The following is a 144179-nucleotide window of genomic DNA, read 5'->3' on the forward strand; positions in this document are numbered from 1 at the left end:
AATTCTTCCTCGTACGTAATCAACTCCCAAACCCGTTTTTTTAAATTTCGTAGACCAAAATCGTTGTTTTAATAAAATCAAACCATTTATTAAAAAACAACCACTTTTCGAGGTGACCCGATCACACCTCATAAAAAATGATTGGTGGGGACTCTCATATTCGTTTTTTTTCATTTTCAAAATCTCAGTCAACCTCGTTTTACGAAAGAATGGTTTCGACAATACAGATATAAAACTCATGTTAGTTTGGGATATAGTTTATTGTATTATAGATGCACGTTAATCTTAATGATTGGATACATGTAAATTGTACACACAACTAATTCAAAAATTAAAAATATTGAGCATATCAAATTATAACATGTGATCTAAAAATTAACTATCAAATTATAACAGTGAAGCAATCAGTTTTTTCCCGATAAAAGAAAGTTCAAAATACCAATTTCATTTTGAAGCGATTTTGAGTGGGAAGAAAAGAGATATGGATTAGGTATTTATAGAATAGAAGTCGAGTCGACTTCCATTTACGATAGGCAAATAAATTTATGATATTAAAATTTTATGGTATATACATAAATTTTGATAGAGTGAAATATATTTATTTATACTATTATTTAAATCTTGAATGAGTTGATGGTACAGTCAGTCAAGCATTAATTAGATTAAAAAAAATAAAAAAATCTCATTTCGTATTTAAAATAAGATATATTATTTATGAGTACTTTAAATTTTCATTTAAAAAAACAAAAAAAATTGAATCTTTTGATATTTGAACCACGCCAATATAATTGGTAAACATTAAATTTACCATTCAAGTAAAATTTTATTTTGATTTTTACAAAAAAATTAATTTTATTATGCTCATTTTATTAACTCCATAAATATTATATATATATATTTTAATAATGTTGTTAATTGAGTTATTGTCACATATTAATTCGACACAAACTTAAGATTGATGTATTCATTTAGTATTCTTAGCTTGATGTATTTATGAGTTTAAAATTGGTTTCACATACATTTAAATCTATTTTTTATTTTAATATGTTATTATTAATTAATTTCAAATTATATATTGTATATTATTTTTAAACCTTAGAAGTTTTAGATTATAATTATGTTTTTGTTAAAATCTTTTAAGAATTGACAGTTATATTAAACTCAGATTATTTTGGAAACAAGCCTAAGTCATAATAAAAAAGTGTCTTCCAACATTTATTTTTTTTCTTTCACAAAACTCAAAAATTAAAACAAATCCCTTCTCTGAGAAAAAAACAACTATATTTTAATAAAAAACCATAAAAAATAAACAAATAAATTTGAAGAGCAGGAAAAGAAAGGTAGGCTGAAGATTCCCATTCAGAGGCTTTCTCCAGGCCAAAACAGAGCTCAGTATCAGCAGCCATGGGAATCATTACGATAGCCATTGGAGACGCCTTGTTAACCTCGATGTGGGTATTTTCCATGCCGCTCTTAAAGATTTTCACCTTCAAAATCGTCGGTTTCCTCGGCGCCCAAACGTTGCCTTTGGCGACTCTCATGGTCTCGACGCTCCTAGTCAGTATTTTAGTCATGATTTTCAGCTTTATCGGCAACGTTTTCGGCGGCGCAAGCTTCAATCCCGCCGCTTCCATGACTTTCCACGTTGCGGGTCTCAAGAAAAACGACTCCATCCTCTCCATGGCCGTCAGATTCCCAGCTCAAGCCGCCGGTGGAGTCGCAGGCGTCAAGGCAGCTCTGGGTTTGATTCCTGCGGAATACAGCAACACCCTGACTGGACCTTCCCTGAAAGTGGACTTACACACGGGAGCCGTCGCGGAAGGACTGTTCACATTCGGACGAAGCCTTGCACTGCTGCTGATAATGTTTAAGGGTCCAAAGAACGGGTGGGTTAAGCAATGGTTGGTGTCTTTAGCGACGGCGATTTTGGTTCTAACGGGCTCCAGATTCACGGGAGCTCCCATGAATCCTGCAAGTGCATTTGGATGGGCATATGTTAATAATCGACATAATTCATGGGAACTTTATTATGTTTATTGGATCGGTGCTTTGTTTGGGGCAACTTTGGGTGCTTGGGTTTTCAGATTCATGGTTTCTTTGCCACTTCCACCACCAACCAAGCAGAAAAAAGCTTGATTTTTAGGTAAATGATTCACTAGTTTTATTAATAATAAAAAACCTTCCTGGCATTTATGATTCACTAGTTTCTTTTTCGGCAAATTATTTGTGGATTACTTGATCAAACATTAAAATAAATAAAGATAGATCATAGGAAAGTAATTTTTGTTGTTTAATTTGAATGTGTAGTAAGGATGGGTAGGAATGGTAGGTAGTAGGCTCTGGTTCAATTATAATGCTCAGCTACCTGAGTTTGCCTTTCTTCCACAAATAAATAAATGACTTACCCCTAAATTTCTAATTTATATTTATATTTTACAAATATTATCTATTGTTTGTATTTCAATTATTCTATTTATTTTTTACAAATATATTTATGGCTTCAATTGTAAAATTATAAAAATAAAGAATATTTTTATTTATATATAAAATTATATATTGTATAACAAATCCATGGTGGACCCCTTGTCGGCGTACCTAATAAAAATGATGCTGAATCAAATTATTGCTGACGTGTGACAGCGGTTGAGTGTTAAATCCTTTGAATTTACTTCTTGGAAGTTTGTTTCCTTTTCCTCTCTTGCAAATTAGGAACTTCATATTTTATTATTATTATTATTATTAAACTCTTTTGTTTTATTGTTCAAATAGGTTTGCCTTTGTTTCTTTATATAATCTCATTTTTCATTTTTTTTGAGAGTAGAATATATTTTATCACTAAATTTAATATTTTTTGACTTTAAAATTTGGAAGTAAATAAATTGAGAAGTAGATAATGGACATATTTGAGAGAGTTTGCATAAAAATTTAAATATAGTAAAAAATAATTTCAGTATAATATAAACATAATAATGTTTGTCATTAAATTAATGTAACAAAATTTATAAAAAATGTTTTTTAAATAAAACAAAATCTTAAATACTATTTCTGTTAACATAAATAATGATCTACAATATAAAGTAGTGAAATGATGATTGAATGCAAATCATTATTAACTGTCCAATTTGACCGGTAACATCTTGTTTTCCTTTTGGGATATGGGTGTTACACTTTTTCTAAATCCACTTTTATAGCCATCCACGATTTCTTCCCTTTCTTAGTCCGCATGAAATGTATAATTTACTAACCAGTGGTAATATTGTCCATAATGTGTCTTCTTGCCATGACACTAACTTGATTATGAGCAATGAAGGATGGAAGAATGTGTCTGAACTGATCGAAAATGATTTTTGTGACAACCTTATACAAGACGTTGCAAAGACTTATTGGTCGAAAATGGGAGAAAGAAACAAGATTTTTAATTTTCAGTATGAGAACCAAGAGCGTACTATTAACAGAAGAGATGGGAATCTTACCAAAAAAAAAAACATAATGAACCCAAGAATAAACATCGGACTCGACTGTATCCCACTGACTTTGGTAGAAAAGAGCGTGAAAACCATCAGGGCTAGGAGCTTTTAATGGACCCATGCTAAACAAAGCACTTCTAACTTCCTCTACACTAACGGTCAAGGTTAAAGATTCCATAGTGCTAGAGTCGACATACGGAAAGTGACAACATAAAGGGAAAGCAACACATGACAAATCATCCAAGTAAAAGAAAGAAGAGAAGAAACGAATAGCTTTATCATGCAAACTCTCATTATCATAACACTAGTTATCCCTAATTTTCAAGGCAGAAATTTTATCAAAATTCCGCCTTATAAGAGCTTTATTGTGGAAAAGCTTTGTATTACAATCCCCAAAATGGACCCAATCCATCCTCGATTTTTGTTTCCAGGGTAATTCTTCTTCATCAAGAATATTTTCATATTCTAAACGTAACTTTGATTCAATATTTATAAGGTACCCGGAACATCTACAATCTAAAACAACTTGAACTTTACCAATACGATGGGCAATCGACCGTTTTCTTCTGATAATGTGCCTGAAAACATCAAAATTCCACTTTTTAAGGTTTGTGGTAAGAGAAGTGAGATTAACTATAATATCAGTATCATGTCTCCAAATATCACAGACGAAATTGTTAAAATTCGAATGAGAAATCCAAGATGCAAGAAATCGGAAAGGTCTCGATTGAACAACTTGACTGAGACTAGAAAAAGATAAGGAAATTGGTCTGTAATCAGATTTGAAATGAGGAAGATGGAAGAAAAAATCATTTGAATAAAGTTGACTCCATTCACTATTACTAATTGCTCGGTCTAATCTTTCAAAGATAACCCCTCTTTTCCACATGAACTCTAGACCTTTAAAGGCAAGATCCATCAAACTATTACTAAGGATAAATACCTGAGATAACTTGCACCCAGAAAAAATAGGACGACCACCCTCTTTTCATCTGGAGACAACACTGAATTGAAGTCCCCCAACAAAACCCATGGCTTGGAAATGGATTGAGCAATATGATCCAATTGGTACCTAAAACACTTTTGGATCCCCCTTGTTTTCTCGTACAACAAAGAATAAACCGTGGATCATTAAGAATAGTTTGGATCTGAACAGTATTTCTCCAACAAATCCATAAACCCCCAACATAGCCTCTAGTTTCAATTTTGTGAGAACAATCCAAACCAATTTTAGAAATGATTCTATCAACCTTCGAACCGCTGACTCAAGTTTCAAGAAATGTCGCAACATCAACATTAAATTCAGCAAAGTAATCTCTAACCACGTTAACAAACTTAGGCGATGTATACCCTTGACAATTTCATACAAAAATACTTGGTAACATCTGACAAACCATAAAGTGAAAGACAAACATCAACAAATCCACCTTAAACATCTAAGGTAGTCATCTCATTAGAACCAGGAGGTACCCCTTGAAAGTTATTTTCCTTTGCAATCAAGCCTTTTGAACTGGTCCTATCAACGAATTTCGTCATAACTTCAGCAACAGAATCACGACCGACTACCTTCACCTTGAATTTGCTGTCTTTATCCTATATATTGTGAGACCCGTTCTTAAAAATTTTAAGGTTTCCAATTTTTGAAAAAGAAAAGGAAGCAGACGAATTCATACCAGTAGAATGAGAATTGGGATCATGATTTTCTACAAATTTAATCACTAAATGAAATTCTGGATTTAAGGTAGGCACATTAGATTTTTCTACTGAATTGCGTGAAGTGCCTTGGGTTAACAAATTTAATTCCCTATTGGAATTATCATGTGAAATGCGAACAGGGGTTTCTTTATAATTAACGTCGCCTTCGATACACAAATAAGAAGTTGGGTTCAATTCGATAGAAATGAGAGAGATAGCCTATAGGGAATATTTAGAACCACCAGGCCTGGAACCCATCCTAAAATGCCCATAACTCTCATGTTTTTGAGATCCAGTAGAAACTTTGGCATTTTGCTTGGAAGCCCCATTAACCGTTTTGGAGGAACCAACAACGTTTGGGTCTACCAGGCCTAACGCCTTATCCATTTTTCTTGATCCAGCCCTTGACCCATAGCAATTTCTTCTACAAGCGATCGTGGAACCCCAAAATCCTGAATCTGTTCATCACTATCCCTGGGAGTTGGCCCTTCTTCACCTAAGGGGTTCTTATAAATGGCAACCCCTTTACCTTTCAACTTTGCTGAATCAGTGGGATTAGATTCCCCATTAATTGCTTGGTTCCCATCCATCAAATCATGGAGAATGTTAAAAGTGAGATCTCACTGATCCTGTTACTTTCCTTTCTTCCAGTCCAAGTGTTGATTTTCGGTCAAGTCTATTATTCTCTTGATTAACCATCATCCATGGCCTAAACATATCCGAGTCGTTCTTGTTCTCATACAAAATCGGATTTTCTTGGTTCATTTCCCCCAACACTGGAACACGGTTGGAAACGGAGGAGCAAGAATCTTTGAAGTGACCAAAATGTCCACAAGAAAAACAAATATTGGAATGATTCAACATGTTGAATGAAAACCAATGGCTTGTTAAGGTCAAGCAAAATTGTCATACGAACAAAACGACCCTTTTGCGTACTACCAGTGTTAACATTCAATTTTATCGCATGCCCAATCGTCTCCTCGATGCTCTTTAAAACACTCTGTCGATACATAAAACCAAGAATTCCCGGAAGTCAAATCCAAACAATCACTTTGGAGGGAATGGTTGGGAAGTGGAGAAGGATTCTGTCCATGGCTGAGCCGTTAAATACTGTCCAAAAACAATCCAAGGTCCTGCAATGAGGGTCCAAGTATAATCCAATTCCTCTTGGAACTTCACCATGAAATAATCATTTTCCAAGTCCATAATTTTAAGGGGATAGTTGGTTTCCGAAGGTGATAGATTTTGTTCGAGAGTGTTTGGAAACCTATTTTCCTTTCCAAAAGTTTAACCACAACCGTATGAAACGTACCTTGATATAAGATTTGATGAACCTTATCAAAGAAACGAATTGAGGGTAAACCATCCTCTGTTCCCGTGGTAACATCTCCATCAAGAAGTTGTAAGTCATCATTATCTTGTTCGATCATATTCTTTTCTGTATCACTCGAAGCACCAAGCAACATGTCTTTGAAAGAAACTCCTAAGTTAGCAGGCTTTTTAATACCAATAGAAATCCCAATTTCGTCCACCGCCATAAGGAGATCTTCCTCCCCCACATCATTGCTACGCATACGAATTTTTTTGGTGGCCCTATCCTCTAAAGAGTTCAACGAAGAAGAAGAAGCCATTGTAAATGTTAGGGATCGTCCCGATTAAGCAACGAACAAGTAAAAATAGTAGAAGAAATTGAGAAGATAAACACACAAATTTAACGTGGAAAAACTCCTCCAAAGAGGATAAAAAACCACGGGCAAAGATAATTTTATTATAATGGCAAAAGAATGAAGAGTACAAAAGATGGAGATAAAACTAAACCCCGAAAACTCGAAAAACAAAGAACCCGAAAAAACGTAAATACAAAATTCTCTGAATGTGTTATGAGTTCTAATCTAATGGGTGCATTTCTTAAGGTTGTAAAAGAGCCTATTTATAGGCTAAATTCATATGTCAAATAATAATAAAATAATCTAAACTAATCAGTGTTTGACTGAAATAAATAAACAGAGTTTAACTAAAAGATTATTTTTCTAATTTGACTAAAATAGGAGTCATACTTAACAAATCTCCACCTTGACTCATATTTCTACAACGCCATCTTTGCCAAAGCCCGCCACGAGCCTATCTTGAACTATGCAGGGAATTAACTGAGTCGAATATGTGCTTAGAAACTGGAAGACTTCTAGCCTTCGACTTGTACACTGCCAAATCAAAACTAACCCGGGTCTGATTTTCACGAACACAGTGCCCTAACTTTTCAAAACCTGCATCCAAAAGAGAACCTCTTTTCAACGAAACGGTCATACATTTTTCCCTCCTATGACCAAGTTGCCTCCGCTCCAAACGAGTTGACTTAGACTCTGTAACGGACGAGGGACGTCCGATTTCACCGGTCACTGTAGAACCTTCCAGAATATAAAGACTGCCAGTTCTTTTACCTTTGAACAAAACGAGAGCTCCACGAGATACTTTAATGCCGCTCGACTCGATGTTGATTCTGCATCCTTTCGAGTCTAAAATACTCAATGAGATGAGATTCTTTCATAAATCAGGTACATACCTGACATCTGAGAGTGTCCTAATCGTCCCATCGTGTATCCTAATTTTAATAGTACCAATACCAATTACCTTACTAGATGAATCGTTTCCCATGCGCACAACTCCACCTTCAACCGAACTGTATGTAGAGAACCATTCTCTATTGGGACACATGTGGAAAGAACATCCCGAATCTAGGATCCACTCGGACGTGAGCTTGGAGTTATCACTCGTTGACACTAACAAGAAATCATCACCGCTTTCATCGGCCAAATTAGCATCAGCTGCATCTTCCTCGTTACTCTCAGCAGCTCTTTTATTTCGCAGTTTATAACAATCTGCTTTGACGTAACCTAACTTTTTACAATAGCGACACCTTTTGTCTCGTTTCTTTGATGCTATCAAAACGGAAGCTTGCCTATCTGTCTTGCTATCCAAATGAAGCTCATTGTCGAGTTTGTCTCTACTCAACAAATGACCCTTCACATCTTCGAACGAGAGTTTGTCTCTGCCATAAATCAGGGTTTCCCTGAAAGACTTGTATGAAGGGGGTAAAGAGCACAATAATAGCATAGCTTGATCTTCATCATCAATATGAACCTCAACATTCTTTAAATCATTTAAAAGAGTAATGAATTGACTCATGTGATCTCTAAGAAGCTCACATTCGTTCATGCGAAACGTAAATAGACGTTGTTTCAACACTAAACGGTTAGCCAAAGACTTAGTCGCATAAAGAGTTTCTAACCTTTTCCACAAGGCGGATGAGGTCTTCTCCATCAATAGCTCCTGCAATACCGTATTCGCGAGGCACAACTGGATTGCAGATAAGGCCTTTTCATCAAGCTCTTCCCATTCTGTTTTATTTAGATTCTCAGGCTTTTTCCCGGTAACAACCTTTTTCAAACCGGATTGAACTAGAATTGCCATCATCCGAACTTGCCACAGATTGAAATTTGTCTCACCATCGAACTTTTCAATTTCAAACATTGTTGTTGCCATATCTGAATGGGCTGATCTTTGAACTAGCTCTGATACCACTTGTTAGGGATCGTCCCGATTAAGCAACGAACAAGTAAAAATAGTAGAAGAAATTGAGAAGATGAACACACAAATTTAACGTGGAAAAATTCCTCCAAAGAGGATAAAAAACCACGAGCAAAGATAATTTTATTATAATGGCAAAAGAATGAAGAGTACAAAAGATGGAGATAAAACTAAACCCCGAAAACTCGAAAAACAAAGAACCCAAAAAAACGTAAACACAAAATTCTCTGAATGTGTTATGAGTTCTAATCTAATGGGTGTATTTCTTAAGGTTGTAAAAGAGCCTATTTATAGGCTAAATTCATATGTCAAATAATAATAAAATAATCTAAACTAATCAGTGTTTGACTGAAATAAATAAACAGAGTTTAACTAAAAGATTATTTTTCTAATTTGACTACAAATAGGAGTCATACTTAACAGTAAATTAACAAAAACCTAAAAGTTCAATATTAGCTTGTAATAAGTTGATTTTGTCTATAAACTAGTGCGTGTTTCTGGGTATTCAAAGCTTAACTTTCTTATTAATACTACATTTTTCAAAGTAATTTTTCGTGATAAAACTTGTTACTCTCAAATGAAAATGTAATCTATAGTATCTTGAACAATTACATTATTTAAAAGTTAAACTACCAAATTTGGAATTAATTAAATTAAGTTTCTTTTTTTATTGTATGGAACGACAAAAACTAAGGGAAGATTTAGATGATGGCTGTCGAAACCATTTTTTTTATTTTGAAAAATGGTTATCGACTTTTGAAAATAAAATGGGAGTTGGAGTCACCACCGATCCTTTATTGAGGCGTGATCGGTACACCTTAAAACAATTTTAGGTCTACGAATTTTGAGAAAATAGGTTCGGGAGTCGGTTACACACGAGGAAGGGTTAGCACCCTCGTAATGCCCAAAATTGGTGCCGAATTGATTGTTTAATTCTTAGTGTCGAGAATTTGAAAAGATTTTAAAATACGATCCTTTGAAAAGAAAATTTGAATAAAATGAATTGTATGATAAGCCTCATTTATTTCAAAGAGATAAATTGTCACACTCAGTAAGTTAGAGTACAACATTTTAAATCACCAAAATTAAGTTTATCTCCTAACTTTTAAAACCTATGCATTTTTTAGAAGGATATCTGATCATTTGGGTCAAATGAGAAAATCAAAATCCAGTAAGTTAGGGCTCGATTTCACAAAATTCCTAAATATCGAATATTGCCTTTATTATTATTTTAAAAATTCTCATCTCGAGGAATCAACATGTCATGTCCAATACATTAGGACACGGCGTATCGAATTCCCGAGAATGAGCTTTTATTTATGTGTTTTGATTAAAGAAAATCTTCGATTATTTAGATTCAATGAGGAAAATTGGAACTCAATACGTTAGGGCTCAATTCTTTCGAAGATTCTAAATATCGAACTTTGCATTATCTTGAAAGTTTTTGAATAAATCGGTTTTGATATTAAACCATATTAGACATGACTTTTTGAACGAATAAAGCACAATGGAATAACAATGCACGACACAAGGTGATAATTTATAAACCACAATATAAGTTAATAAACACTAATAATAAATGAATACCAAAAAACAAATACCATATGCATAAATACAATAATTTCACATCACATGTAAATATCAACATTAACATTCAAGAATTATTAATCTAAAAAGGGAAATAAAATGTATTCACAAAATAAAATAAAAATGAATTCAGGATTCAAAATATATATATATACACAAAATTTAAAAAATAATTAATATAAAAATTTCAAACAATTTAATAGTGGAACTAAAAATAAAATGTTTAAGTAAATTCTAAAGCAAAAATTTGTAAGAAAATAAAGGTGAATAATTTTTAAAATTGATATATGTTTTGATTTATAAGTAAAAAAAATCTTAATGTAAATAATAATATATATAAGTTAAAGTAATTAAGATAGAATAGCAAATTTAAAAGGAATAAAATATTTGTGCATAAAAATAAGTAAAATTTACAATTTGAAATTAATAACGTATCATTATATATACATATGTATACTAAATTCAATTCAATATTATATATATATGGAAAAACATGAGATATTATTATGAAAAATTTTGAAGCTAAACGTATATTTTTACACATATGAAGTTAATATATATATAAGTTATACTAAGATAATATAAAATGTATATAATAAAACATTTATGAAAATAAGTAATAATACATAAAAACATAAAATAATATCATATAATAAAATAAAAGGATATTTATAATAAGATTAAGTAAAATAATAATAATAATAATAATAATAATGATAATAATGGTGGAAACATTAAACTAATTAAATAGAAAAAAATAACACAAAAAAGATTAAATTGCAACTAAAACGAAATTAATCGGGAAATAATCGTAAATAAAACAAAATAAGGGCCAATGTGCAATACTCGAATAACATGGAGGACTAAGCAGAAATATTCCCGCCCTATCAAAACGTAGCGTTGCATTGGACTAAAATGAAACAAAAGAAAATTGAGAGGTTAAATTTAAAAAGAAAAAAAGGACTGGATTTAAGTGCGCTAGAAACGCGGAAGGACCACGTGCGCAAATAACCCATCCTCACGAAACACGCGGATCCTCCCCGGGTTAGGTCACTGCGCAGGCCGCAACCTCTAAACGGCGTCGTATCAATAATTAACATAAAAATAATAAAAACCTAATCTAAATCTAATCTGCTATTTGAAAACAAAAGAAAACTAAAAAAAACCTAAGCACTTTGCGCCACTTCATGCCCTCAGCCGTTCAGAGGCTCCTTGAATGCTCATTCGACTCCGATTACGACGGAGTAAACAGCATTCAAGCAACAGGTGACTCTCAGGCCTTTATCTTCTCGCCTTGATTTTATCTAGTGCACCAAAATGAAGCGAAAGAGGAAAGAAAATAAAATAAAATAAAAATAAGATAAAATAAAATTTGAAATCACCTCCTTAAAAACTGTTGTTCGTCTCTTTTTTATAATGCTTTTTTTTGTATTCAATGTGTGTAACCCCTTTTACAATATTTCTAATGGCTCTTTTATAGCCAGGTTTACAGAAGAAAATAAAAATAATAAAAACAGAAAAACAAAAACCCAATCCGTTCTTCTTTTTTGTTATTTCGCTGCTATTATTTGTTGCTTGTTTGTGTGAATCGGTTGCAAGTACAGCTGGAGAAGGCGCGCGTGGACCTGGCGCGAAGGCGTAGCACGCGCGGGGATCTGACTCTGCTACGGCGCGAGAGCAGAAAGCTGCTGCTGCTGAGGCGCGAAAGCATTTTAGAAACCCTAAGGGTTTCTGGGATTCGGGTAGTTTAGTTTGGGCTTTAATTGGGTTTGGGCTTGTTGGGCTAAGTGGTTTGCTGGGTTTAGAATTAGGTTTAGGTTTGGGCTAGAGTCTAGGCAAATTGGGTTTGGTGAAATTGTTTGTAATTTGGACTGTTTAATGAATTGTGGTATTTGGTTTTTTATTATCTATTGGGCCTGGCAATATTGGGCCATTACAGTGGCTTTCATCTCTCTCCCACTAACTTGCTATTTATAGTTAGGTTAAGGAATTAATTAAATTTAATTAACTTAATTAGATGGTTATAATATATAATTAACTCTTTTAATTAGAAAATAAGTTGATGAGTAATCGAACTCGACTATCCATGTTGTACATTTGACCCTTGGTTCAATTGCTAATTCAATCCTCTGACATTTCTAATTTAAAACTTGCTAGTGATTGTACATTTAAAGTTTAGTTATTTATTATAATTAACTGTTTCTCGGTTCAATTACTTGATCGTCCAATACTATACTTTCAATTTAAAATTCACTGATTCTTCTTTTCATGATTTCAATGGTTCGATTTATGGATTTTGACTTCAAAATCGTATTTTTTGACACCAACTAAAATTAAGTCGTGCCATTACACATGTAATTACACTCAAATAAAATTACCTTATAATTGTCAAAACACTTATACATGATATATCTTTTTTAAAAATTAAATACAATTTTAAGTTATGAAAATTAAATTATAAGCATGAACATGTATGAGTGTTTGGGGTGATTATGACAAAAAAATTTTAAAGTTATATTATAAATCCTAAAAATATATATTATAAAAAAGAATCTATATGTATTTTATATTTAAGTCCTAAAAATAATTCTAAAGCTATGGACAAAATGTATATTATAAAAATAATTTAAATGTTATAAAAGTATGATAATATACTCATTTATAAAAAAAAGGTATTTCCAAAAGATATTAACATAACTTATTTTCATGCACATGCTATATATTATAAAAAATAATATTCTTATTTGTAAAAAAAATATTATATTTTTTCCATAATTTATTTATAAAAAATAAATTTCTAAAATTAAGGAAAAAATTATATTATTTATAAATAGTGTAATGAAAGTTATTGGATACTTTATAAAACATTTTTTTAATAAAAGTTATATATCATAAAATTTTATATTTTTAAACCTAATTTAGGTATCATAAAAGGGTTATAATTTAGAATAATATTTTTTTTCCAAATTGAGTTTATAGAAATTTTTATAATCAAAGCTAATGCCTTTTGCAATATGAATCCAAATATTATGCAGTAGAAGTTAGTTATTCAAATACAAAATATTTTCTTGTACCATGATGTGTGGTATGATACTATTTAAAAGAATTGAGCCAAAAAGAAGCACTAGAGACGGTTTACGAACTATTTAATTTGAGATATTCGAAGCTTTGAAATGTGGTTGAAAGAACTTTTGTTATTCTAAAAAAAAAATCTAATATTAACATCACTTAAGTATAACATAAAAAAAGTTCAAATCGTACTAGTGGGTTAGCTGCATACTTCATAACTTCATTTTTAAGTTAAATTGAGATGATTCATACTTTGAATAATACATCGAAGGAGATATTTATAATCTTAATGAACTCGATGGCTATATCTTCAATGTTAAAGAGGGAATAGGTTAACAAATATAAAATGCTAGAGCAATTAAATAAAATTTAATATTACGTAATCGTATTATCGATTACTTTTTTAGATTAACATATTGTATATGATTATTAGATTTTAATTTTTGTTACTGGTTTAGAAACTTTTTATATCATATTGATAAATTTTTTTATAATAATTAATACTTTTTAAAAATATAAATTATGTAACTGTGTATGTACATTTTGTAATACCAAATATGATATAAAAATTATAATATAATTACAATCTATCAGCCAAATACATTTAAAAAATTATAATTCTATTGTAGTTACTATCATAATTGTTAGGGATCGACCCGATTAAGCAACGAACAAGTAAAAAAAAGCGAAAAATTTGAGAACTTAAAAACACAAATTTAACGTAGAAAACCTCCTCCAAAAATGATAAAAAATCACGGGCAAAAATAATTTTACTATAATGAAAAAAGAACGAAAAGTGTAAAAAATGGGAATAAAAAAAACTAAACCCTGAAAACCTGAAAACAAAGAACTCTCAAAACATAAACATAAAAATTCTCAAAAGGTGTTATGAGTTCTAATCTCTAATGAATGTTTTTTCTAAGGTTATAAAATAATCTATTTATATGCTAAATTTATAGGTCAAATAAAAAAATTATAATTTAGACTAATCAGAAATTGATTAAAACAAATAAATAGAGTTTAACTGAAATATTATTTTTTAAATTTAATTGAAATAAGAGTCATACTCAACAATAATAATTATATTTTCATTAAATAAATATGAGATATCCAAAAATATCCTAATTTAATTTCAAATCCGAAGAAATTTATTTCCAAAAAGCAAGCTGTACTTATTATCCCTTATTAATTCCAAGTTTTCATTTCCAATGACAAGCTTTGAAACTAATTAATGTTCTTTGTTTTTTGCTGTTAATTGGATGCTACATAAAGTTTTTTTGGTGATAAGAAAAGGCGACAAGATCAAACAGTTAGTGAAAAAATGGAGACGAGCAGGCGCATAACAGCAACTCAATCTACGTTAATCTCTTTGTCTGAGTCTGAGGTGAAAGACAATGAAGAACGGATTCTTTTGAAGCTGCAGAGTGGTCTTAAACATGCTGATCAATATTACTATTGGATGGGTCGAAACACACCTTTCAAAGAACTAATTATTGGTTACACTCGACGAATTGATGTTCCGTTAAGCTCTGAGAGATTTCTTTTTGATGGTTCACCTATAAACCCATTGTTTTCAGCCAATCGTTTGGAGCTGGAAGATGGTGATTCCATTGATGTTATTCGACGTGATGTATCCGCCAGCACTGAGACGACACTGATATCCCTGCCTCGGGCCAAGGGAGAGATGCAGATCACTTTGAAAGTGGGTCTATTTGGAACTGATTATCACTTGCTGTATTTGATTGGGCGAAGGACGCCGCTACAATATCCGAAGAAAATCGGATTTTTATATTCAAAATCGATAGCTTATAGATCCTAAGAAAACTGCCGATGATTATAAGATGGAAGATGGAGGTATCATTTGTTGGATGCCGCTTTCTAAAAACAAATTTTCCTAGTTTTATTTTGTTTTTATCATGGTTTTGTTATAGTGTTGTTTCGTGATTGTTCACATTTTCATAGTTTTTGTTTTGTGCCGTTTATTTTCTTTGAATGTAGAAGAGTTTTATTTTACTTTTAATTTTTAGTTTTATTTGGGGATATGCAAGATTTGTTAATATTAAGGTAATCAAATTTATTAAGAATTGCTTTCTGATGGTTTTATCATGATAAATCATAATAATGGTGGTTGATTTAAGATAATGATGAGGAAGATGAGCCATTTAAGACTTGAATTGTTGTGTATCATTGATATTGCTGGTCTTTTGGGGGTTTTTGATAATTTTTTCTTAATTCATTGATGTTTATGGTTGGTTTAATTTGATGACGGTGAGGTCAGATGTAAATTTTAGCGATTTGATCAAGTGAATGTATTTCTAATTTATTATAAATTTTTTAAAACCCCAATTTTGATTTAAAATTTTGATAGATTAGCTTTAAGCCTAATAAGGAAATGTATTGATGTGTTTTGGAAGGATGATTGTATCATTTAAAATGAAGGGTTTATATTTGACTTTGAGTCAGAATGAAAGTTTTTATTTTTTTTAATTTCTAATTAATTTGGTGATTCTCATTTAAGTTTTATAGATATACTAAAAACATTTGTTAACCCAATTAAAAACCATTGAGAAAACATTAATTTGTTTAGTGTTAATTGGGTAAATTTTTTAGACTTTAACATTGTTAAACTTAGGTACTAATTTGTTTAACAGAAACCAAAATAAATACCTAATTGGAACAAATATATATAAATACTACATTGAACATTAATGCCAAAATCAGGTACCATTTGGTACTTTAACCCTTCTTTAGCCTTCATCAAAAACAGTAGAAGTTAAAGATTTCCCACCACCATTGTGACCAGTTTCATTTTTCCTACGGCAAACATCTTATCAAGCTTCTTGAGAATGTGATTTGCAGGCAGCATTTACCTCTTCCTTCTTAACAATCATTTCATCTTTCTCATTCACAATCTTGTCTCTTGAGATCATTTCACATCATATTTTTCCTTGATAGCTTCAACTTGTTTTTCCTTTCACTTCAATGTTTTCATCTTTCAGGCTTAATTCAGTTGACATAACATCCACTATAGCCTTGTAGGATTAATTCATATAAGGAGTATCATCATCATCATTGTTGAATATGTTAGCTTTGTTGTGGCAACACTAGGGTAACAACTTTGGATTTTTAAAAATTAAAAAAAATATATGTTTTTTTAATTAAAAAAACATTATAGTTAGAAAATTTATGAAAGTGAAATTATTATTATTTAATTTTAAAAAGCACCAACCAATATTAATTTTTAATTTAAAAAAGCACTTTAATCTGTAAATAATAAAATTTAAATTAAAAAGACTTTTCATCTTTTTAAAAATTAAAACTTAATTAAATAAATAAATTTTAGATTTTCCATTATTTTGTCACAATAATTGTGATTATGTAGTTATAAAAAATTAAATAAAAATATTTTATATTTATATTTATATTTTCATTTTCATTTTTAATAAATAATTTTTATTTCTATTTTTTGAAAATTAAATAATATATTTAGTAAAAAAATAATAATGTGATTTTGAAAATTAAAAATTAGTTTGGCACATATTTTTATGTAATAGAAACATGAAAAGTAAAATAAAAATAGGTTAGTTATTTGATATGCATGGAGGGTAATTTTTCAACTTCATAAATAGAGTTAAAATTTTTCCATGTCTATGTTTTTTTATACATTATTTTTTAAATATATGACTTGGGCATATGAACAAGAGAGACTTATTGGTCTTGAACAAACGAGGTTTGTTGTATGGCCAGTGTAGGGAAAGTTTGAATTTTGTGAATATTGCGTTTTTGAAAAGTAGACTCGAGTCAAGTTCAGCAATGAGATTCACAAAACTAAAGATAGGATGGATTATCTCCATTCCAATGTTTGGGGGCCTTCTCCAACAACTTCAAAAGGTGGTTATAGATATGTATTAACCTTTATTGATGATTACTCAAGAAAGGTTTAAATGTATTTCCTTAATCACAAGGATCAAGTGCTTGTCAACTTCAAGCAATTTAAGTCCTTGATAAAAACTCAAATAAGGAAGAAGATCAAGCGACTTCGTTAAAAGCTTGTATGTGTTTTAGGGAATTTAGTTAATGGGTCAATTTGACCTTAGTTATACAGTTCAGATTCCTTCTATGTCAATTTAACCTTGCTCAGAGAGCCAGTTCACTATACTTTAGTTATGATTTAAGTTTTAAGCACTCACCATTTAACAACTTTACACATGTTCTCTAATTTGTATCACACCCCACTATATCTTTCTCCCTTGAAAACTTAAATATAAACCAAGTGAATCAATTAAGTTTATTGATAGTTATGCACTTGAAATAATAGTTCCTATATAAACAAGGATAAAGTGTTACCTCAGTACATTTTACCTAATAAAAGCCCATAATATATACAAGTTTATTTAGGTTTGAGAAGTCACAATCAATTACGATCACGTTTCTTCTTTTAAGTAATCATATAAAAGGCCTTTATTTATCTTCATAAATGCTAAGCCCATAATATATACAAGTTTATTTCTTGTGTTTTTTTAATTTTATAATTTTTTACAATCTCTTTTTGTAAAATTTAAATAATTTAAATATTTTTTTATAATTTTCAATATTTTTGAATTTTTATAATTTTTATAATTTTCAATTTTAATTAATTATTAATGTGGCATACATGTGATGCTACATCAACATCTACCAACTATGTCATGAAGTTAATAAAAAAGTTTTTTAAATGAGTTTAATAATTTTTATAGTTTTAAAGAAAATTAATTTTTACTAAATATATATTTTCTAAATTTTTATATATTTTTAATTTTTAATTAATTGCTGATGTGGCATACATGTAGATGCTGATATGACGTACATGTAGATTATGATGTAAATGTCACATTAATATTCACAAGTCATATCATGAAGTTAACGTTTTCCCATCCAAATTAAGGTATTTTAACAAATGATAAAAGTTAAAAGGGATTCGAAAACTTAACAAATCCCTTGCCATTGTTGAAAGGATGAGATATTGAATTCGATTTTACTTAAACCAATCCAAAACTTCGAGTTGGCATCTAAAATTTTCTCTTTTTGCAGCCAAATATATATCAAATTCAGTTCTATCTCGAATAAATCCAACGCCATAATTTGTAAAATTCTATAACAATAAAATATAATCCACATATCAACTTACAGTATCAAATACATAAATTAAATTTAAAATTAAAAAGTAATATCTTTCAATAAAAATATTAAACTTACCCTCGAATCTTCAGGTACTTGTTTTCAACGACTTTGATCATTATTACCAACTGAGATAGATGATGGAGAAAAGATGACTTCGATTCTCATACTCCTTGAAAAGTTGCTTGAATTCTTCGCTAATGACAGACCAATTACCTTAGTAATCAGTACCCAATTTCCCAAAAAGATGCTGTAGAAAAACTCAACTTATACATCAAGGATCAACTACAGCAGCAAATGATAGAATCATACAATAATCATCCCAATACTGGAAAAATAATAAGCAATTCACCAATAAGAGAATACTCTTTATATCGATCACATAAAACCAATCTGGCGGGTGTCCAACACATTTGGCCCGTACATTGCGATTCGCACATAGAAATATACTACAAGTACGCGGACTCATTCTTAGTCGACTTACTAAGAGCGGATCCAATTACTCAAACATTTTTGCTAAAATTCACAGGATTGAATCCCATGATTAATTTACATTTGACATGATTAATTTACATTTGAAGCTTTAAGAACAGATTTGGAGGACCGTCATAATTTGCGTTCGTCTTATATTATTCATTCCCACATGCATACACTATACCAAAACTGGTTTTTAGCTGCGTTTTTTTAGGCCTTTAGTGGCACTTCCACAAGCGCTGCAAAAAAGGCCGCTAACGAAAACGTCGCTAATGTTTGCAGCGTTTATAAACAAAAACGCCGCTAAAGATCATGTTCTTTAGTGGCGTTTTTTTCTAAGCGCCGCTAAAGAATATGATCTTTAGCGGCTTTTGTTTCTAAACGCCGCTAAAGAACATGATCTTTAGCAGCGTTTTTTTCTAAGCGCCGCTAAAGAACGTCGTTAAAGAACATGATCTTTAGCGGCGATTTCTACAAAGCGCCGCTAAAGGACATGATCTTTAGTGGCGTTTGTGAATATGCGCCGCTAAAGAACATGTTCTTTAATGGCGCTTTGTAGAAAACGCCGCTAAAGACCATGTTCTTTAGCCGCGCTTTTTTTACAAATGCCGCTAAAGAACATATTCTTTAGCGGCGTTTTTGTACAAAAACGCCACTATTTTTGGGATTTTTTTATATTAAATTTTTCATTTTTTCAGCCCTCTTGTAGCAACAAATCAAAAGCAACCAGATCTAAACCAGCCAAAAGCAATAAATTTATATAATATTTCAAATTAAACGAATAAAATAATATTAATATCAATAAATAAAAGTGAATTCATATTATTTTTGCAAAAATGTTAAATGTTAAAATGATAAAAATATTTATACAATACACTATGACGGCGGAAGTTGCGACTGAAACATCTTCATCATACTTTGAAGCTGCTGTTGGAGTTCGTCGTACTTTCTGCTCTGCTCTACTTCTCTCGATGCCGCATCAGCTTTAACTTGTAGCTGGAGTTCTTCATATTTCTTTTGAACCTCTGCTTCTCTCGCTGCAGCCTCCGCTTCCCTCGCTGCCGCCTTTGCTTTAAGTTGTAGCTGGAGTTCTTCATATTTCCTTTGAACCTCAACTGTGGTCGCTTGCATTTGAGCCATCTGGTCTTTTAACCTTTGAACTTCAGCTTGAGCCTGACTCCCCGAAGCCATGTATTGCTGCGAGCTGGATCCAAAATATTGGGTTGGGCTAACAAAAGATCCTTGAAATCGAACCCGACCATACCTTTCAGGACCCAAAACTTCAGTAATAATTCGATTATCAATGTCTTCAAGATGAACAGAACTATCACTAGAAGCAATCGCTTCGTACTCCGCCTTTTTATCCTTTAGTTTTTCCTAATAAATAAATCGCATAGTTAGGAACGCAATATATATTAAAAAACATATGCAACATAACAATAGTCGCATTACAAGCAATGAATTAAACCATTAGAAAATAAACACTATAAATAACTAAAACAAGTCAAATCATATTAAGTAAACGTACCATTATTTCACCGGCTTCAGGAGTCATGGGAGATCCATCTTTCTTCCTATGTGTAATTTCAAAAAGTTGAAGGCGTCCAACTTTTTGACCGGACGGCAGTTCCTACAATATAGTAGTAAAAATATTATTTAATGGAAAGTTATACATATTTGACAATATTAAAAATTAAAAATACCTCCGCCTCAGCTACACATGTAAAACTTCTCGACCCGGCTGTGTGAGTGAATTTTTGTTTCTGCCTGCTGCTTTTTCCAACTTGTTCACGATCCTACGTTATGAAATTTTTAGTACGTAAATAGTAAATACTATAAACCAAAATAATTACAATAGTTTGGAAGTACGTCATACCTCGCCTTTCTTCGAATGCCAAAATCTAACCACATCTTCCCATTGGTACCTCAACATACCCGGCGGGACATTTTGCAATTTCTCATCGAGGGTTGTTTTTGTCTTATAATAATTTTTCTTCAAAGTACTTTTATTGTCTCTCCATCTTTTTCCCAACGCCTTCTTTACATAAGCATCCGAGACCTCTAAAGCAAACCTCGCCTACAAAAAACACAAGTTAATAAAGTAAATATAAATGAAACTATTTTCCAAGCATTACAGATGACATTAACATTTTGTTACCTTAATATTATCGAGGGCTTGGTTTTTGTTGCTATCGGGCATTTGATGCCATGACTCATAGTTGATAGGCAACATATTCATATTTCGTGATAAAATGCCTATGTATCCTGCTAAAAGTTGAGCTTCTGATCCAACAGGCTGACCAAAACTGTTTCGTCCAACTTTGACACGCTCGACTAGATCTAACTCGTATAACTCTCTAAGTAGCGTACGTCCTCGACCTTTGCGCGTCCCACTATTTTCAGCTACAAATGGAATATTATAATATAAGAATTTGAAAAATGAATCAATTATAAGTCAACACGCATGTAAATTAAATGTAAATTTACTTTGAACTTCTGTAGGATCCTCAGGTCTAATCGGAACATTCGAAGATCCAATTGCAGTCTGTTGTTCAGTACTATTTGTTTCTGTCGAGTTTGGATCATTTTGAACAATGCTTCCCCTTAGAATTTTTCTTCTAAGCATTCTATCTGCAATACACATAAAATAGTTGAAAACTTAATAACTAATTACAACAATAACAACACATATAAAATAGTTGAAGTATATAATAAGACCAAGATTTAAATTATGAAATTACATATAATTAATCAATCGTAAAATCTTACTACATCATTATTCGTGAATATCTTCATCCGTATCCTGACGAACCCATTGAAATTGTGCACTAGTACTAGGGATATTATTGTTTAAGTTTTGTTCTGGAAAGGGCAAAGTTTCTGATCTGTCGTCGATGTTATCTCTACTTCCACTGCCCATGTCAAACAAGTCTCTAGGGATGTTAAGGAGTACAACGTACCAACCCTCATTAGCTGGATCTTTTGAGTAAAAAACTTGTTTGGAATTAAGGGAGTGGAGGAGATTTCGAAAGGAAATTAGGGATTTGGAAGGGGAAGGGGAAGGAAGCTGAGTTTAGGGGCTGGGTACGGGTTTTACGGTTCGAAAGGGGAAAAATATGTGACGCCAAGCAGAACGACGACGTTCTGAATAACAGAACTGTTCCTCAAACGAAACGGCGACGTTCTGAACATTTTGTAATACACATTTGTGGCATTTTCATACTAAACGCCGCTAAAGCTTACAGTTTGCGGCGTTTTAAATAAACACGCCACTAAAGAGTTCAAATCATTTAAGAAAATGACGCCGTTTTCGTACACACAAACATTTATGGATTTGCGGCGTTTCTATAAAAAACACCACGATTGCATACCTTCTGTGGCGTTTTCCAAAAAACGCCACTAAAATTCAAATTCCTGTAATGAAACAGCGACATTCTGAACATTTTGTAATACATATTTGTGGCGTTTTCATACTAAACGCCGCTAAAGCTTACAGTTTGCGTCGTTTTAAATAAAAACGCCACTAAATAGTTCAAATCGTTTAAGAAAATGACGCCGTTTTCGTACACACAAAAAATTATAGATTTGCGGCGTTTCTATAAAAACGCCACTATTGCATACCTTCTGTGGTGTTTTTCATAAAAAAGTCACTAAAATTCAAATTCCTGTGGCCAAACAGCGCCGTTTTACATAATTTTAAACACATTTTTGCGGCGTTTCTGGCCCAAACGCCACTACTGTAAATAATTTCCAAATATTTAATAATTTAAAAAAATTAAAATAACATACAACAATATGACAATATTATTTTTAATTCTATTAAATGGGAAATTTGATTTTTAGTGATGGTATTTTTATTAAAATTTAAGGTAGGAACTTAATCCGTAGATAGTGTTTGTATTTTTCTAAAAAACATCAATTTAAAAATTTAATTCGGTGAAGTCAAGTTGTAATTTTCAAAAATACTAAATAACTTAAACCCTAAACCACAACCCCTATCCTGAAAACCATCAACCGTAAACTCTATTCCTTAGACATTAAACCCTAAACCCTAAACCCTTAACCCTAAATTGACCTAGACCCTCTTATCCCTTCAACCCTAAATCTTAAACCTATAAATCATAAACCATGACCTTTAACCCCTAACACCTACACCCTAAGCCCCAACCTCAAATGATAAACCACAAACCATCATACATAACCCTTAACCATATCCCCTAAACCTTCAATCATAGAACATTAACTGTAAACCCATAAACCCCTAACCCTTAACCTTATACACTTAAACCTTAGACCCCAACCATTACACCATAATCCCTAAACCCCTAACTCAACCATATTCCTTAAACCTTGAATCATAGAACATATATAAACCTTAAATCCTAAACCCTAAATCATAAAACATATATAAACTATAAACTATAAACCTTAAACCTCAACCCTTAAACAAGAAACAATAAACCGTAAGGCCTAAATCCATAATCTTTAAACCACCAATGCATTAAAAGTTCAACAAAAAAAATATTGTTTTGCTTAACAATTTGCGGCGCTTTCCTAAAAGTGCCACTAAGTCTTTAAACCTCTACAAGAAAATGACGCCGTTTGCTTAAATCTTTTTGCGGCGCCTACCATAAAGCGCCGCTAATGCTTAACTTCTGCGGCGTTTTTAAAGTTGCGCCGCTAATGTACCTAAACCTAAACAACAAAACGATGCCGTTTTGATAAAAATTATTGAACATTGCGGCATTTTTAGCTAAGCGCCACTAATATCTCTAAAATCTGAAAAAGAAAACGTTGTCGTTTGCCTGAAACTATTACCGCTAATGCTTGACATTTGCGGCGTTTTTAGCAAATCGCCACTAATGTTCCTAAGCACAACAGAAAACGACGGCGTATGCCTAAAACTAATTGCAGCACTTAATGAGAAGCGCCGCTAATGATTGACTTCAGCGGCGATTTTTTTAAAGCGCCACTATAGTGACTAAAACTCAACAAGAAAACGATGTCGTTCGGTAAAATCTTTGTGGCGTTCCAGGAAAGCGCCGCTACTATTGTCCCTAAGACGGCGTATGCTTGAAACATTTTCCGGCGCTTCCTATTTTACACCGCTAATGATTGGCTTCAGCGGCGCTTCATTTAAAACGCCACTATTTGTGTCTAAAATTTAACAAGAAAACGGCATTGTTCGATGAAAAACTTTGTGGCGCTTTTCGAAAACGCCACTAATGTCATCAAATGTAAATCAATACGGCATCGTCTGTTAATCAGTTTGCGGCGCTTTTGTACAAGCGCCGCTAATGTTACACTTTTACGGCGTTTTGTTTAAAGCGCCACTAATGTCTTTGAATCTGACCATGAAAACGACACCGTTTACCTAACTCGTTTGTGGCGCTTTTGGGGAATCATCGCTGTTGCTTATAATTGCTGGTGTTTTTGAACACTCACTGCTATTGCTCGATTTTTTGTGGCGTTTTGTGTTAAAACGCCGCTATAGACGCCGCTAAAGGCCTCTTTTGGTGTAGTGATAATGGTCTACTCCTAATAACAAATCACCTTCTTGGTGGACCCATACAGATGGATCCCTTCGTTGTAGAATCTTAGTTGTAAAATAGGCCTGATGGATTTCCACTTATAAGATAGTTCTGACAGACTTCCATATACAACAAAGTCCTGACGGACTTCCATATATAAGACAATTATCATAGACTTTCACATTTACAGTAATGTCATGGCCATGAACTTTCATTTCACATATACGACTTAAAGCCTTAGACTCCTAGAGTCTTATACTATCCATTGAGGCCTTTTATATACCAGTGTGCATCTTTCTCTAAACAATTCAATCATTAAACTCCATTCCTTATATAATCTGCTTGAACCTCTACAAAGCCACAATTATAAATAAAATGCATATGCAATCTCTATGCTATCCAACCGAGCCTCCGCAAAGCCACATATATAAATGACATACATGCATTTTACACACCAGTACTGAAGCAATACTACTGCTTAATGCACGACATATTTCACGTTAATCATTTCATCTACTCAACATAGTCAACTTACACCCAGCCATGCAATTGCATATCATTACATAGCATGCATCACGACACATCAACATTAAACCTTAGAGTGATTCATCATTTGTAAAACTTAACAAGTACAACATGCAACACGATACTCCAGCACTCGGCCATTGGTAGATCACTAAATCACACATACTTTGCACACGATTCTGAAACAGAAATCATTCATTTAAAACCTGAGTTCTAGATCTCACCTGATAGTTGACGCCAAACCATCTACTAAGCTTTTTCCTTTACTACTTGAGTCTCCTTATTCATCAAAACAATCGACCAATTCAAAACACCAACGAAGACAATGCATCATCATAAAAACTATAATTTATTTGTATGTAGAGACCATTTAAATGATCATTAATAAACTTACCCAATATCGAATAAAATCAATGGTTTATCTGAAATTCTTAACTTCCTTTCCTTTTCTTAAATCTGTTATATAAAGAGGTTGGAAAGCTTATTGGCTTACAAAATTTCCCGTTTCTAAAACTCAAACTTCAGTCTCATCCCTCCATGCATGACGCTCCTTGACCCATTTTTCTTCCAGAACAAATCAGAGAAAAAGGTGAAGAAAGAATAGAAAATGAAAGAAAATAATCTCAGAGAATAACGTCTCGCATATATATAGTCCTCCCGTACGTCCTTCACCAACACTAATTCAACAGCCACCTGAAATATCCTTAATCATCATGTCTCCCAGTAAGAACTTCCTAGTTTGAAAGTAACCTAACTAAGGTTGACATCCTTCTATCAACCAACTCGCCTTGTGCTCTTACTTACAAAAAAAAGTCCGCTTGATTAGAAAACTTCTCAATTCAATACGCAAGTCTCCCATGCAACTTAGGACTTAATAATATTCGGGCATGACATATTATATACTATATGATATAATATAACATTATATAATACAGTATAGGAGGGCTAACTTTTAAACGTACGAAAAGTATAGGGACTTAGAGCATATTTCAAATAGTATAATAATAAACAATAATATATAATAATTAGTATATAATGTACTACTATTATATATAACTAGTATTATATTATAAATTATAATAAAATATATATTATTACATGATACTATAATGTTTAATAGCTGATGCAGACATATATGTAAGGCCTAATTTTGGCCCGGGCCTGCCTAAATAAAAAAAAACTCTAAATACAAATTCAAAGTCCATTTACAGAAATTTAAACCCAAATTACAATGACCCGAATGGCCCAATAGGAATACATTAGCAGGCCTAAACCTAAGTAGGCCCAATTCCCCCAAGCCCAACACAAAGAATCAGAAACCCTAGCCCTAGCTACTGCTGGCCGCCGCTCCTGGCTCTGCCTAGCTTCAGCGCCGTACGAGCCACTCCCCACGCACGTAGCAGCACTCACACGAGCCGCACCACGTCCCAACTCGCCTCCGTACACCTGCAGAAAGGACAAAGAAATGCAAAAACCACGCACAAAATAGCAGAGAAAACAGGCAAAGAAAGAGAACAGAAATCGCAGCAAATCAAAAAATAGAAAAAAGAAAAATGTTAAATAAAAAAGGATTCGGGGGGATTTTATTTCGGATAAGAAAAGAGGGGAACTCGTTGTAAAGGACGGATGGTATCAAAAAAAAAGATGAAATCAATACAAAAAATTTGAAAAGAATGTATTTTCTGCTTCTTTTTTTTGATTCGGTTCTTTTTTCCGATTCATTTTTTCTTTCCTTTTCCTTTTTTCATCAGCTATATATATAAGGATAGATCTAAAAAGGGGGTTGGAAATTACCTGTTAACGGCGCTGATGAAGCATTCTTCTCCTCCGGGCTAATCGGAGTTGACTGGGCGAAGGCGAGGGGGCTCTCGAGCGGCCTGTTGCTGGAACGGCGCAAAATGGAGGGCTTAGGGTTGTTTAGGTTTTTTTGTGTTTAATACATGTCATTAACACGACACCGTTTGGGCCTTGCTTCAATGGCACCAAAACGGTGCCGTACTGGTCGTTTAAACGCCCATGCCCGATGACCCAGTCCAACTGCGGCGAGATTAGAGGTGCTCATGGGCCGGGCCGGGCCGGGTTCGGGCCGGGCCCATAAAAAAATTTCGGCCCGGCCCGAAATATGGGCCTAAGATTTTGCCTAGGCCCAGCCCGGGAAAAAAATCATAAGCCCGGGCCCGACCCATTTTTATTTTAAAAATTTTAAAAAATTAAAAAAAGTATTTTAAAAATATTTTAAAATATTTTAAAATATTTTAAAATTAAAAATATTTAAAAAATATTTAAAAAATATTTTAAAATTAAAAAAAATTAAAACAAAGTATGTAAAAAATATTTTAAAATTAAAAAAAAAATATATTTATTATATCGGGCCGGGCCGGGCCCAGCCCAGGCCAAAACAATGGTGCCCGAGGCCCGGCCCGTTTTCTAAACGGGCCTCATTTTTTTGCCCAAGCCCATATTTCGGGCCTATATTTTTACCCAAACCCTCCCATATTTCGGGCGGGCCGTTGGGCTGGGCCGGGCCGCCCGGCCCATGAGCACCTCTAGGCGAGATCCGCGTGTTCTGGCATGGGGAGGGATATTTGCGCGCTAGGTCCTCCCTCGTTTACGGCGTATTCAATGTAGTTTTTTTTTTATATTTTTGCAATTTTGGCATCGAATTTTGCTTCTGTTTCATTTTGGTCCTTAGACCATGCGCTTTGACTTCGTTGGAACGCCGTCGTTTAATCGACAGGGGTTATTTCTCTATTCAGTCCTCCGCTTTTCATGCGCATTATAATTTAGTCCTTGTTATTCATTTAAATTCTGTTTTTTTTAATTTTATTTTAATCGCATTTTTTACCCGCATTTCATTTAATATTTCTTTTGTTCCTGTTAATTCGATTTTAATTATGATTTAATCCCTTCATTAGTCAGCTTATTAATTAATTTCTTGTCATTACCATTGTTATTATTAGCACTTTCGTGGTGCTCTTTTTTTTCATTTACTTTATACACTTCGTTTTATTTTTTAAATTTCTTTCTATTTTATGTATTTCTATTTTCCTACTTATGTATATATCACTTTATTATTTACTATCATCTCTAAACTAGTTCTATTATACATATATGTACGTACGTAACGTATACATTATTTAATTTTAAATTTTTTATATACCTATTGATACATATAGTTGCTTTACTTATTTTAAATATCCACATATATTTAGTTTATTTCACATTTTGCATATTATTATACATTATTACTTACACGAAGTTTTTTTCACTCCCTACATGTATATGACTTTATGTATTTTGACATAATACTTATTTTTTAAATTTAATAGGATACTATTATCTTATGAAGTATTTTTTAATTATTCTTTTATTATTAATTTCAAATTTACACATATGGATATACTATTTATTTATAATTTACTTTATTATAATTTCCCTTCTTTCATATTTTTTAAGTTATTTTAAATTTGTATAATTTCATGTGTGTTGATTTGTTTGGTGTTTCGATTGATTCTATGTTCACTATGAATGTTTGCACAATATAGGATATAAAATTGTTGCTTTTATGTATATAATTTTGTTTATTCGTGTATATTGAATCTTTGTTATGCATTTGCGTATGCTTTAGTGTATGAATTATTCTTTCGCGTTGTATGTTATTATTCAATCCTTTTTTTTAAAGATTAGAAATGCTAAAGTTATCTAATGTAAAAGTTTTCAAAAATCTTCGCAATATTCGAAATTTGGAATCTTCGAGAGAATTGAGCCCTAACGTATTGGGTTCCAATTTCCCTCATTGAATCTAAATAATCGAATTTTCTTTGACATACGAATTTCAAATAAAAACCCTTTCTCGGGAATTCAATATGTTGTGTCCTAATGCATTGGATATGACGTATTGTATTCTCGATACGAGAATTTTTCTAACAAAGGCAATATTCGATATTTAGGGATATTGTGAAATCGAACCCTAACTTACTGAGTTTTGATTTGACCCAAATAATCAGGTTTCCTTCTCAAAACGCATAGGTTTTTAAAAATCAAAGAATAAGCTTAATTTTGAGGATTTGAAATGTTGCACTCTAACTTACTGAATGTAACAATTTATTTCTTTAAAATAAATAAGCTTTATCTTCCAATTCATTTTATTCAAAATAAAAGGATCGTATTTTAAAATCTTTTCAAAATTTCGACCCTAAGACATCAAACAATCAATTTGGTACCAATTTTGGGCGCCACGAGGGTGCTAACCCTTCCTCGTGCGTAACCGACTCCCGAACCTGTTTTCTTAAAATTTCGCAGGCCAAAAGAATCATTTTTAAGGTGAGCCGATCACACCTTAATAAAGATCGGTGGCGACTCCCCATTTTCATTTTTTTAGTCGATAACTAAATTTTCATTTCCATTTTCAAAATCGATACCCATTTTTCAAATATTAAAAAAATGGTTTCGACAGACATATAAACTATTGATTTTAATATATTATATTCTATATATATATGATATGATATAGCATTATATAATATTGTTGAAGGGCTAACTTTTATATTATGTACTTCTCTACTACTATAGTATGTGATATAGTATTATATAATGAAATCCTTATATATATAACTATTATTATATTATGTATTATAATAAAATATATAACATCAATAATTATGTATAATTTAGTATGTGTAATTATAACTAGCAATACATAAAATATTATAAATAAGTAAACAAGGGCAGAAATTAAATTTTTATTTTTATGATAGTAAAAATACAATTTCACCATTTTAATAGACTAGATCTTTATAATTTTTAAAGGATTACATCAAAATTTTATCATTTTTAGGGGGCCAAATGGCAATTTTACCTTTACTAATTTAAATTTTTTTAAAATTTTAAAGGATATTCTAAATGAAAAACTTTTCATTTTAGGGGGGGTCGATGCCCCTGCCAGCCCCCTAGCTATGCCCTTGTAATTAAATATCTTAAAAGAATATTTTTTTTATTAAATTAGATTTTGAATTGAGAACTTTTTCAAATTGTATTTGAGTATTGGATTTAATTTTCTTTGTATTTTGGACTTGAGATTTGGGCTATTTATAACTAGTTCATTTTGAGTTTTGGTAATAATATTAATTAGTATATTATTTGGGTTTGGGTTTACTATAATATATTTGAGTTTTGAAATAAATATTTTAGAATATGAGTATTATGTTTACAAATTTAATTTGAAAGATAAAAAGTTCTTCAATTGTAAATTGTCAATATAATATAATAATGAAAGATAAAAATATTTTTGTTAATTCATATAATATAATAGAATAATAAATTTTACATACAATAAGCACTTTAATTATTTTATACAAAAGAACTGTATTAAATATATATTTTATGTTTTTTATAAGATAAATTTGAATTGTGTTGTCATTGTATAAAAGTAAAATGAATTATTATATTTAAATTAAAATATTTATAACTTATAAAATTTAAATTATAGGTTACAAAACAAGCAACGAAAATGAATGAAAAAAAAAGTTTTGGATTAATTGTAGTGAGTTCTCTAACTTTAATTAAAGTTAAAATATTATTAATAGGATTTTTAATGGCAGTGATCAATTTCAACAATTAACTTAATTAGAGTGACTAAATAGATAAAAAAATTTAAAGTGACCAAAACATAATCAGGGAGAATTTTTTTTAAAATTACTATTAATTGCTATGAAAGAAAAAGACATGGGAAATTGTTTAAGACATAGACTTGGGTTTTGAAAAATAAAAACGAATGTGGGAGTCGTCACCAATCTTTTTTGATGAGGTGTGATCGGGTCACCTCATAAAAAAGTTGTTTTTAATAAACGGTTTAGATTTATTAAAACAATGATTTTGGTCTGCGACATTCAAAAAAAAAGGTTCGGGAGCCGGTTACGTACGAGGAAGGATTAGCACCCTCGTAACGCCCAAAAATTGGTACATAGTTGATTAATTAGTGTCTTAATGTCGAGAATCAAAAATTTTGAAGAGATTTAAAATACGATCCTTTTTAAAAACTTATATAAAACAAGTTACCCATTAAGACTCTCTCATTTCGGAGAGAGAAAATGTCACACCCAATGAGTTAGGGCATGATATTTCACCTCCTCAAAAATGAGCTTGTCCAAAAAACTCGGGCAATAAAATTTAAAAGGATATTCAATTGTTTAAGTCAGATGAAGAAATTACAGCCCAATACATTAGGACACAATTTCTCAATATTCTAAATATTGAATATTGCCTTTATTATTTTTTAGAAAAATTTTCATCCCGATAATGAGCTTTTTATTTATGTTTTGATTAAAGATCGCACTCTCGATTATTTAGATTCAACGAAAGAGTTGGAACCCAATACGTTAGGTCTCAATCCTCTCGAAGATTCCAAATACCTAGTATTGCCCTTATTTTTCAAAATTTTCTCTTTATACGAATTTGGGTAAAAATTATATAATGGAGTAACAATTGTGATAATGTAAATATAAATCACTACACCAAAACAGGTTTTTAGCGGCATTTTTTATGTCTTTAGCGGCGCTTTTTAGCGTCGCTAAAAGTATTTGTGGCGTTTTTGGAAGTGCCGCAAAAAATGCCGCTGTTCTCAACGCCGCAAACGTTTGTGGTGTTTTTATAAATAAACGCCGCTATAGATCAGGATCTTTAGCGATGCTTTTTTACAAACGCTGCTATAGATCAAGACCTTTAGCGGCTCTTATACCACAAACGCCGCTATAGCTCAAGACCTTTAGCAGCGCTTTTTCAAAAAACGCTGCTATAGATTACGACCTTTAGCGACGCTTCTCGCAAAAACGCCACTAAAAACATAACATTTAAAAAAATTATTTTAATCAAATAATATTTATTTTTATGATAAATATTATATTATGTTTTATTTTTTAAATTTGAACTTTAAATATACTTTTAAGGATAAAAAGTATTATTTAATAGAAAATTTTAACTTTAAAACTAAATATAAAAATTAATGAATTTAGTTTTAGAATTTAAAATAATAAATTAATAACACAATTAAAATCCAAAAGTTAGAACTCAAGTTGTCGTAAATATTAAAGTAATATTTACACATTGCAAGGTAATAAAAAATACAATGCATTTTCTTAATCAAGTAAATCTTGGTAATAAAAAATACAATGCAAACTACATCTGCTACATTCCTGGTTATCCAATCTTCATGTACCCTGCAGAATTGGGAAAATAATTATAGTGCATTAAAACAAAAATTGATATTGACAAGTTAAATATGAATGGGAAACAACATGAATGCAAAAATTAATACTCGAGGAAATTGACAACTTAGCTATCTCAACCATGGAAATGAATTAGATATTGAATAAGAGAGATTACAGCAATGAAACCAATGAATTCCTAGTTTACATATGTATGTGCCACTGGACTTGTTAAGTGAAGAATGAGAACCAAATTTTTTTCAATGACTACAGGACATAAGACCAAGAGCATCAAAAGTTTCCAAACATGAAACAACTAATCTATTAAGCAAGTCAGAAAATCAACAAGCTTATTGTTTTAGCTAATAGTGGAACAAGGAGACAATTGAGATCAATTGAGACTAACCTCGGCTGAGATGCAGAAGTTTCACGACAATCAGAAAAGATCACCTTGATATACTTATAATCTTCGCACCATAAATAATCAAAGTAATAATCATCGATATTATTCACCTTGTTGCCTAACCTCACATAATAATCAAAATAAATTTTAAAACCGCTCAAAAATTTTAAATAGATTACATCAACATATATTGAGCATAGCAACCTTCTAAAGAGAAAATCAAACAAATCAACTAAACGAACATAGAAAAATTGATGCTTCAAACCAAAACACCAGAATTTACTTTACCTCCATCCAATGGGGTGTCATCAAGTCTGCAAATCCATCACGTAAAGACATTAGCACAATTTAATAGAACTTTAATCTAAAAAGAAAGTACATAAAGATTCTCTAGTCTTATTTCATAATATACCCAAATATAACAGCATTCCAAAGCATAATGTTGTTATCTTGAGGTGCACCACTAATTCCTGCACAAAATAAATGATAAAAAAGAACACAGTTCTTTAGCATAAACAGCAAACAAATTAGATGAAAACCGGACTTCTACAACTAAACCGAGTTTAGAACATCAGTTCTATAGCTTCACATGTTGATTGACATTCAAATCTCAATATTTACTTTGAGGTGCATGCAAAGACCCGCCAAGTCACGAGCTACACGGCAAGAAGAGACTGTTTTCAATCCCATAAGCTCTAGTTAACATCGCAAGGTTCGAATTAAACTCTTCCAACTAGGAATCTCAAGCTCTAATCGTTGGGAAACATCAATTCGCACACCAATCATAAACGTTGATATTTTTATTTGCTTACAGATTACGCAATAGTGAAAAAAAATCATACGGGGCATAAAGCACACTATTGCTTTTAAATTCTGCTCTGGACACTGATTCAGCAAATCACAACCATTAAATATGAAACTAAGCATAGAAAATCCCAGAGAATCTAAGCATAAAAAGTTAAAATTGCCATGGAAATAAGCTAAAAACACAAATCTAATTAACACCCAAGAGAAATCAATCCTAACCCAAAATCCGTAACCATGACAACAATAAAAAGCTTCAACATATCTATATATTAAAACAATACATATAGACTACGTTGAAATTAGACATCTAAATGCAAACACGTTTGCATCTTATTGTTTATTTTTTCTTCTCGTTTGGGTGGATGGGAAAGCAAGGGCAAAAAAAAGTTATTATTTGTCAGCCCCTGTGCTTTTTAAACATTAGAATTTAGCCATTCTACTTGCTTTTAATTTTAAATTTTAATCTCTCTTCTTATTTGATTTAAAAATTTAATCAATAAAATTTAAATTGAATTTTATAAATTTAAAAATGAGTTACCAATTTAAACTTCAATTTTGAAATCAAAGCTTTAAATATAAAAATGCTGCATATTCAAAAATCAACAAAAGTCTAATAAAAGTGGGTGTGTGTTATTAATTGAATTTTAATTTTTAAATCAATCATAGAGGAGCTGAATTACTGGAATTAAAAACAGAAGACCAAATTTCAAAATTTTAAAAAATACATAAACTTTTATTTTGAACTCCAATTATCCCTTAAAAGAGATTCAAAAAGAAAAAAGAAACGAACCGATGACCAGAAAAACCAGATTCAAGAACCCAAATCATAATCAACAAATAACATAAGCTCATTGGCACACAATTACACACATATTAGATGCCAAATCCAAATCTAAACATAAACCACCGGAATAAAGCTACCAAATACAAGATAAACACCACATCATGCAAATGCAGACTAGGCTATACATAGAGAAGTTGGAGCATAAACACCAACTCTAAGCCACTTTCCCATGCCTACCCCTGTTCATTCTTGCACAATACTCGAACAAGCTCCCATCAAAACATGGAAATAATTCAGTTTGAAGATTATTAAAACCAACTGTTTTAATGTTTGTCGAAAAGGTAAAGAGGAACAAAATCATGTGAAAATGATGCAGTGATGCAGAAATAAATAAACAATGCATTAATTCATTCATTCATGACAAAAATTATGTCAGATTTTTCCTCTTAAGCCTTAATAATTTATAATTGAACCCAAACTTTGTATAAACAAGGCATATAATTAAAGCAAATAAATCGAAATCAAAATTAAAATTAAAGTTAAAACAAGAGTATGAAATTAAAGACCTGGTAGTGTCGTTATCAGGGTTGTTCGACGATCACCAACGTGGTGTTCGACGTTGCAAACGACAGCTCCTTCGGGGATAGATCTAAGAGGCAACACGTTTCCGACCATAAGGGTGGCCTTCTTACCACAGTACACGAACTGTCCGGTGTACATACCCTCAGCGGCGACGAACAGTTCATTCTGCTTCTTGTAACGGAATGGGTGACGGAACACGACGCGAGCTAAGGGCGCACCGCGGCCTGGGTCATGGATAACATCGGTGATGACGCCTTTGAGGTAGTCGTTTCATTCACCGAAGTCGAGATTGCGAAAATGGGCGGGACCAACGGAGATGCAGAGGGCTGTCGATTTGGGGAAATTGGGGGCAAAAAATAAAGGAGAAATGGTTTGGGAAAAATAAAATGGGGAAAAAAGAAAAAGATTTCAGGTGGGATTTCATTTGAAATTTTGGGAAAAAGAAGGGGAAAAAAAGAAGGGATTTTATAAAAACCGCGCCATTTAAAAAAAAGAAGGGAAATTGCGGCGTTTTTTAGTAGCGCCACTAATGTCCAGGTAAAATGACACCGTTTTGCGAAAAGTGAGAACAGAATTTTGCGGCGTTTTTCCCTTAGCGCCGCTAATGACCACCTTTAGCGGCATTTTTCCCTTAGCGCCGCAAAACCCATTAAATTCGTAGTAAAAAACTGCACCGTTCTGTCTTCATTATTAAGAATATCAAAAACGCCGCTAATGTCTAGTTTATTATATTCAAATTATAATTTTATTTTTTTTATAATTTTTACAATTTTTTACAAATTTACAAATTTACAATTTTTATAATTTTAAATTATTATATTCAAATTATTATATATTGCATATCAATTTTAAATTAATAATCTTTACAATTTATTATTATCTCTTTTACAATTATATAAATAACTTATTTAATATATAAATTAAAAAGTACTAATTAATTCAAATCTTAAACCCTAACCCGACCCCAAATCCCTAACCCCTAACCACTAAACTTTATTTAATATAAAAATTAAAAAACACTAATTAATCTAAACCTTAAACCCGACCCCAAATCCCTAACCCCTAAATTTTATTTAATATATAACTTAAAAACACTAATTAATCTAAACCCTAAACCATAACCCGATCCCTAACCCTAAACCATAACCCCTAACCCCTAATCCCTAAACCTTATTTAATATATAATTAAAACACACTAATTAATCTAAATCCCTAAACTCTAACCTAACACCGATTTTATAAACCCTAAATCCCTAACTCTTAATATCTAACCCATAACCTAATCCCTAACCCTGAATCCCTAACCCTTAAACCCTAACCCCTAACACTTAAACCTTATTTAATATATAATTAAAATACACTAATTAATCTAAATCCTAAACTCTAACTTAACACTAAATTTCTAAACCCTAAATCCCTAACTCTTAACATCTAACCCCTAACCTAACCCTTAACCCTTAACCCATAAACCTTAAATCACATTAACCCTTAAACCAGAATCCCTAATCCATAATCCCTAATTCCATAATCTATAAAACTTAAAATTGTAACTCCTAAACCAATCTTAAATCCTAAATTAACCATATATATACCCTAAACCATATTTATTAAACCCTAAACTATAATGATAATTAAATTAAATATTTTAAAATTAATACAATTATATTTGAAATTATTTAGTATATAAATTAAAAATCAATCAGTTATGTACCCAAAAAATTTTAAAATTATGGCTTAATAATAGTATTTTACTTTTTCTATTTTTAACAAATATTTTTCTATGTTTTTTATTTCAATTTATTTCTACGTGTCATTATTTCAAATTAATCCATTTTTAACAAATATTCATTTAAAATTAAATTAAATTTTAATTAATATAAATAAACAAATTAAATAGTAATTAATTCAATATTTTAAAATTAATACTATCTCTTTTACGATTAAATAGTAATTAATTCATGATGAAGACGGTGGTGGAAGAGAGAAACACTCAGGTGTTTTGAGGATACCAATTTTAGGGGGGAAAATTTAGGGGTTTCAGGGGGAAATTTTGGGATAAAAACGCGTAAAAATTTTAGGAAATTTTTTATAAATTGATTTATTTTTTGCGGCGTTTTTATAAGAAACCATGTTCGCTTTTGGTTGTCTAGCATCATGTTGGGTGTTGAGCAACCCCCATATAAACAGAAAATCCTGCAAAAAACAATCAAAAACACCCATCCCAGGTTTGCTTGGCACTGTTATATACTAAACAGCATCCACTGGTCTTTGCTTTTTTTCATTTTTAATTACTGGTTTTGATGGTAGAGAGTACAAGGGAGAGCTTTCATAGTTATTTTAAGACTATACTCCGGTGTTATAAGCGGGAACATGATCAGCAGCAATGTCAATGTCCCAGCGAGGGGGACTGGGAAGCATCCCTTCAGCCATTTTGGCAAGAACATTAGACACAACAAAGATCATATCCTCGTCGACAAACTCATAAGCTGTCGTGGGTTTCTCGGGCACTACCCGACTGATATTACCCTGTCCGTCATTATCTTCATTCCCAAATAAAGCATCGTTTGCAGCCACTAAAGCGGCCGCAGCAGAGGTAGCAGCCGCCTGGATATCCCAAGGGGAGTTGGAGTTCTAAATTTCTAAAAATAAAAGTATAATTTACAACGTATTTTAATCTTTAGATGGTGTCGGAAAAGCAACTTATTAATTGGATTTTTATTGACTAAATGTGTTTGTATATTTACCCAAAGAAAACAGTGATCTGCTACAAAGGAAAACAAAGATATTCAACTACATACAAGAAGTCAATCTATAATATCCCAATACATACAAAGTCTGTCATTTACCCCTCTTATTCTATTTATACTTTTCCCTAGTAATCTAGCTTTCACTATAGCTTTTATATTTTGTACAATATCTTTTTTTGTAGACTACAACCGTTGGAAAACTTTTCTCGTTCTTTCTTTCCAAATCATATGAATGTGTGATTTCCAAGCAAGCTTCAAAATGATAGTAAGAAGGGACTTTCCTTTCAACCTAGCAACAGCCCAATGGAGCTCTAAATGCCATTCCATTATTCTTCCATGAAATTAACACAACCTCAAAATTTCTTCCCATATTTTCCTTGAAATAACACAATTAAAGAAGAGTTGATCCTTGCTTTCTTGCACCCTCCCACAAAGAGAGCAGTTCCCATCAATATTCATATCATAAAAAAGTAATTTCTCCTTTGTCGGCAACCTGTCCAATATAACCATCCAAGAAATAACAGAGTGTCTTGGTATATGAAATTTGTGCTAAACAAGCCTATCCCAATGCACCTTCTCCTTTTTACTAACTTCTTGCCAATTTTGTGAAACAGAAAGTCAATATCAATTGGATGTCTCAATACTATAATAGCAACACTTCTCATCTCCAAAATTTTCCTCCATGTCCAACTGCAACCTGCTCTAATCTATACTTGCCAAAAAGAGCAATCCTCAATGACATAAGCGTAAAGCCATGCTATCCATAGAGATCCCTACTTGATTAGAATGACCTTAATATGCTGAATCTGTTGGAAGAATAGAGAACTTAAGAGCACTTGAATGAAAACAAATTTTCATTACAGATAACAAAGCATTACATGTTTTTATAGTTCAAAAAAATTTAGTAAAAAACCCTTATTTCGGCCCTTTATTCGTATTTTTTTTCGAATTTTATTACTTAAAAAAATATACTATTTTCTAATTTTATTATTTTCCATTATTTTAGTACATTATATTTGAAATTTAAATAAATTTAGTGTGTTTTTTAAATAAATTAAAAAAACCCTTATTTCGGCCCTTTGCTCGTATTTTTTCCCGAATTTTATTACTTTCAATAAAAATATATTATTTTCGTATTTTATTATTTTACATTATTTTAGTACATTATGTTTGAAATGTATTAATTATTTCTGTTTTTTTTAAATTTAGTAAAAAACCCTAACTTCGGCCATTTGTTCGTATTTTTTCCCTAATTTTATTACTTTTAAAAAATATATTATTTTCTAATTTTATTATTTTACATTATTTTAGTACATTATGTTTGAAATTTAAATAAATTTAGCATTTTTTTAAATAAATTTTAAAAAAACCCTTATTTCGGCCCTTTACTTGTATTTTCCCCCTAATTTTATTACTTTAAAAATATCATATTTTCTAATTTTATTATTTTACATTATTTCAGTACATTATGTTTGAAATTTATTAATTTAGTATTTTTTTTATTTTCGTATTTTATATTTTCTTAAACATATTTTTTTATCATTTTATTTTTAATGCTATTTTTCTAAAAAAACTAATTACAACATGCTAAATAAATTTCATAAAATATATATGCTAAATAAAATAATAAAACACATACAATGTACATAACATAGATTTTTTACACAAATATTACAAAAAAATAAAATTAATACAAAAAAAATTACCTTCTTTTTTTTCTTTCTTTTTCCTTCCTTCTCTCTTCTTCTCCTCCTTTCTTTTTCTTTCTTCTCCTTTCCTTTTCTTTCTTTCTTTCTTTTTCTTCTCCTTTCCTTTTCTTTCTTTCTTTTTTTTTTTCTTCTCATTTCCTTTCCTTTTCTTTCTTTCTTTCTTCTCATTTCCCTCTCCTTCTCCACCCACCAGCCAGCCGAATGGTCCCCCATTATAAGGGGGTGGTGCCGCCTGTGGCAGCCCTTCCACCAGGGTGCTGTCACATCCTCCAGCAGCTTTTTTTTTAACTTTTTTTTATTTTTTTCGTAATATTTTGGTAAATAAAAAATTAATATTATTTTGGTATTTTTTTATTTTTTTGTAATATTTTGGTAAAATACCCTTTACCTCTTCGTTCTTAACAATTATTTGATCTGTCTCATTCACAATCTTGTCTCTTGAGATCATTTCACATTATATTTTTCTTTGATAGCTTCAACTTTTTTTTTCCTTTCACTTCAATGTTTTCATCTTTCAGGTTTAATTCACTTGACATAACATCCACTATAGCCTTGTAGGATTAATTCATATAAGGAGTATCATCATCATCATTGTTGAATATGTTAGCTTTGTTGTGGCAACACTAGGGTAACAACTTTGGATTTTTAAAAATTAAAAAAATTATGTTTTTAATTAAAAAAACATTATGGTTAGAAAATTTATGAAAGTGAAATTATTATTATTTAATTTAAAAAAGCACCAACCAATATTAATTTTTAATTTAAAAAAAGTTGTAACACCCCTAACCCGTATTCGTCGCCGAATTAGGGTTACGAGGCATTACTGAACAAAACACAACCATCTCAAAATCAATACATATACAATATATATTATTTAAATATAATAAACTTAGTCTAATATTAAATATGAAAAATATTAAACTTCTCTTCTAACCATTTTTAATAAACAAAGACATTATAATCCAACTAGTAAAGACATTACAAACTAGCTAATCCATAAGGAAATAAACCATTTTAGTATGGCTATTATATTCATATACAATACAACAAAGTACGACCTTCAAAATATTTATCTAGTCTGTACATGCCATAGTTAGAATTTAAATATTTTAAATACCGAGATAATAGATAGGGTGATGAACTTGCTGACGATCCCTGAGCTTGAAGCTTGATTTTTTTATCTATAAAACAGATAGATGTAAACAAACAAAGTAAGCTTACATAGCTTAGTAAGTCTATAACATAACTAAAATATATATAAAAGAAGAATCATATAAATTCATAATTAAACTTATCGAAATCGCAAATACTACATATTGTATATTTAAATACTCATCAAAAACTTACAACCGAATACTTTTATATATCATTTACATATAAACAAATGCATACATCATTATCAAATACCTAAAACCGAATGCATATACACTTCATATATGTGTAGCCGAACGCATATTTATATACTTAACAAATTTTATAACCGAATATATTTATATATATACACACATCAAATGAGTATACCCAAATACATTTATACTTACCAAAATGCATATATAGATTTCTCACATACATCTATTTGAATGTGAATATACCTAACAATTTCATAAAATTGAATATATATATATAAATTCATGCTCATCAAATACATATAAATGAATGTTTATATGCTCATCAAACACAATGACCAAATGTATATACATATTCTTTAAATCCATATGACTAAATCATATACATATCCGATACATGTAAACTCATAATATGAACAGATTCACCAGCACAAAACCTGCTAGGCTTAAAGCCTGATTCAATACACTGGCACTTAGCCTGCTAGACATAAAGTCTGAAATGTTTCACCGGCGTCAAGCCTGCTAGACATAAAGTCTGAAATATTTCACCGGCATCAAGCCTGCTAGACTTAAAGTCTAAAATGTTTCACCGGCAGTAAACCTGATAGGCACTGAGCCTAAAATCTCAATTCACAGAAGTTGTATCTCCTATTTGCATATATTATCCACATAAAAATTCAACTCAATAATTTATAAACTATATCTTTAATCCACATAGGTATATAAAGTTCAGACATCAAATTCAGCTCAATAACTTAATTATACATTCGGACATATATATATAACTTAATACATTAAAGCCTACTACCTAATATCATGCATTCGAACACCTTATGATATTCCAAACTAATAATTTCATATCTTCAATTCCATTCAAGAATTTTTACATGAATATACATACATAATCGAACCTCCCTTATACATATATAAATTTCATACTTAAACTCATTACAGAACATATATATATATGCATATTTGCATAGTTGAACCTCTTATAAACTTGTATAAATGGCATACCTAAATTCAATACAAGGACATATACATGTATATTTGCATATTATAGATCCAATACAAAGTTTTATACCAATATAAACCTATGTTTATTTCCGAATCTTAAGGACACACACACCTATATATATACCTTTTATTAAACCAATACTTTATACTTGTATATACATGTATAAATTCAAAACTTGTACATATAAAAATATAAAACTTTTATACTCCAACTAAATTCGATAACATTTATAATTGTATATCCTTATATATCTTCATACTTTAACTAAATTCAAATGACTATATAAGTATATACCTATGATTCGAACATGTAACAATAACGCATATAATTCACTCATACTTTTAATTATTTCAACCAACATATTTTAAATTATAATTCATCAAAATACAGCACATATACATACCTATATACTGATTTTATGACATTAAATAGCTAGTAGACTTACCTCGGAGGGTGAAAAGTCGAAACCAGACGATTAATTGACTACTTTAGTTTTTTCCCGATCCAACTCCGATTTCTTCTGTTCTTGATCTAATTATATTCAAAATAAGCTAGTTTAAATATAATTACATTCAATTTAATCCAAAAACACATAAATGGGTAAATTACCATTTTGCTCCTAACATTTATACTTTTTACAATTTAATCCTTTTTGCTCAAAACACAAAATACACAAAATTTGACTACACTCCTTGAGGGCCGAATTTTCCTAGTGTCCATACAAGTCCATATGTTTCATTTATTTAGCATTTTAGTCTCTCAAAAATTTATTTTCACAATTTAACCCTAATTACTCAATTTCACCAAAAATTCAAAAACAAAACATGTCAATCCAACAAATATCTTTCATTTTTCATCAATTATCATCACAAAACTTACAAGAGCATCAATAGCATAACTCAAAATCATCATCAAATTTCAAAATTGAGGCATGGGCTAGATAGAGTGCTAAGCAACAATCACAAAAATATAAAAATTATCTAAAATAAATCAAAAACACATACCTAATTAGCCAATGCAAGTGCCGAACCCTAGAACCCTTTTTCTCTTTTCTTTTTTTCTTTGTATTTTCGGCAAGAATCAAGATGATAATGGCCATTTACATGCTTTTGTTTTATTTAGTTATCATTATACTAACTTATTATTATTTTACTAATATATATATATATATATATATATAACATATGATATAAGGTCATTCTTGACCATTACCATCCACTAACTTATATAGTGGACTAATTGCATCATAGAACCTCCAAAATACAAAGACAACAACAATTATGCTCTTTCATAATTAACCACTAATTTTTTTATTTTACGCGATTAAGCCCTATTCCCAAATTAAGCACTCAAACAATAAAATTAATTCACAAAACTTTCACACATATAAATTCAAACATAATAAACATAGAAAAACAAAAAGAAAAATATGAAAAATATTTTTCAGACTCAAATTTGTGGTCCCGAAACCACTGTTCCGATTAGGGTCAAAAATCGGGTTGTTACAAAAGCACTTTAATCTATAAATAATAAAATTTAAATTAAAAAGACTTTTCATCTTTTTAAAAATTAAAACTTAATTAAATAAATAAATTTTAGATTTTCCATTATTTTGTCACAATAATTGTGATTATGTAGTTATAAAAAAATAAAAATATTTTCATTTTTAATAAATAATTTTTATTTCTATTTTTTGAAAATTATAAAATATATTTAGTAAACAAAATAAATAATGTAATTTTGAAAATTGAAAATTAGTTTGGCACATATTTTTATGTAATAGAAACAAGAAAAGTAAAATAAAAATAGGTTAGTTATTTGATATGCATGGGTGTAATTTTTCAACAAATTTATTTTGCCATGTGTACGTTTTTTTATACATTATTTTTTTAAATATATGATTTGGGCATATGAACGAGACTTATTGGTCTTGAACAAACGAGGTTTGTTGTATGGCCAGTGTAGGGAAAGTTTGAATTCTGTGAACATTGCGTCTTTGAAAAGTAGGCTCGAGTCGAGTTTAGCAATGGGATTCACAAAACTAAAGATAGGATGGATTATCTCCATTCCAATGTTTGAGAGCCTTCTCCAACAACTTCAAAAGGTGGTTATAGATATGTGTTAACCTTTATTGATGATTACTCAATAAAGGTTTAAATGTATTTCCTTAATCACAAGGATCAAGTGCTTGTCAACTTCAAGCAATTTAAGTCCTTGATAAAAAATCAAATAAGGAAGAAGATCAAGCGACTTCGTTAAAAGCTTGTATGTGTTTTAGGGAATTTAGTTAATGGGTCAATTTGACCTTAGTTATACAGTTCAAATTCCCTCTATGTCAATTTAACCTTGCTCAGAGAGCCACTTCGCTTTAGTTATGATTTAAGTTTTAAGCAGTCATCATTTCGCAACTTTACATATGTTCTCTAATTTGTATCACAGTCCACTATATCTTTCTCCCTTGAAAATTTAATTATAAACCAAATGAATCAATTAATTAAGTTTATTGATAGTTATGCACTTGAAATAATAGTTCCTATATAAACAAGGATAAAGTGTTACCTCAGTACATTTTACCTAATAAAAGTCCATAATATATACAAGTTTATTTAAATTTGAGAAGTCACAATCAATTACGATCACGTTTCTTCTTTTAAGTTATAACCATATAAAATGCCTTTATTTATCTTCAAAAATGCTAAGATAAAAAATAATATCTTGAAATTGTTTAAAATTCAATATGATTCGTTCTCTTTGAAAGGCCTTAAGTTGATCTGAACTCACTTGATTCTGCATATTTGAGTATCATAGATGGTGTGCCATAACCAATTTTCAAAGTTCACAAACAAAAGCTCATATTTTTTGGTAAAAGATTTACCAAAACAAATAAAATAAGTTTTGGCCAATTTTCAGCTATACCTTATGTTGCAATTGACGTTATAGCTAGAAAATGAATATTAATATGTTTGTTCTTAAATTGTGATCTATTTTTTGTATTTTGGTTAGATATATAAAATTATGTGTTGAAAGAAAAAAGTCAAAAAATTAACGTTGTTCAATTATACAAAACCAACTAAATTTACTAAATTTTGTTTGGTTAAGATAATATTCCATCCCTAATAGAATCCAATCTGATTAATTCTTTGTTATATATCAGTGATCACCAGCCCTAATCTCAGGTAAGATTCGGGTCGTCTACCTGTGAGACGGTTAAGTGTGAGGCGAACTGTGAGAGGACAACAAGGGGAGCTCGCGGATTTATCTCGCAAAGAGAGCTCGCACAAAGCAAGGAAAGGTCGTAGTCTCAGTTTGCATGTACCTAAGGAGCTCGTAGAAGGGAGACCACGTGGTTTGGCACACAACCCAGAGTGAAACACGTGTCTAGCATGCCTGAAGTCTGTTCAGAACATCAGTTCCAAGAATAGTGGGGTCAAGTCATGAATAGTAGAGTTATGTCATAAACAATAATAGTATGTATAAATACCCGAATGTTCAATGTTAATGATTTTATAACTTTGATTAAGTTTATTAATAAAATTTATTTCACATAAGTTAATTGGTTAATCATAATTAAAAGAACCGGTTCACCGAATTAAAGAGATTTAAGGGAAAAAAATCCATTGTTTTCTCAAGAAAAAATCAGTTATACCGATAGTAGAGAGTGTTTATTAAAAAATAATTTTAACTTAAAAATGAAATTATTGCCCGTTTAAAAAATGTAAGAATATAATTGATTTTTTTTAAAATAGAAAATTTTTCATTTAGATCTCTTTATTATTTATAAAATTTTAAATTAGTAATAGTAGAATTATGCTTTGGCCCCAAAATGATAAAAGTTTGATTTAATCTATTAAAAATTATAAAAATATAAATTATTAAAATGATAAAATTACATTTTTATTATTAAAAAATATATAATTTAATTCCGACCCCAAATAAAATTCCTACCTCCCCCTTCTGTCGTCAAAAACTTCAAAGACCTCCCTCCAGTGTTTAACCACCTTAATACATACCCTTGGTGGAAAATCTCTAGCATTTGCCGAGCATGCATTGAGGGAGACCCAATGATATCAAAGATATGTTTCACATAAACATCGAAAACTGGGGTTTAGTGGTAAACTTTTTCTATAAACTTGACACCCTTATTTTGACCATTTGAAATGGGTGATGGTTATTGATAATGCTAAAAGTAATATATTTTAATCTCATTTTTAATATATTTTTGGGTGATTAATTGATGTTAATTGTAAATTTTATATTTCTAATTTTTTAAATTTATGTTTTTATACTTAGTAGAGCATTTGGGAACAAAAAGAGTGAAAAACGAGCAAAAAAGAAAAACTGGAGCAAAAACAAGAGCCACACGGGTTGACCTATTCTACATGGCCGTGTGGTAGGCCGTGTCGTTTTCACCATATTGCACACCAAACTTTGAAAAAAAATGTATTTTTTAAGTTTTTTAGGTATTCTAAGAGATATATATGTCAAAAATAAGAAGATGAGAGTGAACCATCATAGAATACTCAAGAAAACAACTAGAAAAATCTCCATTGAAGCTGTTTCTGAAGCAGATTTTTGGCAAGATTGAAGATTCACATTTGATTTCTTAGGAAGCCATCATGAGTTTCTTTATTTATTATGGTTATACTGTATCTTGGTTGTTTTTATTTTCAAGCATGAACTAATTTTCTAAATACCTAGGGGATATGAACCCTATAATGAATTCTTTCTTTTTATTTTTATTTTACGCAATAAATACTTAGATTTTATTCTCAATTATATGTGCTTAATTCTTTATTTGATATTTCTAGATTATTAATCCATGTTTGATGTGCTTAAATCAGAGAAGGAATAGACCCTGTTTAAGATCAAATCTTGCGTAATTGAGTGGAGTTACGTGCAATCCTAAAAATAGAATTACATAAATCTCCTAATTAGAGTTAAATCTAATAGGGGAATCTATAGATCATGTTAATGCGATAATAGGGATTTTAATTAGAAAAAAATTTAATTAATCAACCTAAAGTCAGTTGCTCTTACTCTCAAAAGAGATATTAGCATAATTTAGGGATTTCTAAGGATCAAGAAACTAAGTAAATAAATTACATTAGATTGATAGTGACAGATGAAATCTAGGTGAATCCTTTCCTATGTATTATTTTACTTCTTGGTTGTTAATCAGTTATTTTGTGATTTGTTCTTTGTTGTGTTCATTAGTAATTAATTTAATTAATTTTAGTTTTTAATCAATCACTCGATCTATTCGATTAAATAATAGAAAGACAATAATTACTAGTACTTTTAGTCTTTATGGAAATGATATCTTTACTCAGTATAACCATACTATTAATTGATACGTACAATTGCATTAATAAGATTTTTAGTTGGGTTACGATACATCAGCTATATTTAAAAAAGAGAGAGAAAGAAACAAGTGATGGGGAGTGGAGCCCGTACTCCCTTTCCATGTCCATGAATATGATGATCTTTTTCTTTTATTTTTTCGTTTTGGATTTTTCATTTCTCCTTAATCCTTAACTGCAGAGCCCTTGGTTTCTTAATATAAGAGAAAAGACTTCTTGAAACAAAGAAAGAAGAGATTTCACCATGTTTAAGTCTGCTAATTTTGGAGATCTGGGAAAACTTGAGGGGAATGGCCATGGAAAATGAGATGATGCAGCACTTGGATATTTTCTTTTTTCAATACTTGGGAGTAGAGGATATTAGGTTAGGGTTTATTTTTTTTTTCTAAATAATCATCAATAATGGAAAAATAATCCTACCAATTTTTTTCATTTATTGTTTATGCTTATGTAAGTGAAACATTGAAATTATCTATGTTTGAGTAATTTATTTTACTTTTCTTTTATAATTTCTTGTGTCTTTTTTTTAATTTTATAATTTTTTACAATCTCTTTTGTAAAATTTAAATAATTTAAATATTTTTTTTATAATTTTCAGTAATTTATAATTTTTATAATTTTTAATATTTTTAATTTTAATTAATTACTAATGTGACATACATGTAATGCTACATCAACATCTACCAACCATGTCATGAAGTTAATAAAAGAGTTTTTTAAATGATTTTAATAATTTTTATAATTTTAAAGAAAATTAATTTTTACTAAATATATATTTTTAATTTTTAATTAATTACTGATGTGAGATATATGTAGCTTAAATGTCACATTAATATCCACAAGCCATATAATGAAATTAACGTTTTCCCATCTATATTTGAATATTTTAACAAATGATAAAAGTTAAAAGGGATTCGAAAATTCAATAAATCCCTTGCCATTGCTGAAAGGAGGAGATATTGAATTCGATTTTAGTTACGCCAATCCAAAATTTCGAGTTGCATCTAAAATTCTCTTTTTTCAGCCAAATATATATCAAATTCAGTTCTATCTCGAATAGATTCAATGCCATAATTTGTAAAATTCTATAACAATGAAATATAATCCACATATCAACTTACCGTAACAAATACATAAATCAAATTTAAAATTAAAAAAGGAATTCAATAAAAATATTAAACTTACACTCGACTTTGATCATTATTACCAACTGAGAGATAGATAATCGAGAAAAGATGACTTTGATTCTCATACTCCTTGAAAAGTTGCTTGAATTCTTCACTAATGACAGACCAGTTACCTTAGCAATCAGTACCCAATTTCCCAAAAAGATGCTGTAGAAAAACTCAACTTACATCAAGGATCAAGTATAGCAGCAAATGATAGAACCATGCAATAATCATCCCAATACTTCAAAAATAATAAGCAATTCACCAATAAGAGAATACTCCTATATCGATCATATAAAAGAAATCTGGCGGGTGTCCAATACATTTGGCCCGTACATTGCGATTCGCACATAGAATCTTAGTTGTAAAATAGGCCTGATGGATTTCCACTTATAAGATAGTTTTGACAGACTTCCACATACAGTAAAGTCCTGATGGACTTCCATGTATAAGACAATCCTCATAGACTTCCACATTTACAGTAATGTCATGGCCGTGAACTTTCATTTCATATATACGACTTAAAGCCTTAGACTCCCAGAGTCTTATACTATCCATTGAGGCCTTTTATATACCAGTGTGCATCTTTCTCCGAACAATTCAATCATTAAACTCCATTTCTTATATAATTTGTTTGAACCTCCACAAAGCCACAATTAAAAATAAAATGCATATGCAATCTCCATGCCATCCATCCGAGCCTCCGCAAAGCCACATATATAAATAACATGCATGCATTTCACACACCAGCGCAGAAGCAATACTACTTCTTAATGCACGACATATTTCACGTTAATCATTTCATCTACTCAACATAGTCAACGTACACCCAGCCATGCAATTGCATACCATTACATAGCACGCATCACGACACATCAACATTAAACCTTAGAGTGATTCATCATTTGTAGAACTTAACAAGTACAACATGCAACACGATACTCCAACACTCGGCCATTGGTAGATCACTAAATCACACATACTTTGCACACGATTCTAAAATAGAAATCATTCATTTAAAACCTAAGTTCTAGATCTCACCTGATAGTTGATGCCAAACCATCTACTAAGCTTTTTCCTTTGTTACTTGAGTCTCCTTATTCATCAAAACAATCAACCAATTCAGAACTCCAACGAAGACAATGTATCATCATAAAAACTATAATTTATTTGCATGCAGAGTCCATTTAAATGATCATCAATAAACTTACCTAATATCGAATAGAATCAATGGTTTATTTGAAATCCTTAACTTCCTTTCCTTTTCTTAAATCCGTTATATAAAGAGTTTGGAAAGCTTATTGGCTTACAAAATTTCTAGTTTCTAAAGCTCAAACTTCAGTCTCATCCCTCCATGCATGACGCTCCTTGACCCTTTTTTCTTCCAGAACAAATCAGAGAAAAAGATGAAGAAAGAACAGAAAATGAAAGAAAATAATCTCGGAGAATAACGTCTCGCATACATATAGTCCTCCCCTACTTCCTTCACCAACACTAATTCAACAGCCACCTGAAATATCCTTAATCATCATGTCTCTCACTAAGAACTTCCCAGTTTGAATCGAACTAAGGTTGACATCCTTCTATCAACCAGCTCGCCTTTTGTTCTTACTTACAAAAAAAAGTCCGCTTGATTAGAAAACTTCTCAATTCAATACGCAAGTCTCCCATGCAATTTAGGACTTAACAATATCCGGGCGTGACATATTATATACTATATGATATGATATAACATTATATAATATAATATAGGAGGGCTAACTTTCAAACTTACGGAAAGTATAGGGACTTAGAGCATATTTCAAACAGTATAATAAATAATAATATATAATAATTAGTATATAATGTACTACTATTATATATAACTAGTATTATATTATAGATTATAATAAAATATATATTATTACATGATACTATAATGTTTAATCATTGAGGCATACATATAAACTATTAATTTTAATATATTATATATTACATATTATATGATATAATATAGCATTATATAATATTGTTGGAGGGCTAACTTTTATATTATGTACTTCTCTACTACTATAGTATGTGATATAGTATTATATAATGAAATCCTTATATATATAACTATTATTATATTATGTATTATAATAAAATATATAACATCAATAGTTATGTATAATTTAGTATGTTTAATTATAACTAGCAATACATAAAATGTTATAAATAATTAAACAGGGGCCGAAGTTAAAATTTAATTTTTATGATAGTAAAAATACAATTTCACCATTTCAATAGACTAAATCTTTATAATTTTTTAAGGATTACATCAAAATTTTTTCATTTTTAGGGGGCCAAAGTGCAATTTTACCTTTACTAATTTAAATTTTTTTAAAATTTTAAAGGATCTAAATGGATAACTTTTCATTTTAGGGGGGGTCAATGCCCCTACCAGCCCCTTAGCTACGCCTTTGTAATTAAATATCTTAAAAGAATATATATTTTTATTAAATTAGATTTTGAATTGAGAACTATTTCAAATTGTATTTGAGTATTGGATTTAATCTTTTTTGTATTTTGGACTTGAGATTTGGGCTATTTATAATTAGTTCATTTTGAGTTTTGGTAATAATATTAATTAGTATATTACTTGGGTTTGGGTTTGGGTTTTGAAATAAATATTTTAGAATATAAGTATTATGTTTACAAATTTAATTTGAAAGATAAAAAGTTATTCAATTGTAAATTGTCAATATAATATAATAATAAACGATAAAAATATTTTTGTTAATTCATATAATATAATAGAATAATAAATTTTACATACAATAAGTACTTTAATTACTTTATATAAAAGAACTGTATTAAATACATATTTTATGTTTTTTATAAGATAAATTTGAATTGTGTTGTCATTGTATAAAAGTAAAATGAATTATTACATTCAAATTAAAATATTTATAACTTATAAAATTTAAAATTATTTGGATTCGTTAGAGCCAGCCTGACTCGATCTAAGCTCGAAAAAATTTAAGTCTAAAAGGGCCTAAACCTGAGAAAGTTCGAGCCCATAATAGATCCGAGCCCGAGAAAAGCCGAATCCGAAATAAGCCCGATCTGAGCTTGCTCGTTTGCTAGCTTTATTCATTGGAATCCAAAAAAGAAGTCGATAAGCCTAAAGAAGAACTTGAAAAGGTGACAAAAAAAACTATAAACTTAAATGAAAACAACTATGTCTTCATCAGTATTAATGAAGTTGGGAAAAAGTGTTGAATTTTAATTGTTTTTCAAAAGTTTGATATGATACCAATCAACAAAATTTTCGATAGATTACAAAACAAGCAATGAAAATGAATGAAAAGAAAAATATTATCATATCAACAATTTATTAGTGGATTAATAGGATTTTTAATGACAGTGATTAATTTCAACAATTAACTTAATTAGAGTGACTAAATAAACAGAAAAATTTAAAGTGATCAAAACAGAAATAAGGGAGAATTTTTTTAAAAATTACTATTAATTGCGATGAAAGGAAAAGACATGGGAAATTACAAGGAACTGGCATAGTTATCTGGAGAATTAATTAAGCTAATAAACCATGCATAGATATTATAACAGATAAGTGCAAATCAATAAAAATGCATGCACATATACTTTTCTTTTTGTTGAAAATTCTATATAAAGTGTTTTGGGTCGTTTAGTCTATCATTGTCAAAAGAAATACTTAGAACTGTTAAGATGGTTGGAAAGGAAAGAGTGACAGCAGCAACTCAATCGACATTGATAAGTCTATCTCGGGTGAAAGAAGAGGATCCCATTGTTGTGAAAGTGCAAGGGCAGACGCAAGCCAATACGCTTAACTATTGGATGGGCCGAAACACGCCGCTGCGTTTTCTGATGCGTGATTACTGCGAGAGGACTGGTGCTGTTTTCAAATATACGACGTTCCATGTAGATGGTTTACGTATAGCATCTACCAAAACTCCCCATGATTTGGGGATGGAAGACGGTGATATCATCGATGCAAATTCCAACCAGTCTGGTGGCTGACGAACGAACTGTTCAAGATGTCTGTCCGTATGTCTATTGATATGTTGTTTTTGTTTCAGTCTTTAATATTTTGGGGTTGTTTAAATCTTCTTGTTTTCCAGTAATTTTAAGCTTGTCTATTTATCTTATGGCAATAAAGCTTAAGTTGGCACTATTTATATGATATGGTAACGTAAACAGTGACAGGCATTAAACAATTTTATATTAGACTTTTGTTTCTTATTTCTATCATTAAGGACGATTTCAGGAATTTAGGGGAAAGAACAGGAGATCATAGAATATTTTTAGAATTACGGAATTAAATTTCGCAAAAGATGGATTGAACCCATTTTTTTAGTAAGATGATTTCACATTATGATTTTTGGTCAAACCAATCCAACCTGTTGGTTTAAATTAAATAATTATTTAAAAAAATTTAAAAATTTAAAAATATGTATTGAAAATATAAAATGTGATTTATTCAATTCAAATGAGTTCAAATAGTTTTTCAATCCAGTTCAGTTGGATTGTATCAATTCAGGAGTTAATTGATTTTTTACATCTCTGTTTCAGTTGCAACAGGATCATGGTTACCATTGTATCAGTGGATTCTATGGTGATGCAAGTTTAAATTTGTAATTTGCAAGTATTTAGTGGTTTCTTATCAACTTGTGGGGTTCTTCAACAGCATCATCTTCCCTTGTCTGATCTTTGCCCTCGTCGTATGACAAAAATAGAATCTGAGTTTTTTGACTAGAGCACTCGTAACCATGTTCGCTTTTGGTTGTCTAGCATCATGTTGGGTGTTGAGCAACCCCCATATAAACAGAAAATCCTGCAAAAAACAATCAAAAGCACCCATCCCAGGTTTGCTTGGCACTGTTATATACTAAACAGCGTCCACTGGTCTTTGCTTTTTTTCATTTTTAATTACTGGTTTTGATGGTAGAGAGTACAAGGGAGAGCTTTCATAGTTATTTTAAGACTATTAGTATAGATATTTATATTTCTCATAACCTCCGGTGTTATAAGCGGTCAATGTCCCAGCGAGGAGGACTGGGAAGCATCCCTTCAGCCATTTTGGCAAGAACATTAGACACATCAAAGATCATATCCTCGTCGATAAACTCATAAGCTGTCGTCGGTTTCTCGGGCACTACCCGAGTGATATTACCTTGTCCGTCATTATCTCCATTCCCAAATAAAGCATCGTTTGCAGCCACTAAAGCGGCCGCAGCAGAGGTAGCAGCCGCCTGGATATCCCAAGGGGAGTTGGAGTTCTAAATTTCTAAAATAAAAGTATAATTTACAACGTATTTTAATCTTTAGATAGTGTCGGAAAAGCAACTTATTAATTGGATTTTTATTGACTAAATGTGTTTGTATATTTACCCAAAGAAAACAGTGATCTGCTACAAAGGAAAACAAAGATATTCAACTACATACAAGAAGTCAATCTATAATATCCCAATACATACAAAGTCTGTCATTTACCCCTCTTATTCTATTTATACTTTTCCCTAGTAATCTAACTTTCACTATAGCTTTTATATTTTGTATACAATATCTTTTTTTTTGTAGACTACAACCGTTGGAAAACTTTTCTCTTAATTTCTTTCTTTCCAAATCATATGAATGTGTGATTTCCAAGCAAGCTTCAAAATGATAGTAAGAAGGGACTTTCCTTTCAACCTAGCAACAGCCCAATGGAGCTCTAAATGCCATCCCATTATTCTTCCATGAAATTAACACAACCTCAAAATTTCTTCCCATATTTTCCTTGAAATAACACAATTAAAGAAGAGTTGATCCTTGCTTTCTTGCACCCTCCCACAAAGAGAACAGTTCCCATCAATATTCATATCATAAAAAAGTAATTTCTCCTTTGTCGGCAACCTGTCCAATATAACCATCCAAGAAATAACAGAGTGTCTTGGTATATGAAATTTGTGCTAAACAAGCCTATCCCAATGCACCTTCTCCTTTTTACTAACTTCTTGCCAATTTTGTGAAAGAGAAAGTCAATATCAATTGGATCTCTCAATACTATAATAGCAACACTTCTCATCTCCAAAATTTTCCCCCATGTCCAACTGCAACCTGCTATAATCTATACTTGCCAAAAAGAGCAATCCTCAATGACATAAGCGTAAAGCCATGCTATCCATAGAGATCCCTACTTAATTAGAATGACCTTAATATGCTGAATCTGTTGTTAAGAGCACTTGAATGAAAACAAATTTTCATTATAGATAACAAAGCATTACATGTTTTTATAGTCAATCAACTTATTAAGCATAACTACTGCCACTAATCAGCCTTTGAAACTTGAAAAACATAACTTGTACACAAGTATAAGCTGACTAATCAATCTAATCAGCACCTAAACACATAAAAAATCTTACCAAATAAGACTGGTTTTATCCAAAACATATTAAAAAACTAAACACGCACTCATCACTAGTAGCATGTACCAAAATATTTTAATCAGCCGTCATATGAATAGGTTATACGGATACAGTCTGCATGCTTTTAATCTGCCAGCCTTTTCTCGTATAGCCTATTCACATGATGGCTCACTTGTTCACATGATGGTTTACAAAATAACAGTCCGCAAGGCAATTCACCATATGACTGTCCACCAAGTGATTCACATTTGGACAGTTCACATGACAGCTTATAGCATTGTTGTCCTCAGGACTGCTTGTATCTTGCATGTTCATCATAAGTGTGAGCTGCTTGAGACAGCTCGCAGTTTGTCATTTGCTGACACTTCACGTGGTCAACTCGTACTAAGTCAACTTGCTGTTTATAGTTCGCATATCTCAATTCGTCGTTCGCAACTTACATGACTTTCTTCTATGCAGCTCATAGTTTATAGTTCACACTATTGCATGGTTGGCCAATTTTCAACACTCCTTCTTAGCCTCCATGTTACTGACTCCAATCATCTTTCTCAAATATCTAAACCTGACCTTTCCAAGAGGCTTGGTCAACATCTACTTTAAAAATTGCAGGCTCCAATACTCATAAGTCATATCTATGATAAACTTCAACAATAAACCTAGTGCCTTTAACAAGAAGGTCATCAAAGCCTTCATTTTGAACTCATTATAAACTTTAGTCATATTCTTAACCAAGTCTGACTTGCACACCTGACTAAAGGACTTATAGTTCACATGTCCTAGTCTTTTGTGCCAAATATGTGATTTATCCACTGGACTTCTATAGGCTCTCGACGCCACAAAGTTCCAATCCAGCATAAACCTTCTATCACTCAATGACACTGTCATAACTTCCTGTCCCAATGACTCAAATATAGTGTAACCAGTATCTTTAAAATTAATAGAGTATTTATTCTCAAGAAATTAACCAATGTTAAGGAGATTATGATGTATTTCAGGAACTAAAAGCACATTTGAAATTACTTTAGTACTTGTCGGAGTGTTGATTAGCACATCACTTTCTCTTAGTCTTAATAAACTAGTTATTTTCAATTCTCACTTTTAAAATGTAGCCTCATTTGAACTCATGTGGTTTGTGCAGTCACTATCAATTAACCAACTCTTGTTGACTTTATTACTTGAAACAAAACAAGAAGTAGCGAAAATATGCTCCTCTTGAGCTTGACTTTCATCAACAATCTAAACTTGAATATGGTTCTATTGTTGCATCTACCCTTTGTTTTTGCAAACTTTCTCTATGACATATTAGTGCGTGGGGATAAAATTAAACTTATAAGAAATTAACAAAGACTTCAAGATGTGTATTAAGGTCACTTTATTTAAGGTTCTATTCGTCCCCACCTATATTATGGTGTGCAAAAAGAGTTACTGGCAAATTAACCTTGAGGATACAAAAAAGCCTGCTGACGGTCTACATTTTGCACTAACGGAAGCAATCCACCAAACACTGAGCGGAGTATAGCAAGGATATAAATTTCTATAAAGAATTTCTACAATAATTTTTTATAAAATAATCTAGGAATATAAAAGATGATGGGAGAATAGAAAGAAAAGTTTGGTGTGTTTTTCTTGTGTGTCTTGCAAATGAGATTCCACTCCTATTTATAAGAGGTCTCATGTCTCTTCATAGGGATATAGCTACCCAAATGGATAGTCATATCTTTAGCCATAAACATAATTAGTCAATAGATATCTACTTGAATAATTATGACCCTTTATTATTAATTAAGTGACATAACTTTTAGTAACTTGTAACTTTTCATTTGCAACTATTGGAACACTATATATTTTGAAAATGTTCTAACATGACCAAATTGTTTACAGCTTTTACACTGAATATCTAGCCTAAACCAGTAATACCTCTCCAGGTGATTTGTCTTCTTGCAGTAAGAGCATGATGTATTTTTCTCCTTGCCACCATCTCTCCAACTCTTCTCTTTCTTGTCTGTCCAAGTTTTCTTTCATCTATTGCTTGAGGAGCTCGAGCCTTCTCTATTTCTGGCCTAAAAGGCTCCCTTAGCATGCCCCTCTTGTTTGCTTGCTCTTCTTTGCTCTTGTGCATATAAAGCATTGATAAACTTTGGTAGAGAGATAGGTCATTTGAGTCTTCAAGAGAGGAAATTTTTTACTCATACCTTTCTAGAATTATGATTATGACTTTCTCAACTGCCCTACTATCATTGAACTGTTCTTCAAGAAGTCTAATGCTATTGACTACTGCCATGATTCTATTTGTAAATTGCTTCACTGTTTTAGCCTTTCTCATATTCAAATTCTCAAAATCTCTCTTAAGATTAATGAGTTTTTGTCTAGTTTTTTTTTCTAAACATTAAAACTCCTCTTTTAGCTTATCCCAAGCTTTTTTTAGAGTCTCATAGGTTATGATCCTAGTCAATATCACATCTGAAACACTATTTTATAGGCACGATATCACATTGTACTTCTTAGCACGATTATCACTATGTTGCCAGATCTATGCTATGGTAGGATTAAATCTCAATGGTGGTGGCTCAATACCAACATTCACTACCTCCCACAAGTCAAAACCTTAAAGGTAGGTCTTCATCTTTACTACCTAAATGTGGTAGTTTTCACCATTGAAAACAGGTAGTGGAGGAGGTGAAAAACTAGGTAAAGACATTTTTATAGAAATAACAAGTAAAAATGATCTTCAAAGATCAATGGCTCTATATACCAATTGTTGGAGTTTTTTAGCAAAGGAAGAACATTGAACTTAAGAGCACTTGAATGAAAAACAAAATTTCATTACAAATAACAGTGCATTACATGTTTTTATAGTCAATCAACTTACCAAACACAATTACTATCACTAAGCAGCCTTTGAAACTTGAAAAATGTAACTTGTACACAAGTATCAATAGACTAATCAATCTAATCAGCACCTAAACACATCAATCTTACCACCTAAGGTTGGTTTTATCATAAACACACTAAAAAAACATACACACTCATCACTGGTAGAATGTACCAAAACATTTTCATGCTATCTGTAGATACAGTCCGCATGTCTTCAATCTGACAGCCTTCTCGCATATAGCCTGTTTACATGTTGGTTCACTTGGTCATATGATGGTTCTCATAATAACAGTCAACAAGGTAGTTCTCCATATGACTATCCGTCAAGTAATTCGCAATTGGACAGTTCCCATCACAGCTTGCAGCATTGATGTCAACAAGACTACTTGTATCTTGCCTATATGCCATAAGTGTGAGTTGTTTGAGACAGCTCATAGTTTTTCATTTGCTGACACTTCACGTGGTCAACTTGCTACTTACAGTTCGCAAATCTCAATTCATGGTTCACTGCTTACATGTCTTTCTTGCATGCAACTCATAGTTTATTATTCACATTGCTGCATGATTGTCCAATTTTCAACATAATCAAACAGTCTTGATTATAAGACATTAAATCTTTCAACCTTTTAGTCTTCCCTTAGATTTATGGAAACAAATATATTCCTACCTTTAGCACTTTTCACTGGTTCACTACGTCCTTTCCAAAAAAAATTAGAGCAAAGCTGGTTGATCCCTTGAAGAATAACTTTTGGCAAAATAAGTCGTCGGCACCAATAATTTTGCAAGTTAAAGATTACAGAATGGATAAGTTGTGCTTTTTCTACATAGGATAAATATTTTGCTGCCCAGCTTTGTAATCTTGTAGTAATCTTCTCAATTAATAGAGCACAATCTCGAAAAGTAAATATTCTGGTAACAAGAGGGAACCCAAGATATCTAACATGTAACTTTCCAAAATTAATTCCCATCTCAACTTGAATCCTATTCAATTCCTCATTAAGGACACCTGTAGAAAAAATAATTCTTTATTAGGTTAAGCTTCATACTAGAGAACTCAAGAATTTGTGCAACACACTCTAAATTCCCAAAATAGAATCCAAGTTGCCCTTAGAAAATATTAACAAATCATCTACAAAATACGAATGAGTTAATCTTATCTTATAGAACTTAGTATAGAATTTAAAAAGTCCATAAGTAGTTGTAACATCAAGAAGATTGGAGAGAATATTCATGTAAGGTACGAAAAGATAGGAGGAAAGTATATCCCCTTGTTTGAGACCTTTGGCACCTTTAAAGTACCCTACAAGTCCCCTATTTAAAGAGATTGGTATTATAGGTGTTGTAATACAAATTATGATCCAATTGAGCATTTTTTCAAGCATCCCTAAGGCAACAAGAACATTAAGAATAAACTTCTAGCTAAAGGAGTCAAAAGCTTTTTATAAATCAATTTTAAGGGCACATCGAGGTGAAAGAGTACATCTTCTATAAAATTTCACTAACTCTTGAGCCATAAGAGTATTGTTTATTATGTTTCTTCCTATCACAAAAGCACTTCGGCTTCTTATGATCACTTTAGGTAAGAACATTGTTAACCTTTTAACAAGAATTCGAGCTATGCATTTGTTTATCATATTACAGCATAATATTGGTCAAAAATCCTTTGAATGAGTAGGATTATAAACTTTCAATACCAACACAATAGCAATGGCATTAAAAGCTAGAAGAAGCTTTATGAATTAAAAGAAATAAAGAACTACTTGAATCAAATCTTCACTGTTGTGCGAAAGCGTGTAAAAGAGTAAAATTATTGTACTAAAAAATCACACTAAGTTCAATTCCCAGGGAAGAGAGGTGGATCACAAGAATCGCTTAAGTATCAGGTCTTTCCTAGCCAGAATGTCCCTCAATTGTAATTTAATAGCACAATAAATCACTACAATCACACTCACAATTCATGCAGAATAATACAATAAAGAACACAAGAATTTAAAGAGGTTCAGCAAATTTTGCCTACGTCCTCGGGCACTACCAAATATATTTCACTCCAAAATACAAGTGAGAATTTACAAAGAAAGAGAGAGAAAACAATGCCTTAAGTAGAGAATGGCAAATTTAGGATGATGAAGAAGAGAAATGGTTAGGCCTATTTATAGTTGAGGTTCAAGGATCAAAATTGCAATTATCTTATGCCAAATCTCAATCCCACTTTTGGTGCCTTAAATCCCAGATTTTGATACCCATATCTTTGACTTTCTATAAATATGGATGATTTTCAATAATCTCCACATTGAAGATTTGATTCGAATAATCTGATCTTCACACAATTTTCTCTGCCTTTGTCAACAACACTTGATAGTGCCTTCTTCAACTGTTAAACTTGCCCTTTCATAAACTGATCAAATCGCTTGTACCACTGCTTCGATTGTTTCAATCCATAAAGCGACTTTGTCAGTTTGCAAACCTAATTTTCTTTATTAGTAACCTTGAATCCATCTGGCTGAGTCATATAGATTTCCTCTTCTAAATCACCATGTAAAAATGTGGTCTTGACATCGAGCTGAACTAGTTCAAGATCATATTGCACAACCAAGGCTAGCAAAATTTAAATAGACGAATGCTTCACAACTGGAGAAAACACTTCATTGTAGTCTATTCCTTCTTTCTGAGCGTAACCCTTTGCTACCAATCTAGCCTTGTATCGAACTTCATTTTTACCAGGAAATCCTTCCTTCGAACTTCATTTTTACCAGGAAATCCTTCCTTCTTTGCATATACCCATTTGCATCCAATTGCCTTATTTCCTTTGGGTAGTGTCACCAACTCCCAAGTCCTATTTTTATGAAGAGACTACATTTCTTCATTCATAGCTTGCTTCCACTTTACACCATCAGGGTTATTTCTTGCTTCTGTGTAAGTAGAAGGAACACCACCATCTACAATTGGAAGTGCATAGGCTACCATATCATCAAAGCGAGTAGGCATACGAATCTCTCTTCTTGGCCTTCTATATACAATTGAATCATGTTGTTGTAGAAGTTCTTGGGTCGAAACTTCTTCATCATTTATTCCTTTAATATTAGCTGGATCATCATTAACCTTTTCAAGCTCTACCTGCTGCAAAGTGCCACTGGTTTTGTTATTCTTTTGTGAATCCTTGTTCTTCATCATGGTTGATTCATTAAAAGTCACATCTCTACTGAAAAAAATCTTCCTTGTTTTAGGACATCAGAGACGGGTATCTTTTTACTCCACCAGTTATACCCATAAATAATGCTTTCTTTGCTCTTGGGTCTAACTTAGATTTTTTTACATGATAATATGCAGTAGAACCAAAAACATGTAAAGAATCATAATCAGTAGCACGTTTACCAGCCCACCTCTCCATAGGAGTTTTTTCATTTATTGCAGCTGATGGCAACCGGTTAATTAGATGGCACGTTTATGTAACTGCCTCAGCCCAAAATTATTTGCCCAATCCAGCATTAGACAAAAAACTTCTAACTTTCTCCAGTATAGTCCTATTCATACGTTCTGCCACCCCATTCTATAGTGGTGTATCTCGAACAGTGATGTGTCACACAATGCCCTCACCTTAACATACTTGTAGAAATGAATCATTCTTGTACTCAGTACCATTGTCTGATTGAAGTCATTTGACCTTTCAACAAGTCTGGGTCTCCACCATCTTCTTCTATTTCAGAAATGCATCCAAAACTTTATTTTTTTCTTTTCATTAGATACACCCATAATTTTCTTAAATAATCATCAACAAAAGTAACAAAATAGTGCATACCTCCCAAAAAAGCCACTTTAGTAGGTCCCCACACATCACTATGAACGTAGTCCAGAATTTCTTTTGTATTGTGAATTGCTGAACCAAATTTTATCCTCGTCTGCTTGCCCAGAACACAATGTTCACAGAATTCCAATTTGCAAGAATTTTCACCTTTCAACAAGCCTTGCTTCGCCAAACTCTGCAAAGCTTTTTCACCAGCATGTCCCAATCGTATATGCCATAACCTGGTAGCCTCTGAATCTGCATCTTTCACAGAAGCTGTTGATGTTGATCCAATAACTGTACTTCTATTTAAATAGTACATGTTATTCATTCTTGTGCCTTTCATCACCGTCAATACCCCAACTACGACCTTTAGTAATCCATCTCTCAAAGTGATTGTGAGCCCTTTAGATTCTAGGACCCCTAATGAGATGAGATTTTTCTTCAAGCTAGGTATGTAGCAAACATCTGTCAAGACTTGAATTGAGCTGTTGTGATTCTTCAATTGGATTGTACCTACTCCCATTGTCTCACAAGCGCTGTCATTGCCCATAAAAACAACTCCACCTTCTAGTTCTTTAAGACTAGAAAACCAGTCCTTATTAGGATACATATGGTAAGTACATCCTGATTCCAAAATCCACTCATCTGTATGACATGCCATTTCCATGCCAACCAAGCTAAAGTCTGACTCATCATCATGCTCCGCTACACATGCATCAGAAATAGCCTTGCCTTTTTGTAACTTAGGATAATTCTTTTTCCAATGCCCTTTCTTACGACAAAAAGCACATTCATCTTTGGCAGGTCTCCCTTTGGACTTACTCCTTCTACCAGATTTGTTACTGTGCGAACGACATCTTACTATTAAGACTTCTGTAGTTGTATCTCTGTGATCCTTTTTATCTTTCTTTCGAGTCTCAGATCTATACAACGCACTATAGACTACATCAAATGTGATCGTATCCTTCCCATGAAGCAATGTGGTGGTAAGATGATCATATTCATCAGGAAGAGAATTCAACAATAGTAATGTCTTGTCTTCATCTTCAAATTTCTCAACCAAATTTAACAAGTCTGCTAAAATTTTATTGAATAAGTTCACATGGTCATTCATCGACATATCAGGTGCATACGTGAATCAATGAAGTTTCTTTTTCATATAAAGCCTATTTTCAAGACTTTTTGTTAGAAACTTTTCTTCCAGTGTATCCCACAACTTCTTCGCTGATGTCTCCTTCATGACAGAGTACTTCTGCTCTTTGGCCAAACATAGGCGAATAATTCCACATGCCTGCCTATTGATCTTAGCCCACTTCTTGTCATCTATCTTGTCAGGTTTTTCTTCAAGGGCTATATCCAGCTCTTGCTAACATAAGACATCCAGGATCTCACATTGCTACATACCAAAATTATTGGTACCATCAAATTTCTCTACTTCAAATTTTGCATTGGTCACAGTAGTCTTTGCTGATGACGATACCTTTTCCATTTTCTCCTCAATTTCAACTACTATACGTGAACAATACTGTGAACGATTGTATTCCCTAGGTACGAATCTAGCTCTGATACCAATTGTTGTGCGGAAGCGTGTAAAAGGATAAAATTATTGTACTAAAAAATCACACTAAGTTCAATTCCCAAGAAAGAGAGGTGGATCACAAGGATAGCTTAAGTACCAGGTCTTTCCTAGCCAGAATATCCCTCAATCGTAATTTAATAGCACAATAAATCACTACAATCACACTGACAATTTAACGAGGTACTTATGTAGAGAGAAAGAAAATAATGCCTTAAGTAGAGAATGGCAAATTTGGGATGATGATGAAGAGAAATGGTTAGGCCTATTTATAGTTGAGGTTCAGGGATCAAAATTGCAATTATCTTATGCCAAATCTCAATCCCACTTTTGGTGCCTTAAATCCCAGATTTTGATACCCATATCTTTCTAATACCCATATCTTTGACTTTCTATAAATATGGATGATTTCTAATATTCACTAACAATATCCCTATTGAGGATCGACCCAATTAAGCAACGAACAAGTAAAAAATAGTGGAAGAAATTGAGAAATTGAAACACAAATTTAATGTACAAAAACCCCTCCAAAGAGGATAAAAACCACGAGCAAATATAATTTTACTATGATGACAAAAAAATGAAGAGTACAAAAGATGGAGACAAAAACTAAATCCCAAAACCTAAAAACAAAAAACTCTCAAAACGTAAACATAAAATTCTCCAAAAGTGTTATGAGTTCTAATCTTTTAATGGGTGTATTTTTCTAAGGTTGTAAAATAGCCTATTTATAGGCTAAATTCATAGGTCAAAAAATAATAAAGTAAGCTAGACTAATCAAAGTTCGACTAAAACAAATAAACAAAGTTTAACTGGGAGATTACCTCTCAAATTTGACTAAAATATGAGTCATACTCAACAATCCCACACAACTTTGAAAAACAAGAAGTATAGCCATCAGGTCTAGGAGCTTTCTCTCATTTCTATTCAAACATTGAATCCTTAATTTCTTCTTTAGTGACCTGTCTTTATAACTCAGCCTTTACCATTTCAGAAAAAGAACAATTAATAAGTTCCTTCATTAACCTAGCAGGACAACCAATAACATCAAATTTTGGAAAGCTAAAAAGCCCTTTATAGAACTTAATAGCCTCAACTTTTCTCTCTTCAAGAGTTTAAACTTTTCCCCTCATCATCCTTCAAAATTTTAATAGATTGTATATTTTTTTTAGTTGCTACCATAGTATGAAAATATTTGGTATTTTGATCACCTTATTGCTCCCATCTAACCCATAATTTTTGTCTACATCCTACGAGGCACTCCAAGTGTCCTTATTACTAACATGTTACCTTCACTAGGATGTTAGATGACTAAAACGTGTCCCACTAATTGATATATTTACATTAGCAACGATACAAAAATAGAGGTGGCAAACTTATTAGTGGGAAGGTCAACCTAATAAGGTTTTCGCCATAACCAAGAATTCGCCATCCGTGAAGTGGAACTCTGTAGTTTTAGTGAAGTTCTACGAAGTACTTCACCATGAAGTTACCAACCTTAACCGGTCCAAGTCTCACAACTTAGGTGATCTTCACTAGTATGATCTCCCAAATCGAACCGGCTCACCAAACCAAGGTGTGACACGACCCGATGTTGCCTTTAGCTACCTATGTAAATTTGATAATAGAAATAATATCAGTTTCACACAAGCACATGAAAAATACACCAATTTAACATAATTTGTACTTTATTCATTTTAGTCCCTATATTTGAAGTGCTCACATCTTTCATTATTTAGCATCTTATCAAAATCCAATTTTATATTCTTTCTTCAAGGACCACAAGCTTTCAATCTATAACGTAATTTTCTAATAACTTTCAATTTATTCAATTTAGTCTCTAATATAAAAAATTAAATATATAACTAAACCTTTAAATATAAGCTCATTTCAATGTCGTTTAATACAATCTTAATAAAATCTAAATTTAATAATTAAAATCTAACCCTTTTCAAGTTCAAATTCATCAAACCTTTATAATGGTAACTTAACATACGCTTGATAATTTCAAAATTTAAGCTATGAGCTAACTTAATCAAACTTAATTAATTACAATTCTATTCAACCTTAGTCCAATGAATAAACGATCAAGGTTCTTTTTTTGTGTGTGTGTGTGTAAGGGCGGAAAAAACTAAGGGAAGATGATGGCTTTCATCTCTTTCCCAATAACTTGTTATTTATAGTTAGATTAAGCAACTAATTAAATTTAATTAACTTAATTAAATGGTTATAATATATAATTAACTCTTCTAATTAAAAAATAAGTGGATGAATCATCATACTCTATTATCCATGTTATACAAATGGTTAAATAACCATTTGACCCTTGGTTGAATTGCTAATTTAGTCTTCTGACATTTTCTAATTTAAAATTTGGTAGCGATTACACTTTTACAATTTAGTCTTTGTACTATAATTAACCGTTTTCTCGATTCAATTACTTGACTGTCCAATATTATACTTTCAATTTAAAATTCACTAATTCTTCTTTTTATAATTTCACTGATTCGGTTTATGAATTTTGACTTCGAAATCGCATTTTTTGGCACCGATTAAAATCAGGTCGTTGCATTACATGAGTAATTACACTCAAATCCAATTACCCTATAACTTTCCAAATACTCATACATGATACAACTTTTTAAAAATTTTATACAATTTTATTTTGTTTAGTTTCATGGTTGTTCACATTTTTCATGGTTCTTTTTTGTTCAGTCTGTTTTCTTTGAAAGCAGATGTGGTTTTATTTTACTTTTAATTTTTAGTTATGTTCTGGTATATATGTGAGATTTGTTGCCGCTAGATCTATTAAGAATCATTCTTGAAAGGTTATATCATGATAAATTATAGTGATATGGTGATAGATTCGAGATGATGAGGAGGAGGATAGGTCATATAAGACTTTGACTTTTGTGCATCACTGGTTTCTTAGGACTTTTGACAGTTTTTTTCTTGGTTGATCGGTGTTTATTGCCAAGTTAATTTGATGATAGTAAGGTTAGAAGCAAATTTCAATAATTTGACCAAGTGGGTACATATCTAATTTATTTCAGAATTATTCTAGGATTGGAGGTATTATGGTTACTAACTTACTATCAATTTGTCTTTCTTTCTTTTTTTTTTTTTTGGAGATCATTACGCAGACATGTATGCATTAATTTGTTCTTTATATTTTATTATTTATGGTTTCTATTAATAATAGTATTTTAAAAAAATTAAATTAAAGAAAGGTTACTATTTTTGAGATGATCTTATTTTTGGGAATTTAAGTTTCAAATTTAAACATATACAAATAAGACAAACCAGAGACAATTTAAATGGTGAAGTTGATAGTCTGTTCGAAAACTAGTTTAAGCAGCTTGAGAAAACATCTTCCTGACAAGAAAAGAAGTGAAATGATTCTGTTGTGAATTCTGATGGTGAACTGAGCACAGTTTCTTTTAAACAATTGATAAATCATTGACTTGAAACTGATTACAAGCTTTTTTGCTGTTAAATATGATATTTATTGGTTTTAGTCCGATTAGAAAGGTTTCGTTGCATCTATTTTGAAATATACCTCATAGGTCGGGTTATTCATCCAAGGTTGAAAAGTCAGTTCGAAATTTGAGAAAATTTGAGTAAAAATATTAAGCCTAAAAAATGGACTTTGGCAAAAAATTAGGTCTGTTTAAAATATGGATCAGGCTGAATATTCAAGGCTCAAGCTCTATTCGGACCGTTTTTAAGTTTATAATGTTTTATATTATGTTATTTTTATATACTATGTAATTTAGAACACATTAAAAAAAACTATACTAAATATATACTACCACTTTAATGTAAACATTAAAATAAAGTTAAGATAACTATCTAAAAATTTTAAATAAATAAAAATGTATAAATTTATTAAATATTAAATTAATATGATATAAATATTTTTTAATTAAATAATAATAATAATATGGGCAGGCCTAAAATGAGCTTAAGTTAATCTTTTGCAAATATGGGTGGGTTTTGGCAAAATTTTAAACCTAAATTTCAGGTCGATCGAGTTGGGCTTAAGCAAACATAAAATATGTTAATATCATGCTTAAGCCCGACCTGAACCCAATCCGACCTGTCTCATGAACACTTCTACTTTGAATATGTTTGGATTTGCAGCCTATCACAGTGAATTAAATATATATGTGGTTTATCACGTGAATGCCACGTCAACATCTACTAACCATGTTATGAAGAAGTTAATGAAAAGGTTAACTTTTCCATCCATATTTGGGTATTTTGACAAATGATAAAAATTCAAGGCCATAAACTTGAAAAAAAAGTAAAATGATTTTTTTTAGATAAAAATGCTGAAATTTAGAATAAAAATACTAATATGACATTAAACTATTGAAAAAAGATAATATACATGTTTCATACAATACTTTCTCATATATATATATTAGAAAGTTGTTAAGTTTTGGCAAGGAAAGAAAGAAAGTATTTGTGGAGTAGTGATTTATAACATAAACCCCTTCATCTTTTTTTATATAATTTTCAATGGTGTTCTTCAAATCATATTTTCATAATAAGTCTTTTTAATTTATTAATATTCAACAATTCAATTTAAAATTATATTTTTCATATTCAATTTTACAATTTACAAATTATTCGGTGGTCACAATATTTAAATTTAATAATTAATAATTAGAAAATATACATAAAACTAGAATATCACGTACAATCTGATATTTATATTTTAAAAATTATTTATTTAAATTCAATATGTTTTTAATATTATCAATCAAATGTTATGATATGAATGAAGACAAGATAAAAGGCCCTTATAAGTTCACAAGCAACTAGCTCAACAAATACTGAACCAAAGCTCATATAGAAAACATGCCTAACTCCAAACCAAACATTATTGATGATGAGCTTGAATAAGCTCCTACCCACTCTCACGCTTCTTCTTCCTTCACTTTTACTTCTTCTTCTTCAATTGCCTCAACCTTTGGCTTCACTTTTATTTCTTCTTTCAGGCTTTGTATCTCCACCTCCTCTACTCGTTTATCATCAACCTTCCTTTCAAGCTCCTTAATTCGTCTCTCAAATTCATCCTTTTCTGTCTGACATAGTAAGTAAAAAACGGTAAGATACAAAGTTGGTAGAACTTATCTGACTGGAAATATACCTGATGCTCTTGCGCCAATATCGACATTCTTTCATCCGCCTCCAAGAGAGCCATCTCATTCTACACAGGAAAAGGGGTGAAATCAAACCCTAATATGCCAAATTCAAACCCCAAATAATGCATTAACCTTAAGCTTATTTTACCATCATCTTGTTATGCCGAAGATTTATAATCTCAGACATTAATAGAAGCTTCTCTATTTTTCTTCTCTTATGAGGAAAACAATGACCCATACTCTCTTGCTCCATGGTAAACATGTCATCAGCCATCTGCTTTATCCTTTCCATCTCTACACATATTATTTATACCATAAGCCATACGCAATTCTACAAATAGTTTTTAATATCAGATTTAAATCCATTTTAGAAACAATATATACCTTCATCATGAGCTTTGATAAGGCCATGGTTCTGGTCAATCATTTTTCTAAGATCTTCATCACAAGCTTTGATAAACGCATGATTCCCATCAATGGATTTTGGATAGCCCAACCTCTCCATTTCCTTCGCTTATAAAATATTTACAACAATCCAAATAAATATTCCATTCGATTCAATTCAACTAAAGCAATTAACCACTAATCATGTTTTTAATGATAACAAGAGTAATAATAATGAAATATACAAAGCATTTATCACTAAATAAAAATAATATTAAGATGGAACAAATCATTAAATAAAAATATGAACATAAAGATTAAAACCTTAACAAACGAGCCTCTATGCTTTCTGTTGTTTGTGATTCAAGGGAAAGAAGAGAGCTATAATACCTGATATGATCTTCTTTCCCTTTCCATGCAGATTTTTGATTTAGTGTTTGTGCCGACTGGGTGAAAGAACACCAAATTTCTGATTTTTCCTTTTGGAGTTTAGGAAAATTAAAGATAAACAATAACAGTATTTATCTCTAATAAATGATCTTAGCCAAAACAAACCCTAAACCCTAACCGCGACGGCTAATTCCAATGGGAAACCGTAAGTGCGCGGCCACAAACATGTTGGGCTGTGGATTTGGACTTGATTTAGGATCTTTCACCATGCATTGACCGAACCGAATTTTACCCTTCTCTGTACTAGCATCAGCTTTGAACTCTTCGGCCTGCTTGGTATGAACGGGAACAAATAATAGTTAAGCGATAAAGTAAAAAAGAAAAATACTTTGATTCAATTGTAGAAATTTAATTTACTAAAATATATAAAAAATTTAATTTTTTTATTTTTTATTTTTTCCTCTTTATTGGTAATGTCATTTTTAGATAAATTCACTTCAATTAAATAAATTACAAAATCACAAGATTGCTTAGGTATTTTGGATTTTAAATAAATTAAATTTTTATTGAATTTTTTGGTACCATATTTACAAATAATACGTTTAAAAAATAAAAATAAAAATATAATTATTTAATTTAATAATATTCATAATTAATATTTTAATATTTATTAAAAGGAATATAAATTTTCAATACATAAAATAAAATTGAAGTAAAAATTATGTTATAAAATGAAATTGATTAAAAGTTTATAATGGAGAATCTACAAATGTAATTTTTTTATAAATTACAAAAAATTTCTTATTTCATTAAAAATTTCAATCTTAAAAGTAAGAATAAAAGCATACCAAATTGTTTAAATATATAGTTGGGATCTATTATATTTAATAAATAATATGTAAGCTTTTTTTACAAAATAACTCAAATTTTAAAGGCTGAATATATCATTTAGTCCTTAGTTCGATACTTAAGGTACTTGTATTTTTTTTTGTCCAATGTGGTAGCTATGTTTAACGATAGTTATACATTTCAGTACCCACGGGTAATGATATTTATCTTTTTAGTGTTTAATTTGGGTTTTAGGTTGATTTGATGAAAAACCAATTGGTAATATTATTAGGTTTGAGTTTTCATGATTTTGTTAATAAAATAAAATTAGTATTAATTGTGATTTTGTTTAATCTTATATTTAATTTGTTAAATACAATACAATGACCGTGATTTTTTTCGGGTTTTAGAATTGATTTGATAAATTTTATTACCAATATTATTAGTAAATTATGATTTTTCATAAAATCAACTTTAAAACTCGAATTAAATACTAAAAAGTTAACACTGTTACTTTCATATACTAAAATATATAACTTCTATCAAATACATGTATCACTTTGAATAGAAAAATAAACACATGTACCACATTAAAAAAGAAGTGTCAAACACAGACACCAAATAATGTATTAAACCAAATTTAAATTATTGGTTAATAACTTAATCAAACAGGAAAAAAATCATAGGGTACTAATTCTGCAAATAATTATAATTATTCAATTGAACGATTTTCTAAAACTGCTAATAGGGACCAAATTGCATTTACATCAAATTTGACAATACTTCAAATAAATATAATCATTATTGGCTGCATATATAATCTTGAAACCTTGAAAATCTTCAATTTTCGTTTTTTTCATTTTCACTCATTAGTTTACGACTATGGTATTAACGTCGATGATGTCCTTTTTCAATGAAGGATACATTATTTTTCTACATCCTAAAATTACATGCAACCTTACATTTTTTATGCCCATGAATTCCGGAGAAATATATATTTTTTAAAAGAATACCATGTTTTTTTTTAATTTGTAACATGTATAAAGATATTAATTTATACATCTAGTTTTTCTTAAACCTTGTTAGGCCACACCATTATTGTTCATTTTCTTTTTAGTCACTCAACTATTAATTTTTTTAATTTGGTTATTGACGGTGGCATATGTGAACTGAAATATGCAAATATATATAATCACGTGAGATGTGTACTGCTAGTGTACAGGTTAAATTGTAATAAATTGTGTTACAACGGAACACTGAGAGTATTCTAAGACTCAAACCCAAAAGAGATCATGCAAAATAGAGAAAAGAACAAAAATAACATGCAAGAGAAAGTCTATCGAGTTACTAAAGCTGCAAATTAGTACAATAGTCCAAAACAAATGATTTTCTAACTATTTCTAAAAAGCAATTAAGCATCAAAACTTTCAATTAACAGAAAACAATATAGGCAACAATGTGATCGTTTAGTCTTCATGTCAGCAATGAAATTACACCTAAGGGATTCTATTGGCAGTTTCTTCACTCAACAAATTTTAGCTCTCGGTCTCAATTTAATCAAACAAAGAACTTAATCAAATTATCCTCTTGGTCTTACTCAATTAACGCAGACTAAATGACTACTTGATAGATTCTCCTTTCAGTCTTTCCTATCTAAATTTTCACTTAGAGTTATCAATTCCAAATTTTTACAGTTTATTCAAATTAGTTCAAATTGTGCAATTGATTATTTAAGCATAAATTCACATGCTAACAATCCAATCACCCAATGAATATAGAACATATCCATAGCATAATTAAACAAAAAAAATCAATTTTATATTATTAAAACAAATTAAAGGGATGAAATTGAATAGGTTGAAAAATGATTAGTAATATGTAGATAATTCTTGATTCCAAAGGTAGAATCACTTCAGTCTAAAAAAAATCTTGAAAGCCCAATGTTGATTTCATCAACTGAAATGAAAAGTACATACAAAATTGAAAAGTTTGAATGTAGAGAAAAACTAACCTAGAAATTACAGATAGGCCCCTATACTATTCTATGCTAACACTATCAGCCAAGAGTAAAAGTTACTCTAAAAACTATCTAATTCCTCTTTCAACTGGTTGAGTTTCGGCTGGTTTATAAAGGAAAATATTAGACCTTCAATTACAATTTTTTCCTTAATATTAAATCCAAACACAACAAGTTTGACCAAAAGTTCTTCATATTGCCCTTCCTCAATCTCAGTTGGTTTGGTTGTTTCGAATATGACATCGTGAAACTGAGAATATGATGTTGCGAACATTGCTACTTAGAGGGTCTTAGGTCACGATGCCACAAGTTTGATGTCATGGCCTTGCAAGTTAGGGGGTTTAGTGTCACGACATCACAAGTTCAATATTGCTACACCAAGGTGTAAAAATAGAACGTCGGTAATGACAATATATCACAACGAAAAGAGAAATAAAAATAAAGAACACACAGATTTTTACGTAGAAACCTTTTCGGGGAAAAATCACGGACAGGGGAGAAGAAAATTCACTATGTCGAATTTGAATGATTACAAGAGGAGTTTCAACTACATCTATTTATAGGTTGAGAAAACCTAATTCTAATCAAAGTCGAATATATTATGTTAATAAATGCTAAATATATTACACTCATAAATACTAAATCTTCTAGAAAGAAGATATATTTTGTTTAACTTGACTTGCAACTAATCTCTTAGAATTTGGGTCACACAACTCTAACAATCTCCACCTTGACACGAATTCTCAACGAACAAGTTTTTCACCTCTTCTATAAAACTCCTTAAGGGTTTAACTTCAACAATGAACACCAACCAATTCTAAGCAATACTCAAACTTGGTTATAGGAAATGACTTAGTCATTATATCTGCAGGATTTTCATGAGTACTAATTTTGGTCACAACAATATCACCACGAGCAATAATATCACGAACAAAATGATAGCAAACATCAATGTGTTTTGTTCTCTCACGAAACATTTGATCTTTTGTAAGGAAGATGGCACTCTGACTGTCACAAACCACTGTATTGATTTGAAGGTCTTCATTGAGTTCACTAAATAGTCCCTTCAACCAAATAGCTTCTTTACAAGCCTTAGTAATAGCCATGTACTCAGCTTCAGTGGTAGACAAAGCGGCTGTTGTTTGCAAAGAGGCTTTCCAACTAATTGCACAACCTTCAATTGTAAAGACATAACCTGTGAGAGATCTTCTTCTATCAAGGTCTTCAGCAAAATCAACATCAACATACCAAATGACTCCATCTCTAGTTCTCCAAACTGTAAGCAAACATCAGTAGTACCTCGTAAGTATCTTAAGATCCACTGAACTGATTTCTAATTTTTTTATTGGGATTCGCCATGTATCTGCTAACTACACTGACTGCATATGATAAATCTAGACGCGAACAAACCATAGCATACATGAGAGATCCCACTGCACTAGAGTATCGAACATGTGACATGTACTCAATCTCATCATCTGATTGTGGTGGCAAAGCAGATGAAAGTTTGAAATGGGCTACTAAATAAGTATTAACAAGCTTAGCACTCTGCATATTGAACCTGCAAAGAACTTTCTCAATTTACCCCTTCTGAATTAGGTACAATTTACTTACTTTTCTATCTTTGAGAATCTTCATACCAAGTATCTTTTTTGCTAGTCCCAAATCTTTCATCTCAAATTCTTCACTTAGTTAGGCTTTGACCTTTCTTATCACTCATTTATCTTTTGTTGCTATCAACATGTCATCAACATAAAGGAGTAGATACACAAAAGAACCATCACTGTTTTTTTTAAAGTAAACACAAATGCCAAAACCACTTCTTTTTAAATCATGATAAGTCATAAAGGAATCAAACCTCTTGTTTCACTGTCTTGGTGGCTGTTTCAAACTGTAAAGGGACTTTTTCAGTAAGCAAACACAGTCCTATTTTTTTGAGACTGTAAAACCCTCTGGTTGTTGCATGTAAATATCCTCCTCAAGTTCTCCATGCAAAAATGTAGTTTTTATATCGAACTGCTTAAGCTCCAAATCATGCATGGCCATAATACCAAGTAAAGCTCAAAAAACATATTTAATGGATTTCGGTTCCAATTTTCTATTATCAACATGAGTATACGCAGGACACCCAAAGATCTTTAAATCAGAATAGTCAACAGGATTACCAGACCATACCTCTTGTGGAGTCTTTTCTCAATGGCAATGAATAGAGATCGGTTGTTCGAAAAAATACAGTAGAGGCTACTTCGGCCCAAAATGACTTTGGTAAGTTGGCATTTGACAACATACATCCAACCTTCTCCATTATCGTTCTATTTATTCGTTCTGCAACGCCGTTTTACTGTGGAGTATGACGAACTGTCAAGTGTCTCACGATCCCTTCTAACTTGTACAATTTATTAAACTCATCATAACAGAACTCTAAGCCATTGTCTGTGCGGAGGTATTTTATTTGTTTTCTAATCTATTTTTCAATCATAGTTTTCCAAGACTTAAATGCAAAAAACACATCGCTTTTCTGCTTCAGGAAAAAGGCCCAAATTTTTCTGGAAAAATCATCAATAAAAGTTAGCATATAATTAGCTCCACGTCTCGAAGGCCCTCTAGATGACCCTCACAAATCAGAATGAATATACTACAATGTTCCCTTTGTGTTATGGATTCCTCTAATGAATCAAACTCTCTTTTGCTTCCCAAAAACTCAGTGCTCATAGAACTTTAATTTGCAAGTTCCTTGCCCATCAAGAAGTCCTCTTTTGCTAAATTCTACCATGCCATTCTCACTCATATGCCCTAGGCGTATATGCCAAACTTTAATAATATCATCACCTGAAAAGGAAAAAGAAGCGACAGCTGCATCACTAGTAACAGTATAACCTTACAAAACATATAACTTGGTAGTCTTTCTCTGCCATTTCATCACAACGAGGGAACCTTTGGAAATTTTCAAAACCTCATTTTCACCTGTGTTTCTGTACCCTTTTGAATCAAGAGTACTCAACAAAATTAAATTTCTCTTCAATTCTGGAAGATGTCGCACGTCACTAAGTGTTTTGACAACTCCGTCAAACATCTTAACTTTAATCGTTCCAACACTTGTAATTTTACATGAAGCATTATTTCCTATCAAAATAACACCTTCAGACACTATTTCGTAAGTTGTAAACCAATACCAATTAGGACTCATGCGAAAGGAACAGCCCAAATCAATGATCCACTCATCGCTCACTTTAGAATTATTGACAGAAGCGACTAGAAGTTCACCATCACTGTAGTCTTCTACAACATCAGCTTCACCAGAATTTTCTAGTTGTTTTGCCTTTTGATTCGCATCCTCCATTTTGGTCTTATTTTGTAGCTTATAACACTCAGATTTAATGTGTTCTTTACCATGAGAATTTAGTTCCTGTGTCCTTCCACGATCATCATCAGCATTTCGATCTTGTCTCCCACAAACAATGAGACCATCTCCCTTAAAGTCGGGTTTAACTACAAGATGCTTCATCTTATCATACGAGGTCAAAGAATCATAAACCTCATCAATTATGAGAGACTCGCAATTATATAAAATCGTGTCTTTAAAGATTGAATAAGACGGGGGCAACGAACAAAGTAGAATCAACTCTAGATATTTCTTATCATACTAAACCTCCATGGCCTCCAAGTTTGAGATAATTTCTTTAAACACTGTTAAGTGTTCGTGCACAGACGCACTTTCCTCCAAACAATGAGCATAAAGACGCTGTTTTATATGCAATTTGTTGGTTAGAGTTTTCAACATACATATTTGTTCCAACCTCTTCCATAATGCAGCGGTGGTCTTCTCCTTCATCACATCTTGTAAAATTTCGTTAGAAAAATACAGATGCAATTGTGTTAACACCTTTCGATCCTTACGCTTCTTCTCTTCATCTGTTAATGTCGAAGGCATCTTATCCGTCCCTAGCAGGGCATCCTCTAGATCCATCTACACAAGAACTGATTGCATCTTAATCTTCCACAACGCAAATCTGGTGTTGCGATCCAACAACAGAATTTCATACTTCAAAGACGCCATTACCGTGATCGAGATGAACAACCCGGAAGCTCGAATACCAATTTGTGAAAAATAGAATGTCGGTAATGATAATATATCACAAAGAAAAGAGAAATAAAAATAAAGAACACATAGATTTTTACGTGGAAACCCTTTCGGGAAAAAACCACAGGCAGGGGAGAAGAAAATTCACCATGTCGAATTCAAATAATTACAAAAGGAGTTTCGATTACATTTATTTATAGGTTGAAAAAACCTAATTCTAATCAAAGTCAAATATATTATGTTAATAAATGCCTAATTTATTGTACTCATAAATACTAAATCTTCTAGAAAGAATATATATTTTGTTTAACTTGACTTGCAAGCAATCTCTTAAAATTTGGGTCACACAACTCTAACACGAGGCTTATTGAAGCATCCTCTTTAGCATGGGAATAAAGCTGATGTTGTGACATTAAGGAGTGATGTTGCAACACTGAGGGTCAGAATGCTTAATATTGTGACATTGACATCTTGAGAATGCAACACCAAGGCTACTCGCTTTCTCCCTTCATTCTTATTCCTCAAGTAAGTCCTTGAAAGTGCTTTAGCCACCATTAAACTCACATCAGCATAAAATTAAGATTTTTATTTATAAAAACATAAAATAAACTAAAAATTGTATTTAAAGTAAATTTTAATCTATAGAAAAACAATAAAAAGAGTCGAGCATTTGCTTTAAAACAATCTCTTTAAGTGATAAAAAGTTCAAATTGTCGTATCAAAATACAATGTATCAATTACTCAACTATTGCCCATTTTTCGTTTTGGTTACCCAACTATCAATTTTTTTTTTTAATTTGGTTACCCAACTAATTGAGATTTTTAATGGCAGTTCAAAATATTAGTTAATGTGGTAAAATGTGCCACACCAATATGATATATATGTGACACATCATGTATCACTATCTAGTTGCTTTGTCAATCACATCATCACTTAAAAGAATAAATTGATAAAATTTTTAATAAAATGACCAATTTGCTCGTTGATCTAAAGAATAAGCACACATTTGCCTATTTATTAGTAGAGGAAGCAAAATGCAATCCGACTTCTAATACAAGGACCTCCAGAATGCTTTTACCTAATCTTTTTCATCCTTTAATTTCACGTCACTTGCATAAAAAAACTTAAAAAAATCCAAACCATCACTTAACAACACATATGCATGGAAATTTTAACGGAATTTGACCAATTTACACTTTTTTTCTAATATATAGAGATTAATTTGCCCATTTTTTTTAAGTAGATGAGACAAAATGCAATTCATCTCCTAGTGCAAAAGTCTTCTCAGTGCTTACTTCTATTTTTTTTTAAAAAGGAAAGGTTTTTTTTTATTTTTCTTTATAACGTTTAAATAGTTCTTTTATTTAATTTGATTGATTTTACAATAGAAAAATTCTTTTATCAAAATGTTGATTTGATTTGATTGATTTTACAATTGAAAATTTCTCTTTTCAAAACGTAAAATAAAAAAGTTAAGTTACATTAATAGTTATCTAATTACAAAAAATTATAATATAGTCATTTAGTTGTTAGTAAATTTCTTTTTAATCAACTAACTATGAAAAGATATAAAATGGTCATTTAACTATTCAAATTTGTCTTTTTTTGTAATAAGCTACCTAATAGTGGCAACTTTTAAAACAGGAATAATAGCAACTTTAACACTCAATATTTATACATCATGTTTATTTAGGTTTGATTCTAAAAAAATCTAACCCTCAACATTTACGCATTGTGTAATTTGGTCTTTTTGGAATTTTATTTTTCTATGTGACCATTTTACCTAAAAAGCTAAAAAAATAAATTTATCAAGTGATTTTGATTGAAAATATATAAAAAATGAAAGCACCCAAACAAAATTACAAAAAAAAAGAGAGGAAAGAAATTCAATTTACACAATTGGTAAATGTTGAGAGCTAATTTTTTTAAAAAAATTAAGATTAATTGACATAACTTATAAAGCTGCAATTATGCAAATTTTAAAAAGTTACCATCTTAACCAACCGATAAAAAAAAGATAAAATTGAATAATTGGACGTTCATTTTATAACTTTTCATAGTTAAAAGATTAAATAAAACACAAATTAAATTGATAGTTGGGCCTAGCATGTAAATACCGGGTTTTTTTTACTAAAATGGGGTAAAACAATTTTGTACTGAAATGGGGTGTCAGAAAAATTATTTACGAAAATGAGATACTTTTTTCATTGGTGCCTATCTCAAAGGGGCCAATGAATAAAAAATATTAAATTTTTTTCTTTTTTGAATAAAATATTATTTTTTATTTTTTTAAAAAAATTAAATAAAAATATGGGTCAAAATAAGGTCAACGGGTCAAATGAGAAAATGGGTCGGGTGGAACCTCATAGGGAGGCACCATTAAAAGTGCCTCATAGGGAGGCGCCAATGGGTAATTTTGTATGTATATTGTAACTTTTTGTATGAATATTGTAATTTTGTATGAATATTATAATTATTTTATAACTAATTTTGTATTTATAGTTTTTTATTAGTATTTTGTATGAATATTGTAATTTTATATGAATATTGTAATTATTTTTTAATTAATTTTGTATTTATAGTTTTGGATTAGTATTTTGTATGAATATTGTAATTTTTTGTATGAATATTATAATTTTGTATGAATATTGTAATTATTTTATAATTAATTTTGTATTTGTAGTTTTTGATTAGTATTTTGTATGAATATTATAATTTTGTATGAATATTGTAATTATTTTATAATTAATTTTGTATTTATAGTTTTTGATTAGTATTTTGTATGAATATTGTAATTATTTTATAATTAATCTTGTATTTATAGTTTTGGATTAGTATTTTGTATGAATATTGTAATTTTGTATGAATATTGTAATTATTTTATAATTAATTTTGTATTTGTAGTTTTTGATTAGTATTTTGTATGAATATTATAATTTTGTATGAATATTGTAATTAGTTTATAATTAATTTTGTATTTATAGTTTTTGATTAGTATTTTGTATGAATATTGTAATTATTTTATAATTAATCTTGTATTTATAGTTTTGGATTAATATTTTGTATGAACATTGTAATATTGTTTGTATGAATATTGTAATTATTTTATAATTAATTTGTTAGTAATTTAGGATTATGTTATAAATTTTTGTGTTTGTAATTATTTAAAAATTTATTAGTAATTTAGGATTAAGCTATAAATTGTTGTGTTTAGATTAGTATTTGGTGAGTTTAACATAAAAGTTTATAAAAAATTAAAAATCATTTTATTAAAAGTTGAATTATAACTGAATTTTTTAATCATATAGCTGTTGTTAACTCATTTAATTTTTATATAATGTAACTTTTATATTATGTAATTTTATTTGATTTTGTATTTATTTAACAGTATTTATTGATTTTTTTGAAATAAATTTTTATATAAAATAAGATTATTGGCGCCTCTCAACATGGCACTACTAATGGCGCCTCTCAGATAGGCACCACCATTGACACCTCTGAGATAAGCACCAATACTATGTATTATATGGGTCATATACTGACCCGAGAAAATATTTAATTATATTTTATAAAAAAAATTAATATAAAATATTTATTGACGCCTATCTAATAGGCTCTATTAAAAAAATTAATATTTTTATTCAATGACAAATAGGCACCAATGAAAAAAATATCATATTTTCGTAAATAATTTTTCTGACACCATTTTCAGTATATTTTTTTTTACCTTATTTTAGTAAAAAACCCTAACTTAGCCAAATAAGAAAACAACAAAAATGAGAATCTCAAAGGTTTTTAAAGGGGAAGGAATCAAAGAGTAAGGACAGCAGCAGCAGTTTAAGCAGCAGAAGGAAAAGAAAGAGGGAAGAAATAGAAACGACAGGCAGACCTTGGCGACGGTAGGAAGAAAGGTCTAGTTTTTATTACTCTTTCGTTTCTTTTTAGATTAATATTTCTCTCTTTTTTATTTTTGTGCAAAGAAAATTAGTAGTTTTCTTTTTGTTTAAGTTGAAATGGTTATTAGAGAATTTTTCTTTAATAATGAAAATGTTGGGGAATTTAAGTGATAAGCTCTTAGATAAGGACCGAGGAAGTAGTCTTAGATCTTCCATGAACCGCGTTGGGAAGGCCTTTAGGATTTGTTTTTTCATTACTGTTTGTTTAATTTGATTATGCATGTAAAAATTCAAAAATGCATGAAATTTCAAGAAAATTGTAAGTGGTAAAATTTCTTGAAAAATCTTAGATGTGAAAAGTTTTTCAAAATTAAATTTGAAAGTGCAAATTCATGCATATATTCTTTTCTTTTCCCTCCTGTAAATAGAATAAGCTCTTCACCACTGGCAAAGGGTTCCTAAGGAAAGCTTTTCAAAACTAAATTTGGATGTGCAAATTCATGTAGATATGTTCTGAAAGGAAATTATTTTGTTATTAATTTCAAGTTTTTAATAAGCCCCTTAGATTCACTTTTGCAATTTCTTTGTTAATTTTCCTTAGAAAAGGCAGTGAAGCATAGAAAAATGGATATGAAGAAAATGGTTCAAATCACTCTTTATAATCAAGAGAAAGAAGAAAAGAGGATTCTTTTGAAATTAAATAGGGTTGGTTGTGGGGATGAAGCTGATCAATATTGTTATTCGATCAGTCAAAGCATACCGCTACGTGATCTAATGCTTGACTTCATTAAACGCGTTGGGGTTACATTCAACTCTGTAAGATTTTATTACGAGGATAAGCCTATAAATCCAGCATTCAATGCTATATGGCTGAATATGAAAGATGGAGATACCATTGCTGTATCGAGAAGGAGAAACTTTAGACCTACAGCCGCAACTCAATCGACTCTTATTACTTTGCCTCTGGCTGTCGTTGGGGAAAAACCAGTTGTTCTGAAAGTGAAGCATTTTAGAGCGGATGGTGCGCTGTACTATTATTTGATTGGGCGAAACACACCGATGAAAAACCTGTTGCATGATTATGCTGACCGCATCAATGAGTTATACGAGCAAGTCAATTTATCTTGCTTCAGGTTTTGCAGCATTGATATGGGGAAAACAGCCGATGATTTGGGGTTGGAAGATGGAGATGTTATTTACGCGTTTCTGTTTGCTATGCGAGCATGTTAGAAGGGGCATCCTCCTCATTCGCTTGAATTGCAGTTCCTTCGGGTTCTGAGCTATGAAACTAGGATGTTATAATTAAGGTTTTATTTCTCTTGGTAGCTTTTGAAAACATAGCTTTAGCTTGCTTGTTAGCCATGACTTGTGCTATATCTGAATGATAATTTTGTAACATAATGAGACATTGGCTCCAGATTTCACTACTATAATTTTGCTTAAGCACATCTTTTCTAGAAGTAGAGCTTCAAATTCTACTTAAATTTATTCATATTAGCTAACGAATAACTCGAATTAACTCGTCAATCTTACACTTTGGTACTTGATGCTGGGGACACAATCGTCTATTTCCCTAATATTACTATAAATCCACACTTCTCTAATCTAAATTGCTTCCAATTTCCAATTCCCTCCCGTAGATTTTCGTATCATTTTAATTATTTTCCTTTAATGCAAGGGTATAAAACTTAGCATGTACATTTACGTTAAATTAATCATGTTTAAGAAATGAGGAATTATCAATTTTGATCCTTCAAAGTACCAACAGAGAAAATTCATGTACATCTTTTTCCAAAGCAATGTCCAGTAATTTCAAGTTTCCAACTCCCTAAGAGACGCTTTTGCACCTAACTGATGGGTATTTTTTAAAATTTTTTTCTCCTCAGATCGAACAATATGTAAGATTTTTGGCCATAAGAAATCGCAATAGATGAAGCAGTTTTGAAAAATGGATATCAACAAACGTAGAACAACAACTCAATTTACTTTAATCTCTCTTTGTGATGAGTCTCGGGAGAAAGAAGAAAAGTGAATTCTTTTGAAGGTGTAAGGGAGACATTTGCCAACCAAACATTAGTGCCATGGGATATTAGAACTAGACGTTGACGTTTATGATGCTGCCCTCCAAATGAAGTGATCCAATGGATGGTATCTATGTCGTGTCCCAAGATGCACTTGTTGTAGTAGAGAGCAAATATCATCCCATAACAGCTCTAATTTCCAATGCACACTAGATGTTGATTTCCATTTGTTATCATTGGCAATGATAAGATCATAATTGACCTGAATATGTGATGGAAGCTTTAAGTAGTAACAGAAGAAGATGAAAAAGAAGAGAATGTATTTTAATAGCAATTTCATAAAACTAAAAACCTACCTTTTACATAGAAGACTTCACTATTTATAGGAAATTAAGATGAATAATTGCAGCAGCAACGAGTTAACTAAATTAGTTTTACTAACCACCTTTACTAACCACCTGTATAACACCCCTAACCCGTATTTGTCGCCGGATTAGGGTTACGAGACATTACCGAACAGATCACAGCTCATAACCGGCATTCATTACAATTCATGTTTCGTAAATTAACCACATCAATACATTTATCTCATTCAAATTTCGGAGCTTAAAACTCCTAAATTCATCTCATTTGATTTTATTTATAAAATCTATACCATACAAATTATACTACTATGCAATATCACACAGCATATAAACCCAACATATTCGGCCTAAACAACCTCAACAAGTGGACAAGTATGAAATTTTAATCATCATAGTCTTACACTCAATTTACCTAATTAATATAAACCAAATTATAACATGTACTACAAATCATAGTATACTTCATTTACAAATTTCATAATCAAGCCATACCATATATATAACCATTACAGTAAGGCCAAATTTACCACTTCACTCGTCATGAGGTTATGCACATATATCCACAATATTTAAAGCAAACTTCAATCACTCATATTGAAACATATCATACCCTCACGAACCTATTCACAGTAAACCAACCTTAAGTGGTTACATTACTAGTTTATATATTTATTTTCACTACTGAATATCCGACTTTGCATACACATTATATACTAACTCCCCAAACTATTTCCAAGATAATTATACCTCAAATTATAACACCAAATCATACATTTTTTTTCATTACAATTTTTTGCGCAAGAGACCATGCTATTTTGAACCATTTCAAATATATATATATATAATACTTTAAGTACACCTAAATCACATATTTAAATCTTTCCTACACATAGCCAATCCCTTAACCACATATTCGATCATCACAATTAACCTCCAAAAATAAATCATGTCAATTTCATCATGAACTATAACTAAAAATTCATTTATCCAAACTTATATAATATATGCTTGCTTATCCATTACATATCTATCATTACTACATTACTAAACTAAATTATACAACTATCCACCATTCAAAAATTATTTTCACATCTCATACATACATATATATATACCAATAACCTACATTCATAATAGGTTCAAACTCTGGCCATAATGCACAAGCTTAATGTGCAAGCCCATTTTTGCCCGGGGCCCAATATGACCCAAACAAAACCAGTTAAAAGTCCATAATAAAACAAATGTCCATTTACAAACCCAAAATGCCAACCCAAATTAAATCTAACCCAATAGCCCCAAACCCAAATTTAAAAAAAACCTTAGGCGGCCCAATGGCCCAAAATGTTTAAACATTTTTCAGAAAACCCTGGCCTCCCTAACTCTTTTCAGCCGCCAGCCTCCATGCATGCCCACTGCCGCCGCCACACGCCAGCGCCCCATCCACGCGCATCTGACACTGCTCTGTCACCTGCAAAAGACCACCAAACAAAGCAACAATAGCAGTAAATGACAAAAGACAAAGAATATAAAATCAACGGTTGTAATATGGCTATAAAAGCCAAAATATTCTCGTTGTACATTTTTTTTCACACGCACTTTAGAAATAAAAGGCAGAACAGAGGTTTTTTAAAGGTTGAACTTTTACTGTTTTCTTCTTTCTTTTTTTATTGTTATTTTTTTATCTTTTTTACAACTTCATTTTAACAAAAATAACATAGTAATAAAAAAAGCACCTGATTCGCTCCGAGACTCTGTCGACGGAGGCTCCCCTCTCGCAGTTGTCTTTCGCTGTCGGCCGTTTGCCATAATGGCGGCGCGTCGGGATGCCGGGGAATCCCAAATAAATGGATGGTAGATTTTTGAGAGAGTTTTAGAGGCTCTCTGATTTTTTTTGTTCAAAATGAAGGATGAAGTGTTTTTTTTGTGTGAAATTTTTTATTTATATGGGATCAATACGGCGCCGTATTGAGCCCCTTGCATCAGTGGCTAAAACGACGCAGTTTCGTCTTAGACCCGAAATCGACCCGACCCAGTATCCAGGATCCGCGCGTTTTGGCTTTGAGAGGCTATTTGCACAATCAACCCCTCCGCCTTTCCAGTGTGCGCAATCGGTCCTATTTTTTTTAAATTTTGCCCCATGATTTTTCTGCGTATTTCATGCTGGTCCGCGTGAAACGGTGCGCATGGGCATGGGAATAATTCTTTCTTCAGTCCTCACGCCCTTGCGCGTGTCTTATTTTAGTCCCTGGCCTTTTAAGTTCATTTTTTTTAATTTGCTTTTGTTTATTTTTATTAGTTTTCATGTTTATTTTGATTTCGTTTTTATTTACTTTTTAAACTGTTTAGATTTTTTTATATTATTTCATTTAAACAGTTTTATTATTATTTATTTTAAAGATTTTTATGTATTATTTATATTAAACAATTTTAGTTTATATATATTACTCTAAGCTTCCTTTCCTATATTACATTCCAAACTTTTTATATAAGATACTGACTTGCTTTTATAAATTATTTATTTATTTATTTATTTTTCATGATAAGATGTATTATATATATGTCAAATATTATAAACTGCTTTCTACTATTTTCTTTTAAATTGTCATTTTTATCTTTATTTTGAACTCATTTTATGTATTATTTAGTTAAAATTGTTTTATTATTTAAAATTGTTTTACATATCTTTTAAATGCAACTTATTTATTTAAAAATGTTTTATTTATTTTTCAGTTCAAAGATTTTTCTTTTCCTTCATATTACTTAATTTATACTTTTATATATACACATTATTTGTTTTATCTTATATATATATCATTTTTTTTATTTTTTTTGTATATTATTAACCTTAAATCTCTTGTTTTGCATTATCTATTTTAGACACATCATTATCATTTTAAAATTTTTTTACGTTTTATTTGATTTTAATTTGCTTTATACCTTCTAAATTATTGTTTAATTTATTGGTCTTTATTTATCGATGATTGTATTTGAATGATGAATGTTGTGAGATTATTGCTATTGTGTATACTTTAGCTCGTTTATTCGCTTTCATATCATTGGCATTCACTCGCATAAATATTGTATTCGTATATAATTGCTCCTTGCGCGCTACTATATTTTATTTCATGTCATTGCATCGTGGATGTTCCCACCATTTTTGTTTGATATAATCCACTTCATTTCATTACCAAATGAAATAAATGTATGCCTTTAAGTGTTGTACCTGCAACTATTCAAGAATAATTTTTTCAAATAAGACAAATTTTGCGTTTTGGTAATTCGAGGAGTCGTACCCTAACTTACAGGGCTTCGACTTTCTCGTTAAGCCTAAATAGCAAAGTACCCTTTTAAAGCTTCAAAATCAAAGAAATTTCGTTATAAGGTAACATTTCACTTTTTGGGTGATTCGAGAAATCGTACCCTAACTTACGGGGTTTCGATTTTCTCATTAAGCTTAAATGGAGAAATGTCCCCTTAAATTTTATTTCAATAAAAATTAAAGTCAAGTTTATTCTCTAAAATTTCAAATGCCGCGTCCTAACTTACAGGGTGTAACATTTCGTTACTTTGGAATAGGTGGGTCTTTAACTCATTTTCAAATTTACTCAAACAAATTTTAAATGCACATCAATAAAAATGGATCGTATTTTAATTTGCTTTTCAAATTTTTAAATTTCGGCATTTAGACATTTATTAATCAATGAGGTACCAATTTTTGGGCGCATCGGGGGTGCTAACCCTTACTCATGCGTAACTGACTCCCACGCCCGATCTCTTAAATCATCGTAGACCAAAATCATCGTTTTGATAAATCAAAATATTTTATTAAAATGACTATTGCGAGGTGATCCGATCACACCTCATCAAAAAAGATTGGTGGCGACTCCCACATTCGTTTTCATTTTTCAAAACCCAAGTCGACCCCGTTTTCGCAAAAAAATGGTGTCAACAGCTTGGCGACTCCGCTGGGTACATAAGAGAGTCAAGCCGTAAATTGATTATTTTTTGTCTTTTTATCGAAAATTGAAATTTTTATTTTTAATATATGATCCTCTCATTGCATTCCATCTGTTTTTGAGTTTTTGTTTTCATCATGTATTGTATTTTAAATTTTTATATCTCTACACATTGCATTGCATGACCGTGGGTCACACTTTTTAAGTGGGAGTGAGAAACTTGTCCTTCGTGAGGTTTTCACCTCCGTGCAGGATAGTGGATCGCTTTCGGGATACATCCGTACCTATGTTTTCGTAAGATTTTCGTCTCCGTGCAGCCACAGGGAAATGTATTCCCCTGAACTGAACTCAGTGCATATGAGCCTATAATGGGTGAGGATCGAAGAATCTACAAGTTCAAGTACCCTTTTCTTTAGAACCGAGCCGCATGTAGTGAACCTAAGAGCCTACCCTAGGTAGAACCACTTCAAACCCTTAGTGGTCACCCGAATAGGTGTTCTATTTATTCTTGCTTGTTTTTGCTTTGTACTAACCTGTTTTCTTTTATTTTGGTTATGATTGCATTGCATTTTCATCATAGAAAAAAGAGCTGTTGATTCACGTTCAGTTGCTAAATAGAAAGCTTGTCATAAGAAAATGAGTTTCTTAATAAAGTGGATACGGTTGTCCGAATATGGTCCAAGAAAACGTGATAAGAGAAGGATAATAGTTTAATGGAGGACTACACGACTATCGCTCCGTTGCCCGAGGATTTAAGATGACAAAGATTATTCGAGAGCTGCTGAACTTTCTTAAAGAAAAGCCAACGAGCATCACGAGGATGAGTGAGCAACGAGTCGCGATCCAGATCAAACAATAAAGGTATAGAAGAGACGTCCCTTTTGAAGAGTTCATAAGATTTATCTTAACACTCAGGATCGAATGTCTCCGCCTATGAGGGCAAAGCTGTATAAATATTGGTTTAATGTTAAGAAACTTATTTTCTAGTAAAGTTGTTCTAATAGAATTGAATCAGAATCAACGTCTCTTTTTGCATTCATTCCATTCATCTGCATTACATTTCATTACATTATTTGCATCAAATTTCACGAAAGAGCCCTAATTAAACGAGATTATTTCAGTTAATCTGGAAACCAACAAGAATCCACCAACCAAATATCACTACGGTACCCATCGCCAAACAAAAGCAATGGATCAGAGGTTAGAAAGATTGGAACAATTGCAAAAGGAGATGCAAGATCAGATGCAAGAACGATTGGATAAAATCCAACAAGACATGCAAGAGTCCCAAAGAACTTTGATGAGTCAATTGGAGCAGTTATTGGCTGGAGGGAATGATAAAGGAAAAAGCCCAGTAGTTGATTTTGGGGTTGATCATGAGGACCCTGTTTATCCTCCAGGTTTCACCCCGACAAGCACTCAAGTACAACCAGATAGGTGCCCGCAAATAGCACCTGTCACTATTAGACCTCAATATCATGCTGGTGCCTCGGTACCAATAAACTTTTAAATAGGCTCGGGTTTCAATCCAGGGGATAACCCTACCAACCCTGTGGTCCCTGATCTCGATGACTTGGCAGAAATAGAAAAAGTAAGAATGAACCTGCTAAAACAACTTGAGGACCGGTGTAGATGGCTAGAGGAAAAATTTAGAGCCATGGAGAACACTAAGTACCATTGTGGAGTTGACGCCAAGGATCTAAGTTTGGTCCCTGATTTAGTGCTCCCGCTTAAGTTCAAGATGCCGGAGTTCGAAAAGTATAATGGGACTAGTTGTCCTAAAGCTCACATCACGATGTTTTACCGAAGAATGATGGGATACGTTAATAACGAGCAACTGTTCATTCATTGTTTCCAAGACAGTCTGATTGGATCGGCTACCAAATGGTACAACCAGTTGAGCCGTGCCAACATCCATTCATGGAAGAACTTGGCACAGGCTTTCATAAAATAGTACAACCATGTAACAGACATAACACCCGATAGAATCACATTGCAGAACATGGAAAAGAAGCAAAGTGAGAGCTTTAGGCAATATTCCCAAAGATGGAGAGAGGTAGTGACACAAGTCCAGCCACCTTTTCTAGAGAAAGAAACTATAATACTTTTCATTAACACTCTGAAATCCCCATTCATTACTATGAGCTTATCAGATATGGTAATGTCTAGCGAGATGATTGAAAACGCCATAAGAAGTGGGAGGATAGATGCGGGAGAAAGTGTCAAAAGATCAACCCCAAAGCACAAAGAAAATGAAGTGAGCAACCTGAGCTTGTATAATAAAGGGTATTCAAAATCAGTCACTGTAGGCCAGCCAAGGACGGTAGCAGCTAGTTATCAAGGCCCCTCAAAGCAAGAATCTAACTCGAGGCCAAACACAGAAAAACTCTAGTTTACACCTATCCTAATGACGTATAAAGAACTGTATCAGAAACTATTTGATGCGTATGTAGTAGCTCCGTTCTACTCAAAACCCATGCAACCTCCATACTCCAAATGGTACGATGCGAATGCCCAATGCGATTATCACGTAGGAACTACGGGGTACTCGATTGAAAACTGCACTACATTTAAAAAGTTAGTCAAAAGGTTCATTAACATGGGCATCGTGAAGTTTGACGATCCATCTGGACCTAATGTGGCAGGAAATCCGTTACCCAGTCATTCAGACCCAGGAGTAAACGTGATAATTGAGAATGGAGGGAAGAAAACCAAAACCAATGTTGCAGAAGTAAAAACCCCACTAAAATGGGTTTTGAAACAAATGATAGACGTGGGATTAACCATTCAGAATTTGGAGAAGAGACCAAAAGGGATGAGGAGCTATTGTGAGTTTCACGCTAAAGAAGGCCATGAAATCCAGGAGTGCGTTGAATTCATAGCCTTGGTGCAAAATCTAATGGATAATAAAGAGTTAAAATTCTTTGAAGAAGACAAAGGCCAGGAAAGAATATGGGGAAATTCGAACATTAATGTCGTATCCGAAGAGGGAGCCGGGGAAGAGGATTTATGAGGCGTCTGCCCTTAAACACACTCGGGAGTGTTTTGAACAATGGGACTATTGAGGAGATCCCTGTATTTTTTAGACCTAATTCAGAGTAATGTCCAAAACATGCTTATTGCTCTAAGCCTAGGAGCAATAAGAATCCTTTTGTGAGATAAGTTTATGTTAAATATCCTTATTTCAATAAAATGTATCTTTGTTTCTCACTTCGAGCAAATATTCCTTTATTCTTTCCATTTCATTCATAATCATACTATACAGATAAATATTCTTTGGATCTGCTTTCGTCCCTACAACAGGTCTCCAGATATCAAAGACATAAGCATCATTGCTATTGACTCATAATCTCCTTTTGAGCAAGATATGTGCCTAGATGAGCCTCAGGACTTTGAAGATAATTGAGATTGTAGCTTATTCCCTGATTTGTTAATAATAATAGAACAAGATCCTACCTTACAAAGAATCAATGGAAGTCATGGCCTTTCTCTATGTGGGGTACGGATGTCATTGAGCCAATCTCGCCTAAGGTTTTGGCGATCACCAATTCATCTTTATGGTCGTCGATTATCTCACTAAGTGGGCAGAAGCTACTTCATATGCTGATATCACAAAGAGGACGGTCAGTAAATTCCTGAAAAAATCATATGTCGGTATAGGATGCCAAAAAGGATCATACTTGACAATGCGCCAAATTTGAACAATAGCACGATATCAGAAGTTTGCAGTCTGTTCAAGATTAACACCATATTGCCCCAAAATGAACAGTTCAGTGGAGGCAAAAAAAAACTCTACTGTGGCAGCACCTTTCACTTTGACTTATCACAATTTCGCTCATTGAAGTCAAGTTTCTTCCTCTTCGAGTTTTTAAATTCGATCTCAATTGAAGAGAAATGTTCAAAGCTATCTGTATGGTCAAATGTATCAAAAAACAAATGATCCAAGCTCACCAAAAAGCTCGCCCCAGATAATTCTATGAGGAGCACCTGGTATTGAAAAGATTCTTCCCATACAAAAGGACTTCAAAAGAAAGTGGATGCCAAACCGGGAAGGACCTTATGTGAAAGGCCTTATTTAGGAGAACGTCGGTATTGACCAAGATGGAGAATTCTATGAGGAGCACCTGGTATTGAAAAGATTCTTCCCATACAAAAGGACTTCAAAAGAAAGTGGATGCCAAACCGGGAAGGACCTTATGTGAAAGGCCTTATTTGAGAGAACGTCGGTATTGACCAAGATGGATGGAAAGAACCTGCCTAATCTTGAGAACTTTGATTCAAGAAATAAATGCTTCACTTGAAAAAAATGAAAAAAGGAAAAGAAAAGAAGAACAAAAAAGAAAAAGGAGAGGCCAATGTGAAAACCCGTAAAGGGCGCCTTGAGACCAAAGGGGTTTTGAATTGAAAACCGAGGAATGGGCAGTTCAAATTTTGATCAAAGGTGGGGCATGCGGTAGTCTTGCCCTCTCCAAATTAATAAGAATGAGAGATGCTATATCTTGAAGCATCAACAAAGTCTTCTAGGACTTCTAAACACATATCAAGTTTAAAAGGGTCCTCAAGAAGTTTGAGGCAGAGAAGCTCATACTACGATATTTGGGGCACCTATTTCTATTTTATTCATTTTTTGTATTTTTGACAAAATACGCCACATTGATTAATTTATTCTCATTTTGTATTCTAGCAAATTTGCTATCTTGATTGATTCATTCATTTCGAGCTTTGCTCTCAATAAAATTTCATCTTATCCGTTTTGATAAATTTTTTTCAAGCATTTTCCATTGAAATAAGGAATAATGGATTGATAATATTCAAGCAGAAGAAGTTCTGCATATTACTCTGAAAGTTTCTAAATAGTACGAGGACCTGAAACAGGACTATTGTTTAGAACTAACCAACTTAAGGGTTAGAAGCATTGGAGAAAGAATAGTCTAAATTGCGACTATTTCTTTGGTTTTTCTGTCAAAGTTATCGGCTGAATAAGAAGGCATCAGTGATAGAACCTTGATGAACTGCGAGTAATGACAACCTAAGCATTTAAAAAGGATCACTCTCATGACATTCTACAAATATCATACATACGCATCTAGTTAGGAGCATTTGATTCATTCTAATTATGACATCTTAAACACTAGGCATAAATAGGTCCATGAAATGGATTTTGCAGGTCATGTTCCCAGAGAAAAAATCAATGAAGTTACCCATACCCCTAAAGTTGTAGTGGGATGGATTTTGCAGGTCATGTTCCCAGAGAAAAAAAATCTTGTCTTTCTGTACTAGCAGTGAAGCAAATTGAAGACATCGATCCTATCTCTTTGGCATTGCAGTGGAGCAGATTGAAGCTACAATGACGAATCTTGCTTCCCCGACATTGCAATTGAAAAGATTGAAGTCACAACGGTGAATCTTACTTCCCTGGCGGTGCAGTGGAGTAGATTGAAGCTATGACGGCAATCTTGCTTCTCCGACATTGCAATTTAAAATATTGAAGCCACGACGGCGAATCTTACTTCCCTGGCGGTGCAATGAAGCAGATTGAAGCTACGATGATGAATCTTACTTCCCCGATATTGCAATTTAAAAGATTGAAGGTACGAGGGCGAATCTTACTTCCCTGGCGGTGCAGTGGAGAAGATTGAAGCTACGACGACGAATCTTGCTTCCCCGACATTGCAATTTAAAAGATTGAAGCCACGACGGCGAATCTTACTTCCCTGGTAGTGCAGTAGAGCAGATTTAAGCTACAACGATGAATCTTGCTTCCTCAACATTGCAATTAAGAAGATTGAAGCCATGACAGCGAATCTTACTTCCCTGGCGGTGCAGTCGAGCAGATTGAAGCTACAACAGCAAATCTTACCTCCCCGACATTGCAATTAAAAAGATTGAAGCAGCAACGGTGAATACTTTGCAGTTAATTAAACTGAAGACGACGAATCCTATCTCCCTGAAGTTGCAGTGGAGCGAATTAAAACCATAGATCTTATCTCTCTGAAGTTGCAGTAGAGCAGATCGCATCAAGTCTTATCTCCCTAAGTAGTAGTGGAGCAGACAAAAGAAACCAATCCTATCTCCCTGAAGTTGCAGTGGAACGGATTAAAACCACAGATCTTATCTCTCTGAAATTGAAGTAGAGCAGATCGCATCCAGTCTTATCGCCCCGAAGTTACAGCGGAGCAGACAAAAGAAACCATAAATTTCGTCCTCCTGAAGTTGCGGCAGAGCGGATTGAAGCTACGAGTCGTATCTCTCTGAAGTTGTAGTGGAGTGGATCGAAGCAACAAGACGCAGTGTACTGGAATGAAGCTATCAAAAGAAGTCAAGACGCGGTGAGACCGGGCAAAATTGGTCTTTCTTAAAAGTCTTTGCTCCATTCCCGTTACACGACAATGAGCAAAGAGGGGCAGCTGTGCAAGCCCATTTTTGCCCGAGGCCCAATATGACCCAAACAAAACCAATTAAAATTCCATAATAAAACAAATGTCCATTTACAAACCCAAAATGCCAACCCAAATTAAATCTAACCCAACAGCCCCAAACCCAAATTTAAAAAAAAACCCTAATGTTTAAACATTTTTCAGAAAACCCTAACCTCCCTAACTCTTTTCAGCCGCCAGCCTCCACGTATGCCCACTGCCGCCGCCGCACGCCAGCGCCCCATCCACGCGCATCTGACACTACTCTGTCACCTGCAAAAGACCACCAAACAAAGCAACAGTAGCAGTTAATGACAAAAGACAAAGAATAGAAAATCAATGGTTGTAATATAGCTATAAAAGCCAAAATATTCTCGTTGTACATTTTTTTCACACGCACTTTAGAAATAAAAGGCAGAACAGAGGTTTTTTAAAGGTTGAACTTTTACTGTTTTCTTTTTTATTTTTTTATTATTATTTTTTATCTTTTTACAACTTCATTTTAACAAAAATAACATAGTAATAAAAAAGCACCTGATTCGCTCCGAGAGTCCGTCAACGGAGGCTCCCCTCTCACAGTTGTCTTTCGCCGTCGGCCGTTTGCCATAATGGCGGCACGTTGGGATGCCGGGGAATCCCAAATAAACGGAGGGTAGATTTTTTAGAGAGTTTTAGAGGCTCTCTGTTTTTTTTTTGTTCAAAATGAAGGATGAAGTGTTTTTTTTTTGTGAAATTTTTTATTTATATGGGATCAATACGGCGCCGTATTGAGCCCCTTGCATCAGTGGCTAAAACGACGCAGTTTCGTCTTAGACCCGAAATCGACCCGACCCAGTATCCAGGATCCGCGCGTTTTGGCTTTGAGGGGCTATTTGCACAATCAACCCCTCCGCCTTTCCAGTGTGCGCAATCGGTCCTATTTTTTTTTAAATTTTGCCCCATGATTTTCTGCGTATTTCATGCTGGTCCGCGTGAAACGGTGCGCATGGGCATGGGAATAATTCTTTCTTCAGTCCCCACGCCCTTACGCGTGTCTTATTTTAGTCCCTGGGCTTTTAAGTTCATTTTTTTTAATTTGCTTTTGTTTATTTTTATTAGTTTTCATGTTTATTTTGATTTCGTTTTTATTTACTTTTTAAACTGTTTAGATTTTTTTTATATTATTTCATTTAAACAGTTTTATTATTATTTATTTTAAAGATTTTTATGTATTATTTATATTAAACAATTTTAGTTTATATATATTACTCTAAGCTTCCTTTCCTATATTACATTCCAAACTTTTTATATAAGATACTGACTTGCTTTTATAAATTATTTATTTATTTATTTATTTTTCATGATAAGATGTATTATATATATGTCAAATATTATAAACTGCTTTCTACTATTTTCTTTTAAATTGTCATTTTTATCTTTATTTTGAACTCATTTTATGTATTATTTAGTTAAAATTGTTTTATTATTTAAAATTGTTTTACATATCTTTTAAATGCAACTTATTTATTTAAAAATGTTTTATTTATTTTTCGTTTCAAAGATTTTTCTTTTCCTTCATATTACTTAATTTATACTTTTATATATACACATTATTTGTTTTATCTTATATATATATCATTTTTTTTATTTTTTGTATATTATTAACCTTAAATCTCTTGTTTTGCATTATCTATTTTAGACACATCATTATCATTTTAAAATTTTTTTACATTTTATTTGATTTTAATTTGCTTTATACCTTCTAAATTATTGTTTAATTTATTGGTCTTTATTTATCGATGATTGTATTTGAATGATGAATGTTGTGAGATTATTGCTATTGTGTATATTTTAGCTCGTTTATTCGCTTTCATATCATTGGCATTCACTCGCATAAATATTGTATTCGTATATAATTGCTCCTTGCGCACTACTATATTTTATTTCATGTCATTGCATCGTGGATGTTCCCACCATTTTTGTTTGATATAATCCACTTCATTTCATTACCAAATGAAAAAAATGTATGCCTTTAAGTGTTGTACCCGCGACTATTCAAGAATAATTTTTTCAAATAAGACAAATTTTGCGTTTTGGTAATTCGAGGAGTCGTACCCTAACTTACGGGGCTTCGACTTTCTCGTTAAGCCTAAATAGCAAAGTACCCTTTTAAAGCTTCAAAATCAAAGAAATTTCGTTATAAGGTAACATTTCGCTTTTTGGGTGATTTGAGAAATCGTACCCTAACTTACGGGGTTTCGATTTTCTCATTAAGCTTAAATGGAGAAATGTCCCCTTAAATTTTATTTCAATAAAAATTAAAGTCAAGTTTATTCTCTAAAATTTCAAATGCCGCGTCCTAACTTACAAGGTGTAACATTTCGTTACTTTGGAATAGGTGGGTCTTTAACTCATTTTCAAATTTACTCAAACAATTTTTAAATGCACATCAATAAAAATGGATCGTATTTTAATTTGCTTTTCAAATTTTTAAATTTCGGCATTTAGACATTTATTAATCAATGAGGTACCAATTTTTGGGTGCATCGGGGGTGCTAACCCTTACTCATGCGTAACCGACTCCCACACCCGATCTCTTAAATCATCGTAGACCAAAATCATTGTTTTGATAAATCGAAATATTTTATTAAAATGACTATTGCGAGGTGATCCGATCACACCTCATCAAAAAAGATTGGTGGCGACTCCCACATTCGTTTTCATTTTTCAAAACCCAAGTCGACTCCGTTTTCGCAAAAAAATGGTGTCAACACTTAACATTATAACAAATCTATATAATCAAATACCACACATATATAAATACCATGAAATATAGTTTAATAATATACTATTACCATAGCCGAACACATAAGTATTAATATCAAGATTAAGCCATTTTCGCATAGCTAATTATATATACACACTTTATGACTAAACAAGACAAATACTAGCCTATACATGTCATATGTTCAAAATTTCAAACATTTTTATTCGACCCTACCCAAACATGACTCATGGACAACTCTACTACAAGTTCATCCCATCATAACAAGCTTTAGATATAATTGTCATACTCTAATGATCATATTTCTTTATCCAATCATAACCATAAAATTATAATTAAATCACATAATAATATCACAAATATATATAATCTCAGTGCTTCATTGACAAGCAACTACTTCAAATCACAAATATATTGATATATTAGCTCTAGAGATTTCAACTAATTTTGTACAATCAAATATTGCAATAATATTAGTACCAAATAAGATAAATACTTTCTATATGTAAGGATAGTATAATATTTGGACATACAGGTATGTGGTCAATAGTCTTTCATATTACATTGATAACATAAGTTATCTCTACCCTTTAAATAGTTATATTAAGAACTCTCATTTTTCTCTTATTTATTACTACATTTTCACTTCCAGTGGTTATTATTATGCCATTATCATGCTCATGATTATATCTTTGAATTTTTTTTTTTGCTTATTTATATCTCATGTTTACAATGGTTTTTTTTAAATCTATATTTATTGATAGTATGAATGAAATAAAACTCTATTTTTATTGACTATTAAAATCTTAAAGTACATCAAATTTCTCTTGATCTTGATAAATATTCACTTAATAAAAAATACTCGTAAAATAAAAAATATATTTTTTAACTTTTTCATTGAACATTCTATTTTTTTATTCAATAATAATAACATAAAAAATATGTTAGTTGTGTGGAGCTATTTCCGCATTGTTGATGTTTTTTTTTTATTGGTGGAGACTTTCACTTGTTCACTTTATTTGGTTGTCGTGTACTTGTTTTTTCATGAAATAGGTTGGAGGAGAAATTATTTACAAAAATAAATCATTTGTTATTGTAAAAATCGGTATGAATTACTTTAGGGGTTTTTATCAAAATATTACAAGAAAATAAAAAATATCAAAATAATATACAAAAAAGATTATTTACCAAAATAATACAAAAAAAACGGCTGAATGGAGGGCCTGCCACAGGCGGCACCAATGGTGCCTGTGGCAGAGGCGGCACCAACATGTTCGTATTTCAGCCATTTGTTCGTATTTTTCCCCGATTTTATTACTTTAAAAAATATACTATTTTCTATTTTTATTATTTTATATTATTTTAGTACATTATATTTGAAATGTATTCATTTAGTGTGTTTTTTATTAAAATAAAAAACCCTTATTTCGGCCATTTCTTCGTATTTTTTTCCAAGATTTTATTACTTTAAAAAAATATTATTTTATAATTTTATTATTTTACATTATTTTAGTACATTATGTTTAAAATGTATTCATTTAGTGTGTTTTTTAAATAAATTTAAAAAAATCCTTATTTCGGCCCTTTGTTCGTATTTTTTTACCGGATTCTATTACTTTCAATAAAAAACACACTAAATGAATACATTTCAAACATAATGTACTAAAATAATGTAAAATAATAAAACTAGAAAATAGTATATTTTTTTAAAGTAATAAAATTGGGGAAAAAAATACGAATAAAGGGCTGAAATACGAACATGTTGGTGCCGCCTGTGGCAGACCCTCCATTCAGCCATTTTTTGTGTTATTTTAGTAAATAATATTTTTTGTATATTATTTTGATTTTTTTATTTTTTTGTAATATTTTGGTAAAAACCCTATTACTTTAAGTATAATTATTAGACAATTTCATTTTTTTATGTTTGTTCAAAAGAAAAGAAAAAGTTATTTTCTTTTCTGAAACTATTTATCTCGAAATAATTATGAGAATATTAATATATTTTCAATTTTTAATAAAAAGGAATTTAAATTTCTTATCAACCAATTAATTTGTAATTAAAATTTATTTATTGGCCAAAGATTTCATTCATTCTTTTTCTTTTTTAATTCAAACCAAACAATTTTTAATTTAAATCAAAATGAAATTTTAAAAAACGAAACTTTAAAAGAATGAATAAGAAATTTCTGTTTAATAGAAGAGAAGTTTTACTTACTGAGTATCCAACTTTTCGATCAATTATAGTAAATCATTATGTTTTTTTTAATTTATTCATATTTTTATTGTGACAGATAATATCTATATGTATTTTTTAAAATACTTTTAGTTTTACAGATATACTCAATGAGATAAAAACAGGAAAAAAAATTTAATAGATATCACCTCTGGATAAGTCACACCACTTTAAATTTTTTTTTTAAAAAATCTGTCACAAAATAAAGAGCTGACTAATTTACCAAAAAAAGCCAATTTTTTTTATAAAATTACCGAAATGAGCCGGTTTTTTAATTATTTACCGAAATGAGCTATTTTCCCCGAAATCGCGTCCACGTTAGCGCGATATCAGGGGACGTGACAGGAGGTCGCGCTGACGTGGACGCGATGTGGACGCGCGCATGAACAATGCCCAACGGTCAAAAAATTGACCGTTGCCCCCCCAACGGTCAAATTTTTTTTTACTATATAAACCCCCCACCCCTTTTATTTTCACAAACAAATTCAATATCAATTTCCTTCAAAAATTCTCTCAATTCCTTTCAAAAATTCTCTCAATTCCCTTCAAAATTTCTCTCAATTTCCTTCCAAAATTCTCTCAATTTCCTTCAAAAAATCTCCAAATCCATATTAAATTTCTTTTTCCATTAAATTTCATTTTTTTAAAGAAAATTTTAAAATTTTTTATTTTTTTAAATAATTTTAAAATTTTTAATATTTTCAACAATGGCCGGATCATTGATTCGTCTTGATAGGAATCACATATCGGTGGAGCAAATGAACATGGTAAGTATTAAATTTAAATTTTAAATTTTATTTAAGATATTTTTATTTATGTATTTTTAGATATTTATTAATTTATTTTTTGTTATAAAAGGTTGAAGATCGGGTATTGGAATGCAATATTCGGAATATGCATGCTCCTCCATCACCGTTAGTAGAGAACTACCTGCGGGAAGCGAGATTTTGGCACGTGGCGACGGTAGGCCGGGGATGCAAGTTGGAGTCGAAACTGATCAGTGCGTTGATCGAGAGGTGGAGACCTGAGACGCACACATTTCATCTTCCATGTGGAGAGTGCACTATCACTCTAGAAGATGTCCATCTGCATTTGGGATTGCCGGTGGATGGGCACCCAGTGACCGGGTCTGCCCAATCTAGCAATTGGGAGGCGGTGTGTTACGAGCTTTTGGGCGCCGTTCCGGATAAAATGGATGGAGGTAAGGTGGAGATGGGCTGGTTACGTGCCACCTTCCCCAGTCTGAATGAAAATTCAACCGAGATTGAAAGAATCCGATATGCTCGATCATACATTCTTCAAATAATTGGAGGCTATCTCATGGCCGACACATCACGGAGCCGTGTACATCTAAGGTGGCTGCTAAAACTCGTTGATTTTAGAGCAGCCGGTGAACTTAGTTGGGGGTCTGCCGTCTTGGCAACATTATATCGGGAGATGTGCGGGGCGACCAAACCGAGGAGAGCAAAAATCGGAGGTTGCCTGTCACTACTACAATCATGGGCACGGTTTCGCTTTCCATTTCTACGTCCTCGAGTGAACCACCCATATATATTTCCACTCGTAACGAGGTAAATTTTATATTACATTTTGAAATTGTTATGTAGATTTTGTAAGAATAAAAGAATACTAAAAATTTATTTAATTAGGTGGAACCATCCGGCAAGTTATCGTGGATTACCGACTGAACTTGAAGATATACGGCTTCTATTGGAGCAACGGTCGGAAGCAGAAGTAAGTATTATTGCAAATAGATATTTCCATACATTCGCTAGTGGATTGATATTTAGTATTTAGTATTATGTATATATGTAATATTTCTATCATGTTCATGTAGTTTCAATGGACACCATACGATGATCCGGCAGTCCGGGCAGTAATCCCGGAAGAGTTTTTACTAAATCCGAACGCTTGGCACGTGAAAGTGGTGTTGATCAACTATGCAACCGTGGAGCCCCACCAGACAGACAGAGTCCTACGACAGTTTGGATGTAGACAACCGATCCCTGCGGACCCTGAAGAGTTTGACGAGCACCACAAAATCGACCTTCGGCTATTAGGTATGGATTGGCCGTTATACTGGTCAATGTACATAGAAATGTGGGAAAATCGGAATGAATATCTACCTACTCGGGAACCAATCATCGTTCCCGAGTTAGCGTGCGTTCCAGAATACATGCCATGGTTTAGGGCCCATGGGAAGCCGTATTTACTTACGCCGGAGGAGAGGCGGCGGCAAATACGTGTCGGAAGGGAAAGGCGCGGGCCTCAAAATCCAAGAGGACAAGACTACGAGGGCAGCCCCTCAACGAGGCCCAGACAATTACCCGGTTCATCATCAGCGACCATGCAATCACCGTCCCCAACGAGAGCACCGACGCAGTCACCTGGCGCAGCAATTCAACAGATAATACCCACGCATTCACCTTTCCCTATGATGCCAGGTATGTTTCCTAACCCTTATATGTACCCTAACCCGTACATGTATCCTTTTCCGAATCCTATGGCAGGTTGGAGCCAAATGCCCGGATCAGCTCCATTTCCTGTAATGCCGAGCGGACCACCGATAACTAGGCCATCGGCGCAGGAGGGGTCGCAAGGGGGGCCGTCGGGGAGCTCTCTTTTTTACCAATTGCCAGCAACGCATGGCTTTCAAACTCTGTCGCCGTTCATGATGCAAACACCTCCACATACACTATTCTTTGAAGGTGGATCATCGTCCCAAGTCCGACAAGCAGATGCCGAACCGGAAGAACAACAATCACCACCCGAGGAAGAACAACCGCCGCCGGAAGCTAGAGGAAGGAGGAATCCAGCGCGTAACCGTCGACCCCCGCCATGTGGAACCGAATCCCCCGGTCATAGACATTGATTACCGTATTAAAATTTATCATTTGATGTAATGAAATAGAAGTTTATGACGATGTAATACACATAGAATTTTTTCCGAGTTATTTTGACATTATTTGATTAAAAACCCTAACCCTAACCTAATTTAATTAAAAACCCTAACCCTACTTAATTAAAAACCCTAACCCTAACCTAATTTAATTAAAAACCCTAACCTAATTCAATTAAAAACCCTAACATAACTTAATTAAAAAACCTAACCTAACTTAATTAAATTAAAAACCCTAACATAACTTAATTAAAAACCCTAACCCTACTTAATTAAAAACCCTAACCCTAACCTAATTTAATTAAAAACCCTAACCTAAATTAATTAAAAACCCTAACATAACTTAATTAAAAACCCTAACCTAACTTAATTAAATTAAAAACCCTAACATAACTTAATTAAAAACCCTAACCCTAATCTAATTTAATTAAAAACCCTAACCTAATTTAATTAAAAACCCTAACATAACTTAATTAAAAAACCTAACCTAACTTAATTAAATTAAAAACCCTAACATAATTTAATTAAAACCCTAACCCTACTTAATTAAAAACCCTAACCCTAACCTAATTTAATTAAAAACCCTAACCTAATTTAATTAAAAACCCTAACATAACTTAATTAAAAATCCTAACATAACTTAATTAAAAACCCTAAGCTAATTTAATTTAATTAAAAACCCTAACCCTAACCTAATTTAATTGAAATCCCTAACCTAACCTAATTTAATTAAAAACCTCAACCCTAACCTATTTTACATGAAAACCTTAACCCTAACCTATTTTAATTAAAATCCCTAACCCTAACCTAATTTAATTAAAAACTCTTACCCTGATTTATCATTTTATTTGAAATCCCTAACCCTAACCTAATTTAATTAATGTAAAAACCCTAACATAACTCAGCGGATTTGATAATCTTACTAACCATTGAAGAAATTGTAGTTTTACATAATGTTGGATTTCGTAAAATGTTTTGACTGGTACTAACATTTAAGAAATTGTAGTAATTTGATAATTTTACCAACAATTAATACAATTATCAATTAATAATTGAATAAAAGGTACTTTCTTCTATAATTACATTCAACTATTGCGATTAGGGCATGATCGACTTGTATGGCCTGGGTTCCTACACCATCTGCACAACTTCTGTTGACTGACTGTTTCTCGGATATCCATATTGTTCCGTATTCTAGTGGAGAAAGGTCGACCCTTCGGCTTGCGACGCAATTCTCTATCCGGTAATAGCTTAAAAGGAGCAACAGATACGGGTGGCCACTTACGTTCATCTGGGACCGGTGGAAAAACGTGTCTCCATATGTTGTACATGTTTTCTAATTTGTACACTTCGTCCACATAACTCAGCGGATCCAGCGGAGTTTCTGACAGGCTGCAATAACATGAGTGCATGGATAACGAAGTGCATCGAACTTCCCACAGTCACAGGTCTTGTTTCGCAAGTGTACACGATATTGCCCGCCAACAACGTATTGGTGCGGTATGTCGAACTCCGTCACGCGAAACCATAAATTGTCTCGATCGTAACACACAGCGTGCATGATATTTGCCCTCGCCTTCGCCTTGTTAATTTCTTGAACTACCTTACTGCACCATATATGCCCACCCTACATCTGGCCTGCATAAGTTGCTGCTCACTTTGGAAATAGCGCCGCCAGACGGAAATATATCTCTCGCACAACCGCTGTTATCGGTAGATGGCGCGTTCCTTTAAGAACAGAATTTATGCATTCTGCCAGGTTCGACGTCATATGGCCATATCGTAGGCCTCCGTCGTATGCTTGTGCCCACTGTTCGAAACGTATGTTGCAAAGGTAGTCCGCCCCTTCTCTGTTTTGGGATCGCAAAATTGCCAACATCTCGTGAAAACGATCTTTATTCATTTCATACCCTACCAATATAAGAACATAGCGAATATTTTATACCCCTTCTACCAATAAAACTAATTCAATTTGACAAACGAAATAATACAGTTATACAGTAAATACCCATGTTGGTCACTTGTCGTCGTTCCGTCTTAGATGAATATTGCCTGTAGTAGTTCGAAGCAACGTGTCTCAGGCAATATCTATGGTGTGTACGCTGCCACAAGCTTCCCTCTCGATCAAATGCAGCTAGTATACCGGCGCCCCGATCTGAAATAACACAGATATCAGGTTGGGGGCACACATGCCTCCTTAACCTAGAGAGAAAGAAATCCCAGTCATCAGACGACTTCCCCGGTGTTATTGCATATGCAATTGGAAGAATTCTCCCACCACCGTCCTATGCCACTGCAACCAATAGCCGATGAGTGTACCTACCGAACATGAAGGTACCGTCAATTTATACCAACGACTTGCAGTACGAAAATGCGTCTCGGCATTGCTTAAAGGTCCAAAATAGGCGTTTGAACACTTGGCATCCACGTAGCAATCGGCCGTTGTAGTACGCATGTTCCGTTTCAAGGTCTGTGATGGCACCTGGGACGTATCTCTCTAGCACCTGACACCATTGCCATATTTCATTATATGAGGCGTCCCACCCACTATGCATCTTCTCCAATGCCTTTTGCTTAGCTATCCAAGCCTTACGGTAAGAGGGCGTGTACCCCATTTGGCTACAGATATTGGCAATTATCACCGGCACTGAAGTCCGAGGATCTGCTTTTATCGTGGGCAGTATCAAGCTAGCCAACATAGCTGAATCCATTTTCGGATGATATTCTGAAACACCTACATAGGGAGGGAGTACATTAAGTAATGCAACATTGGAAAATAAAAATATAATTAAAAACACATTCAATACTGTACCTGCAGCATATGTATGTAGACCTTTGTACTTTTTGATCTCCCACAACCCTGTCCTCTTCCTTAACGAGGCGACGATTTTCCATGAACATGTGTCGTCTTGCACCGCACACTTCGCCTCAAACTTATCAGATTTTGATTTAACAACGTGGTAATTAACGCCGTTTTTAATGCTATGCTGTTTCAAAGCACCAATAAAACTATCCTTATTGGTAAACTGATTACCAACTTCAAGTTCACCAAGATCTACCCCCGAACTTGTACGATCGCGCACCCGGTGTGGTAGATCTGAAAACTCTAACGCATCATCTGCTGACAGATCGACATTATGCATGTGGGCTGGAGGTGAATATGCTCTGAATCGTGAATTTTCTTCATCATCTGCACTCATATCACCATCTTCACCTTCTATTGGAATAGGCTCCGGTTCAAAAAATAATCCCACCTCTGCACCATTCGGCCCGGGCTCTCGAGGTGGATCCACATCGGAGTCACCTTCTAACCCAAAATCATCTGCAGCGTACGACGTCCCCTCACCGGTTGATGTCGTAGGTAGTACGTCATCCCTTCTTCTGGGCATTTGATAACGTCCCCAATTGGATGTAGATTGCCATCCAGTAGAACTTGATGTAGTTCCCCAGCTCGTATTTCTAGCGTCAAACGTCGAGCCACCGACGTACATGTCCCATCCACCGACAGAGTGTCTTAGGGGGGATGTGCATTCGACACCGCTACCGAACATGGGCTGTTCCGTATTTTGTAACACGCTAACCGAGTGTCGGCCAGGGGTCGTGTATACATCTCGAACACCGGACGGAAGTACATCAGTTGGCGACGTAAATTGTACATATAACTCAATATAAGTTGCTCCGCTAGCAAGATGAGTCTGCACCATTGCCTCCAAGTTACGAGCACCTTTTATGTCGAACGAGTCATATGTCACCGGATCAACAGAAGAACAAAATCGATACGTCATTGACAGAACTTTCATTGGCGTGGTTCCGAAGATTTTACGCCTAATTCTTTTACGGAGTTCTGTCAAATCTATGTTTTGGCTAAATGACAGTCGCACCGTATTCTCCGATAAAAAAACAACACCATTCTCGGTGTGTCAAACCTCACCATCGTAGTAAATAACAACACTAATACGTTCACTCATTTTGAAACTCTAACTTTCTTAGGCTCTCTAAAATGTTTCTGCTGTGAGTTATGCATTCTAAGAACATTTTCTGCCTAATTTATAGCCTCAGCCCAAACTTGCTACTGTAGAAAAATCGTGTCCACGAGGGCGCGATTTGACACTATTTGCTCAGAAACGTCAAAAAAAAATTATTTCCTACATGACCAACTGTAGCGAAATCGCGTCCACGAGGGCGCGATTTCACAATTTCTTCTCATATAGCATCCTGGTATCAGCGATTTTATACTATTTGCTCAGAAAACGTCAACAAAAATTATTTCTTACATGACCACTGTAGCGAAATCACGTCCACGAGGCCACTATTTCACAATTTCTTCTGAAATAGCATCCTGGTAGAAGCGATTTCCCACTATTTAACCAGATACGTCAACTCGAAAAAAATTTTCCGGGACCCCTAACTCCTAAAAAGCCTGCACCCTAAACCTTAAAAGCCATAAAACGTAAACGTAAAATCAGCGTCAAAATCGCGTCCCCCGTACCGCGCTACGTGACAGGAGGTCGCGTCCACGTCAGCGCGACCTGCTGACGTGGACGCGATTTCGGAGAAAATGGTCCATTCCGATAAATAATTAAAAAACCGGTCCATTTCGATAATTTTATAAAAAAAATTGGCTTTTTTTGATAAATTAGCCTAAAGAGCTGAAGTTGAAAAAAAAAACTGATAAAAAAAAGCTAATGAAAGAAAAAAAAACTGATGGAAAAAAGCTGGAGTTAAAAAAAGAAGCTTGTCAGTTGTCACCAATATCTTTTAAAGCAGGAGAGGGACCATTTCCATGTATAATGTCAAATATTTTTTTTTAAAGAAAGAAAAGTAAATGGCAGTGTTAACACTGTACGTAAAAATCAGCAATAATAGAGGCAGAAGACAAATCGTATAATACATCTTTTTTAAAATTTAAAAAAAATTATTTCTTTTATTGTGTTTACTTGTAGAAAATATGGATATTTAAAAAAAAAGTATATATCGGTGTAACTTGATTAAGTGTGAATAGGATCAGATCGAGAATCGATTGGGATATCGATTCGGAGAAAAGAATTAAATTAATTGACTCAAAATTTAGCATGGATCGGTTAAACTAAGTAAAAAATTGATTGAACCGAATAATTGAATTGAATTTTAAATATTATTTTATAATTTTTTTAATAATTCATTTAACCAAATCAATTTATTAAAGTAATGAACCGATGACTTAATCGATTCGAATAACTATCCAATTCTTAAAACCTGAATGAAAATTGAATAATGATAATAATAATGGTTCGCTTTTACATTTGTGAGTGAACATTTTCAAAATATCCTTATTTATATTAATTTTAAAATGTATAAAAAATAAATTAATTTTATTTTGTTAAATTAGTTAAATATTTCATGTATCATTGTATAAATTATTTAAATATCATTCATTATTATATTATCATTTATTAGTATATTTAAGTTTTTAAAATATTTTTTGTATTATGAATTTAAAAATAATTTTTATTAATTACTTAAAAGCTTTTTAAAATTTGTACTTAATGTATTATTATATTAAATTATTTAAATATTATATAATTTAATTAACTTTTAATTTTCCAATATTATATCTATGACTATAATTTTTTAATAATAATAGAGAATAATAAAAATTAATAAATTATTTTTTTTCGCACCATTTTTCTATAACAATCTTTTTAAAACGCAATTTTAAAATTGTAACAGTAAGAGAGAATTGTAATGCGACAATTTCCCATTAACGTGGGTTCATATTGAGGTGTTTTATCTTGATCCAATGGTCAATGATGATACTTTATCTAATGATTCTAATGAAAATGATGAGGCTTCAGTGGGTCCATTCTTGATGGAGACTTATCTTTTGCTGTAAATGTTGTGTCAGCATCATTTCTCTCCAAAGTACAATGTGATACTGTGAAGAGTTCAATGATGAACCCACTTTTGATTCTAGCAATTTAAGTAACGTTTTAGTCCAACCATAACATAAAATTACGGGTAAAATATGAATTTATATGTTATATTATACATCAATAATATTAAATTCATCGTAAAGCAATAAAAAAATAACAATATGTAGATTTTACGTATAAAATTTTTATCGAAAAAAATTACAGACAAAAAAATATTTACAAATATTGAAAAATAACAATACAAGAAGTTTTCTATTATACACATTTTAAGGGGTTAAACAACCTTTTTATAATCAACGTCTAATAAACTAATAATAATACTATACGAATTCAACTTGTGTGGCGAAATCCATATCACCGGAGCTCCACCCCTACAAATCTCTAATTTTGCCTCTTTATTTTATTTCTTTAATAAGTGAATTGCACCTCGAATTTTTTAACTCAGGATTCTGGTCACACAATTCTTAACATTATTTTATTTGGTTTATTTGGCTAGAATGTAATATTCAAGTGTTTGGTTAATGAAATATAAGATATTTAGAAGCACAAGTTACTCGATTGTTCTTTGCTATAGAATTTGTTTTAATAAGTTTAGTTCCTCTAATATTGTTTAGTCTCAATTTTCATAAAATTAAGATAAATTATTCCAATTCTTACTTTTTATTATAATTTATATATTAATAAGTAAATATATTGTGTTGAAATGAATTTATAAATCATAATTATAATAATTTATGAAAAGTTATTGTAACATCATCTATGATTATAGTTATAATCATAGTTAATATATTAATAAATAAATTATTAAATAAAATATAATGATTATAATTGTAATGTATGATATCTACTAATTCATTTTAAAAAATATTTTTTTATTTGAATTAATTTTAAACTTTATTTAAGAAAAAAAACTTAAATTGAATAGAATAATTGATAATTCTAATATCTTAGAGTTGGCAAAATAATGCTTATAGGCCGATTTTTTTTATTTAGGGTTTAGGCCGATTTTAAAATTAATTAGGGTTATAGGCTAATTTAACTAGAAAGCGCGCCCAGCTAATTAATGGTAAGATTCTAATGGATTTTAGAATGTTGCCGCCAATGGTAAAAAAATTAAATATCCAACGGTAACATTTTTTTACCTTATAAATACCCTTCAAATTTTATTTTTTCATTTTTTCATTCACACCATTCTCTTAACTCTCTCAATTTTCTCAAACTCTCCCAAACACTCTCAAGTCTCTCAGCTCTCTCGTTTTTTAATATTTTTATTTAAAATTATTATTTTAAATTATCTTATTTTTATTCATTTAAATCGATTTCTCACGAATGACTATCTCCTTAATCCGCTTCGATGACAAGCATATTTTCGCCACCCAATTAGCAATGGTAAGATCGAAATTTAAATTTCATTAATTTCAATAATGTTAAATTTAATTTTTTTATTATAATTGTAAATTTTTTATTGTGTAAATAGGCGGATGATCGTATTCTAGAGGGTTTCATCCATAATATGGGAAAGCCTATGATCCTTGAAATTCGTGGCCACTTGCAAGCGGTTGGATTCTTACATGCATCTCGCATGTCCAAGGGTTGCAAACTCAATTTGCAACTAATCAGCATGTTGGTGGAAAGATTGAGGTGCAAAACACACACTTTCCACATTCCATGCAACGAGTGTACAATCACACTCGAAGATGTAGCGCTACAACTCGGTCTAACAGTGAATGGGCCAGTCATCATGGGATCTGTGATCATTCCGGGCAAAGTGACCCTCTGCACATCATTGTTGGGGAAGGTCTCGGACAAGTTCGAAAGTGGTCGGATATCGATGAACTGGTTGAATAATAATTTCAACGAGCTCCCTGAAGACCCTGAAGACCAAACGTAGGAGGTCATACAACAATACGCCTATCCATACATCATGAGGTTAATCGAGGGCTTTTTAATGCCCGAGAAATCTTGAAATTTGGTGCACGCAAGGTGGCTACTACACCTAATGGACTTCAATGAGTGAGGGAAACTAAGTTGGGGATCTACCATATTGTCCATCTTATACCAGAAGATGTGCCGAGCCATGCTATCGAGCGTGGCGTTGATCAGTGGTTGTTTGATCCTGTTGTAGTTATGGGTCTGGTGGCGACTACCGTTTCTACATCCCAAGGTGACCGACCCGTATATGTTCCCATTAGTGACGAGGTAAACATTATTTTTTAATAAATACGTAGTTTGTACATTAATTTTTATTATTATACGTGTCGACTAACATGTCGCTTGTACAAATGAAACCATGGGCCGAGTTACGTGGGACTGCCTGAGAATCTAGAAGATATTAGGCTGTTGTTAGATCAAAGCTTAGAAGCCGAGGTTAGTTACCTATTCTTTCGAACCTATATTAATTACGTAATGGTTCGTAAAAAATCATAAATAACGATATTTACAATTCATTTTTAGTTTGAATGGATTCCATACACCGACACTGATGTCATATCTTGTATCCTGTAGGAAATGTTTCGTAATCGGCATATGTGGGATGCGAACGTTTCATTGGTAGTGTACACAATGGTAGAAATGCATGAAATGGACTGGGTGTTGCAACAGTTTGGGTGAAGGCAACAAATTCTGTTGCTACCGCAAGACCTGAAGGAGCTGCACAAGATAAACATGCAGGGGAAGGATAACATTAATTGGTCGGTGCGACACTGAGAGCACATCGAGGCGTAGGATCGTAGGATGCAATCTATACTCGTCCGCAAATAATTTTCTCAGCGGGCATGACGATAGTTGATGATTACTTGGCATGGTTCAGAGTCATGGGTAAGCCATATCTGCTATCGCCAGAGAAGAAGAGTTGGCAAATTCGAGTGAAGAAGTCACGTTGACTGTCACAGCACATTAGGAGAGGTCACGGTTGCTCGACGGGTTCGTCATCTGCTCAGGCAGAAGATGTGCCGTTTATGGCTGCACAATATCTAGGTCACTTCGGTTCAGGTATTCCCATTCAATTAAGTAACCATGTGTTTTATTCACAAGCACCATTGCCACACGTAGTCAGTTCTTCTATTTTCACAAGTACATTTTCGCTCCACCAACATCTCTCGCATACTACACCCTACGTAGATGTCGATGTCGAATCCCATGTCAAAACAGACGCCGACGTACCCACCGCCATCAATGCAAGTGCCCATGCAATAGTCGATGGAGATGTCGATACCCGGTACCTTTCTGACATACCCAAGATTTGGGGCACCTTATGGTTTCATGCCTATAGTGACCTAAACACCGCATGCATCATTATTTTACGGGGGTGACTCATCGTTATATCCAGTAGACGAGGTACTAGCAGATACACGATAGCAAGCGAGGACGACACAATAATTGACCACAGAGAAAAATGATGACAGTGTCGATCCCCAAGATACGATCACTTAGGGGGTCGTGCTAGCACGTATTTAGGTGATGATAACGATGAGGAGGAAGTCTACAGGCTCGCACCTCTGTATACACCTCTTGATGCACCTCTGGTGGTATGGCCGGTTGTACTCAGAAATCCTCCATAGAACCGTCATCCATTGCCTTTAGGCATACATTCTCCTTGATAACACATTCTCCTCGATGAAACCGGTTATTATATTTTAGCAGTAAAATCGCAATTAGTAGCAGCTTGACTACATAACAAACATGAGGCAAATAACCTCTTCGTGGTGTGATTTAGTTGGACGGGTCCACCATAATCCGATATTGGTGTGTAGAGGTTGGAAAGTGTTAGTATACCCTAATTGGTATGTGACAGATGGCTGAAGACGGTGTGTAGAGGCTGGATAGATTGGTTTTGGGACTGGTGCATTTATGTATGAATTGCATGTGATCTGTTTTTGAATAAATACTTCACATAAAATTGTCTAATTGTAATTTGGTTTTATTTTTTACATGTTTGAGAAATTTCACGTGAATGCGTTTTGCAAATTTGTTAAGTTTTATAACATTATTGTAGAGGCCCAATTTAGCCCGGGCCCAGGCAAACAAAAAAAACAACAAAAAAACACAAGCCCAAATAAAATGGCCCAAACAGCCCGAAACCTTAACTGGTTTCAACAAGAGCTGAAACCCTAAGGCGCCGCTCCCTCTGCTACCCATGTGCCTCTTCAGCGCGCACCACGCCCAATGACGACACATTAACCCATTTTTGCACCAAAATGGCAAAGCCTTCTGCTAATAGACTCCACTGACCTGCAAACAACATGAAAAAGGAACAGGAGCAGCACCGAAAAAGCAGAAATAGTGAAAAAAGATAGAAAAAGAGCATTGATATTTCGGCTTTATAAGCCCGAAATTATGTTGTAATTGGGGGGATTTTTCTTTTTTCTTTTCGGCAAAAAGTCGAGTTTGCTGTAAAAAGAAGAAGAGTTTTCTCTTCTTTGGTTCTGCTATGAACATTTGAAATAAAAAACAAAAAGCAAGTTTAAAGGTTTTTCTTCTTCTTCTTCTTCTTAGATTCGTGTTTTTTTATCTCTTATTTTTTCATTTATTTTAGATATCAATAATATAAAATAAAAAAAAAGAGGGAAATTTTTTTTACCTTGAAATCCAGCCACCGTGTACGGTGGCCGATGGCAGCAGACGGCGACCCCCACGCTGGAATCTAGGCAATGGCCAGTAGAAGCTAGAGAGAAAAGAAAGTTTTCTAACCCTTTTTTGAAACAAAACTGCTGAAATGAGAAAAAAATTTAGGCTTTTATATTGTTAGCAAAATGGCGGCGTTTTAGGGTGGGCTCTCCAGGCGCAAAACGACGCCGTTTAGGCCTGGATTGGCCCGAACCCGACCCGATACAGCTGGGATCCGCGCGTTTTCGTGTGGAAAGGGATATTTGCGCATGAGGTCCCTTCCCTTTTGCGCCTTAGCGCAATATGGTCTTCAATGTTTTTATAATTTGGCCCCATTAATTTGTTTTGGTTTCCAGCTTAGTCCCTATTGAACCTGCTCGTTTTGGAGAGTGGGGATTATTTCCCATTTGGCCCCTCCTTGTTGTTCGCACGTTCATCTTGGTCTTTTACCTTTTTATTTATTTCGAATTTGCCCCCAAATTTTGTTTTTAGCTCAATTTAGTCACTTTTCATACCTTTGCTATTTTATCATTATTTTTTATTATTGGTATTATTATTTATATTATTATTATTATTATTAACGTCATCATTACTATAATATTATTATCTTTATTACTTTTATTTACCATTATTTTGTTATTATTAATATTATTATTACTATTATTTATTTATTTATTATTATTATTTATTTATTATACTTTTTTTTAAACTTCAAATTTTGTTACCTATATGCAGTTGTATATATATTTTTATAATATACATACTTTTTATAATACATATACACGTACATATTTCTAACTTTTGTAAATATATGTACACATATTTTTATATTATGTTTATTAGCATAATTTATATATATATTCATATACATATATATATACATACATATTTTAATTTATATCCATATATATACCTTTTTACATTTTTAATTGTATTCACTATTTATTTACTTTATTTTCATTATTATTTTGAATGTATGTTTTGATTTTATTCGTTTTATATTTTGTTATTTTATATATTGTAGGTTTGATCTTTTATATTGTTGCTATTGCTCGTATCATTTTTATACTTATTATGGTTTTACCATGCATAATAAAAATGTAATTTGTTTTCACATTCTTTACCATGATTTTGTGTTTTCTTTTGCTCGATATGACAAAATTTGCTTTAAAAAATGACTTTTCGTGTTTAGATTCAAGAAGATCGTACCCTAACTTACTGGGTTTCGATTTTCACAATAAATCTAAAGACAAGAATCTTTCCAAACTCAAGTTTTAAACGATATCGGGAATTAAAAAAGGATCGTGTCCTAACTTACTGGTATTGATCTCTTTTTTAATCCAAGATAGTTAAATATCTCTTAAACAAGCATTTCGTTTGGAAATTCGAGAAAACATGCCCTAAGGTGCTGGGTGTCGATTTTTCTCGTTCAACCAAATGGCTTAATATCCTTTTAAAAATTTTTAAAAATAAGGCAATGTTTTGCGTTTGGAAAATTCGAGAAAACATGCCCTAAGGTGCTGGGTGTCGATTTTTCTCATTCAACCAAATGGCTAAATATCCTTTTAAAAATTTCAAAATAAGGCAATGTTTTGCGTTTGGAAATTTGAGGAACGTACCCTAAGGTGCTGGGTTTCGATTTCTCGTTTAACCAAATAGCCAAATATCCTTTTGAATTTCAATCCATATCATTCGAGTTTTTTTTAGGATCGCATTTTAAATCTCTTTAAAGTTTTCAGTTTTTCGACACTAAGACATTAAGTAATCAACTAGGTACCAATTTTGGGCGTATCGAGGGTGCTAATCCTTCTCGTGTGTAACCGACTCCCGAACCCGTTTTTCTGAATTTCGTGGACCAAAATCGTTGTTTTAATAAAATTAAATCGTTTATTAAAAACAATCACTTTTTGAGGTGATCCGACCACACCTCATCAAAAAGGATCGGTGGCGACTCCCGTTTTCGTTTTCATTTTTCAAAACCCAAGTCCACCCCGTTTTTCATCCGAAAAAATGGTGTCAACAGCTTGGCGACTCCACTGGGGACTTTAAATAAGAGAGTCAAGCCACGAGTTGATTATTTCTTGTCTTTTTGTCGAAATTTGAAAATGTGATTTAAATATACGATCCTCTCATTGCATCTCATTTGTTTTGAGTTATAGTTTTCATCATGTTTTGTATTTTAAATTTTTATATATTTCTGCATTGCATTGCATGACCGTTGGTCACACCCTTTTAAGTGAGAGTGAGAAACTAGTCCTTCTTGAGGTTTTCACCTCCGTGCAGGATAGTGGATCACTTCTGGGATATATCCGTACCTATGTCTTCATGAGATTTTCATCTCCGTGCAGCCATAGGGAAATGTATTCCCCTGAACCGAACTCTGTCTGTATGAGCCTATAATGGGTGAAGAGCGAGGAATCTGCTGGTTCGGGTACCTTATCTTTAGAACCAACCCTCATATAGTGGACTTAGGAACTTAACCTAGGTAGAACCACTCCAAATCCCTAGTATTTACCTGATTAGGTACTTTTTGTTTTCCGTGCTTGCTTATGTTTTGTTCTAACCCTTCTTATTGTGTTTTGATTATGATTGCATTGCATTGTATTTACATCTTAGGAAAGAGATATTGATTCAAGTTCGATTACTAAATTAGAAAGCTTGTCATGGAATACGGATTCCTTGATAAAGTGGAAAACAATACGACTTCCCGAATATATTCTGAGAAACACAAGAATGGCGATGGAAGAGTTCGTGACCCTGCTTCGTGGCCTGAGGATTCAAGGCAATTGTCTAAGAGCCTTCAACATTCTACCCCCTTAAAGAGGCGGACGAGCCTTATAAGGACGGGCAGGTGATGGATTGCAACCAAGATCAAGAGAAGGAGCTAGCAATGGCATCTATTGACGAGATTACCTCAAACATGCGGATGAAGAAAAAGACCGATGTTGTTTCTTGGAATATGAGGGTGAGGCCGTACAGGTATCCGTTTTATGTAAGGGAATTTGCTTTCTACAAAAGTTTCCTAAATGTAATTGAATCAGAATCAACGTCTCTTTAGGTATTCATTTCGTGCATTTGCATTACATTGCATTACATACATTAAAATCCATTGAAAGAGTCTAAACGAGTAAATTTATTTCAGCTAACCTGGAAAACCAACCAACCAAACACCCTTACGATATCCAAGCAAAGACTAGAGAAATGGAACGAAGGTTGGAAAAATTAGTGCGAATGCAGATTCAGATGCAGGAGCAATTGACTGAATTTCAACAGGATATGAGAGATCAGATGCTAGAATTACGGAGAACTATGATAAACCAGTTCAACAGATTGCTAGCTGGAAAGTCAAAAGAAGTGAAAGACCCGAGGGTTTACTTTGGGGTTGATAATGAGGATCTTGTCTATTCCTTAGATTGTACTCCGACAAGTGTCCAGGTCCAGCCAGATGGGCGCCCACAAGGAGTACTTTTTATTATCGGATCTCGATATAATCAGACTGGTACATCGACACCAGTGAATTACCTAACAGGCTTAGGATCTAATTTGAGGAACGATTTAGCTAATCCTGTTGCTAATCTAGCCGAAATAAAGCAGATGAGGGTAGAGTACTCAGATACTATAAAAGCCCCGACGAAGAAGGGGAATAAAAGGGATAATGTAGGCGGATATAACAAGGGCCACTCAAAACCAATCACTATGGGCAGGCCAAAGACGGAGACCACCAGCCATCAGAGCCCTTTAAAGCAAGAATCTGGAGTGAAAGTAGGTACTGAGAAGCTCTAGTTCACACCAATTCCGATGTCATATAAGGAGCTGTATCAAAGTTTGTTCGATGTGCATGTTGTTGCTCCTCGTTACTTGACCCCTTTACAACCTCTTTATCCCAAATGGCACGATATGAACGCGCAATGTGATTATCATGCGGGAATTTTAGGGCACTTAGTAGAGAATTGCATTGCCTTTAAAAAATTGATTGAAAGGCTTATCAGTATGGGTGTTATTAAATTTGATGATTCCTCTAGTACAGAAAATACACTGCCCAATCATATTAATGACGAGGCGAATGAGGTGTACGAAGAAGTGTTAGGAAATGTTCACATCAACGACGTGTCTGAAGACACAATTGGGAAGGGACCTTGTTAGATGTCAACCCTTATGAATTCTGGAGTGTTCTAAACAATTAGACTGCGGAAGAAATCCCTGTAGTTATCAGGACTTATTTAGGGTAATGTTCAGAACATTTTTGTTGTTTTTCGCCTAAAGCGATAGAAATTTCTTTGTGAAATAGGCTAATGTCTGAACGTCATTATTCTAATAAAATACATCTTTGCATTCCTTTTTGAGCCAATATTCTTTCATTCTTTTTGAATAATTATTTCTGATTATTTCATTCTTTTAGATTTTCTTCCACATCATTCATTCATAATCATATTGTATAAATAATTATTCATAAATTTATACTTTCTTTTGTATATTCTTTGGTACTTATTATGAGTCCCTGGACATTAATGACGTGAATGACTTTGCTACAGACCCAGATTTTCCTTTTGAGCGAGGCATGTGTTCAGAGGGATCTCAGGGCTTTGAAAATGACAAAGATTATAGTTTATCTCCTGACTTGTTAAGGATGGTTGAATAGGAGGATAGACAGATCCTACCTCACAAAGAATCATTAGAAATTGTGAGCGTGGTAAAGATTAGAATTGACTTGACCGCAGAGACGAAGCAACACCTTATTGAGTGACCTCTAGGATTCAAAGATGTCTTCGTATGATCATACCAGGATATGCCCCGGGTTAAACGCCAATAATAAAATCTGCACAATAGAACGATGTTAGAAATTTACAGTATGAACGATGTAATTCTTTGCCGGGGCAATGCCTTTCTCGTGGAGTCAGCATAGCTTTGCCCATTTGAAGTCAAATTTCTACCTCTTCAGGTTGTTGTTGGGTCCATCCTGATTAAAGAGGAAGATCCAAAGTTTTCTATCGAAGTTGCGCCCCAAAAGGCTCAGATCAAAAAAGGAAGAAAAAGAAAAATCAAAATCAAAGTCAAAATGAAAATGAAAATGAAAATGAAAAAATCAAAAATCAAAATAAAAAAAAAGAAGAAATAAGAAAAAATCAAAATCAAGATCAAAATGAAAATGAAAATGAGAAAAAGAAAGAAGAATGAAAAAAGAGAAATCTAGATGAAAAAAATCAGAATGAAAAAGAAAAAGAAAAATAAAAGGAGAGGCCAAAGCGAAAACCCGCAAAGGGCGTTTTGTGACCAAATGAGGTTTTGAGTTGAAAACCCAAAAAGAGCGACTCAAATTTTGAGCACAATGGGGCATGAACATCACTATTATCGAAGACTTCTAATGGGCATTGCTTCATTTTGAGAGGCTACTTCATGAGCCAAAGTCATCGTATACCGATACAGAATTTCAGAGAAGAGGGTATTGGAGAATGCATTAAGCTTAAACAATAGCACGATAGCTGAGGTCTCAAATTAACTCAAAAGTGGACACCACGATTCGTCACTGAATTGCCTAGAGTTGGACATCGAAAATTGAATGAAAATGACTGAGACTTACAAGGATTGACATGAGAAATTACTATTTGCCTTCCTTGCTTGACGAACATTTGTACCGGGGCAATACTTTTCTCCTTGGTTTGCGGGGTTTAGGTAGTTCTACCTATTGAAATCCTTTCTCTCCGGGTATTAGTTGAGCTAGAATTGGATGAAGCAGAATAGATCCAATCGCGATGCGATCAGTTGAACCTAGGAAAAAGGTTAAGAGCTATTCTTCAGGGTCGGATGTACCAGAAACAAATGATACGAGCCCATAATGAACAGTGTCATCTTAGAGAATTCCATGAGAGGGTTGGATGTCGAAAAAGATCATTCCTCTCAAAAAGAATTCCAGAGGGAAATGAATGCCAAACCGGGAATGTCCCTACGTTGTAATGAAGACATTATTTAGAAGAGCACTGATCCTGAGTGAGATTGCTAATCTTATAAACTCGGATCCAGTTAAGAAACATGTCGTTTAAAGAAGAAGAAAGGACCAAGGTGAAAACCCGCAAAGGGCACTTTGAGTCAAAAAAAAATGAAAATGAAAAAATGAAATTGAAATTGAAAATGAAAAATGAAAAATGAAAAATGGAGAGGCTAAGGGGAAAACCCGCAAAGGGTACTTTGAGTCGGGAAAAAAATGAAAATGAAAAATGGAAAATGAAAAATGGAGAGGCTAAGGGGAAAACCCGCAAAGGGCACCTTAGGCCAAAGGGGATTTGAGTTGAAAACCCAAAAAGGACGGCTCAAATATGATCAGAATGGGGCATGAGACGATCAGAGCGATTCGAATTTTGATCATATTAGGGCATGTGGTGATCTTGCTATACCTGAATCAACAAGAAAGGATATGCGACATCTTGGGGCATCGACAGAGCGTTGTAGATCTCCTAAGCACATGTCTAACTCAAGATGGTCTTCAGAAAGTTCGTACAGAGAAGTTCAAGCTGCGATATCTGGGGCACCCAATTCTCATATTATCTATATTAAATTTGTTGTTCTTGGAATACCTTTTTCCTTTCCAAGATAAACATTCCTGATCAATTTATTCATTATCCTTCTTTACTATTTTTGGTAATTTATTCCTTTCGAGCTATTCTCAGAACCAATTTTATTCTTATACATTGTTATGACCCTTTTTGCAAAGCATGTTGAATTAGAATAATGATTAATGGACTAATAAAACTTTCACAAATGAAGTTTTGCATATTACTCTGAAAAGTTTCTAAATAATATAGGAGCCTAAAATAGGACAATTGTTTAGAACACGCCAAATTTAAAGGTTGGAAATTTGAGAAGGAAGAGTTTAGGTTTGGACTTTCTCTTTGGATTTTGTTGTCAAGTGCATTGATTGAACAAAATGACAAGATGTCGTGTCAATGACAACGCTTAAATGAACAAGCAAGCAATGATCATCAGGAAATAGGAAGAGGTTACCTCGGAGAAGAGAGCCTTCATTTGCGCATAAGACTTTGGTACGACACCCTAAGAATGGTGTAGGAAACCAGAACGGTTCAGACCTTATATCCTTGAATTGTGATAAAAGAGGACTAAGGAAAAGCCATATATTTCTACCCTAAGATTACTGTGAGAGAATGATGGTACAAATTTTGACGTCCCAGTGGATATAACTTTGAGGTTTACAGTGGGGGTTGCCTGGCTAAATGTTTCTTCAGAAAGCGCCAGTCGAGAAGGAAGGTGTTGTAACATTTCAGTGACAAGGCCTTAATAAACTTCGAGTAGTGTAACCTAAACGGGATCATTCTCAGAAAAATAAAATTCTGCATTCATGCAAACACCATTCACACATGTCTAGTTAGGAGCATTTGATTCATTTTGGTAATGCCATCCTAATCATTAGGCATAATTAGGTTCATTATACAGGTCTTATCTCCCTGAGGTTACAGTGGAGTAGACCGAAGAATTTCAGATCTTATCTCCCTGAGGTTACAGTGGAGCAGATTGAAGCCAGAGATCTTATCTCCCTGGGATTACAGCGGAGTAGATTGAAGATAGTAATCCTATCTCTCTGAGATTACAGTGGAGCGGATTAAAAGAAGGATCTTATCTCTCTAAAGTTGCAGCAGAGTAGATCGTATCAGGTCTTATCTCCCTGAGGTTACAGTGGAGTAGACCGAAGAATTTCAGATCTTATCTCCCTGAGGTTACAGTGGAGCAGATTGAAGCCGGAGATCTTATTTCCCTGAGATTACAGCGGAGTAGATCGAAGACACTATCCTATCTCTCTGAAGTTATAGTGGAGCGGATTAAAATAAAAGATCTTATCTCTCTGAAGTTACAGCAGAGTAGATCGCATCAGATCTTATCTCCCTGAGGTTACAGTGGAGTAGACCAAAGAATTTCAGATCTTATCTCTCTAAGGTTACAGTGGAGTAGACCGAAGAATTTCAGATCTTATCTCCCTGAGGTTACAGTGGAGCAGATTGAAGCCAGGATCTTATCTCCCTGAGATTACAGCGGAGCAGATCCAAGACACTATCCTATCTTCCTGAAGTTACAGGGGAGCGGATTAAAATAAAGGATCTTATCTGCGGAATAAAATAAAGGATCTTATCTCTCTAAAGTGATAGTAGAGTAGATCACATCAGATTGAAGCCAATAATCCTATCTCCCTGAAGTTACAGTGGAGTGGATTAAAATAAAGGATCTTATCTCTCTAAAGTTACAGCAGAGTAGATCACATCAGGTCTTATCTCCCTGAGGTTACAGTGGAGTAGACCGAAGAATTTCAGATCTTATCTCCTTGAAGTTGCAGTGGAGCAGACGAAAAATACCAATCGTGTCTCCCTGAAGTTGCAGTGGAGTGGATGAAAACGATGAATCATATACTTCTGAAGTTGCAGTAGGTCGAATTGGATCAAACCTTATCTCCCTGAAGTTGCAGTGGAGCAGGTTGAAGATACAAATCTTATCTCCCTGAAGTTGCAGTGGAGTGGATTAAAACCACAGATCTTATCTCTCTGAAGTTGCAGTAGAGCAGATTGCATCAGGTCTTATCTCCCTGAGGTTATAGTGGAGCAGATGAAAGAAATCAATCCTATCTCCCTGAAGTTGCAATGGAGCAGATTAAAACCACAGATCTCATCTCTCTGAAGTTACAGTAGAGTAGATCGCATCAGGTCTTATCTCCCTGAGGTTACAGTGGAGTAGACCGAAGAATTTCAGATCTTATCTCCCTGAGGCTACAGTGGAGCTGGTTAAAGATAACAGATCTTGCATTCCTGCGTTAACAGTGAAGCAGACCAAAACCAAACCTTGCCTCCATCGGTTACAGTGGAGCTAGTTAAAGATAACAGATCTTGCCTTCCTACGTTAACAGCGAAGCAGATCGAAAACAAAGCCTTGCCTCCATATGTTGCAGTGGAGCTGGTTAAAGATAGTAGATCTTGCCTTCCTGCGTTAACAACGAAGCAGATCGAAAACAAAGCCTTGCCTCCATCGGTTGTAGTGGAGCTGGTTAAAGATAGCAGATCTTGCCTTCCTGCGTTAACAGCGAAGCAAATCGAAAACAAAGCCTTGCCTCCATCGGTTGCAGTGGAGCTGGTTAAAGACATCAAGTCTTATCTTCCTAAGCAGTAGCGGAGCAGATCGAAGACAGTAAATCTTATCTTCAAGTGTAAGGAAACAGATTTAAGCCACGAATCCTATCTCCCTGAGTAGCAGTAAAGTAGGTTGAAATTGTAGATCTTATCTCCCTACGCAGTAGTGGAGCAGATCGTATCAAAACTTATCTTCCTAAGCAGTAGCGGAGCAGATTGAAGACAGTAAATCTTATCTTCAAGTGTAAGGAAGCAGATTTAAGCAACGAATCCTATCTCCCTGAGCAGTAGTGGAGTAGGTTAAAGCATTAGATCTTATCTCCCTAAGCAGTAGTGGAGCAGATAGAAGAAACCAATCCTATCTCCCTGAGTAGCAGTGGAGTAGGTTGAAGATTGTAGATCTTATTTCCCTAAGCAGTAGTGGAGTAGATCGCATCAAAGATCTTATCTCTCCGAAGTTGTAGTAGAGCAGATCGCATCCAGTTTTATCTCCCTGAAGTTACAGTGGAGCGGACTAAAACCACAAACTTCGTCCCCCTGAAGTTGCTGCGATGAAGATTAAAGTTACAAGCCGTATCTTTTTGAAATGCGTTGGAGTGGATCGAAGCAACACGACATAGTGGAGTGGATCGAAGCGCCAGAAGAAGTCAAGACTCGACGAAACCGGGCAAAATTGGCCCTCTTGAAGTCTTTGATTCATTCTCGTTACACGACAATGAGTAAAGAGGGGCACCTGTAGAGGCCCAATTTAGCCCGGGCCCAGGCAAACAAAAAAAACAACAAAAAAACACAAGCCCAAATAAAATGGCCTAAACAGCCCGAAACCTTAACTGGTTTCAGCAGGAGCTGAAACCCTAAGGCATTGCTCCCTCTGCTGCCCATGTGCCTCCTCAGCGCGCACCACGCCCGATGACGACGCATTCACCCATTTTTGCACCAAAATGGCAAAGCCTTCTGCTAATAGACTCCACTGACCTGCAAACAGCATGAAAAAGGAACATGAGCAGCACCAAAAAAGCAGAAACAGTGAAAAAAGATAGAAAAAGAGCATTGATATTTCGGCTTTATAAACTCGAAATTATGTTGTAATTGGGGGGATTTTTCTTTGATTTTTCTTTTTTCTTTTCGGCAAAAAGTCGAGTTTGCTGTAAAAAGAAGAAGAGTTTTCTCTTCTTTGGTTCTGCTATGAACATTTGAAATAAAAAACAAAAAACAAGTTTAAAGGTTTTTTTTTCTTCTTCTTCTTAGATTTGCGTTTTTTATCTCTTATTTTTTCATTTATTTTAGATATCAATAATATAAAATAAAAAAAAGGAGGGAAATTTTTTTTTACCTTGAAATCCGGCCACCTTGTACGGTGGCCGACGGCAGCAGACAGCGACCCCCATGCCGGAATCTGGGCAATGGCCAGTAGAAGCTAGAGAGAAAAGAAAGTTTTCTAACCCTTTTTTGAAACAAAACTGTTGAAATGAGAAAAAAAAATTTTAGGCTTTTATATTGTTAGCAAAACAGCGACGTTTTAGGGTGGGCTCTCCAAGCGCAAAACGACGCCGTTTAGGCCTGGATCGGCCCGAACCCGACCCGATGCAGCTGGGATCCGCGCGTTTTTGTGTGGGAAGGGATATTTGCGCATGAGGTCCCTTCCCTTTTGCGCCTTAGCGCAATATGGTCTCCAGTGTTTTTATAATTTGGCCCCATTAATTTGTTTTGGTTTCCAGCTTAGTCCCTATTAACCTGCTCGTTTTGGAGAGTGGGATTATTTCCCATTTGGCCCTCCTTGTTGTTCGCACGTTCATCTTGGTCTTTTACCTTTTTATTTATTTCGAATTTGCCCCGAAATTTTGTTTTTAGCTCAATTTAGTCACTTTTCATACCTTTGCTATTTTATCATTATTTTTTATTATTGGTATTATTATTTATATTATTATTATTATTATTAACGTCATCATTACTATAATATTATTATCTTTATTACTTTTATTTACCATTATTTTGTTATTATTAATATTATTATTACTATTATTTATTATTATTATTATTATTATTATTATTTACTTATTATACTTTTTTTAAACTTCAAATTTTGTTATCTATATGCACTTGTATATATATTTTTATAATATACATACTTTTTATAATACATATACACGTACATATTTCTAACTTTTGTAAATATATGTACACATATTTTTATATTATGTTTATTAGCATAATTTATATATATATTCATATACATATATATATACATACATATTTTAATTTATATCCATATATATACCTTTTTACATTTTTAATTGTATTCACTATTTATTTACTTTATTTTCATTATTATTTTGAATGTATGTTTTGATTTTATTTATTTTATATTTTGTTATTTTATATATTGTAGGTTTGATCTTTTATATTGTTGCTATTGCTCGTATCATTTTTATACTTATTATGGTTTTACCATGCATAATAAAAATGTAATTTGTTTTCACATTCTTTACCATGATTTTGTGTTTTCTTTTGCTCGATATGACAAAATTTGCTTTAAAAAATGACTTTTCATGTTTAGATTCAAGAAGATCGTACCCTAACTTACTGGGTTTCGATTTTCACAATAAATCTAAAGACAAGAATCTTTCCAAACTCAAGTTTTAAACGATATCGGGAATTAAAAAAGGATCGTGTCCTAACTTACTGGTATTGATCTCTTTTTTAATCCAAGATAGTTAAATATCTCTTAAACAAGCATTTTGTTTGGAAATTCGAGAAAACATGCCCTAAGGTGCTGGGTGTCGATTTTTCTCGTTCAACCAAATGGCTTAATATCCTTTTAAAAATTTTTAAAAATAAGGCAATGTTTTGCGTTTGGAAAATTCGAGAAAACATGCCCTAAGGTGCTGGGTGTCGATTTTTCTCATTCAACCAAATGGCTAAATATCCTTTTAAAAATTTCAAAATAAGGCAATGTTTTGCGTTTGGAAATTTGAAGAACGTACCCTAAGGTGCTGGGTTTCGATTTCTCGTTTAACCAAATAGCCAAATATCCTTTTGAATTTCAATCCATATCATTTGAGTTTTTTTTTAGGATCGCATTTTAAATCTCTTTAAAGTTTTCAGTTTTTCGACACTAAGACATTAAGTAATCAACTAGGTACCAATTTTGGGCGTATCGAAGGTGCTAATCCTTCCTCGTGCGTAACCGACTCCCGAACCCGTTTTTCTGAATTTCGTGGACCAAAATCGTTGTTTTAATAAAATTAAATCATTTATTAAAAACAATCACTTTTTGAGGTGATCCAATCACACCTCATCAAAAAGGATCGGTGGCGACTCCCGTTTTCGTTTTCATTTTTCAAAACCCAAGTCGACCCCGTTTTTCATTCGAAAAAATGGTGTCAACAATGATGATACTTCAATTTGTTATGATCCTTGTTGTTGAATTGATTTTGGGAATTGTGAATTTTAATTAATTGTTTGACTCTGTGTAATTACGTTGTTTAGGACTCACACTGAGCTTTCATAGCTCACTCCCTTAGTTTTTCTCTTTTTCAGGTAACCTTTGAGATTAGAGGTTAGGATCGACAAATTGGACGTCTCAGAGTATCTCAATACGGTTTGGTTTTTCATAAATTTTGATAAACTGTTTTCATCGGGACTGTAAATGAATTTTTGTGGACTATGGTACAAGTTTTATTTGCACTTTGGATGTTCGTAAAAACTCTAGGATTTTGGTTTGACTTATTTTGTAAATTACGTCATGATCATAAGTCTCGAGATTGAAACTTTTCCTTTGCAATTGGTCAGGCTTTAACAATAAGTTTATGATTTTCGATCAAGGTAAAAAGACTATTTTGTTATGTTACAAATTTTGAACTTAAGTTTCAGTTAACGGTTTTTCAACTTCGTTTTGGTTTCAAACATGTTTAATTCATTAAATGTGAATATGATTCCAAGTAAGTTTTAAGCAAAAAATAAGTTTAATGGTTGCAAAACTTTTTAGTAAAGTTTGTTTTCAGTTTCAGTAAGTTACGAGTAAAAGTGTTTTTCGAACGGACTTTATCATTTAAATCAATATTTAGTTTTAAGCCATTTCAGTGGCTAATGTGATCTCCGAAATTCGGTTAGAACTTCTGGGTCAGATTTTAGGGTGTTACATTATTACCCTGAAATCGAATGTCCCCATGATGGGTTTCTAAGGTCATGGTCTTATGCCCCCATGACATATGAAATGTATATGTGTTGAAGTGCGTTATCACATTCTCGACCCCTCAAAACTACCTAAGAATTTTTGCCATTTTAGTCGAAAACCCTAAACATTTTCAAGATACACTTAACCTTAAAAACTTTAAACCAAAACCCTAACCCTAGGAGAAAAATCTATAAAGTGCGCCTAGCTGGCCGTGCTTTCCAAAAAGCTCGCCTAGCTGGCCGTGCTTTCCAAAAAGCTCGTCCAGTTAGACGCGCTTTCCAGTTAAATCGGCCTATATCCCTAATTAATTTTAAAACCGGCCTAAAGGCCTAAATAAAAATAAAAATCGTCCTATAGGCCTTATTTTTCCCTTAGATTTATTTGTTACTTATTTTAGTAGGGTTTTAAGATTTTTAGTTTATTTTATAATTTTTTTTAAAATTTTAGGAATTTTATATCGTTAATGTTTTCAGTTAATTATATATTTATAGTGTTAATTCATACTAGTTTTTGATGTGATTTTATCCAACGTAGGTCTAACAAAGCATGGGAATGAATAGCTTCACATAAGTAGATTTCCGTTCCAACGAAAAATGTCTTCACCCTAGCGAACATAAACAAACGACTTTCTGCTCCAATGAAAAGATAGTTTTTTAAAGTTACGATTTTTAAGGGTTTAAAAAAATGGGGAGAGAAGATAAAAGAAAAAAAACAAAGAGGAGGAGCCACCCAAGCTTTCATGCATTAAGAATTGACGGATTCCAACAAGAAATTAGAGTTTCTTCATCGTTTTTCCTTCTTGTTCCTTTTTATTATGCCTAGTTATTGTTTTAATTTTAAGATGTACTCTAAATTCTCCATGAACTAAATTTCTTTTCCAGGGTTACAATAGATTTCATACTTAGTTAATTAATTGTTATCTATTTCCATCTCTTTTTATTGTTAATAGAGTTAAGATTATTTATTTATTCTTGTTTTCTTTGATAATAGTCTAGCCAACTATTAGTTTGACAAATCTAAAAAAATCGGAAGAGGACTTTTTGTTTTAGGTCTAGAATGAATAACTCTTAGTTTTAACGTCAACCTGTGATTCGTAATTAGGATAGGAATATATCTGATTACCTTTGGTAGCATAATTGGGATAGTTCTTAATCAATTTGGTTAACATTATTGGCATAATAGTTAGATTAATTTAATTCTTAATCAATTTGGTCGACATTATTAGCATAGGAATATGGCTCAACAGTTAGGTTAATTGCTCGAAAGAGAATTATGGAAATTTAGTTCTCAGGGTAATAATAAACTCTGTTAGGGTAAGTTGGGTGAAAATAAATCAATTAGCTAATACATGGATGAAATTATAATCTTAGAATTTTGCTATTAATTGTTTATTTGATTTAATTTGCATTAAGTATTTTTATTTACTTTTAAATTAGTTAAAAGACTTTATTATCGATTAATTTGGATAGGTTTTAAGGTAATATTTGGTAATTGTCAATTTGATTAGTAATAACTCTCAGTGGGATCGATATTTTATGCTACTTGTACCGATACATATACTTGCGTATGCGATTTTCGATCAAAAATAATAAAAATAAAAGACAAATTAGTCCAAAATTTAATATTACACCTGTAATCTAAGATTACATAAAGAATGAGTCATAATAAGATTACACCCTATATTACGAGATGGTCGAAATGTTAATCCAAACATTGTAATCTCATTCCAAAATATAATATTATGGACCGTAATGTTATATTCGACGAAGTAAATACCCCCTAAAGGAGATATTATCCCATTGTTGGAGCTTGTGGGGGTTACAAGTCTATGGTTTACATAAAACAGGGTTTGTTGCTAAAAAAGAGAAGCTAAACACCTCTTAATTCATGGCATTGCAAAAACCAGCAATGGCACCAAAGAAACCACACCAACTTCATCAAATTGTTTACAATGTGTAGAAATTCCATAACTTTTAACTGATTCCATCAAGAAAACAAATGGGTAGCAGTAATAAACAAACCCATTTTGGTCATTGAATGAAACCAAATATCATGATTAAACACCATTTTTTTATAGATAAAAATCGGAAATAATTACAACATTATTTTAGTATCATTATGCATAAAACGATCAACTAATTATGAATGCCCACGATCCTTTTCGATGGCTCCTGAAATACTATCGGATCATAAGGAAAAGTTTTTATTATTTCAGTTAATGGATGCGCAGCTACATTAACTTCTCTTGGGATCTACTTTATGATCACACTTTGTTGTCTCCTATAAAACTTATGAATTCTCAAGGTTAGGTACTATTGAGAATAATTCAAAATAACATATTAGTGGGATGTTTAGAAAATCTTGGTAGTATCTTGGTAGTTTCAGATTTTTTAGCTTGACCAAATAATTTGTTAGCTATTTTTATGTTAAGTTAGTTTCTATGTAAGCCTATAAATATAGGCATTTATTTTTTTTACTCATCCAGAATTCATTAATAAGAGAGCAACTTTCTTACATATTATTTTATCTCTCTCACGTTTTATTCTCCAACAAATTTGATATCGGAGCCAGGTTGGATCATTTAGGCAATTGAGTGAAAGTGAGGTTTGGGTCCATTAGGGATTTGAGAGAAACACTTAGTTTGGGGTCTTTGGAAAACACGAGAGAAGAGAGTGGGTGTTTTCGGAATGGCATCAGCTGGTTTTTCTTCCTCTCAACCACTCATACCCATTTTTAATGGTGAGATATATGGGTGGTGGAGCATCAATGTGAGGACATTGCTTAGATTGCAAGAGCTATGGGACTTGGTGGAGTACGGGTTCGTTGACATACTTGAACCTGATGAAGAAGAAGATAGGAGGTTGAAAGAATTAAGGAAAAACGATGCTAAGGCATTGTTCATTATCCAGCAAGCAGTTCATGACTCTATTTTCTCTCGAATTGCAGCGGCAACCACATCGAATGAAACATGGTCAATCTTGCAGAAAGAGTATCAAGGTGATTCAAAAATCATAGTAGTGAAATTACAATCACTACGACGTGATTTTGAGACCTTGATGATGAAGAATGGTAAATCAATTACTGATTTTTTTGTCACAAACAAGGATAATAGTCGGTCAATTACGCTTCTATAGTGAGAAAATTTCAGACGAGACAATTGTAGCGAAAGTCTTACGAAGCTTGGCGACAAAATTTGATCATGTTGCGGCTGCTATAGAAGAGTCCAAAGATCTGTCAGTTCTTTCCGTTGATGAACTGATGGGATCTCTTCAATCTCATGAGGCGAGAATCAATAGATTAGCAGAAAGGAATAAAGAGAAGAGTGAAGAGAAGGCATTTCAAGTGAAAGGTAACAATAACCATTCAACAAATAGAGGTCGAGGAAGAAGAGGATTTCGTAGAGGTCGTAGCGGTGGGTATGGCAGAAGTAGAGGCAGAGGAAGGTATGATGGACAAAGGCAATCGAATGAGCAAGGTAACACAAAAAATGGCATTCAATGTTACCATTGCAATAGATATGGGCATGTAAAAGCTGATTGCTGGTATAAAGATCAAAAAATAATTTTTGCATCAGAAAGTAAGGAAGGAAACAAGCTTTTTATGGCTTATATTGATACTAACCATAAGCCAAGTGATTGGTGGTTTGTGGACATCGGTTGTTCGAATCACATGACGGGTACCAAATCATTGTTCAAGGAGCTTGACGAGTCACAAAAGATAAAGGTGCCACTTGGGAACAAAAAGGAGATGCAAGTTGAAGGAAAAGGCACTGTGGAAATCATTAATAGCCATGGAGAAGGAAAAATGTTGGACAATGTTCAATTTGTTCCTGATTTAGGATACAATTTTTTGAGCATTGGACAACTAATAGCTGGTGGATATGCTGTTGTATTTGATGATGATGCTGTATCATCAAAAATAAAAAATCAGGCAAACAAGTCCATGTCAACATGACACCAAACAAGATGTTCCCGTTGGATGTTTCAAACATAGAGAACTTTGTTCTTGCTGTAAGTACAAAGGATGACTCGAAGCTATGGCATTTGAGGTATGGTCATCTCAATATTAAAGGCCTGAAATTACTGAGTAATAAAAGTATGGTTCTTGGACTACCGAAAATTGGTTCTCTTGATTTATGTGAGGGGTGCATTTATGAAAAGCAAACTAGGAAGCCATTTTCTGTTGGAAAAGCATGGAGAGCTACTGAATGCTTAGAATTAATTCATGCTGATTTATGTGGTCCTATGCAAACCAAGTCTTTGGGTGGGAGCCGTTACTTCTTGTTATTCACTGATGATTATAGTCGTATGAGTTGGGTGTATTTTTTGGAAAACAAGTCAGAAACTTTTGAAAAGTTCCAAAAATTCAAGGTTATGGTGGAGAATCAAAGTGGCTGTTATATCAAAGTTCTTCGCACCGATCGAGGTGGAGAGTTCTTGTCCAAATAATTCAATCTATTTTGTGAGGACAATGGCATCCATAGGGAGTTAACAATTCCTTACACCCCTGAGCAGAACGGTGTCGCTAAGCGGAGGAACTGAACTGTTGTAGAGATGGTGAGAAGCATGTTACAAGCGAAGGGACTCTTAAATCAGTTTTGGGCTGAAGTTGTGGCAACATCCGTCTATCTACTAAATCTCTCACCAACAAGGGCTGTCATGAACAAAGCTCCATATGAAGCTTGGTATGGTAGGAAACCTAATGTAAGTCATTTAAGAATTTTTGGGTGTGTTGCATATGCTTCGGTAAATTCTCATGCTCATAAAAAGCTTGATGAAAAGTCTGAAAAATGCATTTTTATTGGTTATTGTACTTAATCCAAAGCATATAGATTGTATAACCCTCATAGTGGAAAATTTACAAGTAGAAGAGATGTAGTGTTTGATGAAAATGCAAGCTGGGATATGACTGTAGAACAGGTACAACAGGATATCTCTTTTCCCATCAAAGATTCCATAGATAAAAAAGAGGAGCCTGCACCAACAACATCTACAACACTTGAAGAATCTTCTGAAGAGCCAATTCCACTAAGGAGATCAACAAGGGTCAAAAAGCCGAATCCGAAATATGCTGATGACAATTACGCATCCTGTCAATTTGTTCTAGCCGTTTCAGATCCTCTATATTATGAAGAAGCTGCTGATAAGGAAGAATGGAAAAAGGCAATGATGGAGGAGATACAATCCATCGAAAAGAATGAAACTTGGGAGATGGTCGACTTACCGAAAGATAAAAATGCAATTGGTTTGAAGTGGGTGTTCAAAACAAAATTTGGTGCAGATGGAAGCATCCAAAAGCACAAAGCTCGTCTTGTAGCGAAAGGTTATGCACAATAATAAGGTATTGATTTCGAAGAAACTTTCTCTCCAGTAGCTCGGTTCGAAACGGTGAGGCTTATTCTAGCAATGGCTGCACAATTGCAATGGCATGTTTACCAATTTGATGTCAAATCAGCGTTCCTCAATGGAGATCTACAAGAGGAAGTTTATGTAACACAACCAGAAGGTTTCATAGAGAGGGGAAATGAAACAAAGGTTTACAAGCTGAAAAAGGCGTTGTACGGATTGAAGCAGGCCCCTTGAGCATGGTACAACAAGATCGATGGGTATTTTCAGAAAAAAAAGGGTACATGAAAAGTAAGAATGAACCCACCTTGTACGTGAAAAAGGAAGGTAAAAATGATTTCATAATTGTTTGTCTTTGCGTTGATGATATCATTTATACTAGTTCCTCTAACTTACTTGTTGATGAATTTAAGTCTCAAATGATGAATGAATTTGAGATGTCTGATATAAGTTTATTGCATTATTTCCTCGGTCTTGAAATTCATCAAGCTGACGATGGAATTTTTATCTCACAAAGGAAATATGCCAAGGATCTTCTCAGTAAATTTAGTATGCTTAATTGCAAGCCTACAATTACACCCATGAATATCAATGAAAAATTGCAGCAAAAGGATGGAGAAGAAATGACAGATGCAAGGAGGTTTAAAAGCTTGGTTGGAGGTTTAATCTATTTGACTCACACTAGACCCGATATTGCATTTCCTGTTGGTGTTATTTCCAGGTTTATGCAGCAACCTTCAAAGGTTCATTATGGAGCAGCAACCTTCAAAGGTTCATTATGGAGCAGCAAAATGAGTCTTGCAATACATTGCTAGAACATTGGAGTATGGCATTTGGTACTAAAAAACTTCAGATTGTGTGGGTTCACAGACAGTGATTGGACAAGTTCTCTAGATGACAGAAGAAGTGTATTTGATCACTTGGAGTTCTAAGAAGCAAGCTACAATAGCATTGTCAACCTCAGAGACTGAATATGTAGCAGCAACTGCAACAGCTTGTCAAGCCATTTGGCTAAGGAGAATGTTAACCGATCTCCAACAAGAGCAGAAATGTGCAACTACCATATTTTGTGACAACAAATCCACTATCTCCATGACAAAGAATCCAACATTTCATAGTAGAACAAAGCACATAGATATTCGTTATCATTTCATTTGTGATTTGGTAGCAAAAGAGGAGATATCTTTGGAATATTGCAACACTGAAAAGCAGCTGGCAGATATGTTAACAAAAGCATTATCAAAAGAGAAGTTTTGCTATTTTAGAAGTTTACTTGGCGTTTGCAACTTTGAATTAAGGGAGAGTGTTGAGAATAATTCAAAATAACATATTAGTGGGATGTTTAGAAAATCTTGGTAGTATCTTGGTAGTTTCAGATTTTTTAGCTCGACCAAATAATTTGTTAGTTATTTTTATGTTAAGTTAGTTTCCATGTAAGCCTATAAATATAAGCTTTTATTCTTTGTTTTTACTCATCCAGAATTCATTAATAAAAGAGCAACTTTTCTACATATTATTTTATCTCTCTCACGTTTTATTCTCCAACCGGTACTACTCACAAAACCTATCCAAAATGACTTTCACAGACCACAATCTATTTGGACCAGAATATTTACCCAATCTAAACACCATTTTTAACTCTTCCTCGTTCTCTGTGAGCATTAATAAATTTCCTTTAAAAAGTTCACATACTGTAAACTTTAATGGAAAGTAAATCTTTTTTTAGATAGAATTAAATAAAATATCATGATTGTACTATGAGAAAAAAAATTAAAATACTAAATTAATTTCATAACAGGACGCATGTGCCGAACAGTAAAATGTTTTACTGCAAATCCAACTACCAGTAGGTACAATTATTACCACAAAAATTAATACGGTCTTTAACTCAATTCAAGGTAGGTTTGGATGGACGATTAGGTGCGGTGCGGTGCGTTTAGTTTACTTTTTGTCTCACGCTACAATATCACTACAGTATCTAATCTCACAATCACCGTTGTTTTTACACTAATCGCAGGTAAACGCACCGCCCATCCAAACTCACTATCAGTCGGGATTGATTAATTTTAAACATTATTATTTGAAATAATTAGTGGTGAGGTTTTTTAATATTATAAGTTAGGTTGAAAAACTTTCATGTATTTTTTTAAAAATATTAATTAAAGATATGTGACGATAATTTAAGTAGAGATGAAATTTATTTTTGTAGGAACTCGAAATTAAATTATAAATTTCATAGTTTTTTTCATATAAATTATCTTTTTAACAAAAGTTTAACTTAAATTAATTTCTTTTTAATAATTGAAAGTAATACTGGGGATTAATTTCAAATTTTCATGTCTATAATTTAATGTTTTTGTTACTAGATCAAAAGGTTATTCAGAAAATAAATAAAAACGTTACAATATTTATTATTCAAAAAATTTTCATGATGTAAAATTAGTTTATATTTAAAGAAAATATTTATATAAAAAACTCAGGTAGTGAAAAATAAAATTTTATGAACAAGGTTAATATAATGACAGATATTCAAATTTTCTTTTCTTTTTTACTGTTTATCGTATTACTTTAGTTTGTGAAGTTTTCCATTTTCACTAAGGTTGTATTTATTTAACAAAAATCAAACCTCTTGCTAACCTTATTTTTTTGCGCTAACATTAATTAAATTTCCTTCAAGAAAATTTATGAAAAAACTTTACTTATTTTAATGGAAAATAATAAAAATAAATAAAATTTAAAATTATACATGAAGTTATACATGAAACTCTAATTGTAGTTCAAATATATATTTGAAACTTTAATTTTGATTTAATCATACACATTTAAAGAAATAAATACATCAATTTATTTTTATATTGGATAAATATAATTATTTATGTATGCTATATAAACATAAAATAATGTTATATCAATAATTATGTTAATAATTTACAAGAATTAAATCAAATCTAAATTTTATGAATAAAAATACACAAAATCAAAGTTTATATACATAATTACATATTAAGCTATAATTTTAACATTTATCCTTAAAAAAAAACTCTATAGAAGTAGTGTTAATACGAGGTCAAATGTTCAATTTTGTTTATATTTTAGTTTTTCAAATATGCTTAGAGTCCTAAAAATACGTGTTATTTTATTACTCATTTATATGTAGCCTTCATTTTTCACCAATAATTTAAAATAATTACAAATTTCTTTTATCATTAATATTCATTTTACAATTTCTATTCATAATTTATAATTATCTCTCTTAATCATATTATCTTCAATGTTTCAGTGCTGTTTCTTGGAAATATAATTTACTTCAACTAATGCCACTGAATACTTACTATTACTTCAGCTAATTAGACTTGAACAGAAGTTAAGTCATAATCAACACGTACTGATATTTTTTAAAAAAAAGTTTTATCTCGTCATATTAATTTTGAGTTATTTCTGATAAAAGAATAGGATAAATTGTTTAGTTAATCACCAATTTTTTGAATATTTTTATTTTGATCACCACATAATTACAATTACCACATTCTTCTTCTTGTTTTGCTCCCTAGTTCCAGCTGCAGTCTCATTCCCGTAAAAATGGGTTTCGCCTAGTTTCTGAAGACAGTCAAATCTGTTTATCAGGTACTGTACCAAAGTACTATCAAATATTTCATTTTCTAAATTCTTGCTTTCCTTTTTCTTTCATTTTTCTCAGGGTTTTTACAAAATTATTATAAAAAAATAAAAATTTATCAAAATATTATAAATTTTTTTATTTACTAAAATATTATAATTTTTTTATTTATATTAATTTTTTAATTAAATCTAATATTAGTTAAGTGATAATTAAGATATTTAAAATTTTAATTAAGTAATAACTCTATTTTAATTTAATAAACTATTCTCATTTAATAACTCTATTTTTTTGGTATATTTTAGTAAATAAAAAAAATTTATAATATTTTAATAAATAAAAAAATATAATATTTTAATAAATAAAAAAATTATAATATTTTGATAAATTTTTATTTTTATTTATAATAATTTTGTAAAAAACCCAACATATCGATGTAGTTGATATCTGGAATCCTTTTCTTGTCTTGATTGACATAGATACTTGTTGGATACATCAAGTTGCTGCTTTGGTTCAGTATTAATGGCCTCTCTCATGTTCTAAAGGGTGATTCAAATCAGAGTAAAAGCAGCGAAAAAGAAGTAGGTACGTTAATAAAAGGTTGAACCCCATGGAAGTGGAGCAAGTGGGGGTAGCAGAGCTAGACTTTTTAGAACCCCAATATCTGGTGGAGTGCACAGTGCAACTTCAGCCATGGATAACGTCGGCCGGTCTTAGTTGTTCGTAATCTGATGGGACAAGTATGGTGGAAGCAGGGGGTGGCGTGGAGGGAAAAAAATGGGTCAAGGAAGATGATGAGCAATAATCAGTAAAAGATGATGATGTGACGTGCACCATCAGCAGTTGATTAAAATGTTTAATTATTATAATGGTAGTGACTAAATTGTAAAGATTTTTATTTGGATGGCCAAAATGAAAGTGTCAAAAAATTGGATAACCAACATTAAAAATAAAAAACCCCAGGAAATAGAAAAATAAAAAAGCTAAATTTAATAATAAAATTTTATATCCACATTGATGGGGCACAAATAGGGGCCAAAGGATTTTTATTCTTCTCCATGGTTATAAATGTGTTCTAACCTTCAAAATTTTTCAGGGCGAGAACATCAATAGGAGTGCTCTCAGAATTTAAGGAAATGGTTTTTCAATTCAATTTTCTAGTTCTTCTATTATGTCTTATGTTTTTAATGGTAATTTTTAGTTCCATATTACAATTGATATAAACCAAAGGTTCTTTTTCTTTTTTTTTTCATTTTATTAATGTAAATGACTGAATTGGCTCTCGAATTTCTTTTTGGCAGTGTGGCAGAGGCAATGCAGTAAGGGATTTGGAAGAGAAATATGATCTTGAAAGCCATGGCAGAGACGACGAAGTGGAGAGTTTAGATGACAAGTACGTTACCGCTTACTTTCATCAAACTTTTGATTCTGCAAATCACTTTGATGGAGGTGATGAAGTGAAGAATTTAGAAGACAAATATTCAGCGGCTTACTTCCACAAATCGTTAGATTCTGGAAACCATGGCAGAGACGACAAAGCAAAGATATTGGAAGACAATTATGCTACTGCGTACTTCCACAAGACTTCTGTTTTTGAAAACCATGGTGAAGGTGACAAATTAAAGAGTTTGGAAGACAAATATTCCACGGCTTACTTTCACAAAACAATATCTTCCAAAATGATGAAGGATCACAACATGGAACATCACCACCTTTACCATAACCATGTTGAAAGTGCAGAGATAGGCTTGTTCACCATTGATGAACTACATACCTTTCACGTAGGGAAGAAATTACCCATCTTTTTCCCTGTAAAAAACCACTCTCTTTACCCTCCTCTATTGCCTAAACAAATTGCTGACACCATCCCTTTTTCATCTTCCCAAGCTTCTAATATTCTACGATTCTTCTCAGTTTCTCCGGACTCCCCCAAAGGCAAAGCTGTTCAAGATACACTCACAAAATGCGAACTCGGAGCAGCTCAAGGGGAGACCAAAATCTGTGCTACCTCTTTTGAATCTTTACACGGTTTTCTAAGCAATGCATTTGGACCCCATGTTGATTTCAAGTTCATAAGCACAAGGCATCCCACCATAACAACCCCACTCTTTCAAAGTTACACAATTTTAGAATCCCCTCAGGAGATTGAATCTCCAAAGAAAGTAGCTTGTCATCCAATGCCATATCTTTATGCAGTTTATTTCTGTCACTTTGATGCCACTGAGACTAAAGCTTTCAAACTCCGTTTAGTTGGTGATGTTACAGGAGATAAGGTGGATGCTGTTGTTCTTTGCCATATGGATACTTCAGGTTGGAGCTCTGATCATGTCGCTTTTCGCATGCTTGGTATTAAGCAAGGAAACACTGTTTGCCATGTATTTTCTCAAGGTAATTTTGTTTGGATTAATCAGCCATCGGATATCGCTGCCGGTGCCATATAAGTGTTGAACTGTTCGATGGAGCACTCATTTGCCACTACGTATGGAGACTCTGATCCCGATATAAGTATTTAAAAGCTAGTCTTATGTTCACTAGGTTTCATGGTGTTTCGTTAATGGTGTGACTTTCTATCTGTATTAAGTATCAAGTAATTAAGCAATAAAAAGTATGTATTAGAGTTAAAATTATATTATTTTAGTCGTCATTACATTAATGCCACGCCATATATTTTTAAAAATTATTAAATAATATAACACTTGTGTTTTTATTTTTTCTTATTAATAATATTCCAGTCGGGTGTTATTAAAAAAAAATCTAATTATCCTAAATTAATTTTTATATTAATGAATTAAATAAAATAATCATTAAAAATTTTAAGCTTATACTGTTTTAGTTTACTAATAAATTAATGTATTTCTCTCATAAGTTAATTCCATATCTTATCTTACATCTAAATCAACTAAAATTGAGATAGAGCAAAAAAAGAAAGAAGAAAAATGTATTCTTTTATTAAAACATTCTACTATTTATTATGGTTTAAGGACAAGTTTAACTAAAATTATAAAAAAATTAATGGTAAAATTATTATAATTGCAACGCTTTTTGGTATAACAAAATAAAAATATATAATATAATATACAAATATTTCATTTTGGTTTAAGTAAAATAAATCAAAGTCAAAAAATTTTAAAGAAATGCGGTATTGCAATCTTAGCAATATTAAAAATATATTATTACTAAATGTAATCTTTGAAATCGGAAAAATATTATTCCAAAATCTTACCCTATTCTTGAAATAAAGAATTTGTTGAAATTATCATGATTTATTGAATTACCAAGCTATCAATTTATACAAGTTTATGAATTTAAAATGCAGAAAAATCTGCTACTGCATCATAATCTAAATTGTTTTTTTAACTATTTTATTTGCCTAAAAATAAGGATGATATTTGCTTAAAGACTAGGACAAACTAATGCAGCTTCAAAAATCATAAAAGTTAACACTCATTCTGGCTTTAGGCAATACTTTTATGAAAATGTCATCATATTGATTTTTTGTACTACAATAAACCAACCACACTTCTCCTTCCTTTTGAACATCACGAAGAAAGTAAAATTTTATTTTGAAGTGTTTAGTTCTGCCATAGAACACCTGGTTATTAATTATTGATATTGCACCTTGGTTGTCCACAAATATTTGTGTGATTTTCTCTTGCTCCATATGTAAATTTGTCAAAAGTTTTCTGATCTAGAGTGCTTGATTTGTAGCAGTAGTAGCTGCCACATATTCTATTTTTGCTGTGGATTGTGCAACAATTTTTTTGTTTCTTTGAACACCAAGAAAAAAATTCCAAAATCTAGACTAAAATAGTAACATGAGGTGCTACGCATATCATCAACACATCCAACCCAATCGCTATCTGAATAACCATGGAGATTAAAATTTTCAACTTGACTGAATTTTATGCCATAATCAACCTTGCCTTTTACATATTTCAGAATTCTTTTTGCTGCTTGAAAATGAATTTCACTAGCACAGTTCATGTATCTTGATAACAAACTTACAACATGCATGATGTCTGACCTGGTTGCTATCAAATACATCAAACAACCAATTAAACTTCTATATAGTTTGTCATCAACTTTTTCAGCCCCACTTTCTTTCGAAAACTTCTCATTTTGATCCATTGGAGTTGCAGTCAAATTGCAAGCTTCCATGTTAAATTTGTTGAGGACTACGCAAAAATTTCATTTTGCTTTTGTCGTACCTGCATACCAAGAAAAAATGTCATTTCTCCAAGATCTGTCATTTCAAAGACCCATTTCATCTCCTCTTTGAACTTGTCTATCAGGTCCAGTCTATTTCTTGTTATAAGTAGGTCATCAAGATAAAGAGACACCGCAAGTAATTCATCACCATTTTTCTTAATATGCAAAGTAAACTCACTTAGGCATATTTCAAAACCTAAGTCAAGCAAATATGCATCAATGCTATTGTACCAAGATCTTGGCACATGTTTTAAGCCATACAACGCCTTTTTCAATCGATACACCTGTAACATTAGGGTTAGTGCAAGTGTACAAAGTCATTATCAAGTAATAAGTAAGTAAAAGAGTTATCGTCTCCACATGGACTGTATATGTTAATCAAATATTGCAAAACTAATAGTTTACAAGTTAGTAAAGGAAACACAATATTTTGGGTGATAGATGTTAAAATTAAATTAAATTAAGTTAAATTAAATTAAATTAACCTAAATGCAAATGAGATGAAATGCAATGCAAGGTGATGGATTAGTAGCAATTTCACAAGTTCAACAACAATGAATGAGCTAGAATAATTAAACATTTGACTTAATTCATTTTTCATCATGTTTAATAATGTTCAGAAAATATTCCATGGGCAACTCAATTATTCATTAACTTGAAACCAGTTACAAGTCCTTTCGAAATCTTATACTTAGAAAAACATGCATACTACCATGATTTAACTAAGTGTTTCTTAGAGTTTATGTTATGTAACAGGGATGGATTAGGTTTGAAACAATTTAATCACACGAATCTAAAAGTTATGCAAGGTAATAAAGCTCTCTCGAGTTATTACAAACCTTTAATTTAATTGGGTTATGATCTAAATTAAGCATGCATCTTTCAATTATTGTGTCCATTAATCGTCATCTGGCTAGGATTGATCAACTAATTCTAACGCATTCAATCACATTTTAATAAATGAAATACATGCATGAGTTTAATTGAAAGCATGAATGATTGATGCACAGAACATCATAAACATGAATCAAATGAACTTCGTCAAATTAATGTAATCATTCTAGCTAAACAAAATTAAGTCATCATTGTCAATAGAAAAACATCAAAACAATTTGCAAACATATTTGAATAATTAAGAAGAAGCAAAATGAAGAAGAAACTTTTTGATAAGTTTGTTGACTAATCATGGAGGCTTCCTCCAATTCTCAAGGTTGCTTCTCCACAAACTACTCCTCAAGGTGGCCGGCCAAGAGTAGTTTTCCTCCAGAGAAAATGCTAGCTAAGGGAGGTTGAGAAATGAAAGGCTTATGCGTGAAAGAGGGGAAATGAAAAGATAAGAGGATTGAGAGAGGGATGAGGAATGAATGAATGATTATTGAATGATGAATGAATGGGAAGTAAGGGGTGGTATTTATAGTAGAGGGATGGCTAAGGAATTTACTAAAAATAGCTTGAATATTCCTTAGGTTTCTCTTTTGCTTGGCCAACCATTAATTGTGGAGGAAGGAGTTGATAGTTGCTTGATTCATGCATGAATTATGCAAGGAGGTAGACGATTTCTTGGGTAAAAGTTGAGAGTTGATTTCTGATTTGTTTACAAGTACAAGAACCTCCAAATTAATTATCCCAAAGCTAATTCTGGGCTGCTCTTCATGACTTAGCCAAATTTGGGCTCCTCTCCCCCTACTTGGATGGTTTTGTGATCCAATTAATTAGGCTTGCTCTTCTTAATCAAGACAACTTCAACTGGATCAAATTGAATGCTTAATTTGTTGTCTTTTTCGTCTAAATGAGGTGGATTTTAACTCATATCAATGTATGAATTGAATAAGCTTCCCTTCTTATTAGTTCAATGGTCCCACTACAACAATTAAAATATAGAAATTAATAGGTACAATAAAATAGTGAATCTATGCAAATTTAATACAAAAAAATTATAAAATTGCATATTTACTAAAATTATGCCTAGTGTCTCAATATGAATAGAAATCACCCAATTTAAATATCAAATACTCAAGATTAGCATAAATTTGAAGTAAAAAGGTGATATAAATAACTATAAAAATCTATATAATTTAGAGTTTACAACACCTTCTCTTCTTTTCCTTGAACAACAAAGCCTTGTGGTTGTTCAAGAAATATTTCTTCATCCAAGTACCCATTCAAAAATGTTGATTTGACATCCATTTGATGTACAAGCCAACCTTTTTGTGTAGTAAGGGCCAATAACATCCATACATTATTCATCCTGGCAACCGGAGCAAAAGTTTCTAAAAAATCTACCCCAAACATTTGAACATACCCCTTGACGACCAGCCTCGCCTTGTACTTGTTTATAGAACCATTAGGATTGAGTTTGGTTCTATAAACCCATTTCACTCCTATAGCATTCTTGTGATTTGGTCTGTCCACCAGTTTTCATGTTTGATTCTTTTCAATCATGCTAAGCTCTTCCTTCATTGCAACTAGCCATTTTTTATCAGTTGCAGCTTTTTCATACTCTACAAGCTCTATCACAGCAACGTTACACCTTTGATAGATTTCAGAAAGTGACCGAGTTCCTCTAATAGGTTCATCATCTATGTCATCATCTTCCTCATGAAACTCAATCTTTTTGTTACCATCCCAACTCCAACTATCTGACTCATGGAATTAGACATCTCTGCTAATTATGACTTTGTTATGGTATGGTAAGTAGATTCTGTAGGCCTTTGAGGATAAGTTGTAGCCTACAAAAACTCCAGCATCTACTTTCTTATCCAATTTGTCTCTTTTAACCTAATGAATATAAGAAAAACATAAGCAACCAAAGACTTTCAGATTAACAAATTCAGGTTTGTAACCATACCATGCTTCAAATGGGGTTCTTTTATGCAAATATTTGGTTGGAAGTTTATTAAGCAAATAAACTGATGTGTTTGCTGCTTCAGCCCAAAACTTCTTCGGCAACCCTTTGTCATGAAGTAAACACCTTGCCATATCCATAATTATTTTATTTTTTTCTCTCCACCACACCATTTTGTTGTAGAGTATAGGGTGTAGTCAACTTATGATCGATTCCTGCATATTGACAAAATTTATTAAATTTTTTAGAAGTATATTAAGCTCCGTTATCAAATCTGGTCACCTACATCTTGCAACCACTTTGAGTTTCCACGAAATCTTTAAACTTTTAAAAAAATGTCAACAACTTCAGATTTCAACTTCATGAAATAAATCCAACAAAATCTTGCGTGACCATCAATGAAAATAATATAGCACTTACTACCATTCAATGACGATGTTTTGATGGGCCATTTTATGTTAGTGTGTACTAACTGTAATTCCTGAACAACCATTTTATGGAAAAGAGAGCCTTGTTTGTTTCCCACATCGACAAATTTCACATGCAGGTAGATTATTCTCCAAATGAGGCAAGCCTTTTACAATGTTATTTTTCTTTATAAAAAGTATAACAACATGGAAAAAATGCCCCAAACTTTTGTGCCAAAGCAAATTATTGCTATCTTCTTTGTGTACAACAGCCTGCTATTCTTACATCAAATCTAAGGCAAAGTTTTTGTCTTTCATATGGATTTCAAACACATATCTATTTTCTGTATCTTTGATTATGCAATTTTTTCTTTCAAACAACACCTTGTATCCTTTTTTCCAACAGCTCAACAACACTCAAAATGTTCTGATTAATTCTAGGCACATATAAGACATTAAAAATAAATTTCAAACTTATGTGACCTTCAATTGCCAGTGTTCTTTTGCCTTCCACAACAATATATGCCACATTTCCTTGACTTTAGAGACGGTAGTCTGATGAAGCTCTTTGAAGAGTTCACGATCATAAGACATATGGTTTGTATAACCACTATCTATAAGTCAATTCTCGGTTGAGCTGCTAGTGGTGAAGCAGGATGGCATAAACATTTGCTCGCCATCTGTTGTATTTTGAGCAACATTAGCTTCTCCTTGTTGTTGTGGAAACCTGGATATTTTCTCCACATGTCCTAATTGTCCACACTTACTGCATTTCACATTCCGCCTCCACCAACACCTTTTTTGTGGTGATTGGTCTTTTTACGGTAAGGACAACAAGAAAAGCTTGAGTGTTGTTGCCTTATTTTTTATCATCTGTGGAACCTCCAGCCTGCTTGTTTTTACTCTGCATTTTTTTCTTACTTTTTCCAACATTGTAACTCTGTGATTTAGCTTGAAGAGTACCTTTTACTATTCGTTATTGTCTTATGCGTCTCCTTTGTTCTTGTGCCTACAAAACATTCAACAACTTTGCCAAGGTGATGGTTGATGGGTCTTTCATATTTTCCAAAGACAAAATTGTGGCTTCAAACCTTTCAGGAATTGCGACAAGGAGTTTTTGAACAATTCTAGAATAAGAGAAATCAGTGCCAAGGAGTCTTACGTTGTTGAGAATGCCAAGAAATCTATCAGAGTATTCCTTGATCGTATCTGTTTCTTTCATCCTTTCCAACTCAAATTCTCTTCACAAATTTAATGCTTTCATACCTCTAACCCTTTCATTTCCTTCATACTCTTGCTTTAAAAAATCTCAGATCTTTTTGGCAGTTTTCAAGGTCATTATTCTATAAAAAATAGAATTTGAGACTACTACAAACAAGCTAGCTTTGGCTTTTGATCTTTGCTACTTCTTATCCTTGTGATTTTTAATCTGAGCAACCGTTAGATTGTTTGGTAAGGGAGAAATTTCATATTCATGTTCTATACCTTCCTACACATCAATAGCTTCAAGATAGGCTTCCATTCTAATAAACCATCATTGATAATTTGTTCCTTCAAAAATTGGAGGAGCAATTGTAGTGAACGAAGCTTCTGTATTCATGTTTTTAATGGTTATGGTTTTATATGTATGTAGGTGGATGAAGAGCGTTTATGAGTTTTGTTTTTTGTTTGTTTGATTTCACAAGTCCTTTAAGAAATAGCTCTTGATACCAATCTGAAGGTAAAATAGAATTGAAAGTATTTAAAGAACTTGCTGAAATCATTATGATTTATTGAATTGCCAAGCTATCTATTTATACAACAATTTATAACTTTAAAATGCAGAAAAATCTACTGCTGAATTATAATCTAAACTATTTTTTAAATATTTTATTTGCCTAAAAATAAGGGATGATATTTTCCTAAAGACCAGGACAAATTATAACTAATGTAGCTTCAAAAATCATAAAAGTTGACAAAATTCAACTTGGAATTCCTGATGATATGGATGCTAAGAACAGTGCAGTTCCAAAAAAGGTGGCCCAGTTGATAAATAGAACTGAGAGATGCTGGGAATTGGAAAGCATTAAGGACATGGTGTCTAAAAGTGATAGAGAAACTATAAAAGGAGTTCCAATTTGCAAGAGTGGGGGAAGGGATCAAATATTTTGGCCAAAAATTATTGATGGTGAATATTTTATTCTGAAGGAGTGAAATTGTAAAGTAATGATATGGGGTCCTAAAACATCGTATTGTTTTCAAGAATGTGTTTGGAATGAGATATAAAAGATACCTGTCCATAGTAGAGCTAAAAACTTTGTTTGGAGAGCTATCAAGAATGCTTTGGCTACAAACCAGAATTTGATGAGGCAAAATGTGCATAATGATCCTTTGTGTTCGATTTGTGGGAATCATAAAGAAACATTTGAGCATGTACTTTTATTGTGTGAATGGATTGTTCCTGTGTGGTTTCGTGTGGAGATTGGCATAAGGATTGATGGATAAAAAGTAACTACTCTAGATAGTGGGCTAAGTTTTTTGTTGTGTGCTAAATAGTGGAAGAGGAAGAAAGATCTAGGGTATTGGTAATTGTTAGCCATACTTGCTGGTTAATATGGAAAAAGATATGTCAGTTTGCATTTTAAAAGGAGTTGAGGCCTATGGATGTAATTTAAAGGCTGTAGAAAGCTACAGTTGAGAGCTTGAGTTTATTGGATATGGAAAATTATAAGAAAAGTAAGCAAAACCTTGCCGTTGAAGCATGGGAGAAGCCAAAAGAAAATTGGGTGAATGTAAACTATGATGGAGCTTATAATGCTAAGACTAAAGTTGCGGGAATTGGTGTAGTGGAGAGGAATTGGATTGGCGAGTTGATTGGGGTGTTTTGGTAAGAAAATATGTGCTCATGTTAAGTAAATATAAATTGTTCATATAAAAGTAATCAACTAATAAAAGTAATTTTAATTTGATGCTTGACCCAAAGTGCTAACATTTTTAAGAATTCGATTGAGATATAAAATTTATATTAGAAAATTTATATTAGCAATTTAACAAAAATAGTGAATGATATGAGCAATTTCAATTAATTAATACTATTTTAAAAGTAAAAATTAACTTATTGGTGTGTCGTTGAAAGCACCAAAAAAACCTATGCATATGAAATAACGAAAAGAATAGTATAAGGGAAGTAGGGTCAAATCCTTAGAGACTAGATTGCTACAACTTGTTCCTCGAAATCCTAGGCACAGTCGTGCCCAAGAAAAATGACGTACTTGGAAAAATAAAAAAGACATAATTAAAAATATGGACGGATTGAAATTGTATGAATTGAAATTGAAATTGTAAAAAGAAACAAAATTGAGGAAAGAGATTTTTCGATTTAAGGGATTCTAGCCTCTGGTTGTCTTGATCCTCCGGTTCAATCCTAGGCTTTTAGGTGATCCTTTTCATAACAGAATAAGCCATTTATAGTGGAAGAGGATGCCTACGACCACCAGATCCACTTGGATTTTAGACTTACGATTTAATGGAACCTGACTCTAGCCAACCGTCACTTTTGTGGGACCTCTTACACTAGATCATCATTTCTCAATGGAAAATGTAACGCCATTGCGTCTCTTGGGCTCGACAACCACTAATGCAGTAAGTTAGCGAACCGACTATGCAACCTTCCCAAAACATACAAAGTGACCGTTCCTTA

At 32.6% G+C, this 144179-nt stretch overlaps 6 protein-coding genes and 2 long non-coding RNA genes across 16 annotated transcripts; 5 read left to right on the plus strand and 3 right to left on the minus strand.

The window, feature by feature from the left end:
- The first annotated feature begins 1173 nt into the window (after positions 1-1173).
- Positions 1174-2200, plus strand: LOC121222477 (aquaporin SIP1-1). The gene has a single exon (XM_041103338.1). The coding sequence runs from the start codon at positions 1405-1407 to the stop codon at positions 2134-2136; it is 732 nt and encodes a 243-aa protein (XP_040959272.1). The 5' UTR covers positions 1174-1404; the 3' UTR covers positions 2137-2200.
- An 8923-nt stretch (positions 2201-11123) lies between these two features.
- LOC107915949 (uncharacterized) lies at positions 11124-12240 on the plus strand. Its single transcript, XR_001689325.2, has 2 exons — positions 11124-11600; positions 11939-12240. It is a non-coding gene; the product is annotated as an uncharacterized lncRNA (long non-coding RNA).
- Positions 12241-32082: 19842 nt separating this feature from the next.
- LOC107915142 (60S ribosomal protein L8-1) lies at positions 32083-35349 on the minus strand. 4 transcript variants are annotated; one of them, XM_016844289.2, is made up of 5 exons: positions 34853-35307; positions 33108-33165; positions 32984-33009; positions 32699-32813; positions 32083-32304 (listed from the first exon to the last, which is right to left on the minus strand). In XM_016844289.2, the coding sequence occupies exons 1-5, from the start codon at positions 35004-35006 to the stop codon at positions 32103-32105; spliced, it is 555 nt and encodes a 184-aa protein (XP_016699778.2). In that variant the 5' UTR covers positions 35007-35307; the 3' UTR covers positions 32083-32102. The 4 variants fall into 4 exon arrangements, with proteins under 4 accessions (XP_016699778.2, XP_016699779.1, XP_040959274.1 ...); XM_016844290.2 differs by lacking the exon at positions 32699-32813 and having other exon boundaries at positions 32164-32304; positions 34853-35349; XM_041103340.1 differs by having other exon boundaries at positions 32164-32813; positions 34853-35306.
- A 4889-nt stretch (positions 35350-40238) lies between these two features.
- LOC121222478 (uncharacterized) lies at positions 40239-42226 on the minus strand. The gene is made up of 2 exons (XR_005919780.1): positions 42134-42226; positions 40239-40505 (listed from the first exon to the last, which is right to left on the minus strand). It is a non-coding gene; the product is annotated as an uncharacterized lncRNA (long non-coding RNA).
- Positions 42227-51928: 9702 nt separating this feature from the next.
- Positions 51929-52240, plus strand: LOC107915531 (small ubiquitin-related modifier 4). Its single transcript, XM_016844678.1, has one exon. The coding sequence runs from the start codon at positions 51929-51931 to the stop codon at positions 52238-52240; it is 312 nt and encodes a 103-aa protein (XP_016700167.1).
- Positions 52241-67576: 15336 nt separating this feature from the next.
- Positions 67577-69119, minus strand: LOC107916067 (factor of DNA methylation 4). Of its 3 annotated transcripts, none has more exons than XM_016845236.2 (5): positions 68723-69119; positions 68399-68522; positions 68163-68308; positions 68020-68079; positions 67577-67954 (listed from the first exon to the last, which is right to left on the minus strand). In XM_016845236.2, the coding sequence occupies exons 2-5, from the start codon at positions 68517-68519 to the stop codon at positions 67787-67789; spliced, it is 495 nt and encodes a 164-aa protein (XP_016700725.1). In that variant the 5' UTR covers positions 68520-68522; positions 68723-69119; the 3' UTR covers positions 67577-67786. The 3 variants fall into 3 exon arrangements, with proteins under 3 accessions (XP_016700725.1, XP_040959276.1, XP_016700724.1); XM_041103342.1 differs by having other exon boundaries at positions 68399-68527; XM_016845235.2 differs by having other exon boundaries at positions 68789-69116.
- A 10343-nt stretch (positions 69120-79462) lies between these two features.
- LOC107915143 (uncharacterized) lies at positions 79463-81071 on the plus strand. 4 transcript variants are annotated; one of them, XM_016844292.2, is made up of 2 exons: positions 79463-79614; positions 80213-81071. In XM_016844292.2, exon 2 carries the CDS (start codon positions 80236-80238, stop codon positions 80839-80841), a length of 606 nt encoding a protein of 201 aa, XP_016699781.1. In that variant the 5' UTR covers positions 79463-79614; positions 80213-80235; the 3' UTR covers positions 80842-81071. The 4 variants fall into 4 exon arrangements, with proteins under 4 accessions (XP_016699781.1, XP_016699780.1, XP_016699783.1 ...); XM_016844291.2 differs by having other exon boundaries at positions 79470-79626; XM_016844294.2 differs by having other exon boundaries at positions 79475-79626; positions 80218-81071.
- A 52967-nt stretch (positions 81072-134038) lies between these two features.
- On the plus strand, positions 134039-135666 carry LOC107915145 (BURP domain-containing protein BNM2A). Its single transcript, XM_016844297.2, has 2 exons — positions 134039-134229; positions 134341-135666. Exons 1-2 carry the CDS (start codon positions 134176-134178, stop codon positions 135478-135480), a joined length of 1194 nt encoding a protein of 397 aa, XP_016699786.1. The 5' UTR covers positions 134039-134175; the 3' UTR covers positions 135481-135666.
- Positions 135667-144179: the final 8513 nt, after the last annotated feature.

This window comes from Gossypium hirsutum, chromosome D10 (assembly GCF_007990345.1).
Source record: "Gossypium hirsutum isolate 1008001.06 chromosome D10, Gossypium_hirsutum_v2.1, whole genome shotgun sequence".
Lineage (NCBI taxonomy): Eukaryota > Viridiplantae > Streptophyta > Magnoliopsida > Malvales > Malvaceae > Gossypium > Gossypium hirsutum.

Coding starts and splice junctions, on each gene's coding strand:
- LOC121222477 (XM_041103338.1), top strand. CDS start 1,405: ATGGGAATCATTACGATAGCCATTGGAGACGCCTTGTTAACCTCGATG.
- LOC107915142 (XM_016844289.2), bottom strand. CDS start 35,006: ATGTACACCGGACAGTTCGTGTACTGTGGTAAGAAGGCCACCCTTATG. Junction 33,166..34,852: donor CCTGATAACGACACTACCAG/GTCTTTAATTTC, acceptor TATTTTGTGCAG/GAATTAGTGGTGCACCTCAA. Junction 32,305..32,698: donor ACTTCTGCATCTCAGCCGAG/GTTAGTCTCAAT, acceptor CCAATTCTGCAG/GGTACATGAAGATTGGATAA.
- LOC107915531 (XM_016844678.1), top strand. CDS start 51,929: ATGGTTGGAAAGGAAAGAGTGACAGCAGCAACTCAATCGACATTGATA.
- LOC107916067 (XM_016845235.2), bottom strand. CDS start 68,815: ATGGAAAGGGAAAGAAGATCATATCAG. Junction 68,309..68,398: donor TATCAAAGCTCATGATGAAG/GTATATATTGTT, acceptor TAATATGTGTAG/AGATGGAAAGGATAAAGCAG. Junction 68,080..68,162: donor TTCGGCATAACAAGATGATG/GTAAAATAAGCT, acceptor TTTCCTGTGTAG/AATGAGATGGCTCTCTTGGA.
- LOC107915143 (XM_016844292.2), top strand. CDS start 80,236: ATGGATATGAAGAAAATGGTTCAAATCACTCTTTATAATCAAGAGAAA.
- LOC107915145 (XM_016844297.2), top strand. CDS start 134,176: ATGGTTTTTCAATTCAATTTTCTAGTTCTTCTATTATGTCTTATGTTT. Junction 134,230..134,340: donor TATGTCTTATGTTTTTAATG/GTAATTTTTAGT, acceptor TCTTTTTGGCAG/TGTGGCAGAGGCAATGCAGT.